Source organism: Chenopodium album, chromosome 4 (genome assembly GCF_948465745.1).
Source record: "Chenopodium album chromosome 4, dcCheAlbu1.1, whole genome shotgun sequence".
In the NCBI taxonomy this organism is placed as follows: Eukaryota; Viridiplantae; Streptophyta; class Magnoliopsida; order Caryophyllales; family Amaranthaceae; genus Chenopodium; species Chenopodium album.
In genome coordinates, this window is record NC_137837.1 from 79,845,581 (window position 1) to 79,986,319 (window position 140,739).

Sequence of the window (140,739 nt, forward strand, 5' to 3'; positions counted from 1 at the left end):
GAAGAGAGAGATTGAAATGGAGATTTGAAGGAGTGAAGAGAGAGAAAATGAGGAAAAAAAGGGGGAGGTTTGAATATGGAAAAAGTTGTTTTTAATTTTGTATACAGAAATTAGAGAGAGAAAGAGTGGGGACATAGCTAGACCGCCATGTCAGCGTGACCTGATTTGTAAGACTTGTCTCATTTTTGGAATTGAGCTCATGTCTTATGTGGTTAACTTTTTTGAGGTGGCACCCTCAAATCTCTATTTGGTTTTAGTCGTTTTCGAGTTGGGTTTGTTCGAGTCAATTTTGGTGTTTGCTTTTGTCAAATAATAAAGTTGGGTTATTTTCATGGTATTTTGATACTCTCTTTGTATTTTTATTATAGGTCTATTTTTTAATTTGCGCGGAAATTAAGAAAGTTACAAATTCATTAAAACTAATACGGAGTACGAGTAATTGGGAGTATAAATATGCATGTGGGGTTAGAAAGAGATAGAGAGAAAGAAAAAGTAGTTGGGAATTATATGAGAGATGACAAATCATCAAAAAGAAAATAATATTGCACTCCGTAAAAAAGTACAACCTATAAATAGAAGCAGACATTTAATTTTGATGACAAAAACAGGAATACAGGCAAATAATAAAAGGACGGATGGAATACTGAATAAAATAAATACTTGAAGTGCATGTTATGTAGAGTTGGTTTAGGGTCTGTTCTCTTACATTGAAATTCGGTTCAGTTCAGCTGAGTTCAGTTCAGTTTAGTTCAGCTCAGCTCAGTTCAGTTCAGTTCAATTCAGTTCAGTTCAGTTCAGCTGAGTTCAGTTAATGAGAACAGGCCCTTAGTCTTTAGTCATGTGATTTTGAGAAAAGCGCAGGTTTTGATTTGAGTATTTTGGCTCAGGCTGATTTAGTTATTGTATATGCTTTATTAAGTAAATGTCACATTTGTCCTTTAAAAAAAAAAAAAAAAAAAAAAAGTGAAGGTCACATTTTTTTTTTTTTTTTTTGGAATCTAGAATAATAAGAAGAAAAAAGATGTAAAAGGGGGATGTATTGAATTTTGTTTTACAGTATATTCTTTTGGTTCAATAAAATTTATGGTTTACTAGTACTTCAGTAACTTCAGTTTAATTTATTTTTCTGTTTACCAAATTATATGGAGCTAGCAAGTCGCAACAAGCCAACAAGTAAACAAATTCCAAATCATCCTCGTGAACGTGGGACAAGTTAAGGTAGGCTTTATATCAAAGAAAAGTAAAAAACATAAGTTGTCATTACTCATAAGTAAAAAAATTGATGCTTTATGTATATGTATGGCAACATCAATAAAGACAAATTCATAAATAGTACTTGTACTTCACATCAAAACAGATACTTTGTATTTCCTTTGATATTTAGGAATTAGGGTATGTTCTCTTCCGTTGAAATTCAGTTCAGTTCAGTTCAGTTCAGCTCAGGTCAGGTCAGTTCAGTTCAGTTCAGCTCTTAATTTACGTCTAATGATATTGCTAATGATATAAAGCCAAATTTCATTCTTTTAAGCTCTTATTACGACGACGACGACGACGACGACAACAACAACAACAATAATAATAATAACAATAATAGTAATAATAATAATAATAATAATAATCAATAAGTAATAAATAATAATAATAATCATCAATAAATAATAATAATAATAATAAAAATAATAATAATAATAACAATAATAATTGAAATAATAATACTAATAATAATAATCATCAATAAATAATAATAATAGTAATAATACTAATGATAATCAATAAACAATAATAATAATCAATAATTAATAATAATATGTACATTTGTATATAAACATATGTATAGTAATAAATAATTAATAAATAATCAAAAATCACTTATCCGTAGTTAAAAATCACTAATTAATAAGTTCAGTTCAGTTCAGTTCAGTTCAGTTCAATTCAGTTCAGTTCAGTTCAGCTGAGTTCAGTCAATCGGAACAGGCCCTTAGAGTGTATTCGTGCCAACTAGGGGTGAGTATAGGACGGATACCCGAACCTAACGGTACGGGTACCCAATAACCAAAGTCCCTAAAAGTGATATCCATAACCCGAACCGATAAGTTCGGGTACCTGGATTTTCGGATCGGTTATTGGGTACCCAATAAAATATCCAATTGTGATAATTAAACTTAATTATGTAGTTATTATGATATAGCTTACCACTAATAACAACAATATCATATGATTTTGACCGAATTATTAATAATATTACTAATCATTGATATTATAAAGTAAAGTAAGAGTTCAGATTTTCAAAAAATGGATTTAAGTAGGGGAAAAAAAGTAAAAAAATGCTTATAAAAAAGGATCAGTTAACCGTGTTAATTTTAAAATGATACCCAATAACCATACTCGATAACAAATTATCGGAACGGGTACCCGAACCGTTACGGTTTTCGGATCGGGTACCCTAATTTTCGGAACGGTTACAGATCGATTTTTTGGGTAGTTTTGCTCATCCCTAGTGCTAACGCACGATATATATGTAACATGTATATATTTAAAAAGGAAAAAAAAAATGCACAGGATTTGAAAATTGGGTTTTTGGAGGGTTGTGGTTAACTAACTCTTAAATTATACTTCTTCCATTTCTTTATAGTTGTAACATTTCCCCAAAATGAAAATGTCACAACACTTACAACACAAAGAAAGGTTTTTATGGTGAAAATTGTATTATTACTCCCTCCGTCCCCGAAAGAACGACCCATTTGGGTTGATTACGCGGGTATTAAGAAAGTTAAATAAAAATAAGTAAAAATATGTTGGAAAGATAAATTTACATGGGGTTTGTAAAAAAATAGAGAGAGAAAGTAATAAAATTATATGGAAAATCAAAATTTATATGGGAAAGCTAATTTTGTACAAACATTGTTGCAAATTGGTGGGTGTTTTAATGCAAATGAGTCATTCTTTTTGGGACTAAAATTAGGTCAAATGGGTCGTTCTTTCAGGGACGGAGGGAGTATTTTTATTAAAGCTCATGGCCACTCGATAATACTCTTAACAACCTCTTAACCCCTTTTTTTTAAGACTATTGTATCATGTGAGATCCACTTTTCTTAAATATCGTGATAAAGTGTGTGTTACAACACTCTAAAAAAAAAAAGCGACGCATTCAATTGAGAATTTTTGAAATTAGAGTAAATATATATAGAGCTGTCAAAAGTTGACCCGATCCGAAATACCGAATCAAACCCGATTATTAACCGACCCATCTAAACCTGAAAAATTGGTGACCCAAACCCGACCCGACCTAACCCGACCTGAAACTAACCCTAGACCCGAGATGACCCAAGTATGTGAGACCCAACCCGAACATGAATTGATCTAGAGATGACCCGACCCGAATGTAACCCGTAAATTATTGACCTAAACCGAACCCGACTTGAACCGAAATTGACCCAAACCCGTTTTAACTCGTCAAAACCCCAAAATTAACCCGACTTGTTACTAACTTGACCTGAATTCAACCCTTCACGTTCCTAACCTGACCCGAATTTAACCCAACCAGTTATAAACCCGACCCGACATCAACCCGACTTGTTATTGACTTGACCCAAATTCAACCCGACTTGTTATTGCCATATATATTATAGTCAAAGGAAATAATTAGCTTGATAAAAATGATAATTATCTATTTATATTTAGCTGAACCCGAATATGACCTGACTTGGAAATGACCCAACTTGATTGTAACCTGCAAATTATTGACTTGAACATAACCTGACTTAACTCCAAGAATGACCCGACTTGGAAATGACCCAACTTTATTATAACCCGTAAATTATTGACTTGAACATTTGAACGAAACCCGACTTGAACCCGAGAATGACCCGACTTGAAAATGACCCGACCTGATTATAACCCGCAAATTATTGAATTGAACCGAACCCGACTCAAACCCGAGAATGACCCGAGCTGATTCTAACCCGCAAATTATTGACTTGGATCGAACCCGAGAATTACTTTAACAAGTTTTAACCTGTAAAACCCGAATTAAACCCGATCTATTGTTCACCCGACCCGAATGTATCCGGCCTGTTATTAACCCAACCTAAACCCGACCCAAACCCGATAAGAAGTATGACCCAACTCAAGCATGACCCAACCCAAACCCGGCCTACATAGGTTATAGAACTAATCCGATTTGACCTGACCTGAGTTGACCCGACCAAAACCCGACCCGTTTACCCAAATTGACAGCTCTACCCGAAACCTCCAAAATTTCTCAAAAAGCCTTCAATTTTGGAAATTTTTGACTTTTTTTCGCTAGAAAATAAAAATTGTCGAATTGTTTACCATGGTCCTTAATACCCACCGGTAGTCCAATTGGGTGGGTGGAGCCATCCAATTTGCCTTTAAATGGTCAATTTACCAATTTACAACTTGCACCGATTTCATTAACTCAAGCCTACCACGAACATTTATGACAACAAATAGTGATCATATATTGTGACAAACGACATTATATGACTCCGAGATGTATTCCCTAGAATCTCAAGGCTTTTCGATACCGGACCCCGAAACCTCCAAAATTTCTAAAAAAGCATGGATATTAGCCTTTGATTTTGGAATTTTTTGACTTTTTTTTTGCACGAAATAAAAATTTCCGAAATGTTTACCATGGTCCCTAGTACCCTTCGAGAGTCCAATTGGGTGAGTCGAACCATCCAATTTGCATTTAAACGACCAATTTACTGGTTTACAACTTGCACCGATTTCATTAATTCAAGCCTACCACAAACATTTATGAAACACAAATAATGATCATATATGGTTCCAAACAGCATTAAATGTCCCCGAGATGTATCCCCTAGAATTTCAAGACTTTTCGACATCGGGCCCTGAATCCTCCAAAAATTTCTCAAAAAGCGTGGATATAAGCATTCAATTTAGAAAATTTTGACTTTATTTTGCCTGGAAATAAAAATTGCCGAAATATTTACCATGGTCCTTAATAACGTTCGGGAGTCCCATTGGGTGGGTGGAACCATCCAATTTGCCTTGAAACGACCAATTTACCGGTTTACAAATTTCACAAATTTCATTAACTCAAGTCTACCACGAACATTTATGACAACATATAATTATCATATACGGTACCAAACAACATTATATGACCCCGAGATGTATCCCCTAAAATTTAAAGACTTTTCGACACCGGGCCCCGAAACCTCCAAAATTTCTCAAAAAGCGTGGATATTAGTCTTCAATTTTGAAATTTTTTGTTTTTTTTTTTCGTTCGAAAATAAAAATTGCCGAAACATTTACCATGGTCTCTAATACCGTTCGGGAGTCACATTGGGTGGGTGGAACCATCCAATTTGCCTTTAAACGACCAATATATCGGTTTACAACTTGCACCGATTTCATTTAACTCAAGCCTACCACAAACAATTATGACAACAATTAATGATCATATATGGTTCCAAAAAGCATTTTATGACTCCGAGATGTATCCCTTAAAATTACAAGACTTTTCGACACCGGGCCCGAAATAAAAATTTCCTAAGTGTTTACCATGGTTCCTAATATCCTCCGGGAATCCAATTGGGGTGGTGCAACCATCCAATTTGCCTTTAAACGACCATTTTAATTACCGGTTTACAACTTGCACGGATTTCATTCATTAACTCAAGCCTACTACGTACATTAATGACAACATATAATGATCATATATGGTTCCAAACAGCATTATATGACCCCGAGATGTATCCCCTAAAATTTCAAGACTTTTCGACACCGTGCCCCGAAACCTCCAAAATTTCTCAAAAAGCATGGATATTAGCCTTCAATTTTGAAATTTTTGATTTTTTTTTCGCCTAGAAATAAAAATTGCCGAAATTTTTACCATGGTCCCTAATACCCTATGGGAGTCCAATTGGGTGGGTGGAATCATCCAATTTGCCTTTAAACGACCAATTTACCGGTTTACAACTTGCACCGATTTCATTAATTCAAGCCTACCACGAACATTTATGACAACAAATAATGATCATATAAGGTTCCAACCAGTATTATATGACCCCGAGGTGTATCCTATAGAATTGCAAGACTTTTCAGCACTGAGCTCCGAAACCTCCAGAATTTCTCAAAAAGCGTGGATATTAGCATTCAGTTTTTGAATTTTTTGACTTTTTTCGCCCGGAAATAAAAATTACCGAAGTTTTACCACGGTCCCTAATACCCTCTGGAGTCCAATTGGGTGTGTGGAACCATTCAATTTGCTTTTAAACGACTAATTTACCGGTTTACAACTTGGACTGATTTACCGGTTTACAACGGGCAATTTAATTAACTCGAACCCGACTTGAACCGAAATTGATCCAAACCCGTTTTAACCCGTCAAAACCCGAATTTAACCCGACTTGTTACTAACCTGACCTGAATTCAACCCGTTCCGTTCTTAACCCGACCCGAATTTAACCCAACCTGTTACAAACCCGACCCGAAATTAACTTGAGTTGTTATTGACCTGACTCAAATTCAACCCAACTTGTTATTGACCTGACCCGAATTTTACCAGACCTATTACTAACCCGACCCAAAAATTCAGACTGATTTGTTACTAACCCGACTCGAAATCAACATGACTTGTTATTGACCCGACCTAAATTCAACCCAAATTGTTTCTGACACGATTTTAAATCACCTTAAATGCAATTTAGACCACCTTATTACTGTTGATCAAAGCATTTTGTCTAGGAAGACCAAGTCGGTCTAGGCTAGCACAAGAAAGGAGCATCATCCTCAAATTTAAGAGTTAAATATAGTATATATTTGTTGTATGGTCAAAGGAGATAATTATCTTCATAAATTATAAACTATTGCTCCCTAGTATATTGCCATATATATTATAATAAAAGGAAATAATTAGCTTGATAAAAATGATAATTATCTATTTATATTTAGTTGAACCCAATATGACCTGACTTGGAAATGACCCGACTTGATTGTAACCAGCAAATTATTGATTTGAACATAACCCGACTTGACTCGAAGAATGACCCGACTTGGAAATGACCCAACCTGATTATAGCCCGTAAATTATTGACTTGAACATTTGAGCGAAACCCGACTTGAACCCAAGAATGACCCGACTTGAAAATGACCCGACCTGATTATAACCCGCAAATTATTGATTTGAACCGAACCCGACTCAAACCCGAGAATGACCCGAGCTGATTCTAACCCGCAAATTATTGACTTGGACCGAACCCGACTCGAATCTGAGAGTTACCCTAACCCGTGAAAACCCAAATTAAACCCGATCTATTGTTCACTCGACCCGAATGTAATCCGACCTAAACCTGACCCAAACCCGATAAGAAGTATTACCCGACTCAAGCATGACCCAACCCCAACCCGACTCGCAGAGGTTATGGAATTAATCTGAATTGACCCAATCCGAGTTGAACCGACCCGCTCTTACCCGACCCGTTTATCCGAATTGACATATATATATACATATATATATATAATTGATCAAATTCATCAACAATTTACAAAGTTGTATAGTTTGAAACTTTAAAGAGATGTTGAAAATGGAAAAAAGTTTGTAAAACTGTTATATGAATGGGGTTGTTTGACAATCGACGGTTGGTTGTTAGCTGTTGACGTGGTTGATTAGCGGGAAGTATTAGCTATATGGATTGGCTTTTTTAGTTTGTTGTTCAAGCCGACTGTTTACAAAAGTGTTTGGTAAAATTATTAATGATTGTTAGTTGTTTATTTGTGATAATATATCATGAACAAAGAAATGAGTATGTGTAAGACATCATTATCTTTTCATTTGTCTTTTAATTCTCTCAAAATAGATAATTATACGCCCACAACATAAGTATATGGAGTAAATGGTTAGCTTCATATTATAAGTTTATAACAAAATTGAAAGAAACAACTTAGAGATATTTCTAAACCAAATACAGACACACGCCTAATTCTTATTTAGTCACCTCAGTACATAGGTATGTCTAGGAACATCTAGAGGATATAGGAATTGGAGGGATGATTAGTCCCTCCATCTCCCCCCCCCCCCTTCCTCATCCCCTCCATTCTTGTGATATGGTAGGAGACCCTCCGTAACTTACCGTATTAAAATAAATAAGTAAAAATTGTCTAGGAACATCTTGTTTATGTCATTGACATGGTCATGTACTCATACGGAACAAACTATAAGTTACTATGAGTAGTTACTACACTACAAATCTACAATATTAATTACCCATTTAATTATTATTAAGGAAAGTTTGGTTGCTATGAGTTCATTCATTAGATATTAGTCAGAGGTAGATGGGCATATGCTTGTAGATACGATAAATTGGATCCATTAGATAATGGTAAATGAAATGGTATATCTCTAATAAAACTCTCATTCAAATACGGAGTACTCTTTTGTTTTTTTGTTTTAGGACCAAATTAATTGTAGGGATTGATTGATTTTGTTAACAAATAGTGTTCCTGTTAAAATTATTTGTGTTAAGATAAGACATTTAACATAAAAATTAAAACATGTCAATAAATTAATTATTTAATCAAATGATATTATATACATCCGGGTTCACGATTACAAGTGCACCCAAGGTATTTTTGCTTATTTTAATAATTAATTCAAATAATGGTTATCGCTCATTTTATTATCAATTGAGCGAAAAACAACCTTGGTGCATCTGTCACGTTATTTGAACCACAAACAAAACCAAGTTTGGTTGACCGGTGAGGAGTTTTGATTAGGTAGAATCCTCGTAAAAATACAAGCAAGTTGTTGCAATTTGCAAACAAGTGTGAATATCTTCTTTTAGTGTAAACCTTTTTATAAATTATTTTCTAGCTCAACAAGTTGGACATGAATGATTGTGACATACATAGGCCAAGTTCATGAAAGTTTTGCTTCCGAGACTACGAAACCCCAAATTTCATAGAGATGGTCCTTTCGGTGTTGTCCGTTTAAATAGGCAAAGTTTTCTAGAGGAACCCTGCCTCAACCATGTAGTCTTGTGTCATCTAATGAAGTTTACTCCTTAACTTCATCTTCGAACATCGAAACATCCAACTCACTATAAATCTTGTGATCTCCAAACTCTATGTTGTCGTATTTCTTGATGAAATTTTCTCCTCGGATTGACCTTGAACATCAAAGCTTACAAATTCATCTTCGCAACAGCCCTGCTCCAAGCACAGAGAAACTAGCATGCGTGTGTTCGTTGAGGTACATGCCTTCTGATGCTGGGTTATGGCTTCCGAAGCTATGCATCACATTTGATGGCCCAACATTGAAATGTCGCACAGGCAAAATATCAGGATCTTGGCCATGAGGAAGAGGTCCCATAAAAGTGGGACTCTGAGAAGACTGAGGTTCCCAACTTTTTACCAATTTACTAACATTGACATTTATGGCAGCCTGAGACCTTGAAAGATCAGCATCCACCCGATTACTGACCATTAAATCCTTGCCCATTAACCGGAGGATTGGAGCTGGACTTGTAGAACCGTACTCACCAGATCTTGGAAATGGATCGGCTGCTTCTAAAGAGCTCTCCAGAGATGTAATACTCTGATGTGAAGTTTCTACAGAGTGAGCTAAGTTCACCGACTCTGTCTTATGGAAGCTGCTGGAAGAAAACACTGCACTTCGGTCATCAAGACCAATTGAGTGTCCATCTAAGGTAGAATACATATAATTTCCTCTGGGAAAACTCTTCGGCGATGTTGGTCTCCATTGTAGAAGCTGAGATTCCTGAGAAGTCACAGTGCTTTGCGTAGTCTCTTCTTTTTGGGAACAACAGCATTGCTGGATATCGCGATTTAGCATTGGAGGGCCTCTACCTATATCAACAATGCCATTTTCTGAACTATATACACAAGTAGCCCTTTCACTTGCAGCAGCAGGAAATCGTGAAGATTCTGTTGAAATCCCTGGTAAAGGTCCAGAGGAACCAAACCACCCTGGATAAATACTATCAGATGCAGAAAGAGACACACTTAAAGATTCTTGTCCATTGACTGTAACATTATCTGTTCTTCTACCCAAGTTTGAGATAGTGGATGTGGCAGAAAATGGGGACTCTGATAGGTCTCCATCAGCCACATTATCATTAGCCCCTGATGGTTGTACCAAACTGTTACTCAGTGAACTTCTATGTAGATCTTCAGAGCCCATATCACTGAAACTAGGCAAATCTGATCCAGGTGGTCCTGGAATGGGTATTGGATCAACTTCAGGAAAAAGAAATCCATGACCAAAATTGAGAATGTAATCTCCTGTCTTCAGCTCCAATCTCTGAGCATCTGCTATGTTTCCATGAAACATATTATGCTCGTCATTTAAACCAGGTTGAGTTGAATTACTCCTAACTTCAGCCCTGTATAAAGAACCATGAAATTTGTCTGAACATTGGAGTAATTTAGACTGGGATACATCAGCAACTTTTTCAAGCTCAGGATCAAAAGTTGTCCTCAAACTTCTTTCAATTACTCCAATGGCCAAGGTGGAAGATGAAACTGAAGCAATAAACTCCCTATCATTGTGAAGACCTTTCAAAGAGAGAGAACTATAATTACCATGTGCACCATCAACAAGATCATCATTACTGTTGGTATCTTTTGATCCATTCTCACCATACTCCGATGCTTGCTTTTGTAGTACCTCGACCATGCCACTTCTGCCAAAAGTCTTGGCAATTCTGGGGCCTTTTGGGTGGTCAATTGCAGCACCAGACTGCTGATTAGCGCCAGTAGGCCATGCTTCAGTTTCTTCGTCTCCACTAAGGTCACAAGAGTTTTCAAGGGCTGATCCCATTTTATCAGAATTAGCCTGACATGCACGAACAAATGAGTCATTGGGTGAAAGGGTAGTCTTTGAATTGCACGGTCTCATTCTTTCAGATGAGCCACCAAGACAACTATGTAGCAGTCCCCTGGTAGCAGGAAAAGAAACATCAGCCTTTTGCAAAGCATTAGGTTGGATGCCAGCTTCTCTTTCAAGGGGAGGAGCTGGAGCCATAGTTGAGTCTGAAGACTTTGGTGTAGATTCCTTGGTCATTTTCCTATTAAACTGAGCAGATCTCGGCTTCAAAGATACCGGCAACGCCTCTCTATTTCCTCGGATTGCACCTCTCAGTGAACGGCCCCCAAGCATCCTTACTCTACAAGAACCCTCACTCCTCTGGTCCACCCCAGCAGGGTAAATAGTATGAGTCCTCGTGTTATTTTGCATTGAGGAGAGAGATCTCTTTGGAAAATTCTTGACAGGTACCCCCCTGGGCTCCACTTCAGTACTACCAACTTGGTCATTTCCAATGAGCGAGTCCTTTGCTGCTTGATGCTCACACCTTAAAAGATTAATGATGGCTCCAGAATTACCAGGATTGTTATGTTCTTCAGCTTCTAATCCCTTAACAAATGAGGCTGTTTGTTGCTTGTCTCCTACTGCATGCATAGCTTCTTCAAGTCCACAGGCCTGTTGATTATTAAAAACATGAATTTATAATATCAAATACATTTTGATATTAATTTATTGAGAAAAAAACTTTCCAGTTAGGATCTAATGAAGAAGAAACCAGAGTCTTGCAGAGCAACATAATGAAAAAAAAAAAAAATTAAAAAAGCTAGTATGCCCAAGATAACAAATTTAACAGGAAATTATCAACCATACGCAATTAGCCTGATAGTCTTTCCTAAAAATCAATGAAAGGCAGTAACATCTTCTGCACCTAAAGATATTTCTTTGTTTATACTCCGTACCCTTTCTTAACCGAACCCCCCAAGGCATTCATAGCATTATAGTATCAAATGGTGAAGAAAAGAAACGACAACAATCAATTGTGCAACAAGATATAAGGATACAAGAACAAAAGGCATACTTCAGAGGATCGGCCCTTGACTTTGAAGGAGAGAGATCTTTTTCTTTGGCGAGTGACTTTGAGAAACTTCAAATGTTTCGCAAGACGTTTTTTCCTATTTGGTGAAATAACTTTGCTTCTCTTGGCCTTTCTTGATTGCTTCTTTGGTCTTGGATCCTCCCTAGCTTTAGAAAATGATGATGTAGACGTATCATTGAGCTTTGAAAGAATCCTTATTTTCCTTCCACTTGAATCAATATAAACAGAACCATCATCAACATTTTGTACAAGATATTTGGATGATACTACAGGACTAATCTGTTCAGAAGGCACATCAGCCTCTTCCAAGGGGAAATCTACATTAGTGGCCCAGTTAGTACCATTTCTTCTATCCAAATCTTCTAATGTGCAGGAAGGGGCAGTTGCACAGATATCCGTCATTAATCTTATCTTTCTTGGCTTTATTCGAGGCTTCATTAACTTAGAACTCTTCATCCAGATTGGAGGAGATTGTGAAGAAAGACATTGATCAATATGGGCATTCAAAGTGGTATTTGAAGATGATGAGAAATTTTCACATACAGGGCAAATCTTCGAAGAAATTGTTTCAGGAGGGCCGGTACAAGCAGATGTAATATCTTCAGGTGTATTACGTTTACTGCTAACACGTATCTTCACTGCCACTTTAACCTTCTTGCTAGACAGTTGTGAGGCTGAGCTGTTTGTCTTGTTAGCAGCTGAACCTGCAGCTTCTCGTTCATCGGACACTTCCGACAAGGGGAGATTGCTCGTGGAAACCGACTCCACTTCTGATTGACAATTCGCAGTCGCAATAGTCTTGAATGCCAAACCTCCTTCCCCTCCAATTGGAAATGAATCTGAATCCCTGTAGCCTTCAGCAAGATCCTGGTTCCACGAATGATCCAGTTCCAGTATAGTGTCAGATACAATATGATTTTTCAGCATTGGCTGCTTCTCGTCGACATTACTTTCTTCACTGTGCAAGATTTTCTCAGCTGAGCAATTATTCATGGAAGTATCTCTCAATGGATCCGTAGGCTGAAAAGGAGGCAGTACATCCTTTACACCATGCTTTAGACAAAGTTGCAAATTTTTCTGCGAAAAGGGCCAATTCAAGCTGATATCTCTATTCCGAGCAGAAAAGACAAAGTCTCTGTAGACAGAAACCATAACATGCTCCAATTAACCATGGTGAGTACAAGAAAAGGGTTGAATATTGGACTTTAAATGGAAATAATGAAAAAAAAATGCAAAGGGTATATGTAAAAAAGAGAATCAAAATTGAAGAAGCAGGTGATGTAGATGGAAAAGAAAGGAAGACGAAAATCTGTTTTTTATATCATATTTTGCTGGTATTATTGTATTGGGTATTTTTCGTTACATTTTATTTTTTTCCTACATAGATTCAAGGGTCAGGAAAGTGTATTTGGAATAATATATATAAGACTAGGAAGTACTAGTGGTTAGGCTATGTATACACCCAAAATGTTTGATATTTTTCAGGAATATGTAATAAATTACAAAGTTGACTGTACACATGTTACTTCATTGGCACTTGGTAGCCCAGCACCCTTCTTCACTTTCCTAGTATCAAGTTTTTTTCTTTTTTTTTTGGTGACAGTATCAAGTTTTCTTTAAAGGGAGTGTAAGGAGTGGAGGAACAGGGCAAAGCACACTCACTCATGCTTGAAATAAGCAAGAAGACTTAATCAGTTTTCACTACAACCAATAATAGAAGAGTGGAAATTATAATTCAGCATCTGCAGAACATTGAGCACTCATTTAAGTAAATAGAGACATCAACGGGAAATCATATGGTGTAAAAATAGAATAGAAGTTCAGTTTCTTGGTATTACCCAGCCCTTCAGTGAAAGATATATAAAAAAATGTACAAGATACTCACCGGATGGAGAATTCAGAAGCATAGTCACAATTTTCCCCCTCAACTCCTCCCGTTGTTGCAATCAAACTTCCTCTATCTAACTTATCTGACTTCTCCACTTGCTGGCTTGACGACTCAAGCTCATCTTCAGAAATCATGACACGGGCACTAGACTCAGACGTCGACAAGCATGCAGGATGAATTTTCTCGGGAAAGATCTTAGCCAGATCAACCGAGCTCACTATACAATCATTTTCTTTGTCAACATCGTGCGCAATTCTTGGCCTCTTCACCACTTTTTCAGAAAATTTAGCAGCATCTTGTTCCCTTTTCAGACCTCTTGCTTTAATATTCAGATCATATGTATCATCTTTATCCTGAATTACTTCTTCGGAAGTTTCTCTAGCTTTATCTCTATTAGCAAAACAATCTCCTTTCTCAGGTTCGCTTCTAAAGAGACTAAAATGCAGATTCCTAGCAGCAGATTCTGCTCCTGCATCAATATCACTTAGTTCTGCATGTTCTTTCTTCAAATTTTCAAGTTTAGTTTTAAGAGACTCTACCATCCTGTGGAGGGAGCTCCTCTCTACCGCTGTCTTTGGCAGTGGCTGCTTAGCACCATCGAACTCTAATGAGACGGTCCTTGTAATATTAAAATTGGCAGCATCATTGATGTCCATTTCATTTCCTAAACTCCCAAGTTTACAGATCATTTCCGTAATTTGGGATTTAGTATTTCTTGCAAGAGTTTTATTAAATTGTAACTTCACAGCCTCCAAATCCCTTTCAGATGCTTTGAGGACTCCGTTAGGCAATTGCATCTGTACATCCATATCAGAAAAGGTCTTTTCCGGCACTTCTTGTTCTGGAGTAGATGCTTGTTCAGCTTCTGCTGCTTGGTTGCAAACATGGTCTTCCAAAAGCAAAGGAGAATCACTATTGGGAGAAATTTTGGTTTGCTCTTGCTTTCCACCACTCAGCCCAGCAAGTGCACTCAAGTAGTGTCCCCTAGCAGTGTCTAAGTAGTGCTTCCTAGACCAAATAGCCTCTTCAAATTGTTTGGTGGGAATTTGTGCAGTTTCTGTCACCTTCATTGCCAATTTATAATTTCAAGGCCCTGGCATAGACCAGATCTGATCTAGTGATATCTTCAAGTTCTGGCTCAGGCTTATTTCCATATATACAACATCTTCTAGAATTTCTCAGCTCGGCCAAAGCTCCCTGCAGTGCCACATATAAATCAATGTGGTCAACAGAGAAAATCGATATGCCAATTATGAAGTCACTGGGATCAAAGTAAATTATAAAATCAGCGACCAACTCTATTGTAAGCTAATCCCCCAGCCTAACAATAATGATGATTTATGGAAGAGCAAGATTAGTTAAAAAAGAAAAAAAAATATATTCCCATGCATACTTTTCACTGTCAAATACTGCTTACAGCGTACCCTTTATGATGCTGATGATGATACTTCAATGAAAATAGGTAAAACAAAAGTAATCAGAAATGCTTTTCTAGGCAAACATCTGAAACATATTAATGGCTAAACCAGTTATGTTCTATCACTCGCATTAGCAAACATGGGCATGTCCAAAATGTCAGATTGCTGCAACAAATAGCTTACATTATGACAAGCTTCAACATTAATTATCACTCCCTAAACTATCATCAGACCATCTGAGCTTAAAATTTCTCACAACAATCCCTCCTACAGACATCGAAAGCAGCTCAAACGTACACGGAATTTAAAACCTTAGAATCACAATGACAATATTTCATGAAACTCAAAGCATACACTAGCACGCTACATTCAACCAATGAAACTTAAAGCATACACTAGCACGCTACATTCAACCAATGAAGCTCAAAGCATACACTAACACAGTAACACGCTACATTCAACCAATGAAACTGAAAGCGTCGATTCATGAGAAAGTAGATTAGGTTCAATTTGTTTATCAATTCGAAGAATTAAAAAGCGAAATTCAAAGGCGATTGCATTAATCATCAAACCACAAATCTTTTAGAAGAACAAATTCAAAGTAAGGTGAGCAAAATTGCATCATTGGAGTAATAACTAAAAATCTGATACACATATAAATTAAAAATATGCATACAAATACAAGAATAATCAATTGACAAACCTGAATGAACAGTAGCAATAAGATCAATCCAAAATAAACCCTAGAATGATCAGAAATAGCGAAATCATCAAACAATCGAAGCAAAGAAGAAGACGATCATATCAAAATCGATGGTACTTGAAAGTGGGGAAAACGATCAAATCCCTAGAAGAAGAAAAGATGGAAACAATCATCGAAAAGAAGAAGATAACCCTAAAATTAGCTGAAACAGTAGGAAAATCGAAAATGATAACAGAAAAAGTTGAGCTGAAATTGAAGATTGAATTGAATTTGGGGGAAATTGAAATTGAAAGAGGGGAAATTTGAAAGAGAAAAGAGGGAAATCGAGGAAGAAGTTAGGGGAAGATTGAGAAGAAGGAAGAGTGTGTCAGTGAAGTAAAAATGGAGGAAAAAATAAAAATAAAAATAAAAAAAGAGGAGAGAGAAGACAGGTCAGCTGGAGAGACACGCACTAGAAAATAGAAATTGAAAAAATTTAAAGTGAATACAAACCGTTCAAATTTCACCATTTTCTTCATTCTTCTTCTCTAGCCCCCTATTCCCTATTCCTACTAGACTATGCCTATATTATTGTATAATTAATTAATTAATTAATTCTATTTTTGTTGTACTACTGTAATAGTTTGTGATTAATTTGATTACTGTATTAAATACAGAGTAGGATTAATAAAAGGCATGTCTCTTTATTTATCATACTAATGTAGTTATTGAATTCATAATAGTAATTCATAATAGTAGTCTTTTATATCTATCGATTACAGAGTAGTTATCAGCTTTTGGTAAGGAGATGGTGTTAAGTCGAGTGTTAAATATTTATTGTTAGGTGGTTGAGATATTTTTTTTTTTAGGGGAGTTGAGATATCTTATTTTACTTATTGGTTTTTAAGTAAAAATATTCTAAAGGTAACATGAAAAGTAGCTTACTTAACCGGTTAATTATTACAATAAAGACGATTGGATAGATACTATGTGTATTGTGTAATAATACTATTGAAGTAAATAGTTAAATAGTGACGCTTTCCTAAATTCTATATTTGGTTAACATTGCAAGTCATTATAGCAAAAGCAAAACCTCAAATTTCCGGTTAAAAATATAAGTTGGTTTTGTCTACTCGATAACTCGTGTAATTTCTCCAAAAGCTAAAGGTTAATACTCATCATAACTTTGTTGAACTCTAATTCTACTCCAATTCTTGAAATGCTACAATACTTAAAAATATCATTTGATTGTCTCAAATTGGCCACCACCTCTAGATGTGCTAATCGTTACTAAGAGATATAAAAACAAAAATTCATATAGATACTCTCAGATCTCTTACTCTCAGATGTGCTAATCATGCTAAATCACTAGGAGCCTAGGACAACCTTTTGTAAATCAATACTACGTGTGTATTATTATTATTATTATTATTATTATTATTATTATTATTTACCAAACAAGTTGATATTAGACTAGATTGGCAAAAATAAGATAAACTAAATAAACCTTTACTTATACATATCAACTTAAAGCTACTCCAAAAACATGACATAAGTTGCATTATTTGTTTAACAAATCTATAACTGCCATCTCAATTCATTATTCATAGCCTGCAAAATTTGCAAGCAACGTGCCATTTAATTGGAATCCACACGTTTCACAGCTTTGTTATATGATGTTGCTACTCATTCGATTGACACCTCCTTCCATTTTCTCGTTATAGAAAATGAATAAAAGAACCTTTGAAAATTGAAAAACAAACCATTTTAAAGTGTTACTCTTACTCACAAACTATAGATAAAACATGAGTTCACAAGCCAAGATTATAGAAGATCAAGATAGATCAAACCAAAAGCAGGAGAAACAGCGTCAAAGAAGTGGTGATGATGTTGCTAACACTAAGATGGTTCAACCGCAGTCGTGTGACGGTCATGGTTTACGATCAGACAGGGAAAAGCATAGCAATCAAGAATTGGTAGACTGTAATGAATACGAGGATGGTTCAGCGGATGTGACCGGAAAATGTTATGGGATGACCCAGCAAGCTCATCATTTTAGATGTGTAGGTAGCGTTAAGAGTAGTTCTGCATGATAGGCCTACATACTCCCTTTGTCTAGAATTAATAGTTATCTGTTGATGTGGTTATGTAAACAAATCCGGACGGATATTATAGATGAATTTTAATATGGAAAAGGGCAGAGGGTTACGTTTTTTTTTTTTTTTTTTTTGTTTTGTTGTTGTAAGCTTTTCTTATGGTATTGTACAACGATTAATAATACAAAGTACTCTGTATAACATAAAAGTTTCTTCAATTTATCCTTGCTAATTGTGGCTATATAGAGAAGAAAGAGTTAGATCAAAGCATGCTGTTAGCAACTTAACACAATCGCTATGAACTTCTCATCACATCATAGTCAAACCTTAGCGAAAGCCAATTGATAAAAGGTTTAACTATGATAAAACAACAATATAGTTCACCGCAATTTGTTATCTTCTCTAATTTCATCAATTTTACAGGCTATTATTCTCTCAGTATACAGAAAGAAAACTCGACGTGCAAGTCTAGTCTACTCACAGAGCCAATCAGACATAGCTCCAACATATCAAAGGATGGTTTTGTTACGAGCTTATTAGAATCTTATTCACCACATCAACTGGTAATGCATAGGCAGGATCTACAGCTTTCACTCCAGGATACTCAAGAAGTGACAGACCTACCAATGCCAACACAAAAAACATATATCAGCCTGAACACTAAAAAACACTAATGGCAAAAACCTGTTTTGAAGAGAAAAGAATGATGGCTTTAAACTAGCATGTTACCTGCAACTCCGAAGTAAGTGTGGAAAACATCGACAGCGTCATCTGGCCTATCTGAGATACCTCCTTTCTCTAAATCCTGGATGATAATTAGATATGAGAATGGAGGTCATGAGCAAGCAACTGAAAACAAAATTGCAAAAAGCCAAAAACTGATTCTTTAATAAGTGCAAAATCTAGAAGTGAAATGAATACCTGGCAGTCTAAGATAAATTTAACAAGCTTTTCTTTGTCAATCCAGTGAACTCTGTCGATCATAATCAAACTAGACAGTACCCACCATGAGTAGCAGACCTGAAAGCAGGACAATACCAAAGAGCATTCAGAAGCATTTGTTTGAGGATCTAAGGAGGGCGGGCGAATTTTTAATTTTGTAAAACAATTTATAAGGAAATCGATATCTCACATCTGGAAGCTTCTCTGGTCGACCATTTAGACCTCCTGACTTCACTTGGCGCTCACACAACCACCAACCAAGAAGGTCCTTGTCAACATGATGCAGAGCGCCCGTTATAGCAAGAGCACCAACACAGCAAAAAACTGCAGTAATAAACCAATAAAATTTGACTCTCACCAAAAAAAGTGTAATAGAGTAGGGGAAAAAAAAAAGAAAAAAAAAAAAAAAGGAAACCAAGAGCTTATAAAAAGTAACCAAAATTAGTACAGCTCAAAGAGTATGCATCTGTGAGAATGGTAATACTGCAAAAGTCAATCTATTGAAACTCTCTATAAAGCAAAAGAGGATCATACCATATCAACCATAATATTAATCCATAGCTTCCTCACATGAGTCACATGACTTACATCATCTTGATTTGTACAGCGAATAAGCAGTATATTGAAAACTAAAACATAAATCTCCCAAGCAGTGTGCTTTCGACTTCCTCCAAAGTCCAAAGCAGTTACAGTTAGTATGATGCTTTACAAGTGGGATTACGTTATATAGTCTTCTGAACACCATAGGATTTATAATATTCCTAGATCATAAGATTTGAGATATTGATAAGCCAACAGTTTTAATTTAGTTATATCCTATTATCCTGTGTCCTAACCCAACCTGATACAGTTATACTGAAACCATCCTAGACAAATTTCTGATAAAGAATATACAAAACTAGACAGCAGCATTATCAGCTATTCAACCACCATCTTATTCCCACTAAGGTAGCAATTGGAAGATCCATGTGTATGCAACCTTACCCTTACTAGCAAGAGACTATTGAAAAATTATTCTCAACAAACAAAAAAAATAAAAAACCACAGAAAACCTATTGGTATTCATTTTGGGTACAAAATACCTATTTTGTAAAGTATACTGCAAATTGAAGAGTTCCAAATGTCTCTTGATCTTACAAAATTGGTCACTTGAGTTGAGACGGAGCCCCTTTACTCTTTGATCGATTCATGGAAGGGGAAGATCGAGGTGAATGGAGAAAAAAAAAAAAAGGACAAAGCTATAGGACTATAGCAATGCATAGATTCCTCAGACCAAAACTCTGGCCTAGCACTTACCAGTGATAGTTTAAAGGACAGCAACTAGTATACTAATGTAAAATCCATGACAATTGTTGATTGCATGTACATATATACAATAGAGTGAATAGACACAATGAATGACAGAAGACCAACTTCATCTATATAGACAATATCAAGAGTCATAAACCCTATAAATCACTATTAAAGTGCACCAACATACTTTGTCCTGCATGTGATTCCCCACCAGGCGTGCATCCAAATCCCCCATCTAGGTTTTTGCACCTTACAATGTAGTTCACAGCCTTCTCCACATCAATTTTGTCCAATTGATGTAGCAATGACAGACAACAAATTGCAATATATGAAAATCTAGAAATATGGATAAACCTGAGTAAGCTTCTCTCTGTTTAAAGAAAAAAGGCATGTAAAAGGACAAGACAGAGAATTGCAAACATACCTGGAATCCACTTCTCCCCAGATGTCTCCTGAAAACGATCCATCCTCATTCTGCAACTGCACGATATCTGAGTTGCAAGGTTAAGGTCCCATGAACAAACTGGAGTGTTCTTGCTGTGTGATTGACTTACTTGACAAAAGAAAATAAGCTGTTTATCCCAATAATATTATCAAGATCATGGTAAATTAGCAAAACTCGATGAGTGCATACAGTATTTAACTACAGAGCTGGGTAAAGGTCACAACTTACAGCAGGCAATTTCTTGTCTCCTCAAGATTCAAACAATAAATTTCAGCAAAATATCATTTTATAGATAGCATGATACCTTAACCATACATAATATAAATGAAAAGAAAAACACACAATCGGAAATAGTTTTAGAATAAATTGAAACTTCACCACGTCATAAAGGATACATTTTGTCACCTTAGCAACGTCAAGAATACGTATCTTATCAAACAGAGCTAGAACTTGAACAGCACTGAGAGTATAAAGAATATGTGGATCATGTCCGATATTACCACCGAATCCACCTGCATAGGCCAGTCATTGTAAGCATATGACATATTACTCAAGTATTTACAGGAACAGGACAAAAATCTAGGAACACGATAGCTACATACAGTGAAGATGTGGTTTTAGTAGATGTAGGAAGCCTTGTGTTTCTTGCTAAGAGGCTGGCATTCCACAATCTTTTTCAAATCAGTTCTAAATTAGGCAGTTTAATTGAAGAATTTCAACCAACAATTTTCCTTAGACAAGAGTAAGAAACTAAGAATGTATTGGAGAATTTCAACCAACATTTTTCCATAGATAAGACTCTAAGAGAAGAATGTATTTCATATAAAAATAAGAAGAAACAAGAATTTCACCCAAAAAAAAAAAAAATCTGATTTGAATTACTATCAATAATAAAGACAGACCAGACTCATGTTGACACTGCATCAGCCATGAAATAACTTGTTCTTGATCCACGACTTGAAGCTTTCCCAAAAGATCCAATGTTGTCAGTCCCCAGTAAGCACCATTCATCCTAAGGTGCTCCATGACCACCGATTCAAATCCGTCCTTTTTCTATGGACACAAGTAGCAAAAGATTTACACACCAAAAAACTAATCACATACCCAAGACATTAAACAGGAAAAAAATAAAAAAGATCAAACCTTCTCGACAGATAAGACATATCGGACATGCTTCTCAGCTGCCAACTCCACCATTATGGCTGTAAACCTACCTTATGTAGGTTAATCAAATTATTGAATAATGAACAATCATCTCTCTATTTATTCATCTGCCCAAATTTCACTCTATAGAAAAATTCAATCACTCGTTATATGCATTCTTTCATAAATTGAGTAACTATAACCAATAGTTAAAGAATCCACCTTAGAAGAACCCTAGATTGATTATACTTACAATTAAATTAACGATGAACCCTAAATTGTGAAAATGATATTCGATGATTAACAAAAAATAAAGATATATTACCTCAGAGCCGCTTCGAGAAAAAGCTCAGAAGCCGCTTCAATGGAGAACTGAGAAACCGCTTCAATTGGAGGAATACTGTCAATTGTCAACAGTCAAGGATTTTTTTTGTATTTTTATTTTTATTTTTATTAAGGAGCTCCGAGTTTTCAAGCGATTTCCATAAATAATGCTATAAATGTTTAAAACTATTTCACATAATACCGTCCACGTCGGCTCGGATTTAATGTTTGGTTTCCTTCCAATATAAATCGCTAATGATGATGGCGGTTCTACTTAATATAGAACCATTAGCGGTTCTATATATTAAGTAGAACCTATATTCAGGGGTAGATTTAAATAAAATCGAAATTAAGCCAAACCTTATAATCAAAAATTCAGAATAGTGAATGAAATTCCCGTACATGAAGGTTATGTCGACGACGGCAACAGTCGAAGGTGATTAATCCGGCGACAATTTGGAGTACCACTGGGGCGATTTCGCTGACTCAGTGAAATAAAATGGGGAATCTTGCTTTAGAAGATGAGAACTTTGAAGTATTTCATTAACTAGATTAGTTCCCGTGCCATGCATGAGTTAAGAAATTTTTTATAGCATATAAATATTCGTGTAAAATATATGTCAAATCTTTTTTATTTTAAGTAATTATATCATATAAGATTAGAGAATTATTTTTGTAAATAAATTTTGTTTCTTTAATTAAATTTTATTCAAAAAAAATAACTAAGAACACACCAGAATGACACGTGTCATTGCCGGTGTGTTTTTAGTATATAGTTATTGATTGATTGATTGATGATTGATGATTTTATTCAATTCAATTGAGCAATTGGGCTTCCTACATTTTGTTGAATGACAACCGCTATTCACAGTAGCGGTTCATTTAATAAAAACCGCTAATACTTTTATTAAATGAGCCGCTATTGACAATAGCGGTTTATTTTTACAAAACTGTTATTATTATTAGCGATTATTAGCTTCGGATACCCAAACCTTCCACTAATCCTACATGGACGGTATTGTATGAAATAGTTTTTAAACTACACATTTAAGGAAATAATTTACGTTTTAACATTATTTACGGAAATCGCTCCGGAGTTTTCTTTTCTTTTTTTTTTCCTCCGTATGTTTTATTACGCAGTATTACTCTAATCATCTACTATTCTACTGTATATACGGATTACGGAGTGCTAAATGTTCACCATTCGGGCTAATTCGGATTCGAGATTAGTTTTGGGTGTTTAGGTTCTAATCCCCTCCCGGTTGTTGTTGTGGGGGATTGAACACAAATCCTTCCTACTAAGTGTAGTTCCAATCACCACTACACCAACAACCAATTGGATGCTAAATATCAATAATGAAACTTGATTCAGTTTTTTTAAGGAGGGAAAGAGTATTTTTTTTGCAAAAAATATCAATAAGGATCTGTTCTCTTCAGCTTAATTTCAATTTATTTCAACTCTTAATTTCCTCATCTTATAAACAATTCATTTCAATTCAATTCTATACAGTTCAATTCAACTCTTAATTTCCTTCTCTCATAAACAATTTATTTCAACTCTATTAAGTTTATTTCAGCTCAGTTTAGTAAATCAGAACATGCCCTAAGTTGGTATCTAAATTTAGTAACTCTAGAAGAAAATTGTTAAGTTTAGATACTCAACTTTGAGTCCAAAAAGTGTGAGCCCTTTATTAATATTATGATATATTTTGTAATTTATTTAAGTTTTATTTTTTAAAAAACTTATAATATAGATTTGGTGGGCCATAAATTGAAAGTGACATTAGTATACTTTCAAGAGTCTCACCATTGGAAAATTATACTTCACACGAGTCGCTAAATTGAGAAGTGGACTGGGTATCACCATTGAAGGTAAAAAAAAAAAAACTCATTTTGTATCTCAATATTCAAAGTTGAGTCTCACCAATAGAGATAGATCAATCTTAACATTTTACCAAGCAAAGTTTGGTGGAGTTGGTGGGAATTCACTCTGTGATTTTGAGGTCACAAGTTCGAGCCCACTAACTACAAAATGTTTGGGAAGAGGGGGGATTCCCTCATCTCCCCCCTTCCTATCATACTCTCTCAATCCCTATTTTCTTTGCCACATTTAATTGTGTACGGTCCTTATATTTTTGCCCATTTGATTCTGCACGATTTTCAAGGTGTGTATTAAAACGTCTTTATATTTATTTCTATATACCTAAAAATTATAAAAACGTAATATTAATAAAATATACTCATACAATGGAACGATTCTAACAAGTATGACTAAATTATTTTTTCTAGATTAACATTTATTATGGTCAAAGTTTATAAAATTTTACCAAAAAATGAAATAAAGGGACGGATAGAATACCAAGTAGTTTATACTTTATACTAATGTAGTAATGTTAGTATTTGGTGGTACGACTTAGTGACTTACGAGTAGTCGTATTTTTCTTCTTTTGTCTATCTATTTGTCACTTTTACCTGCATCTCCCTCTTTCCTCCATTGAAGCGTACTCTGATTTCTCCATTGAACCGATTTTTAAGCTTTCTCTCATCTATTGAAGCAGCTTTTAGGTAAGATTATTTTTTTTTTATTCAAACCATCGAATTTCAATTTCACAATCTAGGGTTTATCTATAGTTTATTTAATTTATTCTAATTTTCAGTATAGTCAAGTTAGGGTTCTTCGATTGTCGACTATTGAATTATTTGAATTTCTGAAAGATCATATTGAGTGAATTTGTTGCTAGAATTTTGTTGATTTTATTAAGCGAGATGATTTTAATGTATTTTTCGAGCCTAATATGATAATTGAGTCAGATTTGATTGATAAATGAGTTTGCAGAAAGTTGATTATAGCAATGTTAGGATTGAATCATGAAAATGTACCTATTCTCCCAGGGCGAGGGCGGTCGCGGAGCCGCTTATCTTGCCCTGGCTCAAGATGGTCCTGATTCATCAATCAAAAACTTGTTCTTTAAGTGTGGCATGCAATTGCAAAATCATCCATTAAATCATTAGTTTATTAAAGTAAATGCAAAAGTGTGATTCTGAATTAGGATTTAATGCGGAAGAGTGTTAACAGTGAATACAGATTGAATTTTAATTTAGAGTTCTATATTGGGTTTGCTGATTTTTTTTGGTGAAATTGGGAGAGGATAAGATGCATACGAAGTATCGGGAAACAATATGAGGGAGTTTCTAATCATCAATCTTTATCTTCAACTTGGTCTCCGTCTCTACGATCTAGCCATTAGAGCTTCACCTTGCTTGTGAATTTTTGGTTTGGGATTCCTTTCTTTTTTCTTCTGTCACAAATTTGGCATTTTTATGCCTGCCTCAAACTATAGAATTCCCCCCTTTTTCTTTCTTTCCATTAAATTTGAGGTCAGTTAGATGCAGTCCTCTTTTTTATATACTGAAAACCCCATCTTTCTTAATTTTAATTTTTGTGAGCTAAAACTCTTAACTTTTTTTTTTGGTGGCTTGTGTCACTTGTGTGCAATGATCTCGATTTGATAGGGGTGGATGAGGTTTTTTAGAGTAGATTTTGCTTTATGATTGTCATAGGTTGAAATTGAGGAAATTCTTGCAGAATGATATCTATTAGAAATAACTACATAACACAATTGTTGGCCCAGTGCTGGTAATTTGTGTGAGACAATCTAATTGTTATTCTGTGATCACTAATTGAAATTGGTTAAGTGTTCGTTGATGGTTTTCATGCTATGCTTATGAATCAAACTGAAACCATGGTGTAAACTGATGTTTACGTTCTTTTTGAGCTTATGTGTATGTGTGTGTCTTAATTACTTGTTGGCTGTATCCTTGTTATGTCACTATCATTAGTAACTACTTTGTCTACTTGCTCTTCTCAACTCATATTGGTGCATCTCATTTGCTATAAAGATTTAGTGGCTGAAATCTTGAATCAATTGGAATACATTCAAATTTAGTTTGTCTATTAGACTTTGATGAAGAGATGTTTTGAGCATTTGGTTTTTCTCTTCTTATAACTATTCTTTATCTTATTCAAATACTTGTTATTGTTTATTGTAAGTTTGATCCTTTTCTGTTTTGGCTTACTTTTTTAGTCAATGGCACCAAAAGCCAAGGAGAAACCTAAAGGGTCTTCCTCACAGCCCATCATTGCCATTGAGGATCTCTTTACTTCTCTTAATAAATTCATTGGACGCTCAGAATACGAGCAGGCCACCAAAGTCGCAGAACAAGGTCTCTATTCCTCACTCTGTCTATATCAGAGTTTCAGTTATTCAGATAATTTTCTAACTTTAATTTGTGGAGGCACTCTTTCAGTTCTGTCAAGTGCTCCGGGTGATGAGGACGCTCTTCGGTGCAAGATTGTAGCTCTAATCAAAGCTGATAACATTGATGAAGCTTTTGCGGTTATTCAGTCTTCACAGAGGCTTCCGATTGATCTAAATTTCCTGAAGGTATGAACATGTTGAATTTTGTAACTCATATTTGACGTTGATGTTCTACCTTGGTTTCTGTTTATGTTTGAATTAGATAAACAGCATGTTACAGTATACATTTGGAAGCATACCAATTGCCCAAAAAATGAATGAGCGATTTTAATGGTGGTATATCCGTGTTAAGGGCACATTAGCAATACCTAGCTTGTTGTTGGATCTTGAGGTTTATTTTTTTGGTTGTGCTTACAATCCTCACGTGGTTTAGTTTCTAGTTTTGAGTATATTCACAATTTTATCCTTCTGATAACAAGGGGCTAATTTTAGTCGACCTGTAATCTGATAGGACACGTGTGTACTACCTGTCTACCTTATATAGAAAAGAAACGTAGGCAAATCAATAAGACATTTAAATTTCTTTAGTCCAATATAGTCTGAAAGTTAAACAACATTGAATCTTTTGACTCCATTTGATAAGGTCATCAGTTTTTTACTTACCATAAAATTTTTTAATACAAGGTATTAGTGTATGGTTATTTGAGGTAATACCAATGAAGTTTCCTGATTCTTGGAATTCTTTTTCTGTTGGACCTTGTTCATAGAAGTCCTGGATGCATTATTTTAATTGGAGATGGATTTAAGTCATTTAGGAATGTGATGCGGGGTCCAGTCTATAGCGAAATCATTGCACCACGTGGTTAAAATGCCACTGACTAGATTGCTTGTATCCTATATTTATGGGTGGGTATGGAAAAGAATTTATAGATATGTTTATTTCTTTCTTTGTCTGTTTCAATGATTTCTCAAGTTTTACTCAACTTTAAGTGTCTTGACTTCTCCATGTGCAGTTATCATTTTGCCAATCATATACTTCTCATTTCAATTTTTGTTTGTTGATGGATTAATAAATGCTCTTTTAATGGTCATATGCTCCTTAGGCATATTGTTTGTACAGGCTAAACAAACTAGATGAAGCTTTGGAATCCTTGCAAAGTCAGGAGAGGAGCACTGCAACTATGTTGCTAGAATCCCAGATATTGTATCGTTTGGGAAGGATGGATGCTTGCCTAGACATTTATCAAAAGCTTCAAAACTTAGGTATTGACTCGCTAGAGATCAACTTCGTTGCTGGTCTTGTGGGAGCAGGACGGTCATCCGAGGTGAAAAGAGTTCTGGAATCTCTCAAGGTTAAACCAACAAGCAGCTTTGAACTGGCGTATAACACTGCTTGCTCTTTAATCGAGACAAATAAATTTGTGGATGCAGAACAGCTTTTGCTGTCTGCTAGAAGGTAAGATTCTAATTATTTTCCTTATTTTGTTCTAGAAGGCTAGAAGGCGATTTACATGCTTTTAAGCTGAATGTATGTCATTAGTAACTCCATCTTTATATTCCTATGCCATATGGTTCAGTAGCACTTGCTGATTTTTGCCCCTCTCTACTACTTCTACACCACTTTCAGTCACATGCCAGTTTTTGTTTTGTTCTGGTCAGTTGGTGACTTGAAGTCAAATACTCATATTTATCCAAGATTTTTAGTTCATTACCAAGTATAGAAATTGTTTTGCATAGTTGAGTGTGTTTATCTCTTCTGAGATATGTTTGCATGATCAGTGAGCAATATTTGCTGTGCAACATTTATGCAAAACAGGGAAAAGCCTCCATAGTCGGGGACTTGGGAGATAATTACATTAGACTTAAATTGTTGAAAGGATCTTTGAGTTGATTTTGAAGACTAATGATTTATTTATATGTTTTCAGAGTGGGCCAGGAATCCCTGATGGAAGATAACTGGGCAGATGACGATATAGAAAATGAATTAGCGCCTATAGCAGTTCAACTGGCATATGTTCAGCAGGTATAAATCGTGTGGCATCTGACTTCCTTTACCTTTGAATGTAGATTTGCTGAAAGGCTCAATTTTCCTGTCTTTTCAGCTCCTTGGAAATACACAAGAAGCTGTGCAAGCATACTTAAACATGATAAAACAGAATTTAGCTGATGAATCGTCCCTTGCTATCGCAACAAACAACTTAATTTCCCTTCGAGGTCCAAAAGAAGTTTCTGACAGCCTGAAGAAGCTTGATAGGCTTATAGACAAAGGTGATGGAGGCCAGTTTCGGCTGGCTCGTTCTCTGGAGTCAAAACTCTCAGTCAAGCAGAAGGAAGCAGTCTATGTTAATCGAGCTCTTTTGCTTATTCATGCTAACAAAATTGACCAGGTAACTTCAGTCTTGTCTTAAACAGAGTGTCTGTCACATGTTTACTTGTTTGTTTCTTTATTTTTATTATAATATATCCTTGTGTACCATTTCTGCACCAACTCATACTTAATAGTTCGTATATCAAAGACATGAAGTAGCATTGAATGCACTATCTAATTTTCAGGCTCGGGAACTTGTTACTGCTTTAGTGGGAATGTTTCCAGACAGCGTGACGCCTGTGCTGCTTCAAGCTGCAGTACTGGTCAGGGAGAACAAGGCTGGCAGAGCCGAAGAAGTGCTGGGGCAGTTTGCTGGAAAGTCCCCTGACAAGTCAAAGGTATTTCTCCTTGCCAGAGCCCAGGTTGCTGCTGCTGCTGGTCACTTTCAAGTTGCTGCCGAGTCCCTTTCAAAAATCTCTGATATACAACACATGCCTGCTACCGTGGCCACTATTGTTACCTTGAAAGAACGTTTAGGAGATATTGATGGTGCTGAGGTTGTATTAGACAATGCAATCAAATGGTGGTCCAATGCAATGACTGAAGACAACAAACTTACTGTTATCATGCAAGAGGCTGCTGCTTTTAAGCTAAAGCATGGTAGACAGAAAGAGGCTTTGGAGTTGTTTGAGGAACTTGTTAAGAAGAATAGCAATGTTGATGCTTTGGTGGGATTAGTGACTACTGCTGCTCATGTCAATGTTGAAAAGGCTGAAGCTTACGAAAAGAAGCTCAAGTCTTTTCCTGGTTTGAAGGGAATTAATGTAGATGAGCTTGAAACAACCTCTGGGGCAAAGCCCGCTGAAAATGGATCTCGTCTTGTGAATATTGAAGGGCATGATGAGATTAAGAACAAGGATAAAACTAAGAAGAAAAGGAAAAGAAAGCCAAGATATCCAAAGGGATTTGACCCTGCTAATCCCGGCCCCCCACCAGACCCAGAGCGTTGGTTGCCAAAGAGGGAGAGATCTACTTTCAGACCCAGGAGAAAGGATAAGAGGGCAGCTCACGTTAGAGGCTCCCAGGGTGCTGTATCTCGGGATAAACAGGAAGCTGGAACTTCTGATGGTCCTATTCGTAGTTCTGGGGCTGATAATGCTGATACAAAGGCTACAAATTCAAAGCCAAGCCAAGCTAACAACTCGAAAGCAGCCTCTCAGCATACTGGTGGATCTAAATCAAAAAAGAAGTCAAGAAAATAGTCAGTTGTTTAACCTTCATTGCAAATTTTTTTCCTCCTGTCAGCATTTTTTCTTTTGAGATTTTGCTCTCATTTTGGGTTTATGTTGTGTTTGTGACCCTTTTTTAGTCTCACATGACAGTTAAATATTTTTGGTCTCATATTTTTGGACTAATAGTAACACAATTAAATCCACGCATAGAATCTAGAATTATTCTGCATGCTTTTGCCTGTGTTTAACAAAGAATAACGTAAATCTATGTTCTCGTCGACTTATGTTAAAAGAACTGTACTTATTTATGCTAAAATGAAATTATCTTGCTGAAATAAAATTATTTTTGCTGAATCCTACTAGTTGACATACCCTTTTATAGTTTTTGACTTTTTTTTTTTATGAAAATTGGCCCCAGGTAGTTTATTAACCCCAAATTGCTACTCTTTACTGCTATAAATCCACCCAATTTTCATAGCCAATGCGCCTGCACATGGTAATATGTTTACATTTATACTTCTCAAGGGACCAAGTTTAGGGCTAAGTAAGACTACAAGCTTGTCTTGAATGTACGTCAATATTCGATCCGTTCCAAATTGGTTTCAGTCCTCTCAAATAAATTTCTTGGTTTAACCTATGATGTAGGTTGATGTTGCTTGGTATGGCATCAAACTCCAACTTTTAGAATCATAACAATATTAAGGTTGGATAGGAGTAGTCATAGGACTCTTATTATACCAAGTTACCAACTTATTAGAGCAAATTTTGTTGTCTGTTGAGGTTAGGTTCAAATGTGAACAGCCAACAATATTTGATATCAATCAACATAGGGCGAGATTATTGATGGATGGTGGCTCACTGTTGCTATCTTTAATCTTCAAGTGTTGAGAGGGAACTAGATTCCAATATTAGCAATTAATTCTTTGGTACTCAGACTTATAACAGAGACTTAACTACATAAGAACAGTTGTATAGAAGTTCATGGAAGTTGTTAAAATTACTCTCAATATGAATTTGCTTATATTGTGTATTATTCTGCTTTTGCATGTTTTCATGTTTGCTAGAACCTTTGGCCACTCTTTAGAAATCTAACATTAGGTACATGTTTGACAACGGAATGATATTGCCCATTTTGTAGAAGACTATGATCAAATTCCTGTGGTGTATCAAAGAAAGTGAGTGTTTCTAGCCTCGGGAGGTACTTGATTCCCGATGGCACCTGCAGTCTTGGACTTACGCCGATTTCCATATGCTGAAGTAGAGGCAAAGCACCTTTGTATATAGTCAAAGTCTCCAGAGCTTGCAAATCAAGGAGATGGAGAATCTTAAGCTTCTTGAACCCTGCGGCGCTAATTTTTAAAGTGTCACCACAATATGCATCCAACAACTGAAGTTCCACTAAACTAGGCAATGTTTCCAGGCATTCAAGAGGATCAACATCGTCTATGCATGACCACCTTAGACGAATTTTCACTAGGCAGTGGAGCTCGAGGATCCAGCTAGGGAATGGTGGTATCAACGGTCCATTCAGACAGAGGCGTTTAAGTGTTGAAGGAGGCAACTGGAAATGCTCTAAATCCATCCATTCAGTTTTATTTTTTGAATATACACTGAATGACTGAAGGCATTCCATCTTTTCAATTGCAGCACATAGATCTCTCCCATCTTCTAACTTGAGCCCAACAATTCCTAGCTTTCTCAACTGCCTCAAATTTCTTAGCTCCTTGATCACAGTACTATTATGCTCCACATCAACAAATGCCAGCTTCTGTAGCTCCCCAAAATTCTCCAATACCCTCTTTGGTAACTTCACTCCTATCGTCTTCATGGTGTGGAGACTAAAAGCAGGATCATGCTCGTAGCAATATGCAAGAAGATGACGTAGTTTGTGGAGCTCGTAGATTTCAGCAGGAAGCTCATGAATGGGAGTTTGTTTCAAATCCAATGTTTGGAGATCTTGAAGCTTACCAATAGAGCTTGGAATCCTTTTAACTCGTGTATTTCTTAGGCTTAAATACTGCAAGTTAAGTAACTTTCCCACTTCCTTTGGAAGTTCATCTATGGGAGCATTACATAGATCAAGAACTTTCAGCTGGCGATTGTTATTCAATGCTTTAGTTAACACCTTGGGCCATAGCTTTACTGGTGCTGTTGAATCTGTTATCAGCAGGATGGACCGGGTGTTCGACTTGCTTCCGATAACAATCTCCTTTGCTGGATTTGCTACTGCATTATTGGAGCTATGGTCTATGTTGATGGACAATCGTCGAGGCTCCACACTTGAATCAGCAATGTTGGAGTTCTTTTCTGGAAGAGCGTGACAAAAATTCAACTCCTTAACCTTAGAAAGGATTATTTCATGCAGGAATTCAGAGACTCGTAATGTCTTAGGTTTGCCAGTAGCATCAGTGCGCTCAACTTCAACTATGTTCATACTAATAAGTCGATTGATGCATTCTTCAGCGACTTCTTCGAGTGTCAAGTTACTGCTAGGTTCTCTTACAATAAAACCTTCAGCTATCCATAATCGAATGAGCTGCATTCGATCAACAGGACAACCTTTCGGAAACAAACCAAAGTACAGGAAACAAGGCTTCAGGGGACTAGGCAAACTGTGATAACTGCGAATCAGGATGTTGTGAACTCCTGGTAGATAATCTTGTTGCAGGTAAAACCCAAGGCTTTGATGCACTTTTTTCCATTCATAGTGGTCATATGACCTCATAGATAGAAAACGGCCCATTTCTAAAATAATGAGTGGCAGCCCTTCACATCTTTTGACAATGTCGCGAGTTAGATCCTGCAACGACAAGGGACACTCTCCTCTACGGCTTTGAAATGCCTTTTTGCAGAACAACTCCAACGCCTTTTCTTCTGTTAAAGGCTTGAGTTTATATAAACCATGATTTGAGCCATCAAGCCAAGTACGGGCTACATTCTCGTAGCGTGTAGTCATTACTATTTTGCTGCCTTTGTTATTATCAATTTGTAACACCCTTTTGATGTAAGTTGCCAACTCCATGTCCTTATCATGATCTTGAATATCATCAATAACAACCATGTACCTAAGAGTAAAACAAGGATTTTAAACATGACATATAACTCTAAAATACCAAGCTTAAAATCATACAGTACAGTACATCTTAATATGAATATGAAAACATTAGTTTGATAGAGAATTTGAAAAATAAGTTGTAATGGAACAAACACAATAAATTGTTGCATTAAAATGAGCACAGTATATAAGTTGTGCTATCATCACATATATGCACATACTGTAGACCTACAGTTTTGATCATGTTGAAATAATACTGAAAATGACATTGTAAATTTAAGGATATACTCATGATACCTCTTCTCCTTAAGATAGCTTCTCACAAGATTCTGCAAGGACACTACATCAGTGGAGTCAGTCCGATTAAGTGTAGTGTAGGCGTCTGCATTCTTGTCCGGCCTTCCATCATCGTTACAATGATTGATCCTGCAAGCTGAAATTTTATGAAGTACATTGATTTCATTAGTTGCCTCATAAAATTGTTTGATCATGCTTTTCAGTACGTCGACACAGTTGTATGGCCGGGATACATGAACCCAAGCACGGATAGGGAAGTAGTCTTTTACTACTGCATCATTATAAACACTCCCAACAACTGTTGTCTTTCCAAGCCCTCTCATGCCAATCACAGCTATCATTGGAGATATCCTCAAATCCTCGAAATCCTGTAAGCCTAGCAGCCCTATTAAATCTAGTTTAGCTGTTTCAACACCCACCAATTCATATTCCTGGGTTATGCACACAGGAGTACTTGTGGGTTGATAAGCTCCTTGAATTCGAATGCAGTCGTGCTCCTGCAGAGTAACACTACTACTGCTGCTGCTGCTACTACTGCTCCTGATGCAGGAGTAGGAGGAGTAGGTGTACATGTCTTTTCTCCTACCGAGTTCTTTAGACCTTTCGCGCAAAGACTCAATGGTGGAGACAATGTTTCGTACGTTCAGTGACATATACTGCATCACCTTACCAAACGCATTTTCTTTTTGGAAATACTTATATTCTTCAATGACATCTTCTATCTCATCAGCCAATGCTCTTACTTGTTTTATCCATTCTTTTACAGACTCATCCCCTTCTTCGGCCCTCTTATCTGCATCCTTTAGCAATGCTAACATGCTTTTCAGCTCATTGCAGATATCTTTAACTTGGTCTCGCAAACCAATTATTAAAGAGATTTCATCTTTGATTATAGGATACAATAATTGGATAGTGAATTGAACTGTACTGTATATATCTGCCATTCTTGTTCGGTTCCTTCAGCTACCGAGTGAGCTTTCTGGATGCATTTGTAGTTAATGAATTCACCTGCTGGATGCACATCAGATCAATCACTATATATGAATGCTTCTTCCGTTCTACTTAAGTTGACACGTTTAATAATCCACTTTAATTTGACTATCTTATGTGGATTATACTTCAAATATCAGCTTTTTAAATTTTAATTTCACGTATTATTAATTAAAGATACAATGAATTTGATAAATGCATTGGCAAACATGTAAAACAAAATTAACAGAGAGGACGTACTAAGGAGTAAGGACTACTAACTAGGCACCTAGGGTGTTTTTGTGGTCCTAACAAGATATCAATGTACCAATCCAGCCTGGTGGATTGATTTTTAGTCCATAATTATTCGTAGAATCTGAAAATTAATTAAGCTCATATATTACTCGTGAATTAAGCTCATCAATCACTCATGGAAGCATATAAGAAATGTACATAAGAAATGCTCATCTTTGTCCAAAAAAAAAAAAAAAAAAAAAAAAAAAGCACATAGCAACTTACCGAGTATTAAATTAGATTTATTTCGATATGTGTTTTCAAAATAAAACTACTAATACATAATTAAAGAGAACAAGGCAGGAGTGCTTTGCGACTTGTACAACTATACAAGACAGATGGGTAATCATAACAAATTTAACAATAATATGTTGATTTATGAACTATGTACCAAGGTAGCTTAACTGGAGGAATGCCGGAATAATAGTGGATATGGTAGATAACTCACCTCGTGACTTTGAGATCACATCATTTATATAAACTTTGGAGTAGGGGGTTAATCTACCTGCTGAGCTCTGTGGATAACATTTAGATTGTATTAGATGGAGTGATTCTAAAAGATTAGATAACAGCAAACATACATTTGAAACTTAATTGATCATGATAAATACCATAATAGATTTACCTCTGAAATACATATGGTAGGTTAGTTTGGGATGTTGGATCTACCCTCAGCTCATCAACATAACGAAAGCCACAACCACAACCACAGCCGAAGAGATTGATCGGCGGTCCGAGTTGATTGTAAATTGTATCAGATGACTTAAAAAAAGAATTGGACGGATAGTATATATGAAGTATAGTTTATAATAGTTGAAGAATATGATTAGGAAGATGATGAGAAGTTTGTGAGCAAGTTCCCGGCCACTGACTAGTCAAGTAAACTGTCGTGTAAAGTACGTAGAATCTAGAAGACATAGATAAATGATGGAAGACCTTACTTATGGTCGAGTCAATGACGCGTCTCATTCGTATATACAATATACTCCATTGGTCCCATTATTCCATATACTGAGTCTTAGTCCATTAATTGCTCGGGTAGACCTTACTTGGGTTTCATGAATGAATGGTCCCATTCAATTTCACTCCAATTTTTATGTCTTATTCGTTTATAATCCATTAGTCCCATACGAATCATATCATATCATATAACTAATATATAAATCTTACAGGTCAGGATTTATTTTAACATATTTTTGTAAAATAGGATAAAAAAATTTGGATAGATTTGGTAGGATAAAAAAGTTATTTTAGAGTGAATGATTTGGTAGGCCAAGTGTTTTGTTTCAAAAGAATGAATTGCCCGAAGTTCCATCTATAAGCCATAGAAGCTGAAACTTTTGAGCTCTGGTATTGAGTTTTTGTTTATAATACAAGTATCATATTTGGTGACAATGTGACTTGTTGTTATGGTAGGTACCTTAAGTTGAAGTCCATTAAAAGGCTAGACAAGGATGCGAAGATATGCATTCTTAGTGAAATGCAACCCATACCTTAAAAGATTACAGAGGCATGTTTAATTTGTCTGTCTGACCTTGATTTCATCTTGCTTGTCACAATAATTAATTTGTGGTCATGCAGGAGTCTGAGGTTTGTAAACAACCCAATAAACATAAAAATGACTTTTCGTGATATACCATACCCTGTTTGTACAAGTGACTCCATAGATTTTTTTTTTTGAAAGTTTAAAATTGTTAGTGTCTTTTTTTGACAAATGAAATAAAAGCAACTTTTTAAAGTTCCTTTATTTATCTCATAAATATTCTTTGTCTATTTTTGTCTGTTTTTCACTCACTAATATCTTTCACCATTTTGATTTGCCGAATTGATTTTCTTTTTGTTGCTTCCTTTGTAAATATTTTTTCGTCTTCAAAATTCATGGGCATATGATTTTCCATGAGTAAATCTTAAATCTATGCCAAAATAATAAAAACAAAAAGTAGGATGTTAACATTAGATATAAAGAGTCAAGAGTGATGGTATCTCAAAATCAGGTCTTTTTCTGCTATAGCTTATAATGAGTCTGTTATACTAATAAGCAATAAACAGAAATAACTTATCTCTTGATGCGTGAACCAAACTGACAATAGCCGCGTCGTGGAGAACCACTGACCTAAAAGACGATTCCGCGCTACCTCCCGGTGCAGTAGACAATTGCGGTCGCCCTCCAGGATAAGCACGGCGCCGGAGTTTATGTGCACTCACAAACCCGACTGGAACTCAGAATACTTGCCCAGAAAACAGAACAGGAAGAACATGTGTTTAAATAATTTTAGAGAAGAGAGAAGACTGATGTGTGTTATCTTTTGGCTGAGAAAACCACCGAATATTTATAGGGTGAAGAGGAAAAACGGGAAGCATAAAAGGTGGGAAGAACCTGGCCAAGAAGATGACCAGATTAATCTAGTCAGTCAACAAACGAGGCAAGAAACAAGGGAGTGAATTAATCAGCTAAAATCAAGGGATTAATGGCTGATTAATTCCCACAACAGTCAGAAAATCCCAACAGTCAAAAACGGATACTTGGAATATTCTGTTAACAAGAAAAAGGAAATAAAATTTCTCCAAAAAGATAACAAGGACCCACGCCCGCGCATCGCATTCCCCAAGACCCCAAGTCCCGAGGCCCGAGCCCGACCCGACCCGGCTCGGCTCGGCGCGCGCGCGCGCGTGTGTGTGTGTGGAGTAACACACACCTCCAACTTACTCAACTAAGTAGTGCTAAAGCACTACATTATAAAAACAAAGAAAAACCTTCCTCCCCAATCAATGTGGGACTTTTCCCCTTCCATTGTTTTTCTCTCTCTCTCTCTCTTATTTTTTCCTAACACTCTAGCATTATATCAAGAACTTCCAACAATCCCCCACAGGTTCGAAGATATGAAAAGAATGAAAGAAAAAAAAAATGAATTCTGGGCAAAACAAAACAATTGCATAAGTGTCAATGTCTCGCGACTTGAATTAACACATAGTGGACATCAAGCTATGATCCCTCACCTACCAAGTGACCTTCGTCTTGAACTCAGTAGGGAGTTAGGGACCCGTCACTTTGAGCCACACAATTGAACATGTATAATATTCTGAAATTCCGCGAATAAAGGTGACGCATTATACTGGCCATACGTCCAGCCTGGATGCTCATAGGTGCTCTAGAGTATAAGCCCACGAAATACTCATAGGAAGCGGCCACACTTCCACACCTAAGTAGGTGAACTCCATCAAGTGTGAGCTACAACACACCTCCAAAAATATGGATATGGGTTCATTAAGAGCCGTATGCTCATCCTCTTTCTCATATGTAGCTAAGCACAAAACAAACATCTAGAGATGGACAAATAATATAAAAATGTGCTTCCGAATTATTACATAACGTTCCCCTTTGAACTCATAGTGAGTAGGAGTTCATTATTTCACAATTCATACAACGGGCTTTAGCCCCATCTCTTCCGATGTTTCCAAAACTAGTTTTTTACATAGGCCTTTAGTTAACGGATCCGCAATGTTCTTTTCGGACTTTACATAGTCCAGTGATATCACCCCTTCAGACAACAAATTTCTGACGGCTTTATGCCTCAGACGGATGTGTCTCTTCTTCCCATTATAGGCATGGTTGTGTGCAACAGCAATAGCAGCTTGCGAATCACAATGAAGTGCAACTGAAGGAGCTGGCTTCCCCCATAGTGGAATATCTGCAAGCATGTTCCTCAACCATTCTGCCTCATGACCTGCCAATTCAAGAGCAATAAACTCAGATTCCATAGTAGACATAGCAGTACAAGATTGCTTACAAGATTTCCAGGATACGGCTCCACCCCCAAGGGTGAAGACATAGCCACTAGTGGAGTTAACTTCATCATTATCGGATACCCAGTTGGCATCACAAAAACCCTCCAAAACTCCAGGAAATTTGGAGTAGTGCAAACCCCAATCCATAGTACCCTTAAGGTACCTAAGCAACCTCCTTAGAGCAATCCAATGATCACTGCTTGGATTATGAGTGTACCTGCTCAACCTACTAACAGAATAAGCAATGTCAGGTCTAGTGTAGTTCATAAGAAACATAACACTACCAATAATTCTAGCATATTCAGACTGATTAACTGGATTACCATTATTTTTCTTTAAGTGGAAACTTGGGTCATAGGGAGTCTTAACTGGATCGACATTAAATGAGTCAAACTTTTTAAGAATTTTTTCAACATAGTGTGACTGATTAAGACAGATGCCATTTGGAGTCCTTTTGATTTTTACTCCCAAAATCACATCTGCCTCACCCATGTCTTTCATTTCAAAGTTCGAACTCAAAAACTGTTTTGTCTCATTTACACGATCCAAGTCAGTCCCAAAAATCAACATATCATCCACATAAAGACAAATAATTACACAACCATGACTATCATGCTTAAAATAAACACAAGAGTCACCTTCATTAACATGAAAACCATTACCAGTCATAGTCTTATCGAATTTGTCATGCCATTGCTTTGGAGCTTGTTTAAGCCCATACAATGCCTTGACTAACTTACAAACCTTCTCCTCTTGTCCTGGAACAACGAACCCTTCAGGTTGGACCATGTAAATCTCCTCATCCAAGTCACCATTCAAAAAAGCAGTTTTGACATCCATTTGATGAACAACAAGACCAAAAATGCAAGCAAGAGCAATTAAAGTCCTAATGGTTGCAATTTTAGTAACAGGGGAGTAAGTATCAAAATAATCAATGCCAAACTTTTGAGTAAAACCCCTTACCACTATCCTTGCCTTATACTTGTCTATGGATCCATCGGCCTTTAATTTTTTCCGAAAGATCCATTTACAAGTAATGGGCTTACAACCTCTAGGAAGTTCAACCAATTCCCAAGTGTTATTATTGAGAATTGATTGTAATTCACTATCAATTGCTTCTTTCCAAAAAACAGCATCAACTGACCTCATTGCCTCATCATAGGTTCTTGGATCATCTTCCAAAACAAAAATATGCACAAAATCATCATCAATTAAGGAAGATTCAGATAAATAAGAAGTAATAAAATCAGGACCAAAACTATTTTCCTTTCTTGCCCTTTTGCTTCTCCTTGGCTCCAAAACAGAATCATCGTTAGTAATAGGAGCATTAGCAATAGGTAAACTAACAGAACTACTAGCATGCAATTCACTATCATTAGAAGGAGACATTTTCAAAGGAAAAATGTTCTCAAAGAACTCAGCATCTCTTGCTTCAATGATATGACCACCTGCATAAGAGTTGTTAGCACCTTTAACAAAGAAACGATAAGCTGCACTTTGATAAGCATAGCCAATAAAAATAGCATCAACAGTTTTGGGACCAATTTTATCCCTCTTGAAACTAGGTATGCCTACTTTTGCTAGGCACCCCCACACTTTCAAGTATTTCAGGTTTGGCGCTCGACCTTTCCATATTTCGTATGGAGTCTTGTCAAGCTTCTTGTGAGGAACCCTGTTCAAAACATGACAAGCAGAAAGAATAGCCTCCCCCCACATGTTATTAGGAAGCCCAGAACTAATAAGCATAGAATTCATCATATTCTTTAAAGTTCTATTTTTCCTTTCAGCTATACCGTTTTGTTCGGGTGAATAGGGAGCCGTCGTCTCATGAACAATGCCAAGTTGCTCACAAAATGCCTTAAGAGTGTCAGGGCTGTACTCACCACCCCTGTCACTCCTAACTCTCTTGATCTTTTTGTCTAACTGGTTTTCTACCTCAGCTTTATATTTGAGGAACATTTCCTCAGCTTCGTCCTTAGACCTGAGAAGATAAACCATGCAAAAGCGTGAACAATCATCAACAAAAGTAATATAATACTTTTTACCCCCTCTACTTTCGTGATTATTAAAATCACCTAAGTCACTATGAACAAGTTCCAGTACTTCAGTCTGTCTATCTACTGATTTAAATGGTTTTTTAGTAAATTTGGCTTCAACACAAACTTGACATTTCGAAAAATCAGTTTTAGAAAAACTTGGAATCAAATTTAAGTGTTTAAGCCTTTTAACAGAATCAAAATTAACGTGGCCTAATCTAGCATGCCATAAATCAATAGACTCAGCAATATAAGCAGAAGAAGTACTAGCATTCTTATTCATAGTGTCAATTTTAACATCAAGAGTAAAAAGCCCCCCATTACAAAAGCCCTTCCCCACAAATTCCCCATTGCGAGTAAGAACTAATCTATCAGAATCAAAGGAGAGCTTCAGTCCAGCTTTCATGAGCAAACTGCCAGAAATTAAATTCCTGCGCATTTCTGGAACATGCAAAACATTAGTGAGAGTAAGCAATTTTCCAGAAGTGAGAGTGAGAACGATCTTCCCTTTGCCTTGGATAGATGCAGAGGCTGAGTTGCCCATGAAGACATTTTCACCTTCAACCTTGTCATAGGTAGTGAACATGTCCTTGTTGGCGCAGATGTGTCTGGTAGCTCCAGTGTCAACAATCCACTCAGCAGCATTACCTGTAAAGTTAGCTTCTAAAACAACAGCAACAATAACGTCAGAATCTTCAATAAGGTTTGCTTGACTTTGCCCATTCTTCTTCTTGACCCTGCAATCTCTAGCCCTGTGACCAGTCATACCACACTCATAACAGATCCCCTTAAACTTGTACTTCTGAATTTTCCCATTAGGCTTAAGGTTACTGTTTTTGGCTTTGGACTGGTTGTTTGATTTGGGTTCAACAAGGTTGGCTTTGGCAGAAGAAGAGGAAGGGAAAACAGAAGGGGCTTTGTCTTTGATACGGTTTTCCTCCTCAATTTTGAGGTGGGCAGCAAGTTCCTCTAAGGTTAGGTCTTTCTTTTTGTGCATGAGTTGGTTACGAAAATCCTTCCAAGAGGGAGGGAGTTTCTCAATCAGAACAATAGCAAGGGTAGTATCACAAATAGACAGACCTTCAGCAGCCATATTAATACAAACACTCTCATAGGCATGAATCTGATCAATAATAGGCTTATCATCAACAACTTGAAAACTTAACCACTTACTAACACAATAACGTTTATCAACTTAATCTCATATTCAGACAAATCATCTTTATCAACAGGTTCAACAATATCATCAAGAACATATGCAACATCAATCTGCTCCAAATAAAAACGCATCCTAACAGCCCAACGTTTATAATTCTTTCCATCAAGAGGTTCTAGTTTAGACATATCAGGAACAAGGAATTTGGAAGCCATGATCGTCTTTTAGATTGTTATACTAATAAGCAATAAACAGAAATAACTTATCTCTTGATGCGTGAACCAAACTGACAATAGCCGCGTCGTGGAGAACCACTGACCTAAAAGACGATTCCGCGCTACCTCCCGGTGCAGTAGACAATTGCGGTCGCCCTCCAGGATAAGCACGGCGCCGGAGTTTATGTGCACTCACAAACCCGACTGGAACTCAGAATACTTGCCCAGAAAACAGAACAGGAAGAACATGTGTTTAAATAATTTTAGAGAAGAGAGAAGACTGATCCACGCCCGCGCATCGCATTCCCCAAGTCCCGAGGCCCGAGCCCGACCCGACCCGACCCGACCCGACTCGGCTCGGCGCGCGCGCGCGTGTGTGTGGAGTAACACACACCTCCAACTTACTCAACTAAGTAGTGCTAAAGCACTACATTATAAAAACAAAGAAAAACCTTCCTCCCCAATCAATGTGGGACTTTTCCCCTTCCATTGTTTTTCTCTCTCTCTCTCTCTTATTTTTTCCTAACACTCTAGCATTATATCAAGAACTTCCAACAGAGTCTTGTGCATGCAGACAAAGCTGTTCACTACAATTAACTCTCCAATACAGGTAAGCCCAGATCTGTGGAGAACGAACAAGAATGGCGGAGGTAGTTTCTTCTGCTATCGGATTATTGTATCGGCTGATAAATGCGGAGGTGTCCTTGATATCAGGTCTGCGAAATGAAGTAACTGCTATACATGATGAGCTGAGCAGCATCAAACCTGTACTTAAGATCGCGGAAGAGAGAGCAGATGAAGATGAATCGGTGAGAGAGTGGGTGAGACAGGTAAGAATGTTGGCTCATGATATAGAAGATGTGATTGAGGAATATAATCTTTTGTCAATTTGTTAAGAAGATAGTCCCACTTAAGAAGCGAACCATTGCCAAAAGCATTGTGTCCTTGCGCAAAAAGGCATTAGCTATTGGTCAGAGGAAGATAAACTATAGGTTTGATACTTGCGCAAAAAGGCATTTGCTTCAATCAACAATACTTTCCGCGGAGGAATCTCAACTGGTGGGTGCTGAAACTGCTAAAGAAGATTTGATTGGTTTGCTAGGTTTGCAGGAGTTTGAGGATTCAAGAATCTCTACAATAGCAGTGACTGGTATGAGAGGCGTTGGAAAGACGACAATTGTTGCATGGGTCCCTGTGTCCCGATCATACAACCATGTTAGCATACTAAGGAGCATGTTAAAGCAGTTGTATGAATCCCTTAGTGAGCTCCACCAATTCGGGGAAATCACTTGTTACGACAATGATGCAAGTAGCAACCCAACAATTTACTCTCTTGAACAAATCAACTCCATGGAAGAAAGGTCCTTGCTAAGTCGATTGAAAAAGTTTTTGTCGGAGAAGAGGTACTTTATATAATCTCTACTTGCATGTTTTAATAACTTTGAACGGAATCAAATCTTGCTAGCTTACCTTTCAACGTTACTACAGCATATATACAGTACATACTTGTTATTATACCTCCATTTTTGTGAATGCAATGTGATAGAGAGTAGGTTTTTACAATCAATTAATTAAGTAGGACCTGAAATGAGAGCATTTTTCTTTTCCTATTTGTGTGTGTACACCCACCCACTTATTGTAGACTCCTGTTGAGTGGTTTAATTTCTAGAAAAAGTAATTGGGTGTAATGATAATGTATAGTGGTGGTAAAATGATTGATGGGAAAAGGTGTAAATATTTGGGGGAAAAGGGGTGAGAAACTGAGAATGTGTGATGGTATAATGAGAATTAGAATAAAGTAAAACACACTGTATCAATCTATTAGTGCCTTTGAAAGATTGATTAATCTTTAAAGACATGAATAGTAAAATCACAAGCTTGTATCTAATTGGTTTACATTTTCAATATCGTTTTTTTAAAGAAAAAAAATGCAAAAAAATATGGAAACCAGCTCCACAATTTGGTATACGAATGACTAATTTCAAGTTTAAAATACAACTTAACTTATATAATTATTAACAATGATACAAACGAGCTCTTAGTTACCTACTCATTTTAGGTGAAATCATTAATGGACAAAGACCTAACTTATATAACATGTGCATTGTTGTTCCTTGAAAGACTTCAGAATTATACAACATGAGATTTTTTTTTCTCTAATTACTAGGTACTTGGTTGTTTTCGATGATGTCCAAGATGAAGAGTTGTCCACTATTGTCAAAAACGCAGTACCATTGAATGATAATGAAGCTAGCAAAATAATAATTACCACACGCTATGAGAATGTGGCCCGTACATGGGCTGAAGGGTCTAATCAGGGTCTATACAAACTCAAGCCCTTACCATTTGTGGAATCATGGAAGCTGTTTTGGAAGAGGGCGTTGAAAAACAATCAAGAAAATAGCTGTCCATTTTTGGATGGCCTTGCAATGAAGAACGTCCAAAGATGTGAAGGAAGGCTACTTAACTTGCATTATTTATGCTTGAGAAATACGCAAGTGAAGTTGCTTCCGTGCTCTTTAGGTAAGCTTCAATATCTCCAAACACTGGATTTGAAACAAACATTGATTTCTGAGCTTCCTGCTGATCTTAAACAACTCCACAAGCTACACCATCTTCTTACATATTGCTATACCTATGATCCTACTTATAGTCTCCACGCCCAGAAATTGAAAGGAGTGAAATTACCAGAAAAAGCATTGGAGAAATGTGGGGAATTGCAGAAGCTAGCATTTGTTCATGTGGGGCATAGAAGTATGGTGGTCAAGGAGCTAAGAAATTTGAGGCAATTGAGAAGACTAGGAATCGCGGAGCTCAAGTTTGAAGACGGAAAGGATCTCTGTGCAGCAATTGAAGAGATGAAAAGCCTTCAGACTTTCAGTGTGTACTCAAAAAATTTGAGTGAATTCATTGATCTAAGTCATTTTCAATCACCTCAGTTGACACTAAAACGCCTCTACCTGAATGGACCCTTGAAGTCGTGTTGCACTGGCTGGATCTCAGGGCTTCATAGTCTAGTGAAAATCCGCCTGAGGTGGTCACGTTTAGAAGTTGACCCTCTTCCTCTTTTAGAAGCATTGCCAAATCTAGTGGAACTTCAAATGTTAGAAGCATATAATGGTGACAACTTAAAATTTGTAAATGGAGGGTTCAAGAAGCTTAAGATAGTGCATCTTCTTGATCCTGCGTAACCTTAAGTCCTTGTCTATATACGAAGGTGCGCTGCCGCTTCTTCAGCTAATGGCTATTGGTGAAAGCCCGAGACTGCAGGTGCCACTGGGAATCAAGCATCTCTCGAAGCTGGAAACACTCAATTTCTTTAATATGCCACTTGATTTTGCTGATAGCCTTCGATGGAATGGGAAATATCATTTCATAGTCAAGCATGTGCCTAATGTCTTACTTCAGAAGAGTGACGACCAAGGAAACTAGCAAGCTTTCTTCCGCCTATGATCAACTCATGCAGAAGCAGAACGCAGGTACTAAAGCCTAACTCTCTTTAACTATATAACTAGCAATAAACTTGAATTGAAACTTTAGTGCAACCCATCTGACTCGTCTGAATACTCCGTAAATGAAGTGAATAATGTCTACAAATGAAATCTAGCTCATTCACTAATTGCGTCTTCTTATTTAGACATATATCCTGCTAGAACTGTATTCTCGCATTTTGTGTGTTGGATATATATGCATCCTTTGTTTCCCTTTCCTTTTTTTTTATTAAGAACCAGTCTTTCTTTCTTACGGTGTGTGAGGGTGATATCAGTGTTTGTGAGTGTGTAAATCTGCATCCTCATGCATACTTTCAGGTGTGAGTGTCACAGGAGGTTATAAAATCGGAAATTAACATGCTTATACTCCTTTTCATTATGGGATTAAGGCTTTGATTGATTGATTGATACTCCTTGTCATATGCAGGCAGTCAACGCTGATAACGGATGCTTTCCATTGGCATGAGAGCAGCAGCGAGGTAGTTTCAATAACATTGTCCATCGCTTTGTTAAATTTTCAGCTATATGTTTCTGTTTAAACTTAATCCAATATGTTTCTGAAAGCATTAATCCAATTAGATCGGTATATATATAATTAGCTATTGTATTTCCAGTGCGCAAGTAATATGGTAAGAACATTTTGAAGAACAAGTGAATAAATTTATTATTCTCATACAACAATAACTTGATGCTAGTTCCTTTGTCGATCGACAAAGATTGAGAAGAATAAAATGCAAAACATATGTGATATACAATTGAGAGGTACACACTGTACTAGAGCAATCACAAGTTCAAATAGAAACATATAACTGATATAAATTAACAACGAGCAATATTGCTATTGATGGTTGATGATGGCTACTGGCTAGCTGTTTGCGAAGGGAAAACATCCTTATCGATACTGTCTTGACTTCCAATTTTTAAGAAGCGCCCGGGCCACTTTCATCTGCAATTATGCATTTACATACAGGTTTACACAGAGTGATATCACTTTCTCTGGTATGTAATCGCTTATACTTAAACAATCAGATGAGTTGCATAAAAGTTTCAATAATGCAAGTTATTTGGTAAATAGAATTTGGTTTTGGTACCTGTTTCTGCATGACTTGAACATTAAAGGAACACAGGGTACCATATTCCTTGGTTGTTGAGCTTCTGAAGCAAGACATTAGGCACATGCCCAACTATGGAATGATATAATCCATTGGGTTGTTGAAGGTTACGAGCAAAACCAAGTGGCATATCAAATAGATTGAGTGTTTCGAGCTTCAAGAGATACTTTATTCCCAATGGCACCTCCAGTTTCGGGCTTTCACCGATAGCCATTAGCTGAAGCAGAGGCAGAGCACCTTTGCATATAGACAGGGACTTGAGGTTACGCAGATCAAGAAGATTCAGTGTTTTAAGCTTCTTGAACCCTCCATCTTTAAATTCCAACATTTCACCGTTATATGCTTCTAACATTTGAAGTTCCACTAGATTTGGCAATTTTCCAAGGATATCAAGAGGGTCATCTTCCAAAGATGACCACCTCAGGCGGAGCTTCACTAGACTATGGAGCTTTAAGATCCAGCCATTGAAACACGACTGCAGCGGTCCATTCAGATAGAGGCGTTTGAGTGTTGAGGGTGGAGACTGCAAATGCTTTAAGTCCATCCATTCATTCTTATTTTTTGAATACACATTGAATGACTCAAGGCATTTCATCTCTTCGATGGCAGCACAAACATCTTTCCCATGTTCCAATTTAAGCCCCACGATTCCCAACTTTCTCAACTGCCTCAAATTTCTTAGCTCCTTGATCACGGTACTTGTATGTTCCACATCAACAAATGCCAGCTTCTGTAGCTCCTCAAATTTCTCCAATGCCCCATTTGGTATCTTCACTCCTGTTATTTTCCTCGCATGACGACTAAAAACAAGATCATACTCGTAGCAATATGTAAGAAGATGACGTAGCTTGTGGAGCTCATTGATTTCAGCAGGAAGCTCGTGAATAGGAGTTTGCTTCAAATCCAATGTTTGGAGATCTTGAAGCTTACCAATAGAGCTTGGAATCTTCTTAACTTGTGTATTTCTTAGGCTTAAATACTGCAAGTTAAGTAACTTTCCCACTTCCTTTGGAAGTTCATCTATTGGAGCATTACATAAATCAACAACTTTGAGCAGGCGATTCTTGTTCAATGCTTTAGGTAACCCCTTGGGCCATATCTTCACTGGTGCACTTGAATTATCTGTAACTAGCAGGATGGACCGGGTGTTCGACTTGCTTCCAACAATAATCTCCTTTGCTGGATTTATGTTGATGGACAAGCGTCGAGGCACTACACATAAATCAATAGTGTTGGAATTATTTTCTGGAAGAGTATGACAAAAATCCAGTTCCTTCACCTTAGAAAGGATTATCTCATGCAGAAAATCATGGACTCGTAGTGTCTGAGGTTTGTCTGTACCATCTGCATACTCGACTTCAACTAAGCTCATACAAATAAGATGATCAATGTATTCTTCAGCGACTTCTTCAAGTGTCAAGTTGCTGCTAGAGTGTTTAACAATAAACCCTTCAGCTATCCATAATCTAATAAGTCGCATTCGATCAACAGTATAGCCTTTAGGAAACAAACCAAAGTATAGGAAACAAGGCTTCAGGTGACTGTGCAAACTGTGATAACTGTGACTCAGGATGTTCTTAAGTCTCGTGAGATCTTGTTCCAGGAAAAACCCAAGGTTTTGTTGCACTTTTTTCCATTCACGCAGGTCCTTTGACTTGATAGACAGAAAACCCCCCATTTCTAAAATAATGTGTGGCACTCCTTCACATCTATTGACAATGTCACGAGCCATATCGTGCAACGGTGAGGGACACTCCCCGTCACGGCTTTGAAATGCCTTCTTGCAGAACAACTCCCACGCCTTTGCTGGTTCTAAAGGCTTGAGCTTGTATAAACCATGGTCGGAGCCATCAAGCCAAGGAAGGGCCACATACTCGTCATGTGTGGTCATTACTATTTTGCTGCCTTTGTTATTATCAGTTGGTAACAAGCTTTTGATGTAATCTGCCAGCTTTCTGTCCCCTTGATGATCTTGAACGTTATCAATAACAACCATGTACCTAAGGGTCGGACAATAAAAATGAATCTTAAAATATACAATTTAAAGTAGTTGCGAATATAACATTAATGAAATCAAGGATAGATGATATGTATGATACCTCTTCTCCTTGAGATAGCTTCTTATAAGGTTCTGTAAGGACATCACATCCATGGAGTCAATCTGGTCCTTGTTCAGCCTTCCATTATGAATGTGTTCATCAGCTGCCTTATAGAATTGCTCGATTATGCTTTTTAGTACATCAACATGGTTGTATCGTTGGACTACATCAACCCATGCACGGATAGGAAAGTGTTCTTTCACAGTTCCATCATTATAAACACTCCAAACAACTGTTGTCTTTCCGAGCCCTCTCCTACCAGTAACAGCTATCATTCCAGATAGCCTCGAATCCTCATCAAGCTCCAGTAAGCCTAGCTTTTCGATTAAATCTTGTTTGGCGGTTTCAGCACCCACCAATTCAGATTCCTGGGCTATGCCGCATACAGAAAATGTTCCTTGGATTTGGATGCAGTCATGCTCCTGCTGAACAACACCATCACCATTATTCCTGATGGAGTATAAGTCTTTTCTCCTACCGAGTTGTTTTGCCCTTTCGCACAATGACTCCATGGTAGAGGCAATGTTTCGTACTTTCAATAACATAACTTGCTTCACCTTACCAAATGCATTTTCTTTTTGATAAAGCTTATATGCTTCAGTGACATCTTCTATGTCAAGAGCCAATGTTCTTACTTGTTTCACCCATTCTTTTACAGTCTCATTTTCCTCGGCTCTCTTATCCGCGTCCCTCAGAAATGCTAGCATACTATTCAGCTCATTGCGGATATCTTTTACTTGGTCTTGCAAACCATTTCTTAAGGACACTTCTTTTTCAACAAAAGGTAGCAATATTTCGATAGTGAATTTTACTGTACTGTATATATCGTCCACCATTCTTGTTCGCTTTCGACTGAGATTTAAGTGTATTTGTAGTTATGAATTCACCTGAATGCACATGAATCAGTATATTAGCAAACAATCCATTTCCTCTATCCTTTTTAGTTAATACATAACGACCTATTGAGTATTGACCACATTCACAAATTCTATTTTTGATTACTCTTTGCGTTTTATACCACGAACATTTTTTTAAAAAAAAAAAACTATCACGATAGAAATTATTAGATTCATCTCATCATCTTTAAGAACTTGACCATCGATTTTAAGTTGCCCTATTTTTTTTGGTTTAACTTGATATTGTAATTGTAGAATCGTATCCAAGTTTTACCACCATTTTAAGGCACTTACAATGATAAATATATAGTAGTATATACTATTGTACTTCGTATATGTTGAAAAATAAACCTCCAAAGTATAAGACTAAGGAGCCAAACCTCCTATTATCATATGGTTTTGGGATGTAACCTCCTTTGGACTTGTGAAATGTACCATCTCTCTTGGTTTGCAGATGGACCCAGACCCGTATTTGACGGTATATATGTTATTTCCTTTATTCACGTGTCTTAAATTAAAAAAAAAAAAATCACCATCTTTGTGGTCCTTGAGTTTCATATGCTAGTCATCATTATGCCAGCGTGGTGGATTAGCGCCAAAATACAAGATATAAATCCTTCCTCATATAAAGATTAAATCTTAGAAAACAAAAAAGTTTCTCATCTGTTATTCATGTGGTGGAAGTTAAATTTTTATTCATATTCCTTACCAGCTCCTTCTCTAAAAACTGGCTACATTTAGAATATTGATACTAAGGGCTTGTTTAATTCACTTTATTTTGCTTATCTGAACTTATCTCATCTGGTCTGATCTAATTTGATTTGCTTTGGTCTGGTCTGATCTCATCTGATTTGGTCTGGTCTGATGTGATCTGATCTGAATGTCAAATTTGACCAAATTTTGAACTTAAATATACAAAAATCTATACTAAAAAAACCTATCAAGTGGGGTCTTGTTAGATTTGTTATAATGTATATTTTATTAATATGTGATTTTCATAATTTTATTCATTACGAAATAAAATATATTTAGCGATAAAATATTACACATAAAACGATGATTTGATGTGAACTTATTTTTTAACTTATTTTTTGTGAAACAAGTAAAAATAAAGTGTACTAAACAAAGCCTAAGTTAATGAGAATCTTTTAATTTTTCCACTACTTATGTTTGATTTGTCTCAATAAGTAATTTTAAAGTATCTAATTAATAAATTTTACAAATATATACAAGATTTAGATGTGGCAAACTTGTCAAATCTAAATGTAACGAATCTTTAGAGACAAGAGTAGAACTTAAGAGAACATGAATGAAATGTAGGTTATGCAAGAGGTGTAATTATAACATGTTAAACTATGCGACCTTGCTTACTTGATAAAAGTCTTGGGAGATCAATATGTATGACTGTCACAATTCTGCCTTTGATGGTTCTCTATTTGATCTTTATTCACTGAAAGGGAACTAAAAAAACCAGAGTTATCATGTGCCTTTAAGCTAAGGCTTTAACAATGTCGAAAACCCATTAAGGTTTATTAAAAGAAGACTTAGATTAATGAAGATAAGCATCAGAATTATTTACCTCTGAATTCTGTTGGCAGCTAGAATAATCTGAATGTTGGATAATCAACAGAACGAAAACCATATATAGCTACAGCAACAATTTAGAGATGGACGGATTCAAGTTCATTGTAGATTGTAAACAAGCTAGGCCTGTATAATATATACTATACGTTAATACGTACACTAGTTGAGAATTATACTAGGAAGTTTCTGACAAAGTTTCCAGCAGACTGTCACGGGTCGTCTCCAGGACATGTCAACTGAACTGTTGTATAGTAATAGGTGAAAGACATACATACGTACATTATGAAGGAAGACTTGTGAGTCAATGACACAGAAGATGTGGTTAATTGGTTTGTGCCTGAACCTTTCAATGATGTCTCAATCAAATAGTGTAGCTTTCAATGTTCAACTCAAATTCGTAAGTTGATTCAGTCTTGTGGTGCGACTCAATAAGCCAAGGTAACCAAAAGGAAATTAGACACAAATTTCACAGAAGACAACAATTATGACAGGGAGGCTCTCACTATGCAGCAACCCATAAAGTTCCCAGAAAGATAAAATGTGGTATGTGGTCCTGTTGGGGAAATTCTCCGTTTCTCATATTGAGATGGGGCATTTTAGCAAATAAATCAACAACTTTTTCATTATTGTGAGCTCCACAATTGAATAAAATTGTTGGTTTATTTACAAAAATACCATGTTTTCTATAAGAAACTGGGGCATCCTCGTCTTGTTGACTTCTATGGAAGTCAATTCTAATACGATGAGAAGTTTCTGAGCAAGTTTCTAGAGCTCTCGGCCACTATTCAGCAAGGTATATAGAATCTAGAAGACATAGATAAATGATGGAAGACCTTAGCTTGCTTGTGATTGAGTAAATGGCGCGTCTCCAAGGGGTCGGGTAGTTTAGTTTTCGATTTCTCTGACTCATTCAATCGTATATGTATACGGAGTCTTAGATCTTTACGGTTGTTACGGATTACTTTCAATGGTTAACTTGTAGGTTAGTGGCCAGAAATCAGACAGTGATACACCAGTACATACTAGTATACTATTCGTAGTATTATTAAAAAAAAAAATTTAAAAATATACAAATTTAAATTCTGAAACACATTCACTCATACATTATTCATTAACACAATGCAAAATAAATATGGAGTACATAGTTTTCCATCACATATTGCCAATTAAAATAAAATAACTCTCAGTAACATTTTTAAGATGAGAGGCTAGGACTGTCTGTACAAAGCTCCACCCGAGAGGTGCATACCAACCCAGCAAAACATTACGGGTGAGGTGCTTAGTAAGGGGGATGGCTTCCTTAAAAGTGAATGCACAATCCAATTAGGCTAAGTCCAAAGCAGACATTATCATACGGAGTACTAATTTGGAGTGTATTCGGCCCAACAACCATATTGAAATAATAACCCTTTAAATATCATATCATAAAATTGATAATTTAGAGTTTTATTTTCGATAAAATAAAATTGATAATTTAGAGTTTTATTTTTTGCTATTTTTTTTTTAATGTATTAAATTGAATATTTCCACCAACATAATTATTAATCATTACATGCCCACTAAATAGCAAATTGTCACAAAAGCACATCAATGCCTAACTAATTTTGTATCGATGATATATTTTTAAATTTGATATATAGATTAAAAATTTATCGCATGGGCACAAAACTAGTAATATTAAATAAACAACTTAGTATATGGTTGCCCTAGTTATGGAAAAGTAGCATTGACATAGGAACGAAATCATTATACACCAATGAGTGGTAGTCGGAGGTCCTTACCTAATGATTTGATCATTGAAATTCTCCTAAAATTACCAGCAAAAGATCTTGTTCGTTTAAGATCAACATGCAAAACTTGGAATTCTCTAATAAAAAACCCTTGGTTTGCCAAATCCCACTTTCAACATTTATCATCACAAAGCTTCACCTTATCACTATCCTATCTTTTTTTTCGATCCGACACCTTCATATTTTCTCTCAATCTCAACCTTAACCTCAATGCAAAGAAGTGACTAATAATGAGGTACAAAGAAACTTCGTGTTGTTAGCCCTGCCATTTGAATGAGAAATTACATTGGATTGTCGGTCCTCACTGCTCTAATAAAATTTATATCATACTTAAATTTGATTTGGTTAATGAAGTACTTGAAAGAACAGACAATCTGCCGCAGAAGATCAGGAAAGGAAGCAGGGGAAGAGTATATGCATGTGTTGGAATCACAAGACGCAACAAGTTATGTGTTTGCCAAACTATCAAGTATAATAAGACTCCAACATGTGTTGAAGTTTGGATGTTGGAGGGGTATGACAACCAAGGACGACAAGAGTCGTGGAACACATGGTTTAGGCATAGAGGAGACTGGCAGTATCTGGGAGACGAACATCAGTTGCTTAAGATTACTGCTCATGCTAGGGTTATGATCATGGAAAAGAAGAGAACCAATATGGATTTTATGCTTATTCTTGATGCAACTCAAAATACATTGAAATATGTTCAAGTCAATAATAAATATACTATACCACACAAAAGAGGTGATGATTTTGTCAATTCCATCAGCTATGTCGAAACTCTGATTTCACCTAATTCATTATTTGAATTAGACAATTAGGATTCCATTCCTTGAGATGAATCAATAACTGTAATTTTGCATCTTAATTTATTCAGTACTTTAAATAATGGTTGTACCTTCTGCAAAGTTTTCTTCTTTAAGTTAGCAAGTACAGTGATTCTTATGGAAAGCATCCACTCATCCAGAGATCTACACCGGATCGTTGGCTGATCTGCATTTCAGAAATACAAAGGCAATGTTTAATACTAGAGAGCCAGCCCCGGCTAATTCCAGAAAGCAGTGATCCAAGTGGCAATAAACTATTTTTCCGGTGCTCGAGTAATTGTATGGTAATAACATTTTGAAGAAAAAGTTTATTTTTTTTTTTTTCTAACACAACAATAATATGAGGTAAATTCTGCTGTTGGCAAAGTTTCAGAAGATTCAAATGCTGGTACAAGAAATCCAAGGAAGAATAATATTCAAAACAAATGAGATTTACAATTCAGAGGTACACTACTGATGGATCAAGTTTAAACAGAACTATATAACTGATACCAATTAACAATGGGCAATGTTATTGATGTTGCTGCTAGCTCGCTGTTCTTATGCCAAGGGAAAGCATCCTTTATCAGCGACTCAGCTTTGACTGCCTGCATATGAATAGAGGAGTATAAGCATTAATTTCCAATTTTATAGAAGCTCCTGTGGCATTTAGCCATTTACACCCGAAAGTATGCATGAAGCAGCAGGTTTACACACACAAACACTGATATCACCCTCACACACCGTAAGAAAGAAAGGCTGCACACTCACACACACGTACTGGGGGAGCTGGTTCTTAAAAAATCAAGAATGGAGAAAAAAAAAAAAAAAGGAAAGAAAGCAGAGGATGTATATATCCAACACACAAAATGCGAAAATACAGTAGTTCTTGCAGGATATATGTCTAAATAAAAAGATGCAATTAATGAGTGAACCAGATTTCATCTGTAGACGTTAATTACATCATTTACGCGGTGTTCAAAAATTAAACAGTCAGACGAGTTGAGCTAATAAAGTTTCAATGCAACTTCGTTGCTAGATATAGAATTAAATAGAATTTGATTTTAGTACCTGCATTGGAGGGAGAAAGTTTGCCAGTTTCCTTGGTCGTCTCTCTTTTGAAGTAAGACATTAGGCACATGCTTGACTATGAAATGATACTTCCTGTTGCGATGAAGGCTATCAGCAAAATCAAGTGGCATATTAAATAAATTGAGTGTTTCCAGCTTCGAGAGATGCTTGATTCCCAGTGGCACCTGAAGTTTTGGGCTTTCACCGATAGCCATTAGCTGAAGAAGTGGCAGCGCACCTTTGCAGATAGACAAGGACTTAAGATTACGCAGATCAAGAAGATGCAATATCTTAAGCTTCTTGAACCCTCCATTTACAAATATTAAGTTGTCACCATTATATGCTTCTAACATTTGAAGTTCCACTAGATTTGGCAATGTTTCTAAAAGAGGAAGAGGGTCAACCTCTAAACGTGACCACCTCAGGCGGATTTTCACTAGACTATGAAGCTCTAAGATCCAGCCAGTGCAACAAGACTTCAAAGGTCCATTCAGGTAGAGGCATTTTAGTGCCAACTGAGGCGATTGAAAATGATCTAGATCAATGAATTCACTCAAGTTTTTCGAGTATACACTGAATGTCTGAAGGCATTTCATCTCTTCAATTGCTGCACAAAGATCTTTCCCGTCTTCAAACTTGAGCTCCGTGATTCCTAGTCTTCTCAATTGCCTCAGATTTCTTAGCTCCTTGACCACCATACTTCTATGCCCCACATCAACAAATGCTAGCTTCTGCAATTCCCCACATTTCTCCAAAGCTTTTTCTGGTAATTTCACTCCTGTCAATTTCTGGGTGTGGAGGCTATAAGCAGGATCATACTTATAGGAATATGTAAGTAGATGGCGTAGCTTGTGGAGTTTGTTAAGATCAGAAGGAAGCTCAGAAATTAATGTTTGTTTCAAATCCAATGTTTGGAGATATTCAAGCTTACCTAAGGAGCTTGGAAGTCTACTCACTTGCGTATTTCTCAAGCATAAATAATGCAAGTTAAGTAGCTCCCCCACTTCGTTAGGAAGATTATATATGAGAGCATTACTAAAGTCGAGAACTTTCAATAGAAGAAAGTTTTTCGAAAATAAATTTGTTGACACCGCAGGCTGTACATACATTTTTGCATAAAGGAGAGACCGAATGCTGGACTTGGTTTTGGTAATATTCTGTATGACTTGATGATCTGCATCATGAAAGCTATGGTCCATGTGAATGGATAAGCGGCGAGGCTTTACAAATTCTTCAGTACTGGTGGAATTATTCTTCTCTGAAAGAGTTTGACAAAATCCCAACTCTGTTATCTTGGAAAGGATAATCTCATGCAATATTATGGGGACTTGTAAGTTTTTAGATCTTCCAGTAGCATCAGTGCATTCTTTAACCAAATTCATGTCAACAAGTTGTTTTATGTACTTTTCTGCAAGTTCTTCTGGTGTTAGGTTGGCAGATCCTCCATTTCCTCCTTCAACAATGATAAAACCTTCTGCTATCCATAATCGAATGATTCTCGCCTGCCCAATGAGACAACCTTCTGGAAATAGACCAAAGTACAAAAGGCAAGGCTTCAGGTAATGAGGCAAATCATGATAGCTGCTGCGGATTAAGTGTTTGTAAATTCCTGGATGATCTTGTCGTAGGCAAAACCCAGGGCTTTCACTCTTCTTCTTCCATACTTCCAAGTTATCTAACTTGGTAGATAGAAAGCGCCCCATTTCCGAAATAATGAGTGGCATTCCTTGACATCTTTTGACGATCTCCTGTGCTCGGCCATCCAAAAATGGATAACTATTTCCTTGATTGTTTCTGAATGCCCTCTTGCAAAACAGCTTCCATGCTTCCACTGATGGTAAGGGCTTGAGTTTGTATAGACCCTGGTTAGACCCTTCAGCCCATGTACGGGCCACATTCTCATAGCGTGTGGTGATTAGTATTTTGCTAGCTTTATTATCATAGAATGGTAATGCCATTTTGACATAAGTGGCCAACTCTTCATCTTGGACGTCATCAAAAACAACCAAGTACCTAAGAGAAAAAATTTCAAAGAGAAATTGTACTTGTAATTTTAGATAGTCTTTCAAGGTTTAAACAATAATGCACATGTTGCCATTCTTGTCGGGCTTGCCTAATCTCAAGAAAAATGGTAGGTCAGTTCACGATTTTACATAAATGAGTTGGTAACTAAGAGTTTGTTTGGTATCATTGTCAGTTTTCATTAGTTGGAGACCCACAATCCAGGCTCTGATACCATGTTAAATTTTTGAGACAATATGAAATGGGCCTGACACTGAATTTGTTCCACAAACAAGGCTTAGGGTCTTCCATATAAAACCAATTGGCACTAGTAGGAGTATCTTCTCTACTTTATAAAGTGGAACCACTAGTAGAAAAATTGAAAAAGGCACCGCTCAATGGCCACCGGTTTTTTAAAACCGGTGGCTTAAAAAATGGGCGGGATTAGGCATATGTACATTGCCACCGGTTCAAACCGAACCGGTGGCATAAATGATAAAAGGCCACCGGTTTTGAACCGGTGGCAATAATCAAATAATAAAAAAAAAAAAAGCCCACCATTCTCTTTCCCCTTCCTTTACATACCTAACCCTAATCTTCTCTCTCCTCTATCACCTCTCCTCCTGCTCTTCTCCTTCTCTCTATCTCCTTCGTTCTTACTCCCCCTCTCTTCTCTCTCTCTCTACCCTGAATCTCTCTCGTCGACCTCCTCCTCTCTCCTGATCTCTCTTCTCTTTCTCTCTCCTTAACCCTAATCTTCTCCCTCTCTCGCGGTATCTTCCTCTCTCCTTCGTTCGGCTCGTCCACCGCCGCAACAACAACCACCGCCGCATCAACAACCACCGCCATTAACCATCAAGCTTATTGTCGCACTTACTCTCTCCTCGTGATGAAAATATGGGTTTTCTGGTCTAATTCGACCATGAAAACTCTAGATCTAGAGTAGAGTTTTCATGGTCGAATTAGACCTTTATAACACAAATTCAAGATAATTTCGGGGGTTTTTGCTGAAATTCGAGGTAATTTCTCTTTTTTCTTACTTTTATTTTGTTTTTTGTTATTTTTGGTGGAGTTCATGGGTTGTGGTGGTTTTTGGTGGTGGTTGTGGTTATGGTGGGTGGGTTTTTGTTATTTTTGGTGGAATTCGAAATTGATTTTTCTGTTTTTTGGGTTTTGGGTTTTTTATTTCAAAATTTTTCTGTTTTAATTTTGGGTTTTTTATTTCGAAAATTTTCTGTTTTTAATTGATAATCGAAATTATTGGGTTTATTTAATTTTCGAAATTTTTGGGTTATTTGATTTTCGAATTTACTGGGTTTCACTGGGCGAAAATTTTGGGTTTTCATCCTTTTCTCTTTCTGTTTTTTTTTTTTTTTTGAAGCCTTTTCTCTTTCTGTTTCATCCTTTGCGGGTGACCGTATACATGCATGAGTTTCTGGGTTTTTTTCACATTTTTTTTTTTTTGAGTTTTATTAATTTCTGGGTTTTAATTGATGCTGGATTCAAGACTTTCATTTTGGAATATTGTTATTTTTTAATGTTGTAATTTTTTTTTTTTGTAATGTATAATTCATTGTAATTTTTTTTTGTACTTAATACTTCATTGTAATTTTTTTTTATTGTACAATAACAATCTATTATTTGAATATAAATGTGAGTATATTTCATTGCGCTCTTATATTGATTGTGATGTTATTTGCCTTATATTTTACAGTTTTTTTTTTAATTATTATTATTATTGTAGCAAATAGCCGAAAAAACAAAAAAAAAAAAAAAGTATGTTATTGCCACCGGTTAACCGGTGGCATTTATATGTAATATCAAAAAAAAAAAAAAAAAAAAAGCGGGAAGCATAATTGCCACCGGTTAACCGGTGACAATACTTGTTTTTGCCACCGGTTTTGAACCGGTGGCTTTGCATTAGACTATTGCCACCCCCCAAATGCCCACCGGTTCAAAACCGGTGGCATAGGGGGGTTTTGAACCGGTGGCCAATTGCTTTATTCTACTAGTGAACCTCTCTTGTCTTTCTCCCATGTGGGACACTTACAAGTGGGCTATAATGGGTTTCAACACTTATACTAATCATGTTGAATTTGAAAAGTGACAACCAAATTGTGGAACTAATTTCCATATTTTTGTAATTATTTTTTATTTTTCCAAAAAAAGGGAAACTGAAAATAAAAACCAATAACAAACAAGCCCTATATTAGTGGTTTTACTTTTCATGTCTAAGATTAGGTAACCTTCTAAAGCAAGGATAGATTGATATAGTATGTTTTACTTTAATAACTAACCTTCTTTTCTTTTCTTTTTTTTTTTTTTTAATGTGCTCGGTAAACTTTAAGGTAATTTTTCCTACACGATTCTACTTTGTTCTATTTTTATGAACACATTTTACCATCTCACATTCTCAATTTCTCACCCCTTTTCCCCATAATATTTACACCTTTTCACTATATCTTTCCTATTTTATTTACCATTTAATTATACCATCTATCATTTTACCACCACTATAGTACTATTCCTTATCATTACACCCAATCAGTTTTTCTAGAAACAAGAGTCTACAATAAGTGGGTACACGCACAAAAATAGAAAAAAAATACACTATTGTTTTTTTTTTAATTATCTATTTGCATCCCTTGCTACTTTTGGGTATCTTTTTATTTTTTATTTACATCACTTCCATAATTTGTAATTCTATACCATATATTATTAATTCTATTTCTTTTTTAAAACCCCGCTACACTCTATGACATGCATTCATGGACCATGGAGCAAACAAAAAGGGACTGAGCATTGTATATATGCTATAATAATGTTGAAAGCTAGCAAGATTTGATTCCGAAAGTAAAATATTGTGGCAAATTTTTTCAAAGGTAAAGATAAGTACTTAGTAAAAGTAACAAAAACATGTAACTAGAGAGTCTCAAGTATTAAGTACCTCTTCTCTGACAAAAACTTTTTTAATCGACACAGCAAGGATCTTTCTTCCATGGAGTTAATTCCTTCAAGAATAGGGTAAATTGTTGAGTTGCTTGCATCACTGTCATAACTGCTTTCCCCAAATTGCTCAATCTCACTAGGGGATTCATAGAACTGCTTTAACATGCTCCTTAGTATGCCAACATGGTTATATGGTCGGGATACAGGGACCCATGCACGAATGGGAAAGTAGTCTCTCACCAGTTCATCATTATAAACACTACTAACAACTGTTGTCTTTCCAAGGCCTCTCATACCAGTCACTGCTATTGTAGAGATTCTTGAATCCTCAAACTCCTGCAAACCTAGCAAACCAATTAAATCTTCTTTGGCAGTCTCAGCACCCACCAATTCAGATTCCTCAATCATACCCACGGATAGTATTGTTGATTGATGTGTACTGCCTTCAAAGTTACAAAAATGTCCGGCTTGCTGGATGACACTATCGAACCTATAGTTTGTCTTCCTCTGACCAATATCAACTGCCTTTTTGCGCAATGACTCAATGGTTTTGGCAATTGTTCGTTTGTTAAGTGGCACGATCTTCTTGACCTTACCAAAAAATTCATTTCCTTTTGATAATAGATTATATTCTTCAATGACATCTTCTATTTCATGAGCCAACGTTCTTACTTGTCTCACCCACTCTTTCACTGAGTCATCTTCATCTGCTCTCTCTTCTGCATTCTTAAGTAAAAGTTTGATGCTGCTCAGCTCATCATGTATAGCAGCTACTTCACCTCGCAGACCATAGATTAAAGACACCTCTGCATGTATCAGTGGATACAATAATCCAATAGCAGAAGAAACTACCTCTGCCATTCTTGTTCAGATCTGGGCGTATTTGGCGACTTGTAGTGAACATCTTCGTCTGAATACACAAGAATCATGCCAAAACATAAGAAATTGTACCAAGCTATTATATAATCTACTGTTTACAAGGAATAGTAATTGTGATAGAGCTATGCCTATTGTAGTGAACCAAAATAGGGGGGAGGGCCTTATAGGTATTCCAATATAATTCTACTAGGAGTATCTTGTGGGGCAAGATAGTTAGAGGGAGAGGTCTATAATAGAGCTAGTTAAAGAGAGAAAGAACCATGCTAAATACTGTTAAAGAGTGGAAATTCTTTGGAGTTTGGAGAGCTCCAAACTCTCGATTGTTGGCTAGGGAGAGAACAAGCCTCTCAGAAGTTTGTACTGTCTAATTTCCAGATTTTAATGCAAAATTCATATTCTTCTTCCCATAAATTTCTGCACAAATTTCTAGTTCATAGTAGTTACTTTACACTAGCAATATTGTGTCACCTAATCTGAATGGAGCAAGACAATGTACTTAGTGCTTGTTTGGTATGAATATTGGATAGGAAATGGAATGGAAACAAATAAGGAGGAGAAACATTTACTACCATTATTTGTCATTTGGTATGAAAATGGAAATAAATCCCTTGTATCAAAAATAAGGATTGAGGAGGAAAACTTTTTATCAACATAGGTAGGGAAAAGTATAACAGATGGAGGGTAATAGTTACCCCTAAGAAATAGAGTGTATTACCTATGCCAAAAAAATTGGTAATGGAAATGGTTAACTGATTCCATTACCACTGCTCAAAAACACTATACCAAACATGCTCTTAAGTCTTAATCTTGATCTACACTTTATTTTTCCTCCTGTCGAGCATTATTATTTTGAGACAGGGATCTAGAACTAACCATTTTGCAAAAGATTTCTGTAACAAAATAAAACCATGAACTAATTCATAAACCCTTGATTTCCTAAGTTCCAAATGAAGGGTGAAAAGGACAAGGTGATATTACATGGCCTCGGACTAAGAAATCAATTTGTAGAAACAGACCAAATTATCCAATTACGCAACTCTTTATTTTCTTACACATGAATAATCATCAAATATTCACATTGACAAAGAGAGTCGATTTAACAAGACCTCTTGCTAGGTGGTTTTGCAACGCATTCAAAGTAAAGAGAAGTCAACATAGAGGCAGATGGTTAAGCAAAAGAAAATATACAAACGAAATAATTGATAAAGTGAATGGTACCACTAACTGTCCATGTTTGTTTCGTTGACTCTGTTTGCTTTTTCACACCAAAGCCAAATACATTCTTTTTCCTAACTGATCAAAAGAAAAAAATGAATTATGATAAAATACAGTGATTACAGTTGCATCAGGAATAAAAATACATGTGAACAGTTTAAATTGAGACCGTACCAAAATAAGCATATGAATCCACACACCTCAATAATAGGAGGTGCGCTAAACAAAGAGAAACATGATATGTGCTAGACTATACCTCAATATTATGGTTTGATATATCTCATATGAATGAAGACCAAATATAGACAATGTTTGTAAGAAAAAAACTTTTTTTAGTGAAACTTCTGAATATAAACAATGGTAGTATGTATATATGCAAGAAATGGTGCTTACAAAGTCTTAGTGACTTTGTCAAATATAAGTAGTCAAGTATTGGATATTGGCAGGAACCAAAAGGAAATTTTCAACAAATTTCGCAGAAGACAAAAACTATGACAGGGAGGCACTATGCAGCAAGTGGAGCAAGTGGTTTTTAGTAAATTTGCATTAGCTTTGCATAGGGTATATGAGGTATGTGGTCCTATTGACTTCTATGAAAGTCAATTTAAAAATGTTTACAAGTTTTCATGCATATCATTCTCTTAATGGCTGACAGTAATTATATGAGCATGTATACTATCAGCCTTTGTGAGTCCTATGTTCTGTCTTCATACATCTCTATGTTCTATATTCTTGTTAAATGCATTAAAAGTTGTAGACGACTACTACTTAGATAAAATTATTAGGCTAAATTTAGTTCTGATATACAAAAATAGTAGATCAATTGAGATTTAAGGATTAATGATGGATTATTACGTGGAACAAATAAGATAGGAAGTCAACCACCAAAAAGGAATATGACAACATAGCTTTAAGATGACCTTCAAAATGGTTATTAATTGTTAATACTTTTATGTGACAAAATGTACCGGAATACTTTTCCACCCTTAATAGCCTCTCAAAAATGTAATATAAAAAAGAAGCTAACGTAACAAGAAATATTGAATTCACTTGATTCAAGAGGGCTCCTTCAATCCAAGTCACATGTATCTTTTCCAAGAGGTATTATTATACTATACCAAATAGCAAGTTGAGATTTTCTTTCAAGGAGAACTATTCGTGATAGTACATAAAATGTGAAAGGATATTTTGAATTCCTATGTCCCTAAATAATACTTTCTCTGTCTTTTAAAATTGCAACACACCATTTTGACATGTGATTTAAGGAAGCAATTAGACTAGGTAAACGGACAAATTAAAATATAAAATTTAAACTGTAGTAGCTTATCACTTTCTTATAATTGGTGGTTTGCCAATTGATTTGTCCGCCTACCTAGTCTAATAAGTGCCTACCAAAGTGGTGTGCTGCAAGCAAATAAAAATGGAGGAAGTAGGTCACGTTTCTATTTAGGTCATTCTAAGATCATACACCACTTTCTAGATATAGTAAGTTAAATACCGACTATTCCCATGATAGTTTTGACTTAGATGACCCCCAAACAACAATGTGTGTGTGTGTGTGTATAAATCAGTAAGAACAATGACCAAAAATTAGATAATGCAACTTGTAGGCAAACCAACATGTTACCAAGGGCTAGGAAAGAAGGATAATAAATATACCTTTAAATAGCTTTGAGGGTTTAATGTTTTTATGAATATGTTGTACTGCACCAAAAATGCATTTATGTTCCATCCTTGACAGCCTTGTAATGAGCTTAAAACATTATCATCTGATACCACATTAAGTCACTCATCTGATACCATATTAAGTCACATTCATCACCAACCCAACGGGGTATATCACAAACACATCATCATTTTTGAGTTTATTGGGTTGGGTATTGTTAGTTGATTGCCTTGCCTTTAATCTTGGCCGGGTGTTGCTGTTTACAAACCTCAGAGTCCTGCATGACCACAAATTAATTATTGTGACAAGCAGGTAAAGCAAGATGAAATCAAGGGCCAGACAGACAAACAAACATGCCTCTGTAATCTTTTAAGGTATGAGTTGCATTTCACTAAGAATGCATATCTTGGCATCCTTGTCTAGCCTTTTAATGGACTTGAACTTGAGGTCCCTGCCACAACAAGAAGTCAAACTGTCACCAAATATGATATTATCAGCAAAAACTCAAAAGCAGAGCTCAAAAGTTACAGCTTCTATGGCTCGTAGATGGAACCTTGGGCAATTGATTGTTTAGAAATCAACAGCTAGTTCACTCAACAACAAAGCAGCACATAACCCAAGGTTGGCAGGGGCTGCTCCATCAAACGATAACGGCTCAGAATTCCTATAATCTATGCATATACAATTAGCAAAATTTAACTACCCAAGCCTTGATCAGCAAAAGGAGAAGTGGTGCTGGAGGGTCAAAATACCAATGTGAATACATGCATATAACTGGAAGTTCTGCAACCAGTGAAGGCATAACTGGGCCTTGAGAGTGAAAGCATAAAGTTTATTCACAGGTAAGAAAACCATAATATCTTATTTTAGAAAACTATGCAACTAACTCAAGTGAGGATCAATCTATGCAGCATATCTTATTTTAGAAAACTATGCGACTAACTCAACTGAGGATCAATCTATGCAGCATAACTGAAAGATGAAGGCAATGAAGCTAAATTTACTTGGTCTTCCAGCACTGAAAGTTGCATTGGTTAATTTCACAACATCTTTAAGCATAAAACATCTTGCGACTTGCGCGACTATTTGAGTGCCTATAAATAAGATGAAAAAAAAAGGATTAGTCATCTTATTAAGCAGCAACACATTAACTTCAAAGAATTAGCAATGCAGATTAATGCCATATCATATTGTCTGCTTCAGTTGTTACTACATGAAAGACGTTGCGCCTTGATTGGATAGCAAATAAGGAAGGAAAGGAAGGGGAGGGAACGAGGAGGACGGGAATGGAAAAGAAAGGGAGGGGAAGGTCTTTTCCCTCCAAATCTCTCTAATTTTGAAGGGATTATGCTTATTAAAGAGAGAGGGAAAATGGATTCCTCCATCTCCTTTCCTGTCCTCCCCCCAATCCTTTACCCAAAGAAGAGAGTTTGTTCCCCTCCATTTCTCTTCCCTTTTTTCCTTCCATTTCCTCCTATCCAAACACGGCATTAAATATAATGTTATGAACAGAATTTTGTAAATCAAAATACGTCAATTTTCCACAAGACCCACAGGCCACAGCTAGTTACAAATTTGGTTCTATGTACTATAGTTCCTTTAGATAATAATTTTAGCAAGTATATGAATTGTTGTAGGCGTAACTGTCCAGGAATTTTGTTAGTGAAAACCCCAATTTCTGGCTTCATTACCCTCAATAGTGCACCATCTAATTTGCAAAGAAAAAAAAAAGCACGGAAAAAGCAGTTAAAATAACACTCCACCAACTGACAAGTACCATAACCTTGAGCTCCACACGACCTAATAAAGAATTCACTAATTCAAAAGCTACCATCCACAACTGCTACTATTATAATATTAATAAGACAATTGCTTAGTCTATAAAGAGCCACAAAGGGTAATGATGCAAACCAAATTCAATACCACTACTAAAACTGTAACAAGTAAACCAAGTAAGCTAGTTGACATCCACATGCCGATAATAAAAATGTAAATCAATGGTTCCCACTTCAGAGAATTTCGTTTTTCAACAAATAGAATATGGGGAAGAATTAAAGATAGTAGGTCAATTAATTAAAAATTAGGCCTGTTATTATTTCTATGTGCACAATTCGAAAAAGACACTTCTTTTGAATGATTCAGTTGCCATGAATCCACTCAAATCCATCAAACACCAGGGTTTATTAGAAATTTAAGCAAATTAAAAGCAAAGAATGGCAGAAAATAATCATTTTATAAGTGGAAACAAAGTAAAAGTTGAGACTGATATCCCAGTTAAATTACGCTAATTTGTAGTGATAATCACGCAATACAGTCGATCGGCACAGCTAATCAATTAATAAATCCAAGAGCTTTAAATAATTATACAAGTTATTATGAAGAATTATGAAGAAGAAAAGGCAAGAAAGAAAGAAAGAAAGAATTGAGTAGAAATACCAAATGAGGAGGTGCGAGATGAAGATGATCCCAGAGCTTAATCCAACGAGAAATGGCTGCAAATGGGATCATTAAAATTTAACAATATTTTATAAGAAAAACAACCTATGAATAATGCCCGTTTGGGACGCCCGCGAAAAATAATTTCATCTTTATACCCTATTTATTTCCTCCGTTTTAAATACTTGCTTAATTTCTCCTAATACTCCGCACATGAGTTTTAGGGGAAATTATAAAAATTAATAAAATATGGAGGTAATGGGATAGTTGAGAAAATAAAAAATTGTAAAAAGCAAAAGTAGTGGAAGAATAAGAGGGGAGAGAGTATTATATTGGGTCTACTAAGTATGAGAAATGAATTAAATATTTTAAAAGCTTTCAGAAAAATGAAATGGAACAAGTATTTAAAAACGGCCAGAAAAAAAAAATGGAGCAAGTATTTAAAAACGGAGGGAGTATATAATCCTCTCCCTTTCTCCAAAACGAAACATAGCCCCATCACGTGACTAGACTGTTTTTGGGGGGCTAGAAAAAACGGAGGGGCAATAATCGAGGTTGGGTAAAGGGGAGGGAATGGGATGGGTTTTAAGAGTTGGGGCAAAGGGAGGGGTAGTAATTACGACGGGTTTCGTAGTGGGTGAGTTTCATGGTGGATGATCAAGAGGGAGTGGATTTCATGGTGGGGGAGCTGTCAAAGGTGGTAGAGGGGGGCTGGCAGAGGTGGTGCAAGAGTTTATTTAATTAATGAACCCGTCTCGTGTGTGACCAATTCACCACTTATAAAAGAATAAAATAACTCATGTAATACTGACTTAGTAACCCCTATAACACTAACTGATTTACCCTTTAATATTGACGAAGTAACCCTTTAACCCCTATTATACTAACGAAATAACCCCTGCCACGTGGTGTGGCCAGCCACATATAAAACTTTGTGGTTTAGGAGCTATTAATTATCATTTAGATGAATAATGATGTCATTAAGAGCTTAAACAGGTTGATTAAGGAAAAAAGTAGAGTTAGTAGAATTAATGTGTTTTAGGGTAGTAATTAACAACTTTTTTTTTTTTGGAGGTAGTAATTCACAAAGGCCCTTTTTTTGAGATAATAATTAACAAATTTTGCTATGTAAAATTACTTAAATTTGTCTAAATTTATCAGATGAAAAGTAAGAAGATAAAATATGAACAAAGTGAATAACATTAATTTAGTCACATTTGCCCACGCATAATTTTAACTACAAGCATTAATCTTACTTTATTCTTTATTTTAATATTGCCCTATATTAATTTTTTTACTCTTGTTAATACACAACTTTAATCATCGGTAGTGACTACGCCCAACGGCCCCAACCAATTTAGGCTACAACCAAGCCCCAAGCACGCCAACCGGTCACTTTAATTACACACGCACTCGTACTCGTTCTCAGGAAGAAGAACCGCTGTGTGCATCACTGTATCTCTAAACTACACAAATCAAAAACACCACCTAAATCTTCTTTGATTTCTTTCCCTTTGATCTCATCTTCTTCCTTTGTTCTTCCCATTTTTCTGGATTCAATTCTTCAGAAACCAGAGAAAGAATGAAAGCAGCTCAATCATGGTTTACAGGCACCGAGGAATTGCCGCAGACAACTTCCGCCAAACCATCGACTTCATCGTCGTTGTTAGCTGATTGGAATTCATACGCTGCTACTCAAGATCAAGATTCTTCCACCGATTTCTCTTCTACTTTAGGTTTTGATATTGAATCCGCTGTCAGATCCGCTAACGACACCGTTTCCGGCACTTTCAATGTGTAAGTTCTTCATCTTTTTCAACTACTTGGACATTACTACTGCTTCATTATCTTATTCATTTCAATTTCTAGGGTTTCAAGTAACTAACTAGGAAATCTAGGGATTTGATCATAAATGCACTTTAATTAAATTAGGTATTTTGGTGAAATATGATTTTTTAAGCAAAATTTCTGTTTTTGATGATGATTGGTTGGATGTCTAATACAGAGTTTTCTACAGAAATTGGTGTTCTTTTGATTTGTTTTATATCTTCTGTCATTGATTTTGCTCAATTCTAGACTGAACTAGGATCATCAAGAGTTGTTGGATGGTTGAAAGTTTTGTTCTTGTTATTAATCTAGATACTCCGCATAATCTAGTTTCTGCTAGAGGAGCATGGGGTTGAGTTTGAGTTTGAGAAATCAACTTAGTGTACAGTGTACTATCCGGTTAGGGTTTGAGCTCATCTCATTTAAAGCTTAATTCCAGAGAACTCATGTATGTGCTTTGATCTTACTAAGCTCTTTTAACTATAGATTGTTTGCTCTTAATTTTTACTTTATATAATTAGAATACTGTGTGTGTAATTATCATACCATGATGACAATTATACCATGAGCACTTATTGATCTTTGTAGTGAATCTATATGAGCTTTATATGTAGCAATTATTCATGAACATAAATTAAGAAATCCTTTTGCGTTAAGAGTTTAGTCCACTTTGAAATTTGTTAGCATAATATATTTAGTGTACTTTAAAAAAATGGGTTGGAGATAGTACTTATAAATGTTTGAGCTAACTTATTAGGTGAGCTATACAAAAATGTTTGAGCTCGATACATACAATAATTGTTCCTACTCTTTCGTTGTTATATACCTAGTTATCTTTTAACTAAATTAGAAGTGTTAGTTGTAATCCCAAATTGTTATCACAAGTCAACCAACATCAGATTTCAATTTAGCAAGAACAAACACATAAAATTCCCCATAAAAACCCAAATGAAATCATCACCTTGCCGGTGTCTATCAACCTCTCTTCTTTTTACCAGCTTACTTCTTCTTTAGTTCTTCATTTTGTTGCTCGATTAATGTAATTCATTTTTTTTCCCTCTCTGTTTGATTTCCATGCGCCTAAAACTTGGGATTTTTGTTTTTGCTCCTCATTCTTCCTTTTTTCTCTTCTATTCCCCCTAATTCCTCCCTCTTCCTCCTTTTTCTTCCTCTTGATGAGCATTAGCAGCAGTTTCTCCAATTACCTCCTTATAATGAGCATTAGCAGCACTATCACCATCATCCATATTCTCCTCATCACTCAATTTCTCAAGAAGATGCCGGTTACTATGAGTCTTCAAATCAATTTTTAAGAAATTAATATTCTGTTTAGGGCTAAAGTAACTCATATAACATCCAAGCTCCTCATTCTAGCACCTTGCTTGCTCAATTGCATGTCGAATTAAAAATCAAAGGTGGGCATCTGCATGATTAATACTAATAAGATGAATGTACTACTTGTCAATCACACTAGCTTAAGCTATTAACTCCACATAAGTTAACTATTTTAGCAAATTACTCATCAGCAACAACATTCGGATTCATGGGCTTTGGAACACGGATCCCCAAGGACCTTGAAACATGGGTCCCAATGGACATCACAGAAGTTGCAGTCAACAATCTCTATCTTCATAATTTCTTGGACGAGACTTTTTACTTTTTTATATAAAATTGGGTTGTATTAAACGCACAAGTAAAAAAAACCCACTCTCACTTACATCACGAAATGCCAAATTATCGAAAGCAGGCCACGTGTTAACTAACCACCTAAGTGTTCAGATTATTGTAACTTTAAATTGTTTGTGACCTTTTCATGTTTCTTTCATATGGATGACTTTATGTGCTCTTTATATTAGTGCAATCATATTGGATGTTAGTCTAATGCCATCTTGTAGTTGTTCAGGAAATTTGACAGCCTTGTGGTATGTTCGAGAATTTAGACTAAAATTTTAATCGAGATCCTTGGATATGTACGTCAGTTTTTCACTCTTAAATAGGCTACTGTCATGTTTCTATTTTTTCTCTTGCTCAATGAGCACTTGTTGAATCTTGATTACAGGTGTTCCCTTTGCTTTCCGTAGCAAGATAGATATCTTCTTTTATCATTAATGATCTGATAAATTAACTGGGCAGATATTTGATATTGGTTTTGGTATAACTATGAGGAAGATTAGATGTCTTCGAGTATGATGGAGTGTTGATAGAGCAGACATTGTTAAGGAGGGATTTGGGCATTGTGATCAGGGGTTCTTACAGAGAACTATCAAGCTTGTAATTTTGATCAAATATGTTCAGTGAGAGAAGGAAGACATACTTGAACCCATGGCAAAAGATGGCATGGCAACATGGAATGATTTTTCTTTTTTTAATGGGGAGGTTTTGTTGGAACTAGAATATGCTGTCAAATTGAATTCCTGCAGGTAAAGGATAAATACATGATCTAATTTCAGCGCATTCCGTGAAATATGGTTCTTGCAGATGCTAAGATTTGAGTGATTAGCAAATAGCTCATGAATGGTACTTTCTGCTAGGCTGTAGCTAGGACAAGGTCACCAAATGAAGTTATTGTGTAATCCCATCTGTGGGTTGTTGTCATGTTGATGTTATTTGGTTTTCTATGTGCACTTAATGGAATCTTTTCGTTGAGGCTAGTGCATTGGGAATGGTCTTATGGAATTAAATGGTGCATCGAATTTTGAAATTGTCTTTATACAACACCCTTGGCCAAAGCCTCAAAATTTTCTAAGATCAGTCCCAGTGCATAGCTCTTATGATTGAAGCATCTTGTTTGGAGAGGACTTGGTGCCAACGCAGCTTGTTAAATTGTATTGCATGAGAACTCCCTCCGTTTTCTTTTAATTTACTCACTTTCCTTTTTTGAATGTTTCTTTTTAATATACACTGATAACTTACTATTTTTGGAAATGGGACCCACCACTTTTCCTCACACGAATGAATTTTTAAATTGTCACTTCCACATTTTACTTTTCTTTCTCTCCTAAATTTGATACAATTCTGGGTTTCTGTGAAAAAAAAGTTTAAAAATTTAAATTAATTTGGAGTACTTTGTTGCACCACTGTTAGGCACTAAAACTTTGCTTGGCCATCTATCACTAGCCTGCCTATTTAGCAAGACTATTTTTGTTAACTGTTTAATCTAGTGTTCTCTTCACCTATCAAAGACAAGCAATGATGATTGTGAGATTCACACTTTCTTCTATGTCAAACACTTAAACCTATCTGTGTCTTTTGCTCTTTTCCCAGTATTGATTAGTTGCTTAATAATCCTTTTGCTTCCAAAAATACCCACCCCAAGTCAAGAGTCCCAGGATTAGTTGATTATGATTTCCAAGTATGGTTGGAGTTTCTGGAAATGCTGCTCTAAGAGGCCAAGACTATTGAAGTGTTCTGGCAAGTGTGTGTGTGTGTGTGTGTGTGTGTGTGTGTGTGAGTGTGTGTGTGTGTGTGTGAGAGAGAGAGAGAGAGAGAGATTTGTTTTTTTTTTTTGGAGGGGGGGGGTGGTTGAGGGTTGGGTGTGAGCAATCGCTAAGCATCTAGTACTCTGATCTGATGGGTGATGATTTCACGTGGATGAGTGGATCCGGAGTTCCAGACCTCTGGCTTTCATAGTATTTACATGGGTGAACATTATTTTTTTTTTTTCTTGTAAAACAATACGCTAGCTGATTCTTCAGGCTACTTTTCCTGTAAATCCTGCTACCAAATATACAGCACAGATTGTGGCGAGAGTATTTGGACTTCGGTGTCAATAAACTATATATTTTAAAGCATTGAACACTACAGTTTCCATGCCTCCAAATTTGTTTGGATTGCAAAGGCTCCTATGAAGCTGAAGGCCTTTGTCTGGAAATCAGTTTTAAATATTTTAAAGTTAACACTTTTAAAATTTCCAGGTGGGGTAATCTACTATAACCTTGTTATCTAATGTTTGTATCCTGTGCTATGGAGGTGCAGAATCTGCCTCCGCCTCTTCTTTCAGTTTTACCCTTGAGGTGGTAGGTGCTCTGTAAAATAGGCCCTTTAGGTTAGAAGGGGAGTTTAAGAATAATAGGAGGTAAAATTTGATGATTTAGGAGTAGGCTCTTTAGGTTAGAAGGGAAGTTTGGGAGTAATAGGAGGTTAAATATGTTGGTTCCAGGAGGTAAGATTTGTTGGTTTCGGAGTAAGTAATAGAAGGTGCTTTGGAAATGTGCTTTGGAAATGTGTGTTCTTTGGCTAAAGCATACTGGGACAGTGTCTTGCGCTATAACTTATAAGGCTAGTGGGGTTGATTTGTTATGTAATGTATGGTAATTTCAGCCTTTTGCGATCTGTGGAATCAGCTCCTTTTTCTGCATTGCTTTTGTTGGATGTCCAGACTCCAGCATGATTGGATATGTATATGGAGTACTTTGTTTTAGCTCCTTTCTGTTTTTGAGGATAATACGCTTATTATGTGCTGCCCTAGCTTCCTAATCATAAACTCTCAGCTAAAAAAACATTTGATGATGTGTGGTGTGCTAATTCTTTGCTCTTGTTTTGGTATTTGTTTCACCAGGGTTTCTAAAGGGGTGAGAGACTTGCCAGGGAACCTGCAGACTGCCACTAGTAATGTACCCTCGGGAAAATCTCTAATGTACTTTGGTTTACTTCTAGCCACTGGAGTATTTTTTGTCTTCATTGCTTTCACTATGTTCCTTCCGGTCATGGTATTGATGCCTCAAAAGTTTGCTATCTGCTTCACTCTTGGATGTGGGTTCATCGTTGGGTCGTTTTTTGCACTGAGGGGGCCATCTAATCAGCTAGCTCATATGTCTACGAAAGAGGTACCTTCTATCATTTTTCAATAGGGACATTTGTTTTCTGCATCATGTAATCCCTGCATTTTTGTTGGTTTTTGCTGACAATACGTTTTTGTTCTCTTTTGCAGAGACTTCCATTTTCATTGGGAATTCTTGGCTGTATGTTTGGTACAATCTATGTGTCCATGGTGCTCCATAGCTACATTCTATCTGTTCTTTTCTCCGTGTTACAGGTATTTAGCTGTTTGATTTCCCTGTAAATTTCTTACAATTTCTATTTATCATGTTGATAATATTCACCTTCTCATTATGTCTGGCACTAAGTTTCTTGAGCATCCCCCAGAACCAATTCTGATAGGAGTTTGTTATCTTTTTTGAACTCTGGCAGGTATTTGCACTGACATACTATGCTATATCTTACTTTCCTGGCGGTTCTTCTGGGTTGAAGTTCCTCACTTCTGCACTTACTTCATCAGTTACGAGATTATTTGGGAGGTGACATTCTTCATATCAAGCTGATTGCTAAGTGCTTATGCCATTGTAGAATTTATTTTCTCTCTTCCACATCAAACTCCCTGATTCTGCTTGATAATTGAAGGATGTATTCTAAAATGTTATTGTGTAGCTGTAGCGCAGTGTTCCCTCATTTGTGAATGTTTAAAAATCTATGAGTATAGCAAATCGTACAGGAAATTTTGTTTCAGAATGCAAATGATGCTGCATTGATTAAGATGTACAATTCACTTCAAGTTTGCAATTTGCTCCATGCTTTTGATTTCTGAAACAGAGAAAATGTGTATATACATTAAAAATGGTTATTCTTAAAGGAAAGAGCGAAGCTGATGTAGCAGCAGCCTGCAAGCTTGCGAAAATTTGAACTAGAACATTGAACAAATGGTTCATTGTCTAGATGCTTTTCTGATAAGAAAGCCGTTGTCCTTTCCTGAACAATTATCATCAATAATGAAAAGAAAATGACTTGCTAGTTGTTTCTTGACAAAAGCCTAATATTTCAATGCTGATTTCAATTGAATAGGGGCCAATAATTCATATTGTTAATTAAAATGTTGGTTGTCTATTCCTTTATTGGAGTAGACACAATACAATTATTATGCTACGCTTCCTACATAATGCTCACATAATAATAAGCATATTGGCTTAATATACTTTCATACGAGTTATATTATTATTTTTTTATTACTATGAATGATGAAGTATTGTTTTAAGAATTTTTTTTATTTATGCACTGTTTTAGTGTTTACATACTCTATTTAAATTAGTAACAATGCAAATTCACCTTGTGGTTTAACATGCTAGACTGAAAAGCTTTTTGTGGCAAGGGAAACGATTGATAAGCTAAGTAGTATGTGTCTTGCTTCTTTTCACTTACAATGTACTTTTATGATTTTTCGCACCTACCATCACTGCAGCCACCACCACTATCATTCTAGCATCCGTATCACTGCCTCACCACCGATAGCCAAAGTCGCTACTCTACCACGACTATTAGTTGATTGAAATTCATGGACAGCATTTTACCCTAAATAATCTTGAATGACTATATGAAATAAGATTAAGTTAAAATTTGATAAATAAATAACAATCGTCTTGTGTACATTACATGTGAAACAGTAAGCTTAGCCCTCGATCTCTAATGGGACCCTTTACCCTATAATATACGAAGGACGGAGTAGTTCCAAAGCAAATGAAAAGAGTGACCACTAAATAATTAAAAGGGGAGAAATAAATGAAAGTGAGTGTCTGCTTCACTAAACAAGGTTACAATGGAACTAGAGATTCAGTTGGTTGATGTTGCCTACTTGCCTCTTCCACATGTTTTGCATTTTAGCTGTTGGCATTTGGCACTATTAGCTCTGGAGTCTGGACCGTGCTACGTATCTCCCTTTCGTTGCTAAATGCACTAATTAATGCGTATACTCCCTCTATCTCTTATTTAGGGCTTGTTTGGTTGACATAATAAAACATGGGAATTGAAACTTCCTAGAAATTGCAAATTTTGTATGTTGTTTGGTTGGCAAAAATTTGATGATATGGGGGAAGTGGAACTTCCTAGGAATTTTGAGTTCCCACAAAATGTAGGAATTCACTTACCTACCGCTCCTAGGTAAGTACTCCCTCCGTCCCAAAAAGAACGACTCATTTGGGTTGATTACGCGGGTATTAAGGAAGTTAAGTAAAAAGAAGTAAAAGTATATTAGAAAAATAAATTTACATGGGGTTTGTAAAAAAAATAGAGAGAGAAAGTAATAAAATAATATAGAAAATCAAATTTTTATATGGGGAAGCTAATTTTGCACAAATATTGTAGCAAATTGGTGGGTGTTTTAATGCAAATGGGTCATTCTTTTGGGACAAAGTTTTGGCCAAATGGATCGTTCTTTTTGGGACGGAGGGAGTAGAAATTCCCTTGGGAAGTAACTTTTCTCTTCTTTTTTTTTTTTTTTTTTTTTTTGACAACAGAAGTAACTTTTCTCATTGTTAACCAAACAATTTTTGGAAAATCCCATGAATTTGATTATAGGAATTAAATTCCCATATATTTGCAATTCATGGGAAATTCTAATTCCCTTGTGATCTATTAGGGAAGGGTAAATTCCCATGAAATTCCAATTTGTGGGAAATAAATTCCATCGTCAAAATCATGGAAATTCAACAAATTTGTTTGCTTAAAAATGGAGGAAGTAAATTTCCATAGAAATTTCAACTTACCAAGAGGGGGTAAGGTAAGTGAATTCCCATATTTTGTGGGAAGTCAAAATTCCCATGAATTATGATTGCCCCCATTTTCACTTTTTTGTGTCAACCAAACAAGAGGGTGAAAATGAAATTTATGGGAATTTTGACTTCCCACAAAATTTTTAGCCAACCAAACAAGGCCATTACTCTATTTAATCAATTTTTGTGAAAGTTTTTCACTTGGTAATAATTTTTTTTTTCCAGAGTAACTAAGTTTACCCTTCTTATTGTCGAAGTAGAATACGGAGTAATTAGTTAAACTTGGCCATGTAAAATAATCATGAAGTTGCAAAGTGCTCCCTTCCTATCCATAGAATTTTAAAACGTACCTGTCCTGGTGCCATAGAAGCAATGCCATTTTGGTGCATGTGTATTGTTTGGTTTTTTTTTGCATATTTGTAATTGCTACGGAGTATTTTTTAGTTATTCACCAAGAACAAATATTTCTAAATTTGTCAGTGTCATAAGACATTTTATTTGACTTTTTCTTTATTTATAAAAACAATTTATATATAAGTTACTGTTATATTATAATTTGAATAATTGCCAATTAATATTTGCATAATAAGGTTGAAAGATATCATTGCTTCAATGCTTCCATTCTTTCTATTATGGACCGTTGAGTTTTTAACCAATCAATCCTCCAAACAAATATAATTAAAATAATTTTTGAAAAATCAGAAAAAATAAAAGAAAAGAAAAGATAATATTTGAGCCATTTTCTTAGTGGCCCAATCAGGGTCAGCATTCCAATTTAACATGTGGGTTCAGCCTGACCCATTTCACTTTGGACATGGTTAGCTAATATTGGTTAATCACATATTTATAATATAACAAATCAATAAAATAAGCTAAAAGCTAAATAATAAGAAAAAGAAAAGTAAGAAATTATTAGCTCACATACTTTGACCCCCTTATAGTAGTTTTAATTTATTGCATGAAATTGTTACAAAAATAAAAGGTTGTGTTTTAGGTAAAGATAATTAAAGCTACTACTAAAAGGTTTAGTTCAACTTCAACCTTCAGAAGATCCTTTTCTAGACCTCAGAAAAGCATCATTATTCTTAATTAATTAAATAATAACACTAATTAATAAACATATTGTCTTAATTAGTGTAATGTGATTTAGTTAAAAGTGGTGTATGGGAGCTAAAAACCTGAAAATGAGGGAAGTTAAGGGGCCATTAAGGATGAATGATATGACCTTTATTCCGGAGTTTATGACCAAAAGCAAAAAGGTCATAGACCTCAACAAGTAAACCAAAGTGCTTATATAAAAAGGGGAAAAGCCTTGTATAGATTACATCACCTAATTAACATGATTATACATATATAAAGCTTAAACTTTTCTTGAAGAAGTGAAGAATTAAAGAATACGAGTATTAAAAAAGATTTTTTTTTTATTTAAACAAAACAGGAACATAATGAAAAATACACTAAAAAAGAAAGTAGGAAAATGATTAACGAAGGGAGTATTTTGTGTGAAACTTAAATTTGGAGCAGAAAAAATATAACCAAGCAAAGTTAAAAATTAATTAAATCGGAATTAATTATCTATATATGCCACGTGGCGCTCTTCTCGTTTAATATGATTTTCACTCCATGATCATAAATATGGTTTTTACAAGATTTAATTTGAACCCACGACTTTAACTCTATCGTGGTAGGCACTAATCTATTTTCATATTATACTTGTCATTCAATAATAAAAATTAAATACTAATAAAGATTTTCTTTATGAAAATGATGCAATAACTTGGGGCATCGATCGTCGGTGCGTAAAACTAGTTTAACATATTAAAAAACATGCTAATTCACTACTTCACTAACCTAAAATTATGTATGGATAAATTAATCATGTAATGATGTAACTATTTATTTAAATTATTCTAAATGATAGTTTTCTTGGTTGTTTATAATTATATGAGGGCGTTCAACCTAAAATTAAATTCCGTTTATATCATTTTTTCCGTACATGTCATTCTCTCCAATCCACACCGTACCAATAAACAAGCCACGATAATCATTTTAAAGTAATACCATATTTAAATTCAGTATTGTAATTGTAAACACTTTAGTATTATGATACAGAATAATTGACAAAAAGATCAATAATTGGCAAAAACGATTATGTATAACATGTTGCTAGAGTACGTACTATATATAGAACCAAATAATGAATTGACATTATAATTTTACACTATACAATTAATTATATAATGACTATTGCACGTGTATCATAGTTTTAACTCAAGTTTATATATGCAACCCTTTATCTCAATAATTATATATCTAACTATTTAAGTTTCATTTAATTCAGGAGTTGTTGATAAGATGCAATGCATGCATGCATGGAAAAATAAACAAATTCCATGAAATTAAGAGAAGATTAGGCAAGGAAGACAACCACTAAGGTAGTATGATTTGACCGTTAATCCGGGCTTTAAGCCCTAAAGATCCATGATTATTCAAACCAAAAAGTAATAAACGTACGTTAAATCGTTTTATAATTAAATGAAAAGCAAAAGTGAGGGCCGGGCCACAGATTTCTATCTAAAGGTCACGTACAAACCATATAAAATAAAAATTACAAACAAATTAAGCAAAACAAATTTTAAACTTGTTTCAATAAATGAGGCTTTTTACAAAGATTATAATTAAAATTTTGAGATATTATTGCTTTGATAAGAAGGAAACGTAGCCATCTATAGTCTCTCTAATCTCTTGTAATTTGGGACAATCTTGATTGTAATGATATCTAAACTTTGTACTTTAGAGTAAAAAATAAAAGAAATAAAGCACAAATTTTGTTATTCCCATAGGTTAATACATTTGTTTAGAGGTATTTTTATGTACTAGTTTTAAAGTTAAAGAGATTGAGAGGTGCACATAAAATATTAGGGAAATTGTTTGTAGAGAAACAAAAAAAAACCAAATACAAGCCTGGTTATTAATATTTATTTTTCATCGAAATTATATAAACATATTTTCACACTAAAATCCTCAAAACAAAGGGTAGGGGGGAATTTAGGGTATGTTCACATTTACTGAAGTGAGTTGAACTGATTGGAGCTGACTGAACTGAACTGATTGGAACTGAACTGAAATTAAGTAAATATGAACATGTATATATGCACAAGTGCACAACACACACACACACACATACTACCTCCGTTACAGGTTATGTGCAACGATTTGACAAATGTTATATATATATATATATATATATATATATATATATATATATATATATATATATATATATATATATATATATATATATATATATATAAACATATTGTATTAAGTCGAGTGATAACATCTCTGGAGCTTGTGACAATATTAACCACTAAAACAATAGAACTAATAATAATAATAATAATGACGCGGCCCGCCGGCCATTGTTGCTGCATTATTTTTGTTCACATTAAAAAATTATGCTAAGCTAGCTACTACATTGTTTGAGTAGATGGGAAATATAGATAATTAAGTAAATTTATAAAGAAAAAAAAAAGAATTTGATTTTATATGCTCAATTACTCATTAGTCACTACTATTGCTTGACAACTTTTAATTTTGAAATTAAGTATTTAAATAGGAGGACAAAAAATAAATCATGTGATCCGATCTATTGATCTAAGTATAATGAAGGATAAATCTGATAATGGTATAATCGGATATATGACTTTTGGAACCTACCAACTTACTGAGGATATCGTTTTTTATTTTTCAATATCAAGGTACGACATATGTATTTTTAATTCTTTTAATTGGAATTTTAAGAAAATTGATAATGCTAAACTGTTAATTATAAATTTAATGTACCCTTAAATCAAAGAGTAGGAAATGCACGTGCACCTCCTTTTTGGTCTCATAAAGGAAAAACTCCATTGTCTTTAGTAATCAGATTTCCACCAAATTACTATTCAATTGTATAAAACTTAAGTACAATAATAGAGTTTGAATTTCCTCTTCCTTAATTCTAATATTTATTAACTACGTAGTAAATTATTTCATAAGACTACATACTCTTTCTGTTTTGAGCTGAATTGTACTCAAATTAGCTTTTTTAATTTCTAAATGTCATCAATAGATTAATAACAACCTAAATTAAATTACATTTTTCTAGAGTAATTCTAGTATAAAGAGTTATCTTCGTAATTTGAATAATCGAATTGATAGTTGTTAAACAATTTCAAATAGAGCTGTCAAAAGTTGACCCGTCCTGAAATAACGACACAAACCCGGTTATTAACCGACCCATCTGAACCCGAAAAAATGGTGACCCAAACCCGACCTGAAACCAACCCTAAACCCAAGTTGACCCGAGTATGTGAGACCCGAACCCGAACATGAACTAACCTGGAAATGACCCGACCCGAAAGTAACCCGTAAATTATTGACCTGAACCGAACCCGACTTGAACCGAAATTGACCCAAACCTGCTTTAACCCGTCAAAACCGGAATTTAACCCGACTTGCTTGTTACTATCCTGACATGAATTCAACCTGACCTGTTCTTAACCCAACCCGAATTTAACCCAACCTGTTACAAACCCGACCCGAAATCAACCCGACTTGTTATTGACCTGACCCAAATTCAACCCGACTTGTTATTGACCTGATCCGAATTTTACTAAACCTATTACTAACCCGACCAATAAATTCAACCCAATCTGTTACTAACCCGACTCGAAATCAACACGACTTGTTATTGACCTGACCTAAATTCAACCTAAATTGTTCCTGACCCGATTTCAAATCATCTTAAATGCAATTTAGACCACCTTATTAATGTTGATCAAAGCGTTTTGTCTAGAGAGACCAAGTCGGTCCAGGCCAGCAAAAGAACGGAGCATCATCCTCAAATTTAAGAGTTAAATATACCTTGTAGTATATATTTGTTGTATAGTAAAAAAAGATAATTATCTTCCTAAATTATAGACTATAGTTCTCTAGTATATTTCCATATATATTATAGTCAAAGGAAATAATTAGCTTGATAAAAATGATAACTATCTATTTATAGTTAGTTAAACTCGAACATGACCTGACTTGGAAATGACCTGACCTGATTTGTAACCTGCAAATTATTGACTTGAACATAACCCGACTTGGATCCAAGAATGACCCGAATTAGAAATGACCCAACCTGATTATAACCCGCAAATTATTGACTTGAACTGAACCCGACTTGAACCCGAGAATGACCCGACTTTAAAAATGACCTGACCTGATTATAACCCGCAAATTATTGACTTGAACCGAACCCGACTCAAACCCGAGAATGACCCGACCTGATTCTAACCCGCAAATTATTGACTTGAACCGAACCCGATTCGAACCTGAGAATATTACCCTAACCTGTTTTAACTCGTGAAAACCCGAATTAAATCCGACCTATTATTCACCCGACCTGTTATTAACACGACCTAAACCCGACCCATACACGATAAGAAGTATCACCCAACGTGACCCGACTCAAGTATGACCCAACCTAAACCCGACCAGCATAGGTTATGAAATTGATCCGAATTAACCCAACCCGTATTGACCCGATCCACTCTTACCGACCCAAACCCGACCCGTTTACCCAAATTAACCACTCTACCCGAAACCTAAAAAATTTCTCAAAAAAATGTGGATATTAGCTTTCAATTTTGAGTTTTTTTTTTGGCTTTTTTTCACCCGGAAACATAAATTGCCAAAATGTTTACCATGGTCCCTAATACCCTCCGGGAGTCCAATTGGGTGGGTGGAACCAATCCAATTTGTCTTTAAACGATCAATTTACTGGTTTACAACTTACACTAATTTCATTATTTCAAGCCTACCACTAACATCTATGACAACATATAATGATCATATATGGTTCCAAACGACATTATATGACCCCCAGATGTATTGTCTAGAATCTCAAGGCTTTTCGATACCGGGCCCCAAACCTCCAAAATTTCTCAAAAAGCGTAGATATTAGCCTTTAATTTTGGAATTTTTAGACTTTTTTTCGCCCGGAAATTGCCGAAATGTTTACCATGGTCTCTAATACCTTTCGGAAGTCCAATTGGGTGGGTGGAACCATCCAATTTGTCTTTAAACGGCCTATTTACTGGTTTATAACTTGCACCGATTTCATTAACTCAAGCCTACCCCGAACATTTATGACAACAAATAATGATCATATATGGTTTCCAAACGGCATTAAATGACCCCAGGTGTATCCCCTATAATTTCAAGACTTTTCGACACCGGGCCCTGAATCCTCCAATATTTCTCAAAAAACATGGATATTAGCCTTCAATTTTGAAGTTTTTGACTTTTTTTCGCCCGGAAATAAAAATTGCCGAAATGTTTACCATGGTCCCTAATACCAACCTGGAGTCCCATTGGGTGGATGGAACCATCCAATTTACCTTTAAATGACCAATTTACCGGTTTACAACTTGCACCGATTTCATTAACTAATGCCTACCATGAACATTTATGACAACAAATAATGATCATATAGTGTTCCAAACAGCAATATATGACCCTGAGATGTATCCCCTTAAATTTCAAGACTTTTCGACACCAGGCCCCGAAACCCCCAAAATTTCTTAAAAAACGTGAATATTAATCTTCAATTTTGGAATTTTTTGACTTTTTTTTTGCCCGGAAATAAAAATTGCCAAAATGTTTACCATGATCCCTAAACCCTCCGGGAGTCCAATTGGGTTGGTGGAACCATCCAATTTGCCTTTAAACGACCAATTTAATTACCAATTTACAACTTGCACGGATTTAATTAACTCAAGCCTAATACGAACATTTATGACAACATATAATGATCATATATGGTCCCAAACGGAATTATTTGACCCGGAGATGTATCTCCTAAAATATTAATACTTTTCTACACCAGGCCCCGAAACCTCCAAAATTTCACAAAAAGCGTGGATATTAGCCTTCAATTTTGAATTTTTTTAATTTTTTTTGCCCGAAAATAAAAATTGCCGAAATGTTTACCATGGTCTCTAATACCCTCTGGGTGTCTAATTGGGTGGGTGGAACCATCCAATTTGCCTGTAAACGACCAATTTACCGGTTTACAACTTGCATCAATTTCATTAATTCTAGCCTACCACGAACATTTATGACAACAAATAATGATCATATATGGTTCCAAACGGCATTATATGACCCCAATATGTATCCCATAGAATTTCAAGACTTTTCGACACCAGGCCGAGAAACCTCCAAATTTCTAAAAAAACGTGGATATTAGACTTCAATTTTGGAATTTTTTGACTTTTTTTCGCCCAGAAAGAAAAATTGCCGAAATGTTTACCATGATCCCTAATATCCTCCGGGAGTCCAATTGGGTAGGTGGAACCATCCAATTTGTCTTTAAACGGCACATTTAATTACCGGTTTACAACTTGCACGGATTTCATTAACTCAAGCTTAATACGAACATTTATGACAACATATAATGATCATATATGGTTCCAAACGACATTATATGACCCCGAGATGTATCCCATAGAATTTCAAGACTTTTCGACATTGGGCCGAGAAACCTCCAAATTTCTCAAAAAGCGTGGATATTAGACTTCAATTTTGGAATTTTTTAATTTTTTTTTTCGCCCGGAAATAAAAATTGCTGAAATGTTTACCATGGTCCCTAATACCCTCCGGGAGTCCAATTGGGTAGGTGGAACCATCCAATTTGTCTTTAAACGGCCAATTTAATTACCGGTTTACAACTTGCACGGATTTCATTAACACAAGCTTAATACGAACATTTATGACAATATATAATGATCATATATGGTTCCAAACAACATTATATGACCCCGAGATGTATCCCATAGAATTTCAAGACTTTTCGACATTGGGCCGAGAAACCTCCAAATTTCTCAAAAAGCGTGGATATTAGACTTCAATTTTGGAATTTTTTAATTTTTTTCGCCCGGAAATAAAAATTGCCGAAATGTTTACCATGGTCCCTAATACCCTTCGGGAGTCCAATTGGGTAGGTGGAACCATCCAATTTGTCTTTAAACGGCCAATTTAATTACCGGTTTACAACTTGCACGGATTTCATTAACTCAAGCTTAATACGAACATTTATGACAACATATAATGATCATATATGGTTCCAAACAACATTATATGACCCCGAGATGTATCTCATAGAATTTCAAGACTTTTCGACATTGGGCCGAGAAACCTCCAAATTTCTCAAAAAGCGTGGATATTATACTTCAATTTTGGAATTTTTTGATTTTTTTTCGCCCGGAAATAAAAATTGCCGAAATGTTTACCATGGTCCCTAATACCCTCCGGGAGTCCAAATGGGTGTGTGAAACCATTCAATTTGCTTTAAACGGCTAATTTACCGGTTTACAACTTGCACCGATTTACCGGTTTACAACGGCCAATTTAATTATCTTGCTCCGAACCCGACTTGAACCAAAATTGACCCAAATTCATTTTAACCCGTCAAAACCCGAATTTAACCCGACTTGTTACTAACCAGACCTGAATTCAACCCGACCCATTCCTAACCCGACCCGAATTTAACCCAACCTGTAACAAACCCGACCCGAAATTAACCCGACCCGAATTTTACCTTATCTATTACTTACCCAACCCAAAAAGTCAACCCGATCTGTTATTAACTCGACTCGAAATTAACACGACTTGTTATTGACCCGACCTAAATTCAACCCAAATTGTTCCTGACCCGATTTCAAATCACCTTAAATGCAATTTAGACCACCTTATTATTGCTGATCAAATCATTTTTTCTAGGGAGACCAAGTCGGTCCACGCCAGCAAAAGAAAGGTGCATCATCCACAAATTTAAGAGTTAAATATAGTATATATTTGTTGTATGGTCAAAGGAGATAATTATCTTCCTAAATTATAGACTATAGTTCCCTAGTACATTTCCATATATATTAATTATTATAGTCAAAGGAAATAATTAGTTTGATAAAAATGATAATTATCTATTTATACTTAGTTGAACCCGAATATGATCTGACTTGGAAATGACCCGACCTGATTGTAACCTGCAAATTATTGACTTGAACATAACCCGACTTGAATCCGAGAATGACCTGACTTGGAAATGACTCAACCTGATTATAACCCGCAAATTATTAACTTGAACCGAACCCGACTTGAACCCGAGAATGACCCGACTTGAAATTGATCGGACCTGATTATAACCCGCAAATTATTGACGTGAACCGAACCCGACTCAAACCCAAGAATGACCAGACCTGATTCTAACTCGCAAATTATTGACTTGAACATAACCCGACTCGAACCCGAGAATTACCCTAATTCGTTTTAACCCGTGAAAACCCAAATTAAACCCGACCTCTTGTTCACTCGACCCGAATGTAACCTGACCTAAACCCGACCCAAACCCAATATGAAGTATGACCCGACGTGACCCGACTTAAGCATGACCCCACCCGTACCCGACCAACATAGGTTATGAAATTAATCTGAATTGACCCAACCCGAGTTGACCTGACCCACTCTTACCGAACCCAAACCCGACCCATTTACCCAAATTGACAGCTCTAATTTTAAATACTGATTTGAGTCACAGATATTTATACTCATGAAAAGATATGAAAATTAATTATACTTCATAGGTTGTACTAGGTTATGTCATTATGACTATAAACATATTGGCAATTTTTTTATTTATTTTTCTTTTTTTTTAAAGTACGAATAATAAAGCTTCAATTCATATCTGCATGTCATGAATTCATGATACCTACTTTCAATCGTCAAAACAAAAATTGATGAAAATTTCACAACATTTTATTTTAGTGATAATTTTTTTTTTCTTCTAAAAACAAAACAGAATTTAAAATTTTTCAAATGTTCAATAATGGTGGATATTACATGGGTTAGTATGCAGATGTGCATTTTTGTTTGTTTGTTTGCTTTTTGCATAATCCTCAAAACTTAAAATAATTAAATCCAGCTGGCTCTAATCTCTCTTTAGGAAAATATTATAACGTTGTTTCAAAAAATTAATAATAGGACCCTTAATGTATGTATAATATCACGTGCCGAAGCCATGACTTCTCTAGGTAGCCAAATTGGTATTAGATCCTTGACTTTGATTGGCTTAAAAATAATCATAATCATAATATATAATATAATACAGAAGACTAATCTATGATCCACTCATGTGATTACATGCTAACTAGTCCAAGATCCATTTCAATTTCATTTTAGATCAGATTCTTAATTACAATATCAATGATTATTGATTTTAGTATAGGGTAAGATGAGGTGCGTTGCATGCATTATTGCTAATTCATTTTTACTCTCAAGATTTGTAGGGGTTGGGTTTGTCATGCTCATGTGACTTTAGTATTTAAATGAAGTATACTCTATCTCTTTCATTTTTATATTCTGAGTTGCAAATTGTAGTATCCCTTTCACAAAAATAATAGTCACCTTTTTTTTTTTGTAAGTAAATAATAAAAGTCGCATAGAGCTCACATTATCACATACGGAGTATATTAAATAACTTTGTATTAATTCAAATAAATTTGCTTTGAATTTAAGATGACATAAATTGAATGAAATAGAGCCTTAGGGTCTGTTCTCTTACGTTGAAATTCAGTTCAGTTCCTAATTTCCTTCTCTTATAAAATATTCAGTTCAGCTCAGCTCAGTTCAGTTCAGTTCAAGGCCTGTTCTCATTGACTGAACTCAGCTGAATTGAACTGAACTAAAATGAATATTTTATAAGAGAAGGAAATTAGGAGCTGAAATGAACTGAATTTCAACGTAAGAGAACAGACCCTCAGTTCATCCAGTTCAGCTCAGCTGAGTTCAGTCAATGAGAACAGACCCTTAATATTAACCGTAAATATTTTATAAAGATAATGCTCCATCATAAGCGATCCCAAGGAATCTGAATAAAAGAATGGTATTGAGGTGAGTGCATTTTGTTTCGGACAAAAGTTAATGTTCATTTCTTTTGTTTGCACATATCAACATTCCCGCGCCATCATCAATGTTAAACATGCAAGCAGTAAACATAAACTACTTTGTTACTCGTACTGTTTAATTGAAAGGGAAAAAAAAAAAAGAAAAGGAAATGCTAGGAGTTTGCACCCAAAATTAAAATCAATAAATAATTACATAAGTATAAGGAAGAATATGAAATAAGTTCAATCCAAAACTATTTTCAAAATTTAAGTTTAGTGATTGGTAGAACGAATTCTAAATAAGCATTACTATATACACGTAGTAGATCATATAAAAAATTCGTTTTTAATGTAAATTATCTAGATAAAAAGATTTTACGGTTATTATTAATATTTTATACAGTATAATGGTCAATGATGTGTATTAAAAATCAAACGAAATGCAATAATGAATATCTTTTAAAAATAAATGATAAGATGTACTCCATAGTAGAGTACTAATGTTCAATCATACAATGAGTTTAGTTCTAAAAGCCCTAAATCCAAACATCAAAAGAATTCATTGCCTTTGAAAATGTCCAATAATTTTTGAAACTATAATTTCCAAACTTTTTTGCAAAAGCACATGACTTCTTATGATGAGAGGTATGGAGAATTAAATGTTTAATTGCACAAACTAAGAACATATCAGAATTTATGTTCTGCTTACACTAAAAAGATAGTATGCCTTTTTTTCTCATTGAAAATCAAAGCTGAAGAAGAGGTGTTAACCTTTGAAGTTGCTCTGACATTTCTCTGTTTACAACTTTCCTTTCCAATACACATTATTTATTTCCCTTTTCCTTCTCACACATCATTTTCTTTCCATCCAAAATTTATATTGTGAAGAAGTAAAAATAAATGTAAGCTTGGATTTTTCTATTTTTTACAAGAATATAAAGGAGTATATATACTACTGTACTTTGTTTATACAGCTAATTAATTTTTTTTAACTCATAGTAAGTTAAGCCCTCCTGAAGAAATAAAGCTCGATAAATCATATTCATTCCTCACCGGTTTAATTTAAATTAAATCAAACTTTGTATGTAATACTAGAAATTTTTAAGACTTCTACCTATGACAATACATTAAAAAACATTACATATTTACAATTTAATATTAAACAAGCGCGTAATTTTACATGTTACTTCTCATATAACACAAAATAGAGGAAAGTGAACTGAACCAATTCATTTAAAATAAAAACAATTTGATCTTATTATGTTAATAAATCAGCAGAATAATTAAGAAAAATCTTACCTGATGTACTGTTGTCCCTCCTTTCTAGTTTTCTAAGAACAGAAGGCAGCTTTTAAAATAATTTTCCTGTAATTTTCTTTTTAAAAATCCTTTACACAACAAAGGGAGGGCCGACAGTATGACCAGATCTGCAACTACATGCAATAAAACAACACTAATAAAGAATAATTATGCATAAAACTAAAAAAAAATACTTAATTTCTTACTTACTCTTCTTTGCTTCCATGTGCAGTTCACTTCTCTTGCAGATTCCATGACATATTAACCATCATCAATGTATAAAAATGTAAACATCTACATCTATAGCTTTTATATTTAATTTTATAACAAATCTTGGATCTATAGTAACTAATTTCCTTCGTCGATATGCAGCATATACGGTTGTTATAGCCTAGTTAAGGATATAACATGATTTTACCATAGAGACAGTCAATCACGAGCCTCTATTACACTTTTACTTTTTGAATGTGGCAATTATTTACGGACATTTGACTACGAAGTACTCCGTATATTAGATGGGGTGAGTGATTGTGAGATTAAAAAAAAAAAAATAAATAAAAGAACGTGAATTTACACCTAATTAACCTGTTGCTTAGCAGCTTTTTACTTCTACATCTTGTTAAAAACTATTTATTTTTATCCTAGTAGCAGAGAATTTCTTCCATATTATTGTCAGAAATTAAGTTCTTTTTATTCATTAGAAAGTTATTGGGAGAGTACTTACAAGTAACAAACAAACTAACACATGGCCAACTCATCCTAAATGTGACCACTAAACTTGATGGGCCAACTTCATTCATTTAGTTTATCTATACTTGTGGATTTATAAATAAACATAAATTGGATAAATACTTAAGGAATAAAAATAGAAATGTATATAATTATGGAGATTAATTAAATGTTATTAAGGAGATAGTGGTCCAAATGAACAAACTGAGAAGCAAAAGACAAGTAAAAGCCTTCATATATCTTAACTGTCAATGATAGCTTTTGATACAGAGGACAGAACATAAAACAGATGATAGGAAAAACACAGCAAATTCATTTCTGAAGTAAGAAACAAGATAAAAGAAAATTGCCAAAATATAAATGAAGAACAAATTAAAGGGACAAAACCCATATCTTTTCGAAGATCACTAAACACACTTCACATTTTTCGTATCAAATTCGGGTATATATATATCAATTACAACATTTCAACCGTTGTAAATTCTAGGTGGTACAACCAAAACTTTATCACCGATCACAAAACATCAAGTATGATCTAATAATATCTAATACGGACGTGAGAGGGTTGTTAATCCACATGGTACAACCGTTATTAAAACTCCTGTGGTAATTTATGGCCATAAAACAGTTGATAATTACATTTAGAAACCAAATTCCAAAAAAGGCACTGTTTTATTAAAATTGATAAAAACAAAATTAAGGTGGGGGAAGAAAGAGATAATATGACTACAATATGTTTATTAAAGGGTGGACCCCTTTACAAAAATAAAAATCACCATCCTTAGTTAGCAAGAAGAGACATACAACAAAAGAAGAAAAACAATAATAATATAAAAAATTGAAGTGCAAGTAATCTGGAGTTTGTGGGTTTTTGTTCTATAAACAAAACATGGGGTTTCCCCCCATTCCCAATTCCCATTTGTATAATCCCAAAGTTCAATCTCCCCTGTTTCTCTCTATGCTCTCTCACCAGCAATGCCTGCTAAACTAAGCAATCTCTTCTCACTTTCTTCTAGTAATAATACTTGTATTTTCTCCTGCACATTCTTTCTTCTTTCTCTCAACTTCTTCCTTTTATTCCATTCTTGTCATTCTATTGATGACCAAGGCCAAGCTCTTCTGTCATGGAAGAACACCTTAAACTCCTCCTCAGACACTCTCAAGTCATGGAAACCGTCCGACTCGAGCCCTTGCCGTTGGTTTGGGATTCGTTGCAACGACAAGGGACAAGTTGTTCAGCTGAGCTTACAGTCAATGGATTTACAAGGTCCATTGCCCTCAACTTTACAACCCCTCAAGTCTCTCAACACAATTATATTGTCTTCCACAAATCTCACAGGCGGAATTCCGAAGGAGTTTGGTGATTATGAGGCCTTGACACTGATTGATGTCAGTGACAACGCCATCACAGGAGAAATCCCAGATGAAATCTGCAGGCTGCAGAGGTTGCAGACCCTTTCTGTTCATACCAACCAGCTTACAGGCCCCATTCCTTCAGACATAGGCAACCTCTCGAGCCTTGTTTATCTTACCATCTACGACAATCAGCTCAGCGGCGAAATCCCACCAAACATCGGGAAGCTGCAGAAGCTGGAAGTGTTTCGAGGAGGTGGGAATCAGAATCTCAAGGGAGAACTACCAGCTGAGATTGGGAGCTGCAGTAACTTGGTTATGCTTGGGATTGCTGAGACCAGCATCTCTGGTAGCCTACCGAAATCGATAGGAAACCTTAAGAAAGTCCAGACAATTGCAGTTTACACTTCTCTACTGTCTGGCCCAATCCCAGAAGAGATTGGGAACTGCACTGAATTGCAGAACCTGTATTTGTATCAAAACTCAATATCAGGTTCAATTCCAAAGAGATTAGGGGAGCTGAAAAAGCTTCAAAATCTGCTTCTATGGCAGAACAGTATTGTGGGTACTATTCCTGATGAACTTGGGAGCTGCTCAAATCTGTCTGTCATAGATTTCTCTGAGAATTTGCTCACAGGAAGCATACCGAGAAGTTTCGGGAACCTCTCGGGTTTGCAAGAGCTTCAGCTGAGTGTGAACCAGCTATCAGGAACCATACCTCCGGAGCTCACTCGCTGTACTGGCCTCACTCACCTAGAAGTCGACAACAATGCACTCTCAGGTGGCATACCGGAAAGTATTGGCGACTTGAAGAGCTTGACTCTGTTCTTCGCCTGGCAGAATAAGCTCACGGGGAAAATACCCACAAGCCTGGCTCAGTGCGAAGAGCTGCAAGCACTTGATCTTTCTTACAATAGTCTGATTGGTCCAATACCCAGAGAGATCTTCGGGCTAAGAAATCTCACCAAGTTGCTTCTACTTTCAAATGAATTGTCAGGATTCATACCACCTGATATAGGGAACTGTACAAATTTGTACAGGTTCCGGGTAAATGGTAATAAACTGGGTGGTACTGTTCCATCCGAAATTGGGGAATTGAAGAGCTTAAATTTCCTCGATTTAAGCAAGAATCACTTCACTGGAAGTATACCACCTTCTTTGTCAGGCTGCTCAAGCCTGGAATTCTTTGACGTGCACTCGAATGGGCTCACAGGCTCCTTGCCAGAAACATTGCCAACAAGTCTACAGTTTGTAGACATATCAGACAACAGGCTCACAGGTACACTACCACCTTCTATTGGCTCTATGAATGAGTTGACTAAGCTTAATCTTGGCAACAACCAAATCTCTGGTCGAATTCCTGCTGAAATTTTATCCTGCAACAAATTACAATTGTTGGACCTTGGAAATAATGGGTTTTCAGGGGAAATACCAAATGAACTGGGTCAACTCCCAGCATTGGAGATCTCTTTAAACCTTAGCTATAACCAATTTTCAGGACAAATTCCAACCCAATTCTCTGGCCTAACTAAACTAGCAGTTCTTGACCTTTCTCACAACAAGATCACTGGCAAATTGGATATCCTAGCAAGTCTACAAAACCTTGTTTCCTTAAATATCTCCAACAACGATTTCTCTGGGCAATTACCCGACACCCCTTTCTTTCACAAACTCCCTCTCAGCAATGTTGCTGGGAACAAGGCCCTTTACATATCTGACGGAATAGCAAACAAAGCTGATAAACATGACCAGCAAGCTCGTTACACAATGAAGTTAGCCTTGCCAATCCTTGTTAGTATAAGTGTGGTTCTGATTTTACTAGGAATCTATATGCAAGTCCGTGCTAGGTTAGCTGATCAAAATTCTCTTGAAGATGACACTTGGGAATTGACTCTCTACCAAAAGATGGAGTTCTCAATCGAAGATGTCATCAACAACTTGACTTCAGCTAATGTAATAGGAACAGGAAGTTCTGGAGTTGTGTACAAGGTAGCTATGCCTAATGGGGAGACACTCGCAGTTAAAAAGATGTGGTCTACAGATGAAATAGGGGCATTCAAGTCGGAAATTCAGACCTTGGGCTCTATACGCCACAAGAACATAGTCCGGCTTTTAGGGTGGGGATCTAACAGGAACTTGAAGTTCCTGTTCTATGATTACCTCCCAAACGGGAGCTTAAGCTCTCTCCTTCACGGTGTAGTGAAGGGTGGAGGAGCAGAATGGGAGGCACGATATGACATTGTTCTTGGGGTGGCTCATGCACTTGCTTATTTGCATCATGACTGTGTGCCAGCAATCTTACATGGGGATGTCAAAGCCATGAATGTGTTGTTGGGTCCTAGATTTGAGCCTTACCTTGCTGATTTTGGGCTAGCCACACTTATTGATTATTCAAGCAACGGATGTTCCAAGAACAATCAAAGAACACACCTTGCTGGTTCCTATGGTTATATGGCACCTGGTATGTTTTACATTCATTTAGATATTTTCATTTATGATCATTATTATGGGAATTTACTGATTCTGAAACTTATTTTTATTCTTTTATTACAGAACTTGCATCAGTGCATCAAGTGACTGAGAAAAGTGATGTCTACAGTTTTGGGGTGGTTTTACTTGAGGTTTTAACAGGAAAACATCCACTGGACCCAACATTGCCAGGGGGAGCCAATTTAGTTCAATGGGTCCGAGATCACCTGCAAAAGAAAGGTGATCCAGCCGACATTCTTGATGCCAAACTCAGAGGAAGAGCTGATCCTCAGATGCATGAGGTGGTACAGACTTTGGCTGTTTCGTTTTTATGTGTCAGTACTCGAGTTGATGATCGTCCTTCAATGAAGGATGTTGTAGCAATGCTAAGGGAGATTCGACATGTTGATAATGCTAGGCCAGAGCCTGATTTAGCCAAAGGGGCTGTGCAAGCTCTACCAACACCTTCTCCTAAACGAAATGTGGTCAGCCAAGGGTCTTCTAACAACTCATTTGCTTTCTCTGACGATTCTTTGTGTTAACCAAGGTTCTAATCCAAAGATGAAGCCATTGTTCTGTACATTTCCCAGCTGAAGAATTAAATAGAGCAGATAGAAGGGCAAAGACAGAGTTCTCCTTAAGGCTAAGAATGTGATATCTTACACAATACTATTATTAGGTGTTTGTAGATTATACTAATAATTAGCAGTAATTTGTACCATAAGTTTGTAACGTACGAGTAGTATTAAACAGCTCGGCAAGATTAAATTGTTTCCGATGTCTTAACAATGTCTTATGCTATGTAGGAATGTCACCTTAAGAGAAGGAAATGGCTTAAATTTCTAGTGATGTATAAACCAAGAAATTAGCCATGATAGAATATCAAAGTTAAATTATGGAGGGATGGGTTCAATGATTGGTGAGTTTGGATTGTTGTTAATTAGAATTTAATGCAAAAGAGAATGAGATTCCTTTGATATTCTTCCCTCATGTAGGGGTCACGTGGTCCCATCTCAAGGCTCCTAACTTTCTTCTCGTCCATGTGAGTTTCAAGGGTCCTTCCTCTTATTAAGGTTAATGCTAATCTTGATTAGCAAGGCTAATTACGCACATAACCTAGTTTTGCCTAGAAGAGGCTAGATCACATGCCTAAGCATGTAATTGAAGGAAATGCGAGTATCAAATCATGAGCAAAGCACAATCCAATTAATTCTGATACAACTAATATGACTAAATCATTTGAACGAGCAAGAACACCATTGTTGAGTGATATTAACACTTAGATGGACGAAGTCACAAAGGAAAGCATCATCAATATTTTTCATGGCTTTCAATAGCAACTACATTTCAGGCATCAATTATACAAGTATAAACACGTACGAAATATTTGATACGGTAATAAGTTAAATCACCCTACAATATTACAAAATGCCTCCGTATTTTCCATGGACTCTCCTCGATACACCTACATGTCCAATATCGGATGTACACATTTTTCTATAGATTTATCACATACACATCTATCATCCCTCCAAAAATAAAATACAGCTAAACATACAGAGCTTTGAAAGCTTTAACAGCACAAGACTCCCCCCTCACCCAAAAGTCAAGATTTTCCAACCCCATCCAAACATGGAGTAGATAGCAGGGTAATGCCAAAGAGTGCGGAGGTAATAGGGCCCAAAAACACATTCCTAACCGCCACCCCACCTCATGTGGAAGGTCATCTACAAATGGAAACTTTGGAGATTCAAGATTTTAATTTGCTTAGGCACCTTTACTATAAATAAAATCTATCCCTTTCCCCCATGACATAAATTAATAGAGTTTTGAAAATATAAGAGAGAACTCAGAATTAATTCTGGATCAAGGGAGTAATAATCTTCTTTGCATTTCCGTAATAAAAGAATCTCACATTGTTTAGATATTATGTGGTATGCAAAATGAGGAAAGGATAAGCAAAAGGGAGCAATGGGACTGAGATGTTATGCTTTTGCTAACCAAGCTTATGGACGGTTTCAATAATTCTAACTCCATTATTCCATCTCAAATAAGTCCAACAGAAAAAGAAGTGATGAATAAGAGAGGTTAAGGATCATACTAGTAGCAAAATAGTGACTCTATACGTCGCCTATCCAAAGCTGAAACCAACTTGACCACTTAACATCCCAAATCTAAGGCAAACCACATAACATTAACGTAAGTTCCTCTTCCACGTTGGTACATTTTTAATTAATAAATCCAATGCACTGTTTCATTTTGTTAAATTCAACCCGTATTATCTCACAACTAAAAGGTTATTAAAGCGTATGACTATCTCTCAACAGAACTAGCCTTTTAGAGGTCACCCCCCCCCCCCCCCCACCCCCCAAAACCCCGGTAAGTTGTTTTTTCTAGTGCTAGTGCACGAGCATGTGGATTGGGTCAGGTTTGTGGCAGGGAGGAATCAAGGTTGGTCCACAAAGCAGTCAGACCAGGCTGCTGTGCTGGGAGCTTGATCCATATCCACCAGGCAACAGCCAGGCCAGAAACAGCCCACTGGCAGCGCTGTTACTAATTTGCGCTATAACATTAATATCTATACTAGTTGCAACCCAAAGGCTCAATTGAAGCGACTAGTTTCATAGCATAGTAGTTTACTGATTCATGAGAAAAGATACTGACACAATAGATTCCATCATGTTACCGACAGAAGATTTCATAGTGAAGTGAATGTGAATGTATTAGATAAGCAATATAATTTCAATACATTTTTACATGAAGTATTCATGTCTATAGGAGGCAAATAAAAATGGCTAACTTTTGCTGAGGGCATCTAGGAAAAAGAGAGCAACAATGGTAGGTTCTAAGGAGAATAATTGGATTCTAGTTTTTTCAAGATGATGCTAACAACAGCCCAATCAAACCCACGATATTGAAGCCACCTTATAATCCTTGCCTTTCGTTTCTCATAGGGTACATTCTGGGACAGTTGCCACTGCTTGGAGGCCCGCACATATAGTTGCTGTAATGTAGAGTTTGATAACTTTGTACTCGACCTAAGATCACATTCCTCACCATCCTCAAAAACCTGTTTTACTGCCTTTTTTACATCACCTTCACTGACGCCCTTCTTCACAAGTGCCTGATTTTAACAAACAGCATTGCTTCACTCAAAATGTTGCATAATATAGCCAATGAAAAGCTGAACAATATATAAAAAGTTCTCCTGTCTCTCCGACACCCCCCCCCCCTTCTCTCCCCCTCTTCAGATGGTATCAGATTCACACCATCAACAAAAGCCACAACAGCAACTCCCTTACTAAAATGCAACTATTAGCAAAAGCCTTAGCAAACTGACTTTAATGGAAATAATTATAACTTCAAAATCTTGCTCTCAAGCACAGACCAAATCAGCATTTTTTTCAGTTCTCTTTTTCATGACCCTTGTTAGACTCAGCTCACTTGGAACTTCAACGCATTTTTTACAGCAGTCAATGACAAACTCCCCTATAGTAAACTTATTCCCTTTCCTTAATATTAGTTTAATTATTAAATAAAAACACAAAAACTTTCTCCTATGATGCTGCTGAACTCTAGAGTCTAGACTCTCCAACTATCAGATTTTCACCATAAGTCCACAACTAGAGCCAGATAGTTCTCTAAACAGTAAATTATACTCTGATTCTGAATAACCTAATCAAGTATCATAAGGATAGCCCAAATATCTTGCGTACATGTTCTGCAACTTGACTCCAGCAAAACCTTTATGATAGCGCATGTTCACAAAAAGCTGAGACATTGAGGCTTCCCAATTCTCAATATACTAGTTACACCACTGATGGTTATGATATCAGATATCCTGAAAGTTAAACAGAACTAAAAAAAATCCCTAAATCCAAACATGCATTACGTAAACATTCCATGCAACATGTCATAGTTGTCAAAGGCCAACTTATTCACTCACTGATTGTCTGAAGTTAAACTAATACTTAAGGCTATACATTTATGCACTCAATTGAAAGATCCTTAAGTTTGAAATCCTAATTGGGTAACAAATGCTGCAGTGCATAGGTGAAACAATAAAACATGCACAATCTCAGAGCATTCCCACTCCCAGCCCCGGTACTATCCTATACAACCCTCAGCACCCGCTCACCCCCAACCCAAAAAAACAGATTAAAAAAAAAGGGAAAAAGGAAAAAAAAAAAAAAAAAAAAAAAGAGAGAGAACACAGTACACAACAAGGAAAAAAAAAAAAAAGAATTACAAATAGTGAACTTCCATTAACAGATTAAAGGATACCTTAAACATCTAATTCTGATAAATATTTAAAATAAAGACACTAGTCTTCAAGAAAGAAGCTTACTTGCTTGATTCTCCTTGGGCCCCAACTTGAAGACTTCCATCTAGAATTGGAAAAAATTTCCGCATACAGGCTATCATTAATCAGCCCTCTGTAACAAAATTTGAACCCCATTTAAAATAAAAATACAAGTATAAAGATAAGCATGAATGAATGAAAAGTAACCAATAAGACAATAACTGATAAGTGTGCTACATAATGCGTTGCAAACTCTACAATATGTCAGTTGAAAAACATAGTAATGGAGTATTTCTCTCCAAAAAAGCAAGAAAACATTCCATAGACAACAGAAAAGAAGGTAAGCCTACCTATTCTGGAAATCACTTACTACTGCCTCAACAACATCAACATGAAAATCCTTTGCAACAAGTTTCTTCCGTAGCTCAACTCCAGTATATGCTCTAAAAACAATATAAACACAATTAGCATCAACAAATGCATTGAGCATTATTGACATCTTGGTTTCAACCAATATTTATTTTGAGTGTAATGGTTTTAGAAAACACCAAAGACCTTTTTGCTAGTAATTCAACAGCCTTTTTCTCAACGTCTTGCTTAGTCCTACAGATTTTTGACCTTTTCTGTTTGCTTTCATCAATCCCATCATTATGTTCTGCTTCAAGGCCTTCGATTGGTTCCTCAATATCTTCTTCAAATCCTTCCAAATATTCAGAGTCCATTGCTCCATTATAGTTGTAGTTCTCTTGATTTAATTTGCACCCTTGACCTCGAACATCTCTCTTAAAAATTCGTAATTCCTGAACAACTTCATCAGGCACATTCATATACTCAACAGCAAAGGTTTTTACAGACTCCGTTTCTAAACTCCCCGCAGCTATTTTATCAGGTTTGTTGAATTCATTCAACCCTGGAACTACATAGAGTTCAAAAGGCATGAAATCAGCAAAGCAATTATACCAATCAATCAAAGCCTTAATCCCATAAGTGGGGAGCAAAGCCATTACATCATTAAATAAAATCCTTTAACAAAAAAAAAAGTATGGTTGTGACATGATTACCATGTGATTCAACAAATGATACATTCGACGGCTCATGATCAATTCTACTTTCTCGAGGATGATTGACTCTATGTCTACGTATACCATTACTCGAACTAGACTCGGTATATATCCTGTGTATGGGAGCATTGTCCACTGAAGAAGAGCATCCTGCTTGTTCCACAACTCGGTTTTTCTTAGGAATGTATCTAACTGGTAATTCTGGGCCATCTGCCTTATGTGAAAAGCATCTAATAACACTCCTTTTAAGCCTATCAAATTTACAGCAAAAACACCCATAAAACAAAAATTAAAATGCCAAACACTTTCAATTGATGCTGTCTAATACTTCAACTAGAACAGGAACTATCTTTGCACAGGCAATTAATTTTGAGCTTAGTTTCCCAATTGAAACCAAACAAAAATAAAAACCCACAATTATTGAGCTGAAATTCTATTTAAATGTGAAAGCTTTATTCCCAAATAGTATAAAAACAGACGAAAATCCAACTACATGTCTTGGTTCTTGTTACGAAAGCTATGAACTTAGAAATGGAGAAACAATTACTAAATTTAAACAGAAGAACAAATAATTTATCGAAGAGAAAGAGAAAGTACCATGGAAGAGAAACAAAGCGAGGGTGAAGATTTAGTGAAAGCTTGTTTATCAAATTTGTTGCAGGCATTGTTGACATGTTTGCGTTTTCAATCGCAGACAATTGGAAACCCCTAAAAATTTCATGTTCGCGCTTATGATTATGAATTGGTTTTGTTGTAGAGGTCAAACTCTCAATTTGGGGGTTTGGGTGAATTGGGTTGGGTTCAATAAAATCAGGTGTATATTTTTAACTTGGGTTGTTAAATTATTGTATTCATACGAGTCGAAATTTAAATTGGGTTGGTAGAGATTAGGTTAGGTTGGGTGAGGTTTTGACACGTCTAGCTTTAAATATTTTCATCACAGTTAAGAAAATAATTACTTTGAGAGTGATGGATAGCTCAAGTGGTTAGAGCTTCCCTCCCGATTTCAGGAGATCCTATGATCGATTCTCACCCCCGCCCTTGTGGCTCTCTAAACACCAAAAAAAAAAAAATAATTACTTTAATGATATTGATTTTCTCATCCCTATCCTCACCAAACCAAGACCCATAACGGAATGGAAAAGTACTGTAATACGGAGTAGTTAGTAAAGTTTAACAACCTATAGCCTGTTTCCTCTGCAAATTCCACCCATCAGTTTTTTAAAAAGAAAACAAAAGATAAAGCAATGCTCTCTCTTTCACCCACCTTACTCTTTCTCAACCCCATATCTCCTCCATCCTTACAAAATCAAGCTCAAGCTCATCCCTTTAATGGCGGCAATCCTCTTTCCTTCACACCCCCTGCAAAACAACCACCGCTCATCACTAAAACAAGCAGACCCCATCATTACTCTTCAAGCTCTTCTTCCAACTCATCAGTTGCAGAACAACAAGAAGAAGAACAGTATCGAGTTTTAACAGCTACTCGAAGCGAATACAACAACATTGTAATCTTAGAATCCGACAACTCCAAAGTATTACTATTAGATGATAGCGGAAATGTGCATAGCATACTGTATAAAACCCAAAAATGGACCAACTCTTATTGGGATGAATTTACCAGTTTACCTGCAATCATTCCTAAAGGTGGTCCAATTGCCATCTTTGGATTAGGAGGTGGTACAGTTGCTCATCAATTGCTCCATTTTTGGCCTTATTTGGTTATTGATGGGTGGGAGTTAGATGGTATTCTAATTGATCGAGCAAGAATGTATTTTGGGATGTCTGAATTGGAAATGACAACAGATAATAATAATAATGGAGGCTTTCTTCGAGTTTGTGTAGGAGACGCGTTGTCTCCTACTGCAAATGTAGCTGGTGGTTATGCAGGGATCATTGTGGACTTGTTTGCTAATGCTGACGTTCTTCCGGAGTTGGAAGTTGCACAAACCTGGCTAGACATGATGGATAAACTCATGCCGGAAGGGAGGATCATGGTGAACTGTGGCGGGGCGAAAGAGGTTTTGAATGGTGGAAAAGAGTGGCAAGTGAACTTGACAATTAAGGCATTGTGTCAAGCATTTGGTGAGGAGTTTGTGAATTGGAAAAAGATGCCTGATAATGAGAGTGGGAATTATTTGGCATTTACAGGGCCGTTACCAGACTTGGATTTGTGGTCTCATTCTGTGCCGGAGAAACTCAGCTCCGCCGTAAACCAATGGAGACCTTGTAAGTCTTTGTCATGACATAGCAACATTGCAAGGTTGAATGCAATGTTGTTTTTGTTCTTGCATTTTCCACTAGATAAGTATGGAATGATATAATGATCAAGTATGTTTAATAAGATGATGACTTTTGAAACTTTAATTATTGTATGTATGATGTACAAACTTAGATATGAAGAATACCTTGTGAATTATACAATAGTATAGAATAGCATGAAAAATATTCCATTATATTGGTTATTGAAGCAGGACTTGAAAAGAAAACATGGATAGCTCACAAAATTTTAAATATTGGTATAAAGAAAGTAATTAAAAAAAAATACAAGCATGATTGCTTGTCAAACTCAAATTTCTGAAAGCTCAACCAAAGACATCAACAAACAGCCACTACAAATACCTGGGCATGCTTCTACTGAACTCAGATCACTGTACATAGGGGAAATTTTTTTTTAAAAAAAAATATATGTCAAAATCAGTTTAGTAAGCAAGTCTTTTAAGGCAAAACTGTAAACTTTCCACGCGGTATAGACTGACTTCTCCTCAATCCAGATATAGATGGATTGTTGCTTTCTTTTAGAAGTTGGGTTTCAAATTGTCCGGAATCTACTGCATTTGCTTGTCCTCTGCATGGAAGAATGCAGATAATTAATAACTTAATAGTCGAGTTGCATGTGCCACTGTAGGACAAGATTACCTGAATCCAAGTAACATAGATTACAGGCATTCTGATGTCCAGTTATAACACTTTTGAGCACCCACCCATCATAATATATTCCTGTTTTGAATTGGAGAATCTATGCCTTAAGGGAGGTAGTGAAGTGTGGTAAAACCTTGCTTTTACAGTTTAAATACACTTTATGTTGGATTTGAGAAGCCATACCTTGGTTCGAGACACTGAGAACTCTTAGTAGAGTTGGCCCGTAATTTCCTCAACCGAGAATTGCTGCTGTAGACAGGAGAAGCAAATAACCCCTTTTCATTTTCAGGCTCGAAAAAGTCACTCTCTCTAGCCTCCTCAATCTTTCCTCCTGCATGAATGTCAGGCTCATCAACCTTTGGAATCCTAGGCGCTGGTTGGTTCTTGGCCTTAATTTTGCTGATATCATGCTTGCTTTTCCTCACTGACAACAACTGCCTTGTATTTACAGGCTTAAGTTGTTCATTCTCCTGATCTAATAAGTTGCCTCTTGTGATGCTGCCATCATGCCGGTCAACTAATGGATTTGCTGATGGTGGACCAAGAGGTTTATTCACTGATACTCTAGCTGGGTATTGAAGCTTTGGGAAAGGTTTTTCTGTCATTTCAGGCTTAAGCCTGCTCCTAATGAGAGCTCCTCGGTCAGTAGACATTGATCTCCTCACAGGAGGAGACGGAGACCTTGGATTTCCAGGCTTTATAAGCTTTTCTTCAGCTATGAAAGGCATCTTTGGCATGGTCTCATGTTCCTTTAACCCAGAGGGAAAATGCGACCTCCTCTGCTTCCCTGAAGAACAACTTCTGACCTGAATACATAACTTTCATTGTTAAAAAAATATATTTGTGGACAGAAGTGTTGAATAGAAGACACCTTCTGATTAGTACAGCTTCACTATTCTGCCGCTTTTTCAGACCTAAGTAAATAATATTGTGGCCTTGTGGCTAGTGAGTATATATAAAGATTATAAACATCTTATATGTATTAAGCCATATAATATGCTTTATGTGATTCTTCTAATTGAAGTGAGGTTATTAACTAATTCAATCCTACCTCAAAGGCTTTGTCATCAACTGGTCGCACAAGCCTTGGCACATGCATTGGTGAAATGGCTCTTGCATTTTGAGTTTCAGAATTACTTCTTACATTGGCACACTTCAGATTTTCCAGTTCTGTTTCTTTCTTCTCTAATGTTGATTTCAGATTAGCGATCTGCAGTAAAAGAAGAAGAAATTTAATTTGCAGGGCGCTTGAGAAATTTAATATTGATTTCAGTCCCAATGTTTAAGGCTTAAAAAAAAAAAAAAAAAAAAAAAAAAAAAAAAAAAAAAAAAACATAAAACCAACCTCAACTTTGAGGTCCCGAAGTTCAGTAGTTTCTTTGTTAGCTCGAGCAGCTCCAAGTTCTATAGAGGCAACCCTCTCTGCAAACTTAAGGGTACTTATTGTCTCTCCGATAGCATTAGATTCAGGATTAATATGCACAAACATCAAAGTTTTAGCATGGCCTCCTACAAGATAAGTAACTCATAAGTTAGCAATCAAAGACTGATTAACCTCCTACCAGTGAAGAACACTTATAATTAGTACGAAAAAAAAAAGAAAAAACAGCCACCATGGCTCTGCAACAAAAATTTGAGTAATGGGGATACAAATCATGCAATATAATAAAAAATATATAGTTAAAGTTTTGACCATAGAATCTTTTAAGGTGGTTACCTAGAGAGTCTTGCAAGACTTGAGTAAGCTTGCTATTCCTGTAGGGAATATGAGCACTCTTCTGAGCAAGAGCAGAGATGACATCCCCAAGTGCAGAAAGTGATTTATTTATATGTTGGGCTTCCTTCAGCCTTTCTCCAATAGCCTCAGATTTGTCGACTCTCTCACTGCCCGCTAAATCCACCAGATGAAGACATCCCCTCAAAATGGACCCAGAGATCAACTCTTTTCCTTGGACATGGATAGTTAAAATACTGCAATACCATAATTGTTTCAGAACAAGACAGAATGAAACCATGCAAGCTATCATTTTAATGAAGAGTGTACCTGTGAGATCGGCTACTCCTTTCATTCAGAGCAGTTGCACCCACAGCACGATTCTTTAGGCCAACCCGCATCAAGTCAAGGACATCTTGGGTGCAATTAACTTGGACTAAACATGCATCAGGTACATTGAGACCATTGAGCTGAGAATTGTTTCGAATATCTAACGTGAATATAATTAAGGAGTCACATTATAAATGTTCCTGAGTGTAACTTAAAATGTTTTATACAAAAAAAAAATAAAATAAAATAAAATTATTAGCTGAGCTATTGAAGGATATCTTCTAGAAGTGCCATCAACAACTAAGAGGTCTCTGACTTGTTCATTGTATATTTCAATCATCTGGACTCCAATATCATATTCAATTAAGTCAACTCTAGATTTCGAAATTTGAAATAGGTCTTGCAATGCTCGGTAGTTGACACCCCAAGAATCTTCTGCTGTTAAATCAGGGCCACTCTAGACAAAAACAAAAATGCAGTTTCAATAAGGAAGATTTCTAAGAAACTGAGGCAAAATCCAAGCATAAAAAATATATAAAATGAAATCCATCATTCAAAATATCTTAAATGCAAGTGAGGATAAAATACAAATTAACTAATACCATAGTGTATGTCTTCCCGGAGCCAGTTTGTCCATAAGCAAAGATACAAACATTGAAACCATCTAAAACTGATCTAATTAATGATTGGGTATCTGCATATATTTGCTCTGCATTCAAGACATATGAAAATATGTCAAACCAATTGGTAAGGCCACAAAGTGCCTAGTGTGTAGAATTACATGCAGAAATGGAAAAACTTACGTTGGGTTGCATTTGTTCCAAATACTTTGTTAAACGAGAAGACCTTTCTTGCATCCCTCCCTTGTTTGTGAGGATGGACAATCATTATATTTCCATTTTCTCCAATATGATCAACAGTTGATACCCCATCAGATTGGCCTTGTAAGAATGGTCTTACTCGACAGTAAACTCTAATTGATCCTATGATATAAAACAACAGTTTGTCACAATTTTAGTTTCTCAATTTACTTAATCCCAATTTCAAATAGATGGATTTCAGAGATTATACAAAGTAAGATTACCTTTCAAGTCTTGCACTTGATTGTAAAGCTGACGGTTTTCTTCTAGAATCTTATAGTAAGAAGATGACGCGACCTCAAGACTCCTCACGTGATTCTCTGAGCCAATTAAATTATTGAATTAGGGTGGTAAGTAGTTAAAAGAAAAAGGGGTACAATGTAGTATTGCACAATAGTTTTTAATCAAATGCACACACATATATCTCACCTAGTTTTTTAATTTCTGCATCCCATTGTAATTGAGCCCTATTCACTTCATCTTTTGTTTCTTTAAAAGATGACTTGAGTTCCTGAAGATTGATAAAAAGGATAATCAGTTAAGTTTTCCATGAATAAACTTAGGATTTGATCATTTAAAGAGAACTAAATCACTGAATGTGAAGACATGAAATTCCAAGAAAGAGATGGATATGTTTAAAATTGAGTACCACAAGTTGCTTATGTTGCTCATCTACTACTTCCTTGTAGCTCGTAGAATCACTGATTTCTTTTCTTCTCCCACAAATGCAACATTCCGCTGCATCATTAGACTTCATAACAGTCTTCTTGTTGCCAAGATACCGTGAAATTGCTTCCAAGAACTCTTCATGTGTAAAAGATGTAGTCTCACTCTTCAACTTTTTTTTCAACATATGCCCAAGCTACAACATTTTTTATCATGCAAACCTTAAGAAGCTTATTCCTATTATACATTTATATGTACCAAAATAGCTGCATTAAAATTCCGAAACTCTACCTGAAGACCTTGAGTCACAATCACTGAAGAAAAATCCTTGACAACCTTATGAATCACAGTATCTATTACCTGCACATTAATTCACCAACGAGTTGATGTATAGTGAAAATAAAATTAAGAGTTTGTATTGCATCACAGATAGATTACACTTGCACAAAGAATAATTGTCTGACCAACAGTACTAATCCTCTTGCCATCACTTTTTATAGACTTCAAGTCACTTAATTAGCAAAAGTCTGTTACTAACTTCTATTTGTGTCATTTATTTAACACTTGACAATTTGTGTCATTTGATAAAATTTGGTTTTTAAAAAAAAAAAATCATTTCATGGTACACACTAAGGGAAACCTAACTAAAACAGAAGAAATCTTACCTACCATTGAATTCAAAGGTAAATCCTCTATTCCATTCTTCTCACTGACATAAGCTTGCAATATCCCAAGTCCATAGCGATCAAAGAGAATACACAATGCTTTTGCTATTTCTGTTTCGTTGTTTGACACCTTGTTATAAAGACGAAGAAATTCTGACAGCTGCTCGTATTGTAATGATTCATATTCATCAAACGACGACAATGAATCATCAGCACTTTCACTGCCAACTGAAGAGGAGGAGCAGTCTTTTGAGAAGGAAGTGATCCTCACAGTTCCACCATACCTCCACACTCCAATTCCACCAGCTTGTTTCCACTCATAATAGCCTTTTAGGCAAAGAATGCAGTCCACAACTTTACTTGTAGAACCTCCCTGTACATAAGAATCAATTCAGTTAAAGACAAAGCATTCCCGCCAAAACCTCAGGAGATATGTATATTCGGATACATAACCAATTGCTAGATATGATACAGCTATAAATTTCTAACACAGACACACTGTTGTAAGTACACAACGTTCATGAACCACATTCCTAATATTAAACTTCTTTGCACTTTGTATGTACTTTTGAATTCTTTGTTTGATAAACGCGGGCCTGGGCCGCACCCGCAAACCAAGAGAGAGAGTCCACTTTACAAGTCCAAGGAGGTTCCATCCCAAAACCATATGGCAATAGGAGGAGTAGCCCCTTAGCCTTATAAAGTGTTTAACTCTCTCTTCTTAAACCAATGTGGGACTCTTACATGTGTTACTTGGTGGGATATACTTCAACACTCCCCCTCACATGTAAAATCCCTTTAAACTTAAGGATCACTTGATCCAATTCAATTTGGCTCAGAATACTTAATGCCATTAAAGGTCCCAAACTTTTGGTTGAGTTGGTCCACTAACATTGTTGGTTCTTGTTAATAAATTCTTATCTCAAAATGAAGGCAGTAGGAAGAGAGTCAAATGACACAATAAGATGATATTCAAGCTACTTAGGTGATTAGCCCTCCTCGACTCCTCCATCATCCGAAAGGATGAGTTAGATTGAGGTTAGCCTGTCAAAGAAAAGAAAGAAACCTTTTCCAAGTCAGAGGCTTCAAACGTCAATAGCTTCATATTGCCAACAGCTACCAAGAAATTCCTCATGTTTTCAAAGTACTGAATGGCTGACTGTGCTGCTCCTTCCGGGGACTGCACTGTCACTACTGGATTATCCACAACCTTGTAAACAAAATACAAAAACAGTCATAAAAACTCTACATAACAATGTACTCCGTAATTAAGTAAAAAAGAAATACTACTCCGTAAATGGCAGTGTACCTTGAGGACAGCACCAGGATTAACTTTGTTAAGGACATTACAAAGGATGAGACCATTGCGGAGGGCCATACAAAAGTCTTGTTCGGAAGGGTTCTTTGAGAGGGTGTCCCTTGCTACTTGGTCCATTTCCCTTAGCCATCCGGTTGCTTGATACCTTCTTGCAGCTGCACAAATGATGCAACTCCCATTTTAACTACTATTTCATGAAATGGCATAATGTTTGTAAGGGTAATAGTATTGGAGGTGAGAGGTAACTAACAAGTTGTTTGGATCATGTACATACTCATATCACATTGCGATGTCACTTAGTTTAGTTGTAATCCATTATGCATCTAATTTTTTTATCAAATCATATGTCACCTTATTATGATAATCTATACAAGTATACTTATTTAGATCAAATAAATTAAAACCAAATTCTCAAGCGACAAAGTGTGATCTTGTTATGACATTGCCACAATCCAACTTTTATTTTCTCTGCCCTGCTTTACCCTATCATCCTGTCTAACCCTCTTTCTTTAGAGATTATTATACTCCTTAATCATCATTAAGTTGAGGTCCCAACCTTCATTAGTAAGGCAAGTCCACCTAAAACGGCACTTATTAAGGGCAAGGGGATCCAATTCCATTTTTGGGCCCACTTGGTCTAATTTACTTACTAATCAAATGGGCCAGCCTGGCCCACCTTAACGGCTCAACATCATAATGAGCCCCATTATCCCATTTTTGGGCCCATCTTGTTTTTTTTTCAAATATAATCATTGTCCAATAGCATCTTAGATCAGTATTTTTGTCTAAACAGAACAAGAACAAATCTGAGTGTCCCTTATTTGTACTTCTACCGTAGAGAATCTAGTGTGTTTTTTATTAGGATTGCTTTCCCAAATATTCTCTTCCTAATTAATAACGAGAAAAATCAAATCGATTTTATGATCTTGATGGTTTATAAGTAAGCTTAAAAACAATTAAAATATACGATTAAATTCAATTTAGTAAATCATTTTTTGGAGCAAATAAGAAACTAACACACATACAGTTTGGTTTACAAGCATACAACTAATTCAATTTAAAATGTACTCCGTATATCTTAGACTTTTAGAGTTAGTGGCTAAGAAGTAACATTATGCTCCTAAAACCCTGGTTCCAACAATATAGGAAATTAAACTTCTTAAAGAATAGTACACATCCTACCGTCGATTGATTTAAAGCTGACGAAAATCTGTTACAATTTCCTACATCGTGTGACTTAGTTAGATTCAATTAAACGACAATCAAGTAGGTACTAGGGAGAATAATTTGAACACTTCTCTCCTTTTAAGAGAAGATACAAATAAATATCAAAATTACCAGTGTTGATAATTCTAGCCTAGTACGTACTCCATAGTCCATACTAGAGTATTAAATTTTTAAGTTGATTAATATGAAGTATGAATATATAGTTTGGATCTACATCTTGTAAGTAGAAGCAAATTCATCAAATATAATTTACTCGCAACTTTTGGGTATTATTTGCGAGATATAAAATTTTCCAAAATTGCGAGTAATTTAGACCGGAGGTATTATTATTATTATAGTGATAAATGTGGCGCCACCTAACTTATATCAGTTCGTTCAAACTTATGCAATTCACGTGATCACCGTAAATTGTGCAACCCATACATTTGAACATCTTACATCCGGCCTACTCCATTTTTATTAGTATAATAAATCTTGGTCTCATTCATGCAATAATACTAGTGACACTAGCCTTTCACATATTTTGTTTTGTACAATAATTATACTTGGTATGATGTATGAGGTCCTAAGAACTATGACTTGTTATACTAATCTTACGAGGTGCATTACATTTTATAATTAGAGTGGTGTTGTGTTCAACTAATCTTTACTCAAAACTAACTAATGTACTCCATACGTACAATGTAAAAATTGAAACAAGTTTAAGCTAATCAAAATCAATACTGTACTAACTTTGATGATGACGACTTCTTAACTTGATTAATAAAAAAAAAAAAATGAAAGAATGAAAGAAGAGAAATAGAGAAAAGAACCTGCTTCATCAGCTTTACGAAGAGCGAGTTCATGATCAGAGAAGATATCATCAGAGTGATTAGAAAGTAAAGCCTTTAATCCCTTCATACTATTCTTGTTTGGAGTTTCTCCATAAATGCTTTTCTCTTGCCGCATCGGAGTATAATTTTGGTGTTGGAAGTTATATAATTGGAAAATGGCTACTTAATTAACCATCAAATTTTTATGATCACTCTATTTAAACACCCTAGAAAATCGGATTATAAATATATATAAATAAAAAAAAGAAAAAGAATAAAATTGTGTTAATGTGGCAAGAAAGAAGAGCATGGAAGTTGGCGAATATGATGAGAAATTGGAGAGAGAGACAGAGATGGAAGGGAAAGAGGGAGTTAAATTAGAGACTTTCTCCCTTCAAACTAATATTGCCGTTTTTTTACCTTTATTTTATTTTTTTTACTTTTTTTTTTGGTGGGGTTGATTGGATTTTGTAATTTTAAAAAAAAATAAATTAAAACAAAGTTAGAGGGTTGAGTGATGAACCGTTTGTTTGGAGATGACGGTTGTAAGGTTGTAAGTCTGTTTTTGACTCCATAGAATATGGGCGAGACATGTTAGTCCAAATTCATTATTTAAAGTCTTGTTTGGTATAGACTAACTATGGTGTAAAATGTAAAGGGGAGTAGTCATCTTAATTATCCAATTTCACTATAATTTGGTTGGCTAAATTCACATAATATATGGTGACACGTGACACATATTTACAAACTTTTTTTTTTTTTTTCATATATACTCCGAAATAATAAAGTATAGAAGTATAGATGTATAGATATAATACATTAATACATTATACATACGAGTACAAGAAAATTATTATAACTCCTTTTTTAAAACGGAATAGTAAACTTTGTAATTGTAAATTGCAACATATATATTCAACATCCTTTTATTATGTTAGTAGATAAGTGTAAAAGCATCCATTTTTAACCTTTGAAAATATACTTTAACAAGACAACTTACGTTTTACATAGTATACTCGTCGGAGGTAGGACTGTAGGAGGCACAAAAACATTAACATACAAGGTGCGTCCAACACCTAGATTACAATTACCTTAATTTTGTAAGACTATTAGGCAAAGTAGCTGACGTTTACAAGAAGATTGTGAATAGTTGTTAGCATTAAAGGTAAAAGGAAGTATACGTTGGAATTTTAATTTGAATGGAAAATAGAAAAAGTACCAAAAGTTTGAGTCAATTTCTTAAGACGTTGGCTTGGGCTGTTGAGCAAATTTAAATGATTGCAAAAGTTTTCTATGCCTCCTTTCCTATGGACCAACAATGGGAAAGCATCCTACACCACCACCACTCTCTTCAAAATAATCAGAAAATTAAAATAAAAACATCCAATACTATCAAAATTAAACTACCATTTATGAAGAATTATTAGCTAGTTAGATAATTTACAGCGTATTAATTAAGTCTGCTATTACTACTTGCAAGAGTTGTAACTTGAAGATTTACCTAGCTAGTCTTTTGCTAACTTTGTTCTTTTAATGACTTGGCTGATTTAGACCAAAAAAAAAAAGACTAATTACACACTTATTCTCATAAATGGTCTTAAACACTATTCCAAATGATACAACGATTAGTTTTACAAATATAATGGGTCCACTATATATTCGCATGTGGTGATAAATGGGCCTAAGCCACACCCGTCACAATTGTCCACTTTATACGATTAAAGAGGTTCCACTTCAAAAAATATGGTAACGAGGGGAGTAGCCTCTTAGCCTTATAAAATGGACACAATTTTCTTGTTTCTTCAATGTGGAATACACTTTCCATCACTATTATACTCTTTCAATGTGGGACAACACTTTCACTCACATGTGGGTTTGGACATGGGCTCAACAAATAGAAGTTTATACCAAGTATATGTTAACATGTACTATGTAGCATGGTTTTAGATGATGATTATTGAGGGTCCATGATCGAGTTCCTTTTTCTGCAACTTTCCTACTCCTTTTACTACACTTTCTTTGTTGAGTTGGTGGGATTCTTTTATCTAGGATGCCTGCAAACTTTCTACTTGCAAATTGCAATTGCACTTAGGAATGCCCAATATATTGCCATGGTTTGCGCCATTTATCCGACCAACTTATCAAAATTGACCCCTCCTCTAAATGCCACATTATTTCTTTAATTTCCATATATATATAGATTATAGGTAGATTTTTTTTTTTTTTTTTTTTTTTTTTTGGCATAGGCTTAATCAATTATTATTACTAACAAAAAAAGTTGAACAATAAACAAGCTTAATCATCTTTTTATTCTTTTACATACCAACAAATTAGATCAAACACAATAACAAAAGCTTAAAATCATCATCATGTTTGAAAGAAATTATTTAATTTGCTTAAAACAAACTCATATTGTCTTGGATCGAACTTTCAAAAGGTACAGAAGTAACACAACCGAGCTTAAATTTAGTCAACAGAAGGAAGGAGACAATGTTGTTGTTGACTTGTTGATAAACCATAACCATAGAGTTACATAAAGCCATGGACTAAACAGAAAGATCTAATAAGAAGAAATTGTTAAGGTTATGTGCAAATATAGTCATAACTTGCGACTTGATATGGTGAATAGGGTGTAGTATTATATTCTTGACATACTGTAAATCCCCAAAGTTTTCATATATGCTGAGATAATAGATGTAAATTTAATTGGATGAATAATTGGTAAAACTAGGTGTAAAGGATTTGCATATTAGACCTTGATTGATAATTAACTGATATGTGCTATCAAGAGCTAGTTGCATTATTTGATATGAGAAGTTTGCTACATTATATGTTTAGTTTTCTGGATTATTAAGTATTTGTATAAAATTGTTTGCAGATTAGCTGATAAATTGTACTTGTTTTGTTAACTGAGCATTTGAGATGACAAAGAAGGACATTAAATGGGATGTAAATCATACTAACTTTAGGATAAAATTTTCATTTGAATAGAATTTCTCAAACACGACTTTGGTGTAGTGCTTGGATGCAATATATCAAATAAAAAGTTTATGTACGGAATTAATATTACACATAACACATTGTCACATTGGCATTCTGTGTCAAATTGGCACAGTAATTGAGTTGACATGCAAAATTTGGTGAATAAATTACCACTTTTAAAAAAAGGTCGAATTCTGGTCCATTTGGTTCATTAGAAGATAATGATCTGGCGTTAGAGATTGATTATAAGTAATGTATCAAGTTTTGATTATAAAGGAACAATGGACCGACTAATGGCCTGGTCCAACTTTAGGCCCAGATCCATCAGGTCATTTTCTTCAGCCCAACCTAATGCCTAACGTGCTCTCAGATATGTCAATCCAACCTTCACCCATCTTCTTTTGCTTTTTGACAATGTCTTCTTTTGTTTGCTCCACTAGAGTATGTTCATAAATCTTAATGATTTCTTATTGTTCATTATGTGGTTGATTAAATAGAAAATTGGGGTCATCAATTACATGGAGTACCCCGTTATGTTTGTTTGCACCAAAAATAATAATAAAGGTTATGCTATATGTAGCTGATAGACGACCACAAGTGTTCACTTTACTTGACCAAGGAGGTTTCACCTCAAAACCATATGAGATATGACAATGAGGGGAGTAGCCTCTTAGCTTTATAAAGTGGACATAATTATCTTCTTTCTTCAACCTGGCTTTGATATGATAAACAAGCCCGAGCCACACCTATTTTGGGTAATTTTACCCATGCCACATGGGCCAATCATATCCTGACATGTGTCATACCCTGGTTGGTCCAAATTGGACGAACCTCCATTTGACACGTGTCCTTCTTAGAACCTAGGAGAAAAAGGCGGCCTTCAAGGGCCCAAAATCCCGAGAAAGCCGTAATTCGGCGCAACCCGGTATAATTAGGTCAAAGTGACCTAATCAGGGGCACGTTTTCCGATGACCCTATAAATAGGGAGATTCCCCCCATTTTTGGGACATCTACAATTATTACAGCATACCCTACACTCTCTTACATCAGATAATCACCTGATCTTTGAATCCGAGAATATCTCACCTCTTTTTCCGCACCAAGGGACAAAAACACCCGAAACAACACCCGTTAGAAGTGTTCACTTTACTCGGCCAAGGAGGTTTAACACCATATGACAATGAATAAGGGAGTTGCCCCTTAGCCTTATTAAGTGGACACAATTATCTTCTTTCTTCAATGTGCGATACACATACCAATACAAACTTTCACACTCAATTAATATGGGACAACACACCACTCATATGTGGGTTTACTCATGGGCTCAACAGTAGTCCTTAGGGCTACAAAAAAAAAACAATTGATGTATATTTCCAAATTTTATACAAGTATTAATTTAGGAATGCATGATAATACGCACAAAACAATGTAATTAATACTATATTTTCATTTGATTTTTCCATTTCTAACTTCTTATATAAAGCCCTTAAGGCTATGCGTAACATTTTTAAAATTGGTTCAGACATTAATGATTCATTAAATAAAAAAAGTTAAATTATTGAGGTTTTAAAACACTCCTAGTAAAAAATCATTCTATGCATGTCTATTCGCCTAAATACTTCACTCATAAATTTTTTTGAGTGCTAAAAAGACCCAACAAAACATTATTATAGGTCATTGTAGATTAACACTTTGTTTGAATAGGAAGAAATGAAAGGAAAAGAAAAGAAGGGAAATGGAGGGGGACAAAATCTCTTGTTTGGGTAAAAGATTGGGGGAAGGAAGGGGAAGGAGAGGGAGGGATCCATTTTCCCTTTCTCTATAATAACCATAATCTCTCCAAAATTGGAGAGATTTGGAGGGAAAATGGAGCTCACCTCCCCCTCCCTTTCTTTTCCCTTCCCTTCCTCCATTTTCCCTCCCCTTCTTTTCCTTCCTTCTTTGCTATCCAAACAAAGCGTAAGAGTTAATTTGTAAAATTTTAAGGTACTGTACTATAAAAAGTCATTAGTCATCTATAATCCAATTGTGTTCATCATTAGGTTTTGCACTATATATATTCTCTTAACACCATTTTTGAAATAAAGCTATTCTTCTAGAGACTAGAGGTCAATTCATATACGAATCATGAAATCATTGTAAAAACTCATCTTCTCAAAACATCAATGTATGGGAAAAACAAAAAGGAAATGATAATTGCATTAATTTTAGAGGGATTATCATAAATTAAAAAGTTGGTACATTGAAGAAGAAGAGCTGAGAAAATTTAATTATTCATAGAAGTGGGCCATTATCATGATCTAGTATCTACGTGGAGCTCCGATCAAGTTGTTGTACAATTCGCCCGCCACCAACATCACCTCACTTTTATTTTTACTTATCGCTCCCTTCCAATCTATTCTAACCTACTGATTAGTACTCCATCACTATCAATCATCTTCTCATTTTCTACATTTTTTTTTTCTTTAATATTTTTTTAAGCAAACTAATTGAATTTTCATTATTACTCCAAAATTCCAAACTCTACCATCAATGTCCAAGTTCTATTGTATGACGTATTCCATCAATACAGAGTATTCAATCTTGTACATCTTAATTTATGCATAGGGTTTAATACTACATTAGAAAATTTTTACTTCAACACTTTATTTATTTCCGGCAGGTACTTTGGGAGTGGGAAGAAGGACAAGGAAATCTCCACTCCAAAGTGTCTCTAATAGGATTTGATTCTATAACCTCAAATTTAGGTGATGAAAACATTACTCGGAGTACTAAACCAAGCTTTGCTTTTCTCTAATAGGGTTGCTTGGTAAATAATTTAACATTATATAGGGTACAAAAAATGTAATACAAAGATGAAAGATTTGTTCTTTTTGGGACAAGGAAAGATTTGTTTAATAAAAGATCTACATTTCCTAAAAAATAAAAGATCTAGGTATGAATTATTAATGGAGAGCATAAAAAACATGAAAATGAGGAGACGTCGGTGGTAAATAAAGGAAAGAATAAGCCCTATTAATTAATAAAAATAAAAATTAAAATAAAATAATTGTCAAAAAAAATTAAAAAAAAAATATAAATAAATAAACATCAAGTAATTGGTGTTTCTCTCTCATCGTTGCGCCCACTATAAATATCATCAATCTTCTCTTCTCCTTAGACAACGTAACTCTTGATTTTTTTTTTCATCTCTTTCACTTTTAATTATAAATACTCTTCCTTTTTCATTCCCATTAATTTCTTCAATTTCTGCAAAAGTATCAGATCGAATCAAAGGTATATTCATTTCTAATTGTTTTTTTTAATTTCCCTTTTTTCTTGCTTTCCCAAATTAATAATTTAATTTATTTGGTCTCGAATTTTTGTGCTGCATTCCTGTTTATTGAATAAAATTGACCTAGTAAAAAGATTATTAATATAATTGTATCTTGGTTTCAGATTTGATCCGTGATAAATAAGCTGGATTTTCTTTTTTTAAGAAAGATTGGATTTTTGTTTGTCGTTTTCTATATTTCCATTGTTTGAATTGATGTATGACAGTATGAGCAGCTTGCGTCAGATCAATGTGGGTAATTTAGATTTAATGTTTTGATTTTAAAGGAATTTGATTTTTTTTTTTTTTTTTAAAGATTTAATTTCTTATTACTAGTGGTAAGTTTATGGGACTATGAGCTAAAGCCTAAAGAGAATGATATTTATTGATGTTGATATAATTATTTTGAATTATTAAGGTTTTAATGACATTGATATATAGCTTGTATACTTGTTTGAATGTTGAATAAAATAAGTCGGGAAGACCAAATCTAAGGAACATGGAATTTATTCCTGAACAAAGCACCCTTTTATTTAATTATTTGACTTGGAGGCATTGACATTCTTTTAATTGTAGTTAAAGTTTAGTTTAGTAATGGGGCAGAACTCAGTAGGGATAAATGCACCACGACTTTGATCCGCTTCTTGGCTTCTGTAATGCCATGTATATATATTGCTCGATTAGAAGCTGTGTAGAGATGCCCAATGTCGGAAAAGTAATCACCATTAAGGTATTGGCTAACTGGTCAATATTGGTATACTTATGATCTGTTTGGTAGACAGTAATAATAACAGACTAGCTATAGTGAGAATGTATTTGAATGTAATTTTGCAAATGAGAGTTTCATTCTAATGCTCGGGGTGATGGCACCCCATACCCAAACATTTGTTTATCACTATGTATTTCCAATTCCACCTCTTTGAGCGGTAAATGGAAATTAATGAAGATTCAACCCAAAAAAAAATAAAATCCCACGGGCATTAGTATAGGATTTTCGTAACTTATTTACATAAAAATTCATTATCATAAGTATAAGTACAACTCACCTTTCCAATTGTTTACAACAAATTGGTCTAGTGGCTCTTCTCTGATAACTCTAGTAGTCAATAATTCACGCAGAAGATATTAAGTAATAGGAAGAGTCATGTCTTGATATGGTTCCATTAACCTGATTTTTCAGGATAACTAATACAGGAAGAGGATTCTAGAAATGTTTTGTCGATTGTCCCCAAATGTTAGATTAGATGTGTGTCTTGATTCATGGATAATACATTTGTGCATGCTTCTTATAGTGTTCTGTTGAGCTAACACTAATGATTGTTGAACTTTTAACGCATGCTGTGGTGAGTTACTGGAATCACTACAGTTTCAAAATGTTGCATGTGTAGATACTTCTAAAGATTTATATGATTCTTAGTCCTTGCTTTAAGTGGGAGCACCACATTACCTGCTTGCAGTATTGTTTAGTTTTAATCTCCTTCCATGTCCTCATGCCTTGTTTGTGCAGTTTTGTTGAATGGGTTCCCAGTCAGTCGTAGATATGATAGAGGCTTCATCAGGAGCCCATTTTTCTGGATTTCACGTGGATGGCATAGAATCCAGGAAAGCTGTTATTGAACAACCAACAACATCTACTGAAAATGTTTACAATGAACCTTTTGTCATTGGTATGTACAGATCTTTCATTTGTTAACTCTTCTGACTTCTGGCTTTTCCATAAAGTCCTGGAATGCTCTTGCATGTAGTTGAGTGAAGCTAGCATAGGGGCTGGCGTATATGTCACACATTGCCCTTTCACTGAAATCTTTTAATGCTTTGTTCGTGTAGTATGTCACTTACTACCTTTGGTTTTCTTTTGTTTGCTTATTTCTATTTCTTCTAGAGATAAATAGAAGCATTAGTTGCCTGAATTTTCATGCTTGGTCACTTGCTTTCTTTCACTATTTTCTTCACATGTTTCCTTTCGGTTGATTTTGTTGGTTAATCAGACATTTCCCTGAGCAGGAGTAGCAGGAGGTGCAGCATCAGGAAAGACTACTGTTTGTGATATGATTATTCAGCAGCTTCATGACCAGCGTGTGGTGGTTGTTAATCAGGTAACAATCTTGTCAAGCAGTAACGACAATTCGTGAGTATAGGCAAACGAAAACATAAAAGTTATGAGCAAGGTCTATTTTCTCTCTCTTTTGTGGAGAGGGGGGATTTGATGGGGTTGTGTAAGTTCTTTAATTGGTTTAATTGGATAACTGGTTATTATATTTTGTTTGAACATAGTTTCCTCATAATTCCTGATCTCCTCACTATTCTTCTAAAATTTTCTACTACTCTCTATTGTTTGTAGTATTTTAATTAGGGTCAACGAATCAATCTTCCAAAGTTTTAGTGAAAGGAGGCATAGTAAATCATTATTGATCTAATATAATTCTTTGTATGAATCTGCTTTGAGCTGGAGGTGTCTACAAGTTCCCTATGGAATTTGTAATGAATTACTTGATTTACCATAAATAACTCATGAGTGGGATTTTTCATAATTTATAAATTACTCCTTGTCAATGAAAATACTTGAAAATTGTAGGCCTGTAGCCATGAGTCCATTGGTTTCATTGCTGGTAAAGTACTGTGTATGTTTGGATTATTAGACTTTTGGTTCTACTTTTCACCAAAGCACCAGCTTGGAGTCTACACACAGATTGTGTTTTGCTATCATATAAGAATTTTCTAATGCTTAATTTCAACCCTTGGTCATTAATCCATCAATTGCGTTGAATGATTTGACAGGATTCATTTTATCATAATCTGACTGAGGAGGAGCTTTTACGAGTTCATGAATGCAACTTTGACCATCCTGGTGAGTTTACTTAGATTACTTCTAGGATAAGGATAACAATCTTGTCCCACAAAAGCCAGAGCGTTTATTTATTGGAAAGAGTTAACATGTCGGTTGGATGCATGTTTGCTACTTAATTGTATGCTCATTTGTTCCACACTTCCACTTAAGCTTTTTCCTCATGATATATCATACTACCCTCCATTTTGGAAGTTCATAAAACTTTCCGTTTGAGAAAGTTCTCAACATTTGCACTTTATTCCATTTAAATACTTCATTTCTACCTTTTTATTTTATTTTTGTGAAAGCTCACTTCTACCTTTTTATTACACCCACCCTTATTTTAATTTCACTCTCTCTTTTCTCTCTTACTTTTTCCACCTTTTTCTTACACCTACTTGCCACATAAACACTGTCTCTCTCCTATTGACTTAATTTGTGTGCAAACAGTAAATATTGAGAATTCTTGGAAATGGAGGTAGTATTAGCTAAATTCCCAAACCAGATCGAGACACTGATGGTTAACTGGTAATTTATTTGCAGTTTTGCATGAGTCATTTATTATAACTCCTCTAAAAAGTTATCCTTCTATAGTAATTCACCCATGCTTCACCTTATGCTACTGTACCGGTGAACTCCAGTTTAAATTAGCCATTAATACTCGGATCTTAGGGCCCCTTTTAATTTTTAATTTGTTATTTGCTGTCTGGGGATATAAAAGTTTGTCTATATGCAGAAAGATGCTAACAATGAAGTATCCCCCCTCTTTCAACAGATGCATTTGACACTGAAGAGTTGCTTTGTATCATGGATAATCTAAGGCGTGGGAAAGCAGTGGATATTCCAAATTACGATTTTAAGAGTTACAAAAACAATGTATTTCCAGCTCGAAGGGTAAGCTATAATCACAGTTGAATCTGTCTATTCTCCTATATACTTAGGAGAACAAGAAATTATTGTTATGCACTTCAACTTATTTTTTGGCCTCTTTGTTATTTTATAATTGTAGCTGCTTGAATGAGAGAGTGAATTATTTGCACTGCATAACATATTGATATGAAAATCTTGGCAGGTCAACCCATCAGATGTAATTATATTGGAAGGGATACTTATCTTTCACGATCCTCGTGTTCGTGGGCTTATGAATATGAAAATTTTTGTTGATACAGGTCCATCCTCTTTCATTTTACTTATCTTACTATTTTCCTGTTTCTCTGTAGAATCATGTCGTATGAGACTTGTTAACTGATACAAGATTGTTTTACGTGACATCCTTGGGTCTACACATCATAGATCTATGCTCTATGTTTATCCCTTTTAGAATTCTGGATTAGGCTCTGTTTGAAAATTTTATCTTATTGATATATGTTTGCTAAAAAAGTCAAAATGCAATTTTGTTTTCTGCTATCTTCTTAGTTATGTGTCTTTGAAGTTTAATTTTATAGGGTCAATGCTTGGAATTTTTATAGGTTTAAACTAAAGCTCAATTTTCTTTTCCTGATAGATTTAATCTGTAGTACTCATCCTACTTATATCAGAATTACGCCTTTTTACTGTTTGTTCTCATAATGCTGGTTTCCAGTGCAGATGCTGATGTACGATTGGCAAGAAGAATTAGGCGTGATACTGCTGAGAAGGCTAGAGATATTGCAACGGTATTGGACCAGGTTAGTTATTGACCATGTATTTATGTGAGCATTATCTATTAATTTCTGTGAATTTACTTCTCTGCACCGGATATACAAGGTCTAATTTCTGAGTTTCAGACTCTATTATGTTGAGTAACACCAATACTTCATTCGAGGATGAGGTGAGATTTTTAGGGAGGGAGGAGTATCTTTTTCATTCATGATCTCTGTAAATTGGTAAGCTAATTAAGTTAGACCATGCAATTTATTCTAATATCTATATAGGCATCCTTTGTCTTGTATGCCCTTGAATTTACCTTTCCTTCATAGCTCTTTGAATACTAGGACTAGCATCATTAATATTTGGGATTAGAGAAGAACTTTGCGTGGGCTGGCGCTTTTATTTAACCAAGTTTTATGGAACATGCTTCTTAGTTTTTAACCAAAATCTATGGAACATTCTTTTTAGCTCTCAAAGAGCCAATAAGGGGAAGGGGGGGGGGGGGGGGGGGCTGTTCTTGACATAATTGTTAGCAGAGTATCATGGTGATAATTGGTATTGACCAATTTTTCTGAATAATGCTGCAGTATTTTAAATTTCACAGCATTATTACTAGCATAGTATCACGGTGATAAATTGGTTATTGACAAAATTTCTTCTGGACAATGCTGCAGTACTCAAAATTTGTGAAGCCTGCTTTTGATGATTTCATACTTCCAACAAAGAAGTATGCTGATATTATAATTCCCCGTGGTGGCGACAACCATGTTGCTGTTGACCTTATTGTCCAACATATTCGAACAAAACTTGGTCAGCACGATCTCTGCAAAATCTATCCTAACTTATATGTTATCCAGACAACCTTCCAGGTAATTGCTATTTATTATAATGAGTAATAATTTGTATACATTTTTTTATATTAGGGAAAATTAACGCACTTTTATTCTCCTTTTGTAGATACGTGGCATGCATACACTTATTCGTGATGCACAAACTACCAAACATGATTTTGTTTTTTATGCTGATCGGCTGATTCGCTTGGTAAGTACTGCTTCTTGACTAAAACTTTGACTGTCATATTTGTTTCAAAGAGATGTTTGAATAGTTTGTTTATATATATGATATGTGAAGATTTGTTTCGTCGATATAAAATTCTTCTTCCCAATAGGAAATTCCTCAATTTTGTGGGTAAGTAGAATTTTCCAGGTTATTGCCAACTAAGCAAATGCACGAAAATTTGCTTCCTGATGAAGTCAACTTTCCATATGCTTATATGTCAACCAAACAACTAATGACGTATTTTTACAGTTCACATGACTATACTGACTTGCTTTCTGAATTACCGTCTTCTGCATATTAGATGATGGTGACATATTTGTTTATAGCATTTTTTGATAGAATGAATGAGAAAAGGATGGAAAGAAATATGTCTAAGAGTATAATATGGAAATGATAATTATAAATGTTAAGGCTGACGAATAAAGGCTCTTGATATTGTCTTTTGAGCATGGCAGCACCTCATGGTTCCTCAATTGTCTTTTGTTTCTTACAACTGGTTGAGCACTGGTTTGTTGCTTGGACAACGGACAATATTGTTTCCTACTTTCCTGATTCATGTGGGAAATTTCATTTCCCTCTTATTATTTATATACAATGAATTTTGTTTGCTGTGCTCTTATAATCTACATTTTGTTTAGGTTGTTGAGCATGGACTAGGACATCTTCCATTCACAGAAAAGCAGGTTATCACTCCTACTGGTAAGCTCCTTGCCAGTTATTTGGTATGGAATTCACCACTGAATCACATTCAATGTCAGTTTTAACAAGTTACTGTATTCATCTCTGGATACCCTGTTTTTGAAATGTATGACCACGGTGAATTTCATCCGCAAGTCTAAATAATTGCTTTGTTCTGTGTTATTGCTTTGAAAATTGTTGGAAATGATGAGGAAGCTAAAGTCCATATGATAGAAGCTCATTGCCTCATTATACCAAATCTTAAGAATTATCCTGCTTAATATAGGTGATGTCCTTGGATGGGCTGATATGGTACATATATTATTAAAAAAGATCCATGTAAATTGTTCCGTTCTAATATCTGATGCAGTCTGTAAATTCAGTTTACAGCAGTATGGAACACCTAAGAAAGTCCAAGCTGAAAGCAGGTGAACAGGGAGTTCAATAAAGTTCTAACTGTCTAGGTGGATGTGCAACATGTTATTCTCTAGAAATTCCCATGTATTTTGAACAGGAGTATATTCCTTTAATTTGGTTTTAGGGCTGTGATAATTTTAGCACTTTAATCTACTTTCTTTTTCCAAAGTTTCCAATCCTGAGACATCAGACCAGGGTTGTGAGTTGCCAGTGTTTAGTTCATTCTGTTCGTTGTTTATACTTGCAGGCTCTGTATATACTGGTGTAGATTTCTGCAAGAGATTATGTGGGGTGTCCATTATTAGAAGGTTCGTCAAAACCTATGGATATATTCCGTTATTTCTGACTTTCATTGGATTTATTTTTCAGTTTCTTATAAAGAGATCAGCTAAATAAGATGATTGTATATCTTGCTTGCTTGTCAGCAAATAATGATACTTCCTTTGTTTTTTTAGTTGCTACACTTTTATTTTCACGGTCTCCTTGACAATTTTTTAAGAGGTGAGAGATAGAGAGAAAATTAAAAGGGACCCATGTGGGGGTATGAGAGAGTTAGAGAGAAAGAAATGTAAAAAATGGAAAGCGTTTTAACTAACAATTTCCAAAACAGGAAAGTGTGTAGTAATTAAAAAGAAACGGAGGAAGTAGTAACATTCGTGTTTCTTTGAATCGTTGATTCATAAATACAAGCTTTGAAGTATATCTATAGATTAAATTAAACTCTGTTTTGTGAAGTTTGGTGACTAATCTTTCATAGTAGATATGTTTGGTCTCTATTAGGCCCTGTTAATCTTTCATAGTAGATATGTTTGGTCTCTATTAGGCCCTGTTCTATTCACCTTAAAAAAATAATTTCAGTTCAGTAAAAATAATTTCAGTTCAGTAAAATTAATTTTAGTTCAGTAAAAATAAGTTCAGTTCAGTAAAAATAAGTTCAGTTCAGTAAAATCCAGTTTTCTTAAAGAATTATAATAGAAAATCAGTAAAAATAATTTCACTTAAGCAAAAATAATTTCAGTTCAGTAAAAATAATTTAAGTTCAGTAAAAATAATTGAAGTTCAGCAAATATAATTTCAGTTCAGTAAAAATAATTTCAGTTCAGTAAAAATAATTTCAATTCAGCAAAATTAAGGTGAAGAGAACAGGGCCTTACTTTAAGGTTATAGCATAATTTTCTTGTTGAAATTCTTCCTTTTTTCCATAAAGAAACTTGCTTATCATCGGTCTGCTTTAGTAAGTATGTTTGTATCTCATGAAAATTTTTGAAATTTGCCAGTGGTGAAAGTATGGAGAATGCTTTACGTGCATGTTGCAAAGGAATCAAAATTGGAAAAATTCTTATACATAGAGAAGGTGACAATGGGCAGCAAGTATGAATCTCTAGCTTGGATTCTTTTGTTTCATCGTTTTGTGTTAGAAGTGCTTGTTTATTGTAATTTATTTATTGTACTCTATTTTTCTACTAATCTCAGTCACATTTATTTTAGCAGCTGATATATGAAAAACTACCACAAGATATTGCGGATCGACATGTATTGCTCTTGGATCCTATCCTAGGAACAGGTTTTCTTCTATTCATGACTTACTGCAAGGAGTATAAGTGGTATAGTTTAGGAGGCTTCCCCACTTGCTCTGTGCTAAAGTAGATGTCTGATATATATATTATCTATTACTTTTTAAATATAATACTTCCTCCGTTTCTTTTTAGTTGACACGTTTCTTTAGTCACGTTTGCTAATGCACAAATTCAATCGTTAATATCTTTAATTACCGATAAGCAAAAATTACAAGAAGTTGATATTTTTAAAATATATACCGTGACGAATTTAATAAGATCCCACATAACTATATTTTTCATTACGTACAATTCACAAAATATGGTCAAAGGGAAGTGTGTATGAATAGTGCTAAAATCAAAACGTGTCAACTAAAAAAAAAAACCCGGAGGTAGTAGTACCCATGGATTGTCCTTGCCATACCTTCATGAGGCTACTTCTTAAAAGTCCTAGTGAATCTTACTTTAAGATAAGTCAATAGTGACTGATTCATTGACCTGTTTAGAACATTGTTTCCCTTGTATTTGGGGTTAATCCTTGGAGGAACATTTTTTTCTTGTTTGAAAGATTGGTTAAGGGCTGGTGTCAATGTGTCATTAATGGGTGCAAAACCTAAAATCATATTCTTATTTTACCCTCTTGAAGCTCGTGTTTTCTACAAGCTGGATAAATAATTTGAGGTGGACAGTGAAAATTCTTGGTCATTATTTCATTGTTTTTGAAATGTTTCATTTTTATCATGCCAAATTTTACTGGACAAGTCTTTTACAGGGTACTGATTTCTTGGGTGTTACCGTAGGTAATTCTGCTGTTCAAGCCATATCTTTACTCATAAAGAAGGGTGTACCTGAAGGAAACATAATTTTTCTCAATCTCATTTCTGTGAGTAGTGTTATTTTTGCTTCTTGTTGCTCCAATCAGCATACAGAGCTCTTCTTTAGCAGGACTGCTTTGCTATTCTTAGATCTAAATCAATATCTATTTTCTTAACCAGGCACCCCAAGGAGTGCATATGGTCTGTAAAAGCTTCCCAAGAATAAAGATTGTGACCTCTGAAATAGAAACAGGCTTAAATAAAGATTTCCGTGTCATTCCAGGCATGGGCGAGTTTGGAGACAGGTATTTTGGCACAGATGATGAATGAATGAGGGGAGGGAAGCATTATTCATTGTGAATCTCAATAATCACAAGCTGAATTGAATATTACAAATAATAATCAAGAGTGCCTGGTAGCTGCTGATCAGTTTGGCCTGGGAGGTTCAACCTAGCTAATGTATTGCCTCCATTATACTTCAAAACCTTTTTTTTTTACTTATACACCTCAATTTTGTTACAAGCAATGCATTCAGCACCATGTTGTGATCAGATATGTAGCTGAAGGGAGCAATGAGGCCCTAGAAGATAGCAATGATGGTATATGAGCGCAAAGTGCGCATCTTAACAATGGCATATATCGTGTTGTAAATTTTGTCATAGCCAACTTTAATTTTATTAGAAACTCATTTCGACACCCCTTGAGGTGTCTGTCATTGATTGACGAATGGTTATTAAACATCTGAATCAAATTCTCTTTGCTTTTTGTCTAATTTTTTGCTCAAGTCCTGTAATTTTCTCAGTGCTTATTGGTTTTGAGGTATTATCTTCGCCCCCCAACCCTTCCCTTTACCTTTAATCCTGACGCACGCAAGGTCAGATTATTAGTTTTATCATTGTGGTATTGCAACGATGCTTGGGTGCTCATAAAAAATAGCTTCCTTAGCTTTCCATCAAAGCCATGGAGGATCTTGATATTTTTGAGAATGTGGGTTGTGAACTTGTGATGGATATCAGTAGGTACTGAAAAATTTGTTTTATCAGAAGAATACAAACATTGGCTTTGTGCTTAATTCCCTCCTTTGTGGAAGTTGCTCACAAAATAACAATGAGGATAAGAAGTAGAAGCCGTTCCACACATGAGAAGAGCACAAAGCTGGTCCACTTGGCTGAGGAAATGATCACTCATTCCTTTATCCATGTATGATAGACTTGCGTTGGATAAAACGACGTGCATGTGTCAAGACATGGCGCGAGGAGAGAAATCTTATTGGTATATTCCCTCAAGTTATTAAGCTGATTCTATATATAGCCATATTGGGTAAATCTGTTATTGCACTTTTTTTCCCGTGGCAGTTTGTATTCACTCCTTCCTTCAACTTTTGAACCATGTCTGCGTTCGTAGGGAAGTATGCAGGTACTTGCTTCTCTCCAGTACATCCAATATGATAATATTTACTCAACATAATGTAAAACTTTGAACAACTTTTCCCCCTTTTTGTTTTCTAGATGAGCTGATCAAGACTGCCAAGTACATTGCCACTCCTGGGAAGGGGATCCTAGCAGCAGATGAAAGCACAGGGACTATTGGGAAAAGGTTTGCTAGCATCAATGTCGAGAACATTGAGTCCAACCGCCAAACTCTCCGGGAGCTCCTATTTACTTCTCCTGGAGCTCTTACTTTCCTATCTGGGGTCATCCTCTTTGAGGAGACACTGTATCAGAAGACCGCTGAAGGGAAGCCCTTCGTTGAGGTTCTCCAGGAAAATGGTGTAGTTCCTGGCATCAAGGTTGACAAGGGAGTCATTGAGTTGGCAGGAACCAATGGAGAGACAACAACTCAAGGCTTTGACTCCCTTGGTGCCCGTTGCCAGGAGTACTACAAGGCTGGTGCCAGGTTTGCCAAGTGGCGAGCTGTGCTCAAGATTGGGTCTACAGAGCCCTCTGAGCTTGCAATTCAGCAGAATGCCCAGGGTTTGGCCCGCTATGCTATCATATGCCAGGAGAACGGGCTTGTCCCTATTGTTGAGCCTGAAATACTAACAGATGGGAGCCATGACATAAAGAAGTGTGCTGCTGTGACTGAGACTGTGCTCGCTGCAGTCTATAAGGCTCTCAATGATCACCATGTACTCCTTGAAGGCACTCTTCTCAAGCCCAACATGGTTACCCCGGGTTCTGATAGCCCCAAGGTGAATCAACATCTTCTTTAGCTCTCCAGCTTTGTTTTGGTCGCTTCACCTAAGTTTTTCCTAGTTGCTCAATAGTCAATTCATACTTATCTTGTTCCCTATTATAATAACCAGCTATTAAACTAACTATGATCAACAGTAACCTAACAAGACTGATGCTTCTGTTTTAATGTCATATGGTCAGGTTGCTGCAGAAGTAATCGCAGAGCACACTGTAACAGCACTCCGGCGGACAGTCCCACCAGCAGTCCCAGGAATTGTGTTTTTGTCAGGGGGACAGAGTGAGGAAGAGGCGACAGTGAACTTGAATGCAATGAACAAGCTGGAGGTACTGAAGCCATGGACATTATCCTTTTCGTTTGGGCGAGCACTGCAGAAAAGTACACTTAAGATATGGGGTGGAAAGAAAGAAAATGTGATTAAAGCACAAGAGGTCTTCTTGGCAAGGTGCAAAGCCAACTCTGAGGCCACCCTAGGCAAGTATGTTGCCACTGGAAGTTCCACTGCTGGTGCTGCTAGTGAGAGCTTGTTTGAAAAGGGTTACAAATACTAGGATTGTACTTGATTCATAAAAACCCATGTCTTCTTATTTTGTATACTATATATAAAGTTTCAATTTTGCTAATCCGATTACATAGATGTATGTATCGTGTTGGAAATTAACAATATATATGTTGCTCGTACATTGTATGTATCGTGTTGGAAGTTTATAGTTAAATGTTGCTTGTATTTACTCATCTCTTGTGGTACGTGCACAATTCAATGTTGGGGTTTGAAGTAATGTAATTCACATATTAATATGCCTCGTACTAATTTTTGTAGCTGCCGGTTGAATTTGTGTGAGAAACAGAGGTGGTTTTTACCTTATATGCATCACTAGATGAAGCCCGTGCGATGCACGGTTTGTTAGTTTTTTTTTATCAAAAAATATTTTTCATATTTATGTGATTAAAATTGTTATTATATTAGTTTTAAAATATTAGATAAAATTCCTAATCTTAAAAGATAATATTTTGTATTTAATTAATTTAAACTTTAAAATCTCATTTGCCAATTTTGCTTACGTGGCATTTGAATTCTTTAATTGTAAAAGAAATTAATAATCACTTATTTAATTGGCTACCACTTAAATTTATAATCCTACATGGCGCGCTAAGAAAATTAAATCCTACGTGGCTCTCTAAAAACTCGAGAAAAAACTCCCCTTTATATATATACTAGTTTTGTGCCCCGTGCGATGCCCGGGTTGTTTATGGAATTTTAAGATAAAATTATATTATAATTCAATTTAATTGATTGAAAATAGAATTCTAAATTAACTTTTTTTTTTTTTTTCTACAAAGTCTATCTATATTTATCCAACGTGGTACGACACTTGGTGATGTCTTGTGGCCTAACTATAAGTTTATTATTTGTATTTTATCGAAAATAAAACTCTAAACTAATCATCTTATTCTAAAATTCTATCCTAATTTGATTGAAAAAAGAATATTTAACTAACTTTTTTATCTTATGAATCTATTTAAATCTATCCTAAGTGGCGCGAGACTTGGCGAAAAGCTAGAATGTCAAGTGTCACTATTTTGTGACCTGGTTAAAAGTTTAGCTTTATATATTAGTTATATGATATATTAGATTATTCTTCCTTGATCTTGAAAGCATATTAGTATTTCTCTTTTAAAATCATTTCCTATCGTCTATTATTCATTCATCAAATGTTATTAATTTTTACCTCCACGGAGCCTAACTTGCAACTTGTATGTAAAACTACTTACCATACTTATTTGCAAATTCTGTGTGCAACTATCTATGGAGTACTTCTCAATGCTTATCATCAATAAGTAAATATTCAAAACTCCTCAGTCTCTAATTGTTCGCCTAAATCAATTAGTTGACATGATTATAGTTTAAGAAATGAATTGCTTGGGAATTTCGTTTTACACTATCAATTTGTCAATCTCGGTTTACAAAATGAGATTGGTTAATTTTTTTTTTTAATTAATGAACTATGGGTTTGATATGTTCCGTACGTGTGTATAAATAATGAAATTCTTAATGCTTAAATAATTTAGTGAAATTGTTATACAAACAACATTGTTCTATTGTACTAGTAAAAAAAATGAATACAGTAGCATAAATTGATGTGAGCTTTTGACTTTGTGAAATTGTGTGTAGCATAATTAGTATAAATTAGTACTTCGTATTATTTTGTGACCTTTTCATTTTGTGAGAGCATAATTTGATTGCATTAGACAATGGATGGGGATTTGGGGAGCAATCATACCCAGACCCGTTTTAGACGAGGCTTAGACCCGACAGATCTGAGTCTGCGTCGGATCTGGATCCACGTCCAAAATTTCGGGTCTGGGTCTGGGGTGACCCGACCCATTGCCATCCCCCCGTGGGGTAAATTAATGAACTCCGAACTTAGGAAGTACAATAGGTTTCTGAGTTTGATAAACTTGGCAAGCATAATCTAGCTCATTCTTCTAATAGTCCAAGCACCATACAAACCAACAAAGTCGACTACTTTTCTCACAAATTCTTCTCTCAGAGCCAAAATTCGCGCAACATCTGCTTCAAATTTTCATACCATCCTTGAAGCGTATTTTTTTGGTACTGTATATTTCTGTGTTTATATTATAGTAATTGATCATTTTTAGGTGTCAGTGTTTGCTGAATTTTATGTTTTGGGTTTTTGGATTTGATTGTGTTAATAAAAGAGAAAAAGGATGAAACTTGCATTGATTGTAAATGCGATTCCTTGAGAAAAGTTTGCTCATCTTGCAGGGTAGAGGATCAAATGTCGATTTCTTCATCAATTCAATCAATTTCCTCTAAACTTCCCCAATTCAATCTCTTCTTCTCTTCTTCTAAACCCTTAATTTCAATCCCTTTGTCTTCTTCATCCCTTCCTTCCTCCTTCAAATCCATCTCTTTCCAACGAGTTCCTACTAAACCCCAATCTCTCTCCTCCACCCCTTCATCTTCATCTTCTTCTTCTTCTTCTGTTCAACCAGTTGAAGAACTCCCCCCAAAACTCCAGGAAATCGTCAAGCTTTTTCAAGCAGCTCAAGACCCACGAGCCAAGTACCAGCAGCTCATGTTCTACGCCAACAATCTTCCTCCTCTTCAACAGAAGTTCAAAACCAAGGAAAACAAGGTTGAGGGCTGCGTTTCTCAGGTCTGGGTTCGAGCTTTCTTAGACTCTGATTCTGATTCTGATTCTGGTTCTAAACTTGTTTATTTTGAAGCTGATTCTGATTCTGTTATGACTAAAGGCCTTGCTGCTTTGCTTGTTTTGGGTTTATCTGGTCGTCCTGTTCCTGAAATTTTAAGGGTTTCTCCTGATTTTGTCACCCTTTTGGGCCTTCATCAGAACTTAACCCCTTCTAGGAATAATGGGTTTTTGAATATGTTGAAGTTGATGCAGCGGAAGGCTCTTCTTTTAGGGTTGGAGGATGAGAAAATTGAACAAGGAGATGAGGTTTCTGGGTTAGACTCTCAATTGGGTGTTGATAATTTGGAGCCTAAACTGGAATTTAATGGGTCTTCTGGGATGGAGAGTTCTGATCTTGATGTGGGTAGGAGTGAAATTGTTGCAAATGAGTCCAATTCAAATTTGGGTTTGAGTGGCATTGGATTGGGGAGCAGAGGAGAGAGAATTAGGGAGAAATTGGAGAGAGAATTGAAGCCTGTTGAGTTGGATGTTGAGGATATATCTTATCAGCATGCTGGACATGCTGGAGTAAAGGGGAGTGATGGGGAAACCCATTTCAATTTGAAGATAGTTTCGAATGAGTTTGAAGGAAAGAGCTTGGTTAAGAGGCATAGGATGATTTATGGTTTGTTGCAGGATGAATTGGAAGGAGGTTTACATGCTTTGTCAATCATTGCTAAGACACCAACTGAAGTGGATGAGGGAAGGTAGACTGAAGAGGGAGTATTTAGTCTGCACAAAGATGATTATTATTATTTTTTTTTTTTCACCTGTCAATCCTGAAATTAGTTTAAAACCCTTTTTCTCGGATAGCTAAACATTGTATTTACATTTTTATTCATCGCTATTACTTACCATATGAAAATTTATGATGAAATGAATAAATGAGTGAAATTTTGCTGGATACTTGAGATTTGATATTTGTTTATGCCTTGGTTTCTTCGAGCACTCTCAGCTCGATTTCTTCTATTGATTCTTAAACCTTGTGTATGCGTAGCTTATGCTAGTATTTTGACTAATTATTGACATTAATTGTACTGCATACTGGATTTGGGCATGCTGTTGCCTAGCATGGCTATCATGGACCTTGTCAGAATGATTTTTCAGTTGCTGTTATTGTTTGGTACAGACTTGATGCTTAGATTTCTATTGACAATGCAGTTTTTGTAGTTTGGAATGTAACTTCTTCAGTTGCACTGTTTCTAGATTCTGCTGCTCCAAATTTTGATAGATTTGAGTACTATGATGAAATCATTAGCTTGCTTAATTATTTGATGTCATTTCTTGATTGCTATGCTAGTGACTTGAACATGATTTGAATCATATGATCCCTGGGTTTTTTTTTCTCATGTGTGTTCTCATTCTATGGAATTCTCTATCAAATACTTATTCCTATTATGTTCTCGTCAGAGATCTCCTTAAGCAAGTGATTTTGAAATTCTCCCATTTTGTCTAGGGGGTCATTATAGCACAGAGAAGTACCCTTTCCTTTGAGCTGATGTGATAATGGAAATGTGTGTCATTTTCTCTCTTGTGAATTATATCGTCAATGATCCTGAACATATAAGGTTTGTGGCTGAACTGTGGCATGTGTTTTAAATTTTTAATAAACAAAGATAACATTCTTAACAGTTTATTTAGGAAACTTGGGCTTATGTGGTGAAACATGGGTCTCATTTCCATAAATTTTGTTTGACACATATAAGTATATAACTATATATCATAAAGTGTGCTAAACTTCTCTAGGGTGAATGAGTCAGTTCAAAAAAAAGAGTTCTATAGTTTATACGCTGTTAAGCAGGATGACTTTTAGCTTTGGAATGCTAAGGCAGCTGAAAGAAATAGCCAGTGTTAAATAAATAGGCCTTTGAAGCCGATGTGAATAATCCTACAACCATATTAAATGGGACCAAATGCTTTAATTAGAATTGTAAATTGTTATATATGCTCTCTTGATTCCTCATTTATGATGGTAGCGAATTGAGTTCAAATATGTGAAAGGTGTGCATCAGAAGATGAAATTCTGAACCTAATTCTGCTGCTGAGCCTGGAATTCACTAGTTTGTAATGTTTATGAAGTTTTTTCTTTTCTGCAAGATTGACAACCCTGATGACAGGGATTAATGCTCACATTAGGCCATAAGGCTAATAGGTTTTTTTGTTAAGTGTTGAGTAGAGAAATTTGTGCATGGTGATAACATTTTGCAAGGACGGAGAGTTTAAGAGATTTGTTTATTGTTTGTCTATAATGATATTTTGTTTGGCAGCTAAAGTGGTCACTTTGTTGTCTTATAAAAAAATACATCCTAGGAAACAGTGAAGTGAAAAGTTGTTTGGCTAACCAAAACATAAATATAAAACTACATGAGAAGCTCTGTTTCTCACTGAATGGAGAAATTTGCTTACATCTCCTAAGAAGCGTGGATCTGTTTACTAAAATCTCTACCTCTTGTATTCAACCACCTAGCTGTCTGCAATTAATTGGATTGGTATATCCCTTGGCAATTACAATTTTCTTTGGGCTGTGAATACAACAAAAAAAACCACTAAATGGTTGTTAAAGCATCCTAGCTAATTAGGCTCAAAGGACTGCTGATGCACTTCAGTATGGAATTTGAATTTCCCTTATTTAACTTAAGGTCTAACTTGACTGGTATCAGCTAATTTTGTATTACTGGTACACGGGGGCTGGCCTAGGCCTGGGCCTTGCCTCTCTAATTCAGTTCACGAACCACACAACACCCCACCTCAAGTAAGAAGCAATTCCTTGTCACAAAAATGATAGGTTGGAGGAGTTACTACCTCTACCAATCTTGATTTCTGACAGTCAGCTAGTTATGTGATGATAGAAACTGTAGGAACCCTGCTTTCAAAAAATAGAAATAGTAGGACTCCAAACTCATACCTCTTAGGTCTTTTTTTTCTCCCCTCTTCTAAATACTGGATCTCACATCCATTGTATCTTTGAAAGTGTCTGCTTTCCTCTATTGAGATAATGTAAATTGCAGATTTCTCTCTGTTTTGCTATCTGACTACATGACAAGCCATGTCATCTCCACTTATTTGTGTCTCTTCTCTTCATGGTTTGGAAATTGACAATTTTGTAGATTTTCTTTTTTGATTGGGGGAGAAAGTGTGAAAAGTAGCTACCTTTATTAGATGTGCTTTGCTGTGTAATATATGGGAAGATGAGCTGTAGTAATTGTATGTATAAACTCCTAGTGATAATTTTTTTTATTAATTGCTGCAATAATTGAAACCAAGAGGAAGATGCTAAGCTGATTTTGTTGATTCTCGTTGGTGAAGTGACAATATGAAATATCCCGTTACAAAAATTATACAACTCTTTAGTGATTTATATCATTATACGTATGTAGCTGGATTTTCTTAAAACTAGCTTCTGTACACCAAGACAATTTGAGCACAACTAAGAGGTAATGTTGTCTAGAAAAATAATTAAGTTAAACAAAAAATGGAAAGGACGAAGAATAAGTAGAATACTTGATGTTCTTCATATTCATCTTTTTTTAGTGCTGCAATTTTTAGCTACGAGAACTCCAAGAGGTGGACTGGTCAATTCTAATTGGCACTTCGTGTGCAACCAGTATGTGAAGCGAGCAATACCCACTTTTGCTCTGACCCTGAAAGTCCCCTTGATATTATATGTGACTCTGTTGCTCTGCACTTGTCTTTGGAGCTCAACTGCAGGATTTGGTGGCAGATAAACCAAGCTTGATATCAAGTGAATCATCTCCAACCTTGCTTCTCCTGGTCTTTGACTAAATGGCTCAAGCGCTCGAGTTGCTATCAGCCTGTCAACAAAGTAAAGCTTTATATCCAGGTAATCAAATTTAACATTGATTTTCCTATTTGGGTTGGTGAAATTTGCTAGCACAGTGAAGTCTCCATTGAAATTTTCAGGCGAGTCGAAGTAGATTGTGTTGAGATTTGCGTTGGGAACATCAAACGACGGATATTTTGGCCTGATGACTAGGTAGATGATCAGAGTTGTGACCCCAAGGAAGATTACAAGGAGACAGAACACAAGGCATATAATTGCACTGCACCAAACTAATGGGTGAGTTCGCCGAGGCTGGAGGAGTAAAGGGTCATTACTTAACAGCCTAACAAAAGGCGCTGGTGAGCTTTTCATTCTGGGCGTTTTTTGGTTTACAACTTGCTTTGATATTGAAAAATGGCTTGGAGTTGGTGTGTTATGTTGTCTTTGGGGAGGAGGTGGAAGAGTTTGCGTTGTTTCAGAGTGGTTAGACATGAGGTGAAACTGCTGTTTATACCAGGGCAATATCAACGCTCCAAGATAAAAAAAATTAGAACAGTTTTTTTGTTGGAACCATGAATTTCCTTTAGTGTTAGCTGTTTTGTGAGCAGAAAATTTTCAGATGGAGACTAAAAATGAAGGAGATCTGGAATGGTTTATGTTGAAGAAGCTAAAGTATTAGTGGATCAGGCGAAAGTGAAACAAAGTAAACTACTTTTTATTTTGTAGTATTTATAATGTTATTTGATATTAAGAAGAGGGGAGAAGTAAGTGGCTCAAGAGTGCTGCTTTTTAGATGGACAAAAGTAGGGAACTGGTAGGCAGATAAAGTTAGCCTCATATGCAATCAGTTGTTTTTTGAATTCGTTTAATTAGTCCTTAAGAAATTTGACCCATTCTTGATCCACTGTGGAGAGGCTCACTATAAAGGTGTTAGTAATGTGTTTGTGATGAATTTCTGATGTCATGGTCGACACAACGGACGGTTTAGATCGTCTTCAGGATCTTCTGTATAACAATGTTAATAATGGTATTTTCTAAGATGTTCTGCTTCATTAGAATATTAATTATGTCACAGAAAGGCAGAAAGCGTTTAGAGTCATCATTCCTGTAATTTGCTTGTTATCTGTTTGGAAAGCTTTATGCATATCATTACAGTATTTGTTTGCTACTTTGCTGGATCAAATATTATACGGATATGTGTGAATATACCAGATTGTAATTAAGCAAATAAGAAAAGCTTGCTTTTGTTGGACTGACTCTAAAAAATTATACAGCTGACCTGGAATGCGCAAGACTATTGCACTCATAATACTTGTGTGACGCGTGTGCTTCAAGTAACACACCCTCCGCCTCTTGCTAATAGTCCGGTACCATGGTGCTTCTTGTACCAGGGATCACTTATACAGTTATACTTGATCAGACTGTTGTAGGTGAATGTGCTTTGGTATACTGCGTACATTGGGCCATGTTCTCTTGGTCTTTTTTCTCAAGGTCTTGTTTAGTTTGGTGTGGTCTTATTGATTCGATTTCTAATTTGGTTGAACTTTGACCATCCTCTGTATGCAGGTGTGTTTAAAGGTTCAAGTTGGATAAATGAGTGAGTTTATGCCATTATGCTTAGGATCAAGTAGTATCCTAAGAATTGGTTTGATAATACGTTGTGGAATTTGTTACCCGTCACATTACATACGGTCGACATTTTTAATGCATAAAACTGAACATTGTACCTAAAAAGGTTTCTCTATTGGTGCGAAATTCGAAATTCAAATCATTGCAATTTCAAGAAACAAATGAAAATTGTGGTCATATATACTTCGTATAATTCTACTCCCTCCGTCCCTGAAAGAACGACCCATTTGGCCTAATTTTAGTCCCAAAAAGAATGATCCATTTGCATTAAAACACCCACCAATTTGCAACAATGTTTGTGCAAAATTAGTTTGCCCATATAAAATTTTGATTTTCCATGTAATTTTATTACTCTTTCTCTATTTTTTTACAAACCCCATGTAAATTTATCTTTCCAACATACTTTTACTTTTTTTTATTTAACTTTCTTAATACCCGCGTAATCAACCTAAATGGGTCGTTCTTTCGGGGACGGAGGGAGTAGTATGTAGTGTATACAAATACTCCTTTCATTATTATTGCACTTTTATTCTTTTTATTTATTTATGAGAGAAAAAATAGTCAAACAAAAGTAACGAGGCATGAGGGAGCATATGGTAAAAACCTTTTATGTTTGACTTGTGTGTAGGGAGTTCAATGAGTAATGTAAAACACACGAATGAGTAATGTAAAACACACGATGTATTTTACCTTCTCCGTTATTATTACTCCTATTATTCAAACATTTAATTCTCAATAGAATCTATTCATATATTATAGCTCAAGATATATTCTTAACAAAGAGCTATAATGTTTCATAGTTAATTAGTTATTGAAGAAGTGAGGCCATATTCTGTTTAGCACAGGGCAAATACAAGTTTTATATGTCACATACACGAATTTTTGTTAATTTGTTAGCATTTTTGTAAATATATTGGAAAAACAGTCATTTATTCAATATTTTTGGTGAGTTGTCCAATTACTGTTTGCAACTTGATTTACTGTTTACCACAGGATTAATTATTTGAAAAAATTGTTCAAATTTTTTTTAAGATAATAAAAATCAAAAAAATAAGTACATTATGTTTTAATAAGGGATATTAAAGGTTATCCTAGTTCAATTTGTATATAAAAAAATGTTTGATATGGTATAAATTGTTCTTTTGTAATTTTAAACTGATTGGAGCATAGATGTTCATTTTAGTGCTTTATGGTTTATACATGATTATTTGTTGAAATCTTTTCAATAAATAAATTATTAGTAATCCATTATTATAATTTATATTTAGGATTTGTTCACATTTACTGCGCTGAACTGAACTGAATTAAACTGATTGGAGCTAAACTGAATTGAAATCAAGCTAAACTAGACAGGCCCCCTTATTGCTAATTAAACATATTTTTAGTGAAATTTTTACAGTCAATTAAAATTGAGCACTTTGAAAAAACAAGAGGATAAACTCAATCAAAATTGAGCAAAAAAAAAAAAAAAAAAAAAAGAAAAAAAAAAGAGAGAGAGAATAAACGGAATACAAAAAAAAGCTTTTAAAAAAAAGAAAGTAAAATTAAGAGAGAGAGAAACTAAACAATAGTCGTAATGTATTCCTGAAAATAAATGAATTGAGTTAGCAGTAAAGGAAAGGCAGCATAATTGAAGTAGTAGTGTGATTAATTAGTAATTAGTGATGGGAGAAGGAGATGACGAAAGAGAGAAATGGATGAATAATGAATATTCATCTTTACAAGAAATACTTCTTCTGGGTGAAGGAGATTTCTCATTTGCATTATCTTTGGCACTTTCATTTGGTTCTGCTACTAACATTCTCGCTACTTCCCTCGACTCTTATGGTCTCTCTTTCTAGGGTTTCTCTTTCTTTTCTTTTCTTTTCTTTCCGGAATACTACACATTTTTAGACGATTAATTGTTTTTTAATGGGTCAACATCATTTTCCACTTGCTAAATTTTATTATTTTTGTGTGGGGTTCGATCAATCCGAACCCGTCTTTTTCGTTTTGGGATTAAGGCTTTGACATTGTTATGTATCAATTAGATTATCAACTAAAATATTTGTCACTCACTATATTCTTTAGGGTTTGCCTTCATTTATTTATCTATCCTTTAGAATTATGCTCCTTGTTTATCTCCTTTTTAGTATAAAGTCATCTTCTTTTTAATATTGTGTCAATCTTGACTTATTTTTGTTTATTAGCTGATTTGATTATGGATTTATCTACTTAATCTGATAATGTTGAGAGCTAGGAAGTTCATTCATTGAATTTGAGTATTATGTCAAGATCATCTGTCGAGATTATTGGATTTTGGATGCATTGTTTCTCAAATGGTTATGAGCATTTATTGGATTTTGATTTAGAATTTATATGGTCCTAGTATGCGACATTTGCTCATATTTTTTTTAACTTTTTCTTTGACCTCAATGAGTCCAAACTTGCTTGAAATGAAGAGTTTGAGTAACATATATGGAGTACTATAATTTAGGAGATTTAAAAACTTGATTGCAATAATCAATGAGTCCAAAATCCCTATTACCCTTGAATTATGTTCTAACCTATGTACTCATTGTTTCTAATTAGTTGTTTTGGCTTTCATAATTTGTTTTATTTATGTGTTGGCCTGGTGGAAGCACCTAGCAAGTTATTCATGATTGAATTATACTATGTTAAGTAAGTAGCAATCTACTAATCTTTTAAGGACTTAAAGACTAAGTGGCTTTATTGAAAATCTAAGTATACTGGTTTAGTAACATTTGAAAGTGTTTTGGTGAATTGTTGTTGATCTCACTATCACTGAGTTGCTGAATGTTTGGAGTGATGTGGATTCTTCCAGGAGTCTGTTGTTTTAGTCATCGTAAGTCAAGTATATTCAATTTTATCACAACTTAATATAAGTATATGTACTCCTGAAACAGAATCTTTGATGAAGAAGTACAAAAGAGCAAAATCAAACTTGGATTCACTGGAGAAGTTAGGAGCATCTCTTATACATGGGGTTGATGCAACCAAGATGAAGCTTCACACTGATCTCAAAATGAGGAAGTTTGATCGCATTGTCTTCAACTTTCCTCACGCTGGCTTCCATGGAACAGAACAAAGCCTGCATCTAATCAAGTAAGCTCAGTACCTATTTTTTGGTTAGGAGTGGATATGGTCATATGGGGATGGGTTTGAGGTAGCTTAGGATACAGTCTGCTGAGATAATATTGTTAATGCCTTTTCTTCTACATGTTTACTTGACAACATGATGTTTTATCAAGTGAAATTCTTTCATGCTTAAGACACTTTGCTATTGTCCTAAAATCATCAATTGTCAACAAATGTATGGAACTTGAAACACATTGTTTGTTTATATATTGCTAATTTCTGCTGCCCTTCGTTACATGTAATTAACCCTTTTGTGTCTTTGAAGTTTATTCATTGTATTTAGCTTAGCAATAATTATTGGCTTTTATGTGCGTTATTTTGGTGTCTTCAGCAAGCACAAGAGACTTGTAGATGGATTTTTGTACAATGCTAGTCATATGCTGCGACCCAATGGTGAAATTCACGTTAACCACAAAACATCTGGTCCGTTTTGTCTCTGGAATATTGAGAAACTTGCTTCTCAGAACTCACTTTTACTGATCAGCTGTGTTCCGTTTAAAATTGAGGACTACCCTGGCTATAACAACAAGAGAGGAGATGGCGCAAGATGTGATGAGCCTTTTCGCTTGGGAAAATGCAGCACATTCAAGTTCATCTTATCACTTGGACGTAAGAAAGTGTCCTCCAATCACAGTCGAAAGACTTCAGAGAAAACTATACCTCACCATCTATATCAAGAAGAGAGGAACCCTGCAACTAGTATTGGTCTTAATCACTCTGATTCACGATATAAACCAGTAACTCTCTTCTCCAAGAATGTGAGGTCTCCAGTCAATGAAAGGTTTAGAGAAGATTTTGCTAGGATATTTCGTTGGTATTTTACTTATGTGGAGGATACATTTGGGAGTCGTGAGGAAAGAATCAGCTACCATGTCCATGAAGCAGTAAGTCGAGGCTATGAGAGATTCACTAATATGGCTTCTGGCAGACCTTCAAGTGACTTCATTATCTATCTAGAAGAGCTCCATCGCTTGAGTCTTAAAAGGATAGAGTGGTTAAAACATAGCTTAGAAAACATTTGTCACTCTTAGTTCCGACTGCTGTGAAGAATAGAGGCAAACTATGGTGTCTGATGGTTTTTGTGTACAAAATTTTTATTAACCCACTTTATTCCAAAGCACAGCTTGGATTCTGCTGCTATGATCGTGCTGTGCATCTGCAAATTTTTGTAAAGAGAAGCTACTCAAGTATGTGTAATGTTTGAACCATTTTAGAGCAAATGAGCAATTCTACTGATCTCTTCTTACTGGTTGCTGATGAAATAGCATTTGTACAACTATTGTACGTTTCCACTGCAACCCCTGAATTTCTCATATCAGTAGGGCACCTGTGAGGGCATAAACCATAGCGATTTTGAGATTTATTGATAAGATGATTAACCTATCTAATGCTAAGACATGAAAAAGTCTTTAATCTGAGGGACTTTCTTTTAGTGAAGAACAACCTATGAGCTTCATAGATGACTGTTATCTTCTTTGGCATGAAGATTTGTGTTTGTGTGTGCGCAGGGCATACGTGGCAATGCTACTTCTACTGTGTCTACTACCCAACTCTAGTGATGGCACTCAGATTAGAGATTTAGAGCATATCCATCTTCGAAGTTCAGTTATCGCCCTTATTTCAAGGTAAAATTAACAAGGGGATGTCCCAGTTTCTCATGGTGAGAAACAAACATGCTATTTTCGTAATAAACCAACAACTTTATTCAATTTTATTCAGTTGTGGAGCTCACAATAATGAAAAAGTTGTTGATTTATTCACAAAAATGCCTCCCACGAGGCCATGAGAAACAAATTTCGTTTCTCAACATGAGAAATGGGAAATTTCCCAATTAACAAGACCTCAAATGTAGTGAATTTTTATACTCAAATGTTTTAACAACTTTAAGTCAAAATATAAACATTAAAAATTTGAAAAGAAGAGAGGGAATGTATTATTTCTTTGTTGATAAAATAACTACAGAGTAAAGCCATATTCCTACAGCACATATTTGTTTAACTTTTATCCCATTGTTGTCTCGTGATTATTCAAGTAATATCCTTGATGAATGTTTTAACACAACAATTGTGCTAAATACTCCATAGTATTTAGACATTAATTAACGACGTACTTCATTCTCTTCCATAATATTTTCTTACGGATTATTATTATAATTGGTGATCTATTTAAGTTTACTTTAAGTAGTATGTAAGGTCTTTAATAATTATATAAGATTACTTCAAGTATTAAAGGTATTCTGATCTTGCAGTTGCACTTGTGTGCACTTGCTTGTAAGGTATTCTGATCTTCATTTAACGGTAATGCAATTTTTATTTAATTTTCAAATTTCTGTGAATGAGCTTGCTAGAATTTGATACCCATAGCTTGTTATGGCACAAAATGCACCCCCAATATGAGAAATTTTTGGGGCAGTCGAGAGGAACACGTGCGTACATACACACTAGATTACTAGGAGATCAATTATTGTAGTGACCTTTTGTATGTCTGGAACTGAGGAATTGAATGTGGCCTTCCATTCCATAACACAATACAGTCATAAGAATATGAAAGAGCATGCAAGTTTAATTCTTTATAATGATAGATGTTTGAGAGAAACTAAGAGACATTTTATTGGAAATTAACTAGTATTACAAGTATGTGTGATAGATCTTTAATTCTTTATCCAAAAAATTGTAAACAGTTATACTCCAAATGCCTAGGGAAAGTTGACAAAGATACTTCCAATACTTAGCAGAGAATCGGAATAAGTTGGAATTGGGTGAGTGCTTTTCATATCCCACCCCATGTCCCCATATTATTTATAGAGAGGGCCTGGTTGATTCAAGCAAATTGGAATGTTAAAAAACATTTGTTAGTGTACTTGCTAAATAAACATTAAGTAAAAAACAAAAAAAAAAACATTCTCCTAGTATAAAAAAAACATATGGTCAAAGAAAGACGGATCAAACATTATAGCAACAAGCAGAAGATACTGCTAGTTGGTGAGGGCGATTTCTCATTCGCCGCCTGCCTAGCTAAATCTTTCAGAAATGCCGGGAACATGATTGCTACTTCCCGCGATTCCAAAGGTATACTTGAGATTGTTTAATTTGGAACTTGTTTTAGTATTTATATTGTTTAGACGAACATACATTATGCATGTAGTAGCAATAATGTATGTATAATGATTAAATGTTGGGACTGAATTAATGCAGAGAAGCTGGAATTGAGATATACAGATGCAGAGAGCAACCTTGACTTCCTCAAGGAGAAGGGTTGCGTTTTGTTGTACGGAGTGGATGCTCTTACAATGAGCAAACTGTCTGTGTTACGAAATCAACGCTTTGATCGAATAGTGTTCAATTTTCCTCACGCAGATCTCCTCTATCGCGAGCATGATGAAAACCAAATCAAGTACGAATATCTATTTATATACTTATGTTTACTAACATATTACAAAGTTAGCGTACGTGCTTAACTAATTATAATGACTTCTCTTGCACGCAGACTTCATCAACAACTGGTGCTTGGATTTTTGAAGAGCGCTTACAAGCTCTTGGCAATAAATGGAGAAATACACATAACACACAAGACCAGTCAACCATTTGATCGGTGGAATATCAAGGAACTTGCTACTGAAGCAGGTCTGCACTTGGTTGATGAAGTTTGCTTTGATAAGCGGGATTACCCCGGTTATCATAACAAAAAAGG

At 35.6% G+C, this 140,739-nt stretch overlaps 16 protein-coding genes and 1 pseudogene across 24 annotated transcripts in view; 8 read left to right on the forward strand and 9 right to left on the reverse strand.

Moving 5' to 3' along the window:
- Nucleotides 1–125, reverse strand: part of LOC145629493 (WEB family protein At5g55860-like) — a 6,598-nt gene extending 6,473 nt beyond the window's left edge. The window contains exon 1 of the mRNA XM_081682105.1: nt 1–125. This exon is cut by the window's left edge and continues 364 nt beyond it. The gene's annotated coding sequence lies outside the window, so the exon portion shown is untranslated.
- Nucleotides 126–8,660: 8,535 nt separating this feature from the next.
- LOC145629494 (uncharacterized) lies at nt 8,661–16,365 on the reverse strand. Its single transcript, XM_081682106.1, has 4 exons — nt 15,922–16,365; nt 13,798–14,997; nt 11,895–13,047; nt 8,661–11,491 (listed from the first exon to the last, which is right to left on the reverse strand). The coding sequence occupies exons 2-4, from the start codon at nt 14,868–14,870 to the stop codon at nt 9,182–9,184; spliced, it is 4,536 nt and encodes a 1,511-aa protein (XP_081538232.1). The 5' UTR covers nt 14,871–14,997; nt 15,922–16,365; the 3' UTR covers nt 8,661–9,181.
- A 1,972-nt stretch (nt 16,366–18,337) lies between these two features.
- Nucleotides 18,338–22,296, reverse strand: LOC145629495 (geranylgeranyl transferase type-2 subunit beta 1). 3 transcript variants are annotated; one of them, XM_081682107.1, is made up of 10 exons: nt 22,145–22,296; nt 21,820–21,890; nt 21,579–21,729; nt 21,072–21,188; nt 20,656–20,722; nt 20,419–20,567; nt 19,129–19,262; nt 18,918–19,016; nt 18,726–18,801; nt 18,338–18,616 (listed from the first exon to the last, which is right to left on the reverse strand). In XM_081682107.1, the coding sequence occupies exons 2-10, from the start codon at nt 21,871–21,873 to the stop codon at nt 18,522–18,524; spliced, it is 942 nt and encodes a 313-aa protein (XP_081538233.1). In that variant the 5' UTR covers nt 21,874–21,890; nt 22,145–22,296; the 3' UTR covers nt 18,338–18,521. The 3 variants fall into 3 exon arrangements, with proteins under 3 accessions (XP_081538233.1, XP_081538234.1, XP_081538235.1); XM_081682108.1 differs by having other exon boundaries at nt 21,820–21,886; nt 22,145–22,287; XM_081682109.1 differs by having other exon boundaries at nt 21,820–21,878; nt 22,145–22,237.
- Nucleotides 22,297–24,566: 2,270 nt separating this feature from the next.
- On the forward strand, nt 24,567–30,111 carry LOC145629496 (uncharacterized). The gene is made up of 7 exons (XM_081682110.1): nt 24,567–24,708; nt 26,229–26,367; nt 26,452–26,588; nt 27,506–27,858; nt 28,329–28,425; nt 28,505–28,789; nt 28,956–30,111. The coding sequence occupies exons 2-7, from the start codon at nt 26,232–26,234 to the stop codon at nt 29,970–29,972; spliced, it is 2,025 nt and encodes a 674-aa protein (XP_081538236.1). The 5' UTR covers nt 24,567–24,708; nt 26,229–26,231; the 3' UTR covers nt 29,973–30,111.
- An 815-nt stretch (nt 30,112–30,926) lies between these two features.
- LOC145629497 (disease resistance protein RPM1-like) lies at nt 30,927–35,476 on the reverse strand. Of its 2 annotated transcripts, none has more exons than XM_081682111.1 (4): nt 35,183–35,476; nt 35,006–35,072; nt 33,295–34,302; nt 30,927–33,007 (listed from the first exon to the last, which is right to left on the reverse strand). In XM_081682111.1, the coding sequence occupies exons 3-4, from the start codon at nt 34,236–34,238 to the stop codon at nt 31,003–31,005; spliced, it is 2,949 nt and encodes a 982-aa protein (XP_081538237.1). In that variant the 5' UTR covers nt 34,239–34,302; nt 35,006–35,072; nt 35,183–35,476; the 3' UTR covers nt 30,927–31,002. The 2 variants fall into 2 exon arrangements, with proteins under 2 accessions (XP_081538237.1, XP_081538238.1); XM_081682112.1 differs by having other exon boundaries at nt 33,295–34,305.
- Nucleotides 35,477–42,391: 6,915 nt separating this feature from the next.
- On the forward strand, nt 42,392–45,223 carry LOC145628333 (uncharacterized; annotated as a pseudogene).
- A 664-nt stretch (nt 45,224–45,887) lies between these two features.
- Nucleotides 45,888–51,186, reverse strand: LOC145629499 (disease resistance protein RPM1-like). Of its 4 annotated transcripts, none has more exons than XM_081682115.1 (5): nt 50,928–51,186; nt 50,720–50,798; nt 48,453–49,339; nt 46,333–48,353; nt 45,888–46,187 (listed from the first exon to the last, which is right to left on the reverse strand). In XM_081682115.1, the coding sequence occupies exons 3-4, from the start codon at nt 49,286–49,288 to the stop codon at nt 46,355–46,357; spliced, it is 2,835 nt and encodes a 944-aa protein (XP_081538241.1). In that variant the 5' UTR covers nt 49,289–49,339; nt 50,720–50,798; nt 50,928–51,186; the 3' UTR covers nt 45,888–46,187; nt 46,333–46,354. The 4 variants fall into 4 exon arrangements, with proteins under 4 accessions (XP_081538241.1, XP_081538243.1, XP_081538240.1 ...); XM_081682117.1 differs by having other exon boundaries at nt 50,711–50,798; XM_081682114.1 differs by having other exon boundaries at nt 50,720–50,809.
- Nucleotides 51,187–53,713: 2,527 nt separating this feature from the next.
- LOC145629498 (disease resistance protein RPM1-like) lies at nt 53,714–65,797 on the reverse strand. The gene is made up of 8 exons (XM_081682113.1): nt 65,746–65,797; nt 63,863–64,403; nt 63,667–63,760; nt 63,303–63,586; nt 61,647–61,721; nt 59,548–60,459; nt 54,600–56,612; nt 53,714–54,136 (listed from the first exon to the last, which is right to left on the reverse strand). Exons 6-8 carry the CDS (start codon nt 60,408–60,410, stop codon nt 54,115–54,117), a joined length of 2,898 nt encoding a protein of 965 aa, XP_081538239.1. The 5' UTR covers nt 60,411–60,459; nt 61,647–61,721; nt 63,303–63,586; nt 63,667–63,760; nt 63,863–64,403; nt 65,746–65,797; the 3' UTR covers nt 53,714–54,114.
- A 1,361-nt stretch (nt 65,798–67,158) lies between these two features.
- On the forward strand, nt 67,159–73,235 carry LOC145627489 (protein transport protein sft2-like). Its single transcript, XM_081679881.1, has 4 exons — nt 67,159–67,542; nt 72,131–72,398; nt 72,503–72,607; nt 72,763–73,235. The coding sequence occupies exons 1-4, from the start codon at nt 67,328–67,330 to the stop codon at nt 72,871–72,873; spliced, it is 699 nt and encodes a 232-aa protein (XP_081536007.1). The 5' UTR covers nt 67,159–67,327; the 3' UTR covers nt 72,874–73,235.
- A 15,710-nt stretch (nt 73,236–88,945) lies between these two features.
- LOC145629501 (uncharacterized) lies at nt 88,946–92,852 on the forward strand. Its single transcript, XM_081682118.1, has 2 exons — nt 88,946–91,928; nt 92,021–92,852. The coding sequence occupies exons 1-2, from the start codon at nt 89,090–89,092 to the stop codon at nt 92,476–92,478; spliced, it is 3,297 nt and encodes a 1,098-aa protein (XP_081538244.1). The 5' UTR covers nt 88,946–89,089; the 3' UTR covers nt 92,479–92,852.
- Nucleotides 92,853–94,632: 1,780 nt separating this feature from the next.
- LOC145629503 (uncharacterized) lies at nt 94,633–98,098 on the reverse strand. The gene is made up of 6 exons (XM_081682120.1): nt 97,898–98,098; nt 97,301–97,551; nt 96,795–97,155; nt 96,590–96,682; nt 96,285–96,372; nt 94,633–95,060 (listed from the first exon to the last, which is right to left on the reverse strand). Exons 1-6 carry the CDS (start codon nt 97,972–97,974, stop codon nt 94,782–94,784), a joined length of 1,149 nt encoding a protein of 382 aa, XP_081538246.1. The 5' UTR covers nt 97,975–98,098; the 3' UTR covers nt 94,633–94,781.
- A 390-nt stretch (nt 98,099–98,488) lies between these two features.
- On the forward strand, nt 98,489–99,675 carry LOC145629504 (uncharacterized). The gene has a single exon (XM_081682121.1). It carries the CDS (start codon nt 98,548–98,550, stop codon nt 99,544–99,546), a length of 999 nt encoding a protein of 332 aa, XP_081538247.1. The 5' UTR covers nt 98,489–98,547; the 3' UTR covers nt 99,547–99,675.
- Nucleotides 99,622–108,464, reverse strand: LOC145629502 (kinesin-like protein KIN-14F). 2 transcript variants are annotated; one of them, XR_014111688.1, is made up of 18 exons: nt 107,815–108,464; nt 105,767–105,930; nt 105,524–105,667; nt 104,462–104,830; nt 104,084–104,152; nt 103,776–103,988; nt 103,556–103,637; nt 103,351–103,446; nt 103,070–103,249; nt 102,869–102,975; nt 102,545–102,723; nt 102,267–102,431; nt 101,940–102,193; nt 101,568–101,731; nt 101,274–101,432; nt 100,406–101,028; nt 100,220–100,300; nt 100,043–100,148 (listed from the first exon to the last, which is right to left on the reverse strand). XR_014111688.1 is itself a non-coding variant. In XM_081682119.1 (17 exons), exons 1-17 carry the CDS (start codon nt 107,948–107,950, stop codon nt 100,019–100,021), a joined length of 3,234 nt encoding a protein of 1,077 aa, XP_081538245.1. In that variant the 5' UTR covers nt 107,951–108,461; the 3' UTR covers nt 99,622–100,018. The 2 variants fall into 2 exon arrangements, 1 of the variants encoding a protein (XP_081538245.1); XM_081682119.1 differs by lacking the exon at nt 100,220–100,300 and having other exon boundaries at nt 99,622–100,148; nt 107,815–108,461.
- A 5,452-nt stretch (nt 108,465–113,916) lies between these two features.
- On the forward strand, nt 113,917–123,862 carry LOC145629505 (uridine kinase-like protein 3). 2 transcript variants are annotated; one of them, XM_081682122.1, is made up of 15 exons: nt 113,917–114,072; nt 115,617–115,776; nt 116,114–116,205; nt 116,888–116,957; nt 117,712–117,830; nt 118,009–118,105; nt 118,524–118,603; nt 119,240–119,434; nt 119,523–119,606; nt 120,263–120,323; nt 120,967–121,027; nt 121,997–122,090; nt 122,208–122,283; nt 123,076–123,158; nt 123,271–123,862. In XM_081682122.1, the coding sequence occupies exons 2-15, from the start codon at nt 115,626–115,628 to the stop codon at nt 123,418–123,420; spliced, it is 1,413 nt and encodes a 470-aa protein (XP_081538248.1). In that variant the 5' UTR covers nt 113,917–114,072; nt 115,617–115,625; the 3' UTR covers nt 123,421–123,862. The 2 variants fall into 2 exon arrangements, with proteins under 2 accessions (XP_081538248.1, XP_081538249.1); XM_081682123.1 differs by having other exon boundaries at nt 122,211–122,283.
- Nucleotides 123,863–124,316: 454 nt separating this feature from the next.
- Nucleotides 124,317–126,018, forward strand: LOC145629506 (fructose-bisphosphate aldolase 5, cytosolic-like). Its single transcript, XM_081682124.1, has 3 exons — nt 124,317–124,506; nt 124,599–125,281; nt 125,466–126,018. The coding sequence occupies exons 1-3, from the start codon at nt 124,479–124,481 to the stop codon at nt 125,832–125,834; spliced, it is 1,080 nt and encodes a 359-aa protein (XP_081538250.1). The 5' UTR covers nt 124,317–124,478; the 3' UTR covers nt 125,835–126,018.
- Nucleotides 126,019–127,722: 1,704 nt separating this feature from the next.
- Nucleotides 127,723–129,405, forward strand: LOC145629508 (sufE-like protein 1, chloroplastic/mitochondrial). Its single transcript, XM_081682125.1, has 2 exons — nt 127,723–127,897; nt 128,072–129,405. Exon 2 carries the CDS (start codon nt 128,085–128,087, stop codon nt 129,210–129,212), a length of 1,128 nt encoding a protein of 375 aa, XP_081538251.1. The 5' UTR covers nt 127,723–127,897; nt 128,072–128,084; the 3' UTR covers nt 129,213–129,405.
- Nucleotides 129,406–129,582: 177 nt separating this feature from the next.
- On the reverse strand, nt 129,583–132,954 carry LOC145629509 (NDR1/HIN1-like protein 1). The gene has a single exon (XM_081682126.1). It carries the CDS (start codon nt 132,772–132,774, stop codon nt 132,019–132,021), a length of 756 nt encoding a protein of 251 aa, XP_081538252.1. The 5' UTR covers nt 132,775–132,954; the 3' UTR covers nt 129,583–132,018.
- Between the last annotated feature and the right edge of the window lie 7,785 nt (nt 132,955–140,739).

What these genes read in the sequence shown, in the direction of transcription:
- LOC145629494 (XM_081682106.1), bottom strand. Translation starts at nt 14,870, where the DNA reads ATGAAGGTGACAGAAACTGCACAAATTCCCACCAAACAATTTGAAGAG. An exon ending in GCTTCTGAATTCTCCATCCG is followed by an intron (nt 13,048 to 13,797) that starts GTGAGTATCTTG and finishes TTCTGTCTACAG; the next exon opens with AGACTTTGTCTTTTCTGCTC. An exon ending in TCAAGGGCCGATCCTCTGAA is followed by an intron (nt 11,492 to 11,894) that starts GTATGCCTTTTG and finishes AATAATCAACAG; the next exon opens with GCCTGTGGACTTGAAGAAGC.
- LOC145629495 (XM_081682107.1), bottom strand. Translation starts at nt 21,873, where the DNA reads ATGGTGGAGTTGGCAGCTGAGAAGCATGTCCGATATGTCTTATCTGTC. An exon ending in CGTTGCTAAGGTGACAAAAT is followed by an intron (nt 20,723 to 21,071) that starts GTATCCTTTATG and finishes CTTGCAACTCAG; the next exon opens with ATATCGTGCAGTTGCAGAAT. An exon ending in AATTTATCTTAGACTGCCAG is followed by an intron (nt 18,802 to 18,917) that starts GTATTCATTTCA and finishes ATTATCATCCAG; the next exon opens with GATTTAGAGAAAGGAGGTAT.
- LOC145629496 (XM_081682110.1), top strand. Translation starts at nt 26,232, where the DNA reads ATGGCACCAAAAGCCAAGGAGAAACCTAAAGGGTCTTCCTCACAGCCC. An exon ending in CTTTTGCTGTCTGCTAGAAG is followed by an intron (nt 27,859 to 28,328) that starts GTAAGATTCTAA and finishes ATATGTTTTCAG; the next exon opens with AGTGGGCCAGGAATCCCTGA. An exon ending in AACTGGCATATGTTCAGCAG is followed by an intron (nt 28,426 to 28,504) that starts GTATAAATCGTG and finishes CTGTCTTTTCAG; the next exon opens with CTCCTTGGAAATACACAAGA.
- LOC145629497 (XM_081682111.1), bottom strand. Translation starts at nt 34,238, where the DNA reads ATGGCAGATATATACAGTACAGTTCAATTCACTATCCAATTATTGTAT. An exon ending in AGCTATCTTAAGGAGAAGAG is followed by an intron (nt 33,008 to 33,294) that starts GTATCATGAGTA and finishes TTTTACTCTTAG; the next exon opens with GTACATGGTTGTTATTGATG.
- LOC145629499 (XM_081682115.1), bottom strand. Translation starts at nt 49,288, where the DNA reads ATGGTGGACGATATATACAGTACAGTAAAATTCACTATCGAAATATTG. An exon ending in AGCTATCTCAAGGAGAAGAG is followed by an intron (nt 48,354 to 48,452) that starts GTATCATACATA and finishes TCCGACCCTTAG; the next exon opens with GTACATGGTTGTTATTGATA.
- LOC145629498 (XM_081682113.1), bottom strand. Translation starts at nt 60,410, where the DNA reads ATGGCAGAGGTAGTTTCTTCTGCTATTGGATTATTGTATCCACTGATA. An exon ending in AAGTTTTTGTCAGAGAAGAG is followed by an intron (nt 56,613 to 59,547) that starts GTACTTAATACT and finishes TTTTTCTCTTAG; the next exon opens with GTACTTGGTTGTTTTTGATG. An exon ending in ACTTTCTCCCTCCAATGCAG is followed by an intron (nt 54,137 to 54,599) that starts GTACTAAAATCA and finishes ATTCATATGCAG; the next exon opens with GCAGTCAAAGCTGAGTCGCT.
- LOC145627489 (XM_081679881.1), top strand. Translation starts at nt 67,328, where the DNA reads ATGAAAGCAGCTCAATCATGGTTTACAGGCACCGAGGAATTGCCGCAG. An exon ending in CTCATATGTCTACGAAAGAG is followed by an intron (nt 72,399 to 72,502) that starts GTACCTTCTATC and finishes TCTCTTTTGCAG; the next exon opens with AGACTTCCATTTTCATTGGG. An exon ending in TTCTTTTCTCCGTGTTACAG is followed by an intron (nt 72,608 to 72,762) that starts GTATTTAGCTGT and finishes GAACTCTGGCAG; the next exon opens with GTATTTGCACTGACATACTA.
- LOC145629501 (XM_081682118.1), top strand. Translation starts at nt 89,090, where the DNA reads ATGCCTGCTAAACTAAGCAATCTCTTCTCACTTTCTTCTAGTAATAAT. An exon ending in CTATGGTTATATGGCACCTG is followed by an intron (nt 91,929 to 92,020) that starts GTATGTTTTACA and finishes CTTTTATTACAG; the next exon opens with AACTTGCATCAGTGCATCAA.
- LOC145629503 (XM_081682120.1), bottom strand. Translation starts at nt 97,974, where the DNA reads ATGTCAACAATGCCTGCAACAAATTTGATAAACAAGCTTTCACTAAAT. An exon ending in ATCATTTGTTGAATCACATG is followed by an intron (nt 97,156 to 97,300) that starts GTAATCATGTCA and finishes AACTCTATGTAG; the next exon opens with TTCCAGGGTTGAATGAATTC. An exon ending in GCCCAAGGAGAATCAAGCAA is followed by an intron (nt 95,061 to 96,284) that starts GTAAGCTTCTTT and finishes TGTTAAAATCAG; the next exon opens with GCACTTGTGAAGAAGGGCGT.
- LOC145629504 (XM_081682121.1), top strand. Translation starts at nt 98,548, where the DNA reads ATGCTCTCTCTTTCACCCACCTTACTCTTTCTCAACCCCATATCTCCT.
- LOC145629502 (XM_081682119.1), bottom strand. Translation starts at nt 107,950, where the DNA reads ATGCGGCAAGAGAAAAGCATTTATGGAGAAACTCCAAACAAGAATAGT. An exon ending in TTGTGACTCAAGGTCTTCAG is followed by an intron (nt 103,989 to 104,083) that starts GTAGAGTTTCGG and finishes AAAATGTTGTAG; the next exon opens with CTTGGGCATATGTTGAAAAA. An exon ending in TGGAACAAATGCAACCCAAC is followed by an intron (nt 102,976 to 103,069) that starts GTAAGTTTTTCC and finishes TCTTGAATGCAG; the next exon opens with AGCAAATATATGCAGATACC.
- LOC145629505 (XM_081682122.1), top strand. Translation starts at nt 115,626, where the DNA reads ATGGGTTCCCAGTCAGTCGTAGATATGATAGAGGCTTCATCAGGAGCC. An exon ending in CTGATCGGCTGATTCGCTTG is followed by an intron (nt 119,607 to 120,262) that starts GTAAGTACTGCT and finishes CATTTTGTTTAG; the next exon opens with GTTGTTGAGCATGGACTAGG. An exon ending in TTTTTCTCAATCTCATTTCT is followed by an intron (nt 123,159 to 123,270) that starts GTGAGTAGTGTT and finishes TTTCTTAACCAG; the next exon opens with GCACCCCAAGGAGTGCATAT.
- LOC145629506 (XM_081682124.1), top strand. Translation starts at nt 124,479, where the DNA reads ATGTCTGCGTTCGTAGGGAAGTATGCAG. An exon ending in GTTCGTAGGGAAGTATGCAG is followed by an intron (nt 124,507 to 124,598) that starts GTACTTGCTTCT and finishes TTTGTTTTCTAG; the next exon opens with ATGAGCTGATCAAGACTGCC. An exon ending in CGGGTTCTGATAGCCCCAAG is followed by an intron (nt 125,282 to 125,465) that starts GTGAATCAACAT and finishes TCATATGGTCAG; the next exon opens with GTTGCTGCAGAAGTAATCGC.
- LOC145629508 (XM_081682125.1), top strand. Translation starts at nt 128,085, where the DNA reads ATGTCGATTTCTTCATCAATTCAATCAATTTCCTCTAAACTTCCCCAA.
- LOC145629509 (XM_081682126.1), bottom strand. Translation starts at nt 132,774, where the DNA reads ATGTCTAACCACTCTGAAACAACGCAAACTCTTCCACCTCCTCCCCAA.